This window comes from Dromaius novaehollandiae, chromosome Z (assembly GCF_036370855.1).
Source record: "Dromaius novaehollandiae isolate bDroNov1 chromosome Z, bDroNov1.hap1, whole genome shotgun sequence".
In the NCBI taxonomy this organism is placed as follows: Eukaryota; Metazoa; Chordata; class Aves; order Casuariiformes; family Dromaiidae; genus Dromaius; species Dromaius novaehollandiae.
In genome coordinates, this window is record NC_088132.1 from 9,190,199 (window position 1) to 9,328,313 (window position 138,115).

Sequence of the window (138,115 nt, forward strand, 5' to 3'; positions counted from 1 at the left end):
AAAAGCTGCCAGGCTTCTTGCACGACCTGCTGGAACCAGTGTGCGGTTTTCTCTACGTTGAGGTAGGAGCGGCTGCAGAGGGTGCGGAGGAGGCCGGGGCCCTGCTTTGTGCCCAGCTCTGCCTGGGGCTGGTGGAGGAAGCACAGCACGTCGCCCAGCACCCGCTGCCTGGTGCACAGGCACTGCAGCTCTACGCGGACGCGGCCGTGCTCTGGCGATTGCTGCGGGGCGCTGGCCATCTCCAGGTGGAAGGCATGGCCGGGTGGTGGCCTCAGGACCACCAGCACGCTGTAGCTGGTGTTGTGCTGGCAAGGGCTGCAGCCTGCACAGGCCCTGCTGCCCACACGGATGCCTGCTGCCAGCCGCGGGAAGAAACTGTTGAGGGTGAGCACTTGGCAGGCTGAGAGCAGGTCGCCCAGCAGCTGCTGCAGCAGCTTACTGGTGTTGGCCCAGTGCTGCGCCGGCCACTGGAGGTGCAGCTCCAGCAAGCTGCCCCGATGCCGTTGGTCTCGGCGCTCCTCCTCCTGCTCGCCTTGGCCGCTGCGGCAGCTGCTCAGCTGCTTCCTGCTCTCTGACTCGCCGTGGTACTTTCTGGCCAGCCAGCAGTGCCCCAAGAGCAGCACAAGGGCTCCCGCAGGCTCGCAGAGCTGCCACCAGTGGCAGGCAGCAAAGAGCAGCTCCTCCTTGCTGACGTTGCTCTGCTTCTGGATGAGCTGCTCAACCTCTTGCTGCAGCCGCAGCATCTGGTGCCTCAGGTGCTGCACGCGCTGCTGCACCTGCTCCTGCGTGCCCAGATCCATCTGGTCGCCGACCTTGAGCGGCTGCTGGACCATGCCCAGCACAGCCAGGACGAGGAGAAGACACACAGCCATGGCCTGTAGGAGATGAGGGGATGGGAGAGCAGAGGGTGAGCGAGGCTGGCTGGGAGAGAGCTGGCGGCTCGGCGGCAGGAGCCGCCAGGACTTGTGCCAGCAGCTCCCAAGGTGGCCCCGTGCCCGGCGCAAGGCGCTTGCGGGCACGCGAGGGAGCCGTGGGTCGGGCGTTGCTGGCCCGGCCCTCGTGCAGCCCAGCCTTGCCCCCCGTGCCACTCACCCTGCCCAGGCTGCTGCAGCCTGCGCTGGCCCAGGCTGCAATGCGGTGGGGGCGGCCGCGCGGCGGGGCCAGCGCCTGCGGGCGCCCCGGTGACAGCCCCTGCCTTTGTGACTCGTGCTCTGTGCTGTGGCGGGGGCGCAGCCCCTGGGCAGGGCCAGCGGCCGGCCCTGGCCGTCGTCGTACAGGCGTTCCTTTTGCGTCCCCAGCAGTTTTCTCTTCCTTTCTTCTGCCGAGCAGCTGCTCTGCCCATGCCAGGAGGTCTCGAGAGCGCTCAGAGCGTTGGGCTGCTCCCCGGCTGGTGCCCAACTCCACTCTTGCTACTGAATGTGCGGCCACAGCCCGCAGTGTCCTTTGACAAACTGGCAATTCATGGAGAGAAAGCAATCCCCCTGCGGATCCAAAGCATTTCTTTCTGCTTTTGGAGGTCTCCGTTCGTGAGAGGGTAGCTGAACAGCCCAGCTCCTACAGGGAAAAGCACCCAAGTGGTGTGGCAGGCTGTGCTGCTTTGGGAGGCCCTGCAGAATGCTTTGTGGTTCGGCTGCCTGCAGGGTTTGGGGAGGAAGTGTCTGCTCTGCAAGTACGAGCCTCTCCTGCCGCGCTCCCTTAGCTCTGTGCAGACAGCAAGTGCGAGGTGAGCAGGAGGGGCCTGCTTTCCTCGAGCTTCACTCATCCCGCCGTGAAGGGCTTCCTTTTCCTGCCTCTTCCGACGTGCCCTGACTGACCTCTTCAGCACAGAGACGCTGCCTTGTGCTAGAGGCGAGAGAGGAGGGATGTGCTCCTGAGGCCCCCTCCTGGGGAGGGGGTGGAAGAGCATGAGTTACACCCCAGTGTGTCCTACGCGCCAGGGCCCCAAGGGCAGCGGCAGGCACCGGCTCGCGCCTCCTGCTTCCAGGCCTTCTCCCCAGCCTGTGTCTTTCTGTGGCTTTCCTCACTGCGGCTGCTGTGCTTTCTCTCTGTCAGCCTCTCTCTCCTCCCGAGAGGGTCTCCGCAGGCTTTGCCACCTTCTCTGCTCCCTCTAGTCTTGTCCCGGGGCATTGTCCTCAGCAGCAAAACGTCCAACCAGCCTGCTAGGCTCTCTTCAAGCGCATCTTCTTCCTCCGCCCCAGGTCCCTTGCCTCTGCATCCGAATCCTAAGCTCGGGCATTTTCTCCTGCTGGCCTCACGGCTTCTTTGGTGGAGCAGCGCTCTTCTCTTTTGTTGCCCAAGCTCTGCCTGCTCCTTCCTTTGCTGCTTCGTGTGGCGAGACTGCCAGTGCCGCAGGCCCGTGCTGTGTGTTTTCTGGGGAGCGTTGCACCTTTCTTGAGATCCCTGCCTCCTAAGGTCTCCTGAGGTCTGCACAGATTGTTATCCTCAACATCCCTCAAAGCAAGCATTTCCTTTCTCTGCCCTTTGCACACGGATGGAGAGTGTGTCCCCTGGCAGCACAGGAGGAAAGCCCTGGCTTTCCCAGGGTGCTTCTGCTGTGGCAGGACCACAGTGGTGGGAAGTGCCTGCGAGCCTGTCCGCATGCTTCTGCTTTGTGGCTTGTTTGCACTGCTGCGCGTGGGCAAAGAGAGCAAGTGTGATGCTGCCTCTTGGCTTTCCTGAGCTGAGGCCTGTCCAAGAAGTGCCTTCTGCAGAGGGCAGAAGGAAATGGGAAGCCTGCTCAGGAAGTGGCAGTTGGTCAGACGGAGCTTCATTTTCTCCACGAGATAAAGCTGGCTCTTCCCTGGGGAACCACAGGGGAGTCCCAAGCAAGTTCCGTGTGGCTTGGGGCAAGCTGGGCAAGGCCAGCTAAGCTTGGGGAATCCCCACAGGACTACGCTGGTCCTCATGCAGGCCCGGCTGCTGTTGGCCGCCTTAGCTGGAAGGGCACCTTGCTGGCGCAGGGTCAGCATGTGCAGCAGGAGCAGAGAAGGCCCTCCTTCTTGTGGGGCATGCTGGGCAAGAGCAGCATGTCCCCAGGCAGCAGCAAGGGAAATAGGGAAAGCAAGCCGACAAGCGCCCCTCGGTGTTGGTTCTCAGCTCGCTTCTCAGGGAGCTCTCCAGGCCCAGCAAGCTGAAGCGCCAGGAGGAGGAATCACCAAGCCCTGCAGCCATGCGTGCCAGCAGGACGGCATCCGCTCCCCGCTATTGCGCACTGCCGGGGAAGTTAGGGTGCGCGTGTTAAAGCCTACGGCTTTTGCACAGGGGCTGCTGATGGCCACCGCTAACATGCAAGAGGGAGCCATTAGCGAGAAGCCTGCTGTTCATGAACAGCTTCAGTAGGGTGTTGGTGGAAAGTGCAAGCGTGGCAATCGGTTGCAGCTGCAGAAAGACTCTGGGCACAGGGTGTTTGTTCCAGAAAGCTCCTTTATTGGGCTCTTGGCAGCGGTCCTGCTGCCCCGGGAAAGGGATTTTCTGGATGCAGGGCTGGGGCTGCTTGGTGGCTGGTGGCATGAAGCCTGCCACAGCAGCTCTCGGCAGCAAGTCCTCTTTCCGCGTGCTCAGCGCAACAGGCTCCTGAGCTGTCCCTCCAGGTCCACGGCGTCGTAGCGCCAGCACCTCAGGCACTGCCAGAGGCACCTTCTTGTTGCCTGAGTGGAAGTGCTGGAGGCCTGTGCGCAGCAGGCAGTGACGCAGGCATGACGGGAGCTCGGAGAAGTGCTGCCGGAGGTGCAGGAGCATCCAGAGTGTCTTTCAAAGGGAAGGGGGAAAGCGGCGAAGCGTGGAGGAGAGAGGCGAGGCGGTGCAGACGCTGGGGGTGGCATCTGCCCTGCGGAGCCTGCCTGGCCACGTGGCTCCAAAACAGCAGGTGTGGCACAGTGCGCTTCTCCAGCAGCGCCGTACCTCCGGGGAGGCTGGCCTGGGCCCGCTGGCTGGCCAGAAGATGCCCAGGTTGCCTTGCTGCACCCCAAAGATGATCTCGATGAGCAGGGTCCTCCCGGAGCCGTTTGCCAGCTGGAGCCTGCAGGTGCGGGAGGAGGGCAGCACCGTGAGCTGGCAGTGGTGGCAGGGAGGCAAAAGCTGCCAGGCTTCTTGCACGACCTGCTGGAACCAGTGTGCGGTTTTCTCTACGTTGAGGTAGGAGCGGCTGCAGAGGGTGCAGAGGAGGCTGGGGCCCTGCTTTGTGCCCAGCTCTGCCTGGGGCTGGTGGAGGAAGCACAGCACGTCGCCCAGCACCCGCTGCCTGGTGCACAGGCACTGCAGCTCTACGCGGACGCGGCCGTGCTCTGGCGATTGCTGCGGGGCGCTGGCCATCTCCAGGTGGAAGGCATGGCCGGGTGGTGGCCTCAGGACCACCAGCACGCTGTAGCTGGTGTTGTGCTGGCAAGGGCTGCAGCCTGCACAGGCCCTGCTGCCCACACGGATGCCTGCTGCCAGCCGCGGGAAGAAACTGTTGAAGGTGAGCACTTGGCAGGCTGAGAGCAGGTCGCCCAGCAGCTGCTGCAGCAGCTTACTGGTGTTGGCCCAGTGCTGCGCCGGCCACTGGAGGTGCAGCTCCAGCAAGCTGCCCCGATGCCGTTGGTCTCGGCGCTCCTCCTCCTGCTCGTCTTGGCCGCTGCGGCAGCTGCTCAGCTGCTTCCTGCTCTCTGACTCGCCGTGGTACTTTCTGGCCAGCCAGCAGTGCCCCAAGAGCAGCACAAGGGCTCCCGCAGGCTCGCAGAGCTGCCACCAGTGGCAGGCAGCAAAGAGCAGCTCCTCCTTGCTGACGTTGCTCTGCTTCTGGATGAGCTGCTCAACCTCTTGCTGCAGCCGCAGCATCTGGTGCCTCAGGTGCTGCACGCGCTGCTGCACCTGCTCCTGCGTGCCCAGATCCATCTGGTCGCCGACCTTGAGCGGCTGCTGGACCATGCCCAGCACAGCCAGGACGAGGAGAAGACACACAGCCATGGCCTGTAGGAGAGGAGGGGATGGGAGAGCAGAGGGTGAGCGAGGCTGGCTGGGAGAGAGCTGGCGGCTCGGCGGCAGGAGCCGCCAGGACTTGTGCCAGCAGCTCCCAAGGTGGCCCCGTGCCCGGCGCAAGGCGCTTGCGGGCACGCGAGGGAGCCGTGGGTCGGGCGTTGCTGGCCCGGCCCTCGTGCAGCCCAGCCTTGCCCCCCGTGCCACTCACCCTGCCCAGGCTGCTGCAGCCTGCGCTGGCCCAGGCTGCAATGCGGTGGGGGCGGCCGCGCGGCGGGGCCAGCGCCTGCGGGCGCCCCGGTGACAGCCCCTGCCTTTGTGACTCGTGCTCTGTGCTGTGGCGGGGGCGCAGCCCCTGGGCAGGGCCAGCGGCCGGCCCTGGCCGTCGTCGTACAGGCGTTCCTCTTGCGTCCCCAGCAGTTTTCTCTTCCTTTCTTCTGCCGAGCAGCTGCTCTGCCCATGCCAGGAGGTCTCGAGAGCGCTCGGAGCGTTGGGCTGCTCCCCGGCTGGTGCCCAACTCCACTCTTGCTACTGAATGTGCGGCCACAGCCCGCAGTGTCCTTTGACAAACTGGCAATTCATGGAGAGAAATCAATCCCCCTGCGGATCCAAAGCATTTCTTTCTGCTTTTGGAGGTCTCCGTTCGTGAGAGGGTAGCTGAGCAGCCCAGCTCCTACAGGGAAAAGCACCCAAGTGGTGTGGCAGGCTGTGCTGCTTTGGGAGGCCCTGCAGAATGCTTTGTGGTTTGGCTGCCTGCAGGGTTTGGGGAGGAAGTGTCTGCTCTGCAAGTACGAGCCTCTCCTCCGGCGCTCCCTTAGCTCTGTGCAGACAGCAAGTGCGAGGTGAGCAGGAGGGGCCTGCTTTCCTCGAGCTTCACTCATCCCGCCGTGAAGGGCTTCCTTTTCCTGCCTCTTCCGACGTGCCCTGACTGACCTCTTCAGCACAGAGATGAAATAGTGTGCACAAATAAAGCATTATTGTGAAATCTTCTCTGTAACAGAGGGAGCCACTAAGGTATTATCATTGTTATTATCCCTCGACATCTAATTGGCGTCACGGAGAGGATCCCTTGAGATGAGAGTATCGTACAACCTTATGGTGTGCTGAGCGATTGTGTGTGAACGAGACGTACGAACAAGTACGAAGCGAGTGCGGAGTTCCGATCCGCGGTTCCGCTCTCCCGTGAGGGAAGCGGCCGGAGACGAACGAAGCGTAAGGAAGGAGTGAATGTTGAGATCTTTGGTATACTAGTTTGTGGTTTGACTCCTGAGGGTGGATAGGGGAAACTTGGATTTTAAGGTGTGACCCCCTCAGGATGATATCCCCTTTGTAGGACACTTTTTGTAGTAGCTTATGGTTTGGGCTCCCGGGAGCGTATAGGGGAAACTTGGACTCCTTTAAGTTTGGCCCTCCCGGGACGAAATCCCCTTTGTAGGATATGGCCGCCCAGAAGGCAGGTGATTTTTGTGAGGAAATCGAGAAATTGTATGATCTTTTGAAAGTACACTGTTCTCGCCCCTCGCCCTCGGGATGAGACTGGGCACGGAAGCATTGGTTCCAATTGCAAAGTGTAGTAGACCGGATAGCGGTTTTTGCAAAAAGAAGCTAAAGTAAAGAGAGGAAAAGGGAAAGCTATTGTTTGCACCGTGCTAGGAGCGTGCCTAGCAGCTGCGGTGGAGGACAGGCAGCGGGCACCTTGTCAGGCGGAGGCTGTGGTTGCTGCGCTGCAAGCGGCACTAACGCCGCTGCAAGAACAATTACAGGAAATCAAGCGGGTGCTGGAGAAGGAGAAGCACCAAGGTCTGATATTGAAAGAGGAGCTAAGAAACCAGCTCCTGAGGGAGGCAGACGCCCTCGCCGAAACTGAGGTGCTGCTCGAGGGAAAAGGGGGATGCCAAATTTACCCCCAAAGGGACCTAAAAAGATTAAAGGAGGCCGTAGACGCCCCCCCCCATATGTGCCCACTAGTCAAAACAGAATATATATACGAGGATGACAGCGACAACCGTCCCCAGGTTGTTACCAAAGAAATCCCTCTCACGGCTACCGAATTGGCCAAGCTGCGTAAAGATTTTGCCAGAACGGCTAGGGAATCCGAAACCGAATATGTGTGGAGGGTATCCCTGTCGGGGGGGGACGGAATCCTGCTATCTGAAAAGGAGGCAGAGGGATATTGGGGCCCGGGCGTGTTCCTGACAACCGGCGATCGCCGAGCCCCGTGGTCCCTGACTCAGAGGGCTGCATATTGGGCGGGGGGGCTGAACCCTTTGGAAAGGGGGGATCCCCCAGCTATAACAGGTTCCGTTGATGAATTGCTGGAAAGTATACAAAAAGCAGCTTGTCTGCAAATGATGTACGATCGGGAACTCAAGCCGAACCTGAGCTCTCCGATGTTATTGCCAGTAGATCCTGAGCGGATGACGACCTAATACGGGGACTTCCTGATTCCCTGAAACCTGCTGGGATCCAATTGCAGGGGAGAATCCAAGATGTGCCCCGCGAGGAGAGAATCGCGGCTGCCCTGGAGGGGATGGTAACCCCCGAGCATCGGTGGCTGGGGAAAAAGGTGTGGACCTGGGGGGAGGTAGCCCAGGAATTGATTAATTATGGGAGGAAATACGGGCCAGTCGGCCGGACTTACCAAAGGGTGGAAACTATGGCCGTGCGGGCGGCAGAGCCAGCAAGCAAGTCTCTGGCATTCTCTGGGAGGAGCCCAGACTTAGCCAGAAGAGAAAGATCCCTGACCCGGCGGGGACTATGGCAATTGGGGCTGCAAAAAGGCGTGCCCCGAGACTTGATGGACGGGCTCCCGAGCAAAAAACTAGAGCTCCTGGTACGGAGGTGGTCTGGACAGAGACCCCCGCCCAGACCGAAACCACCCCCCGTGCCGGCGTTAAACGTGGGGGGGGAGTTCGAGGAGGACGAAAGGGCGGTGGGAAAACTAGCTCCTCCGCCCCCTCAGGGGGAGGGGGGAGGCGGAGGGCGGATGTTTATAAGACAGCTCACCTGCAATAACAAAGGAGATTTGTTCATCACCGTAGCGGTGGGGCCGAAGAAAAGGCCTGTAACCTTTTTAATCGATACGGGGGCCCAAATTACAGCGCTAACACGGAGTGAGGCGGAACGGTGTGGCATCTCGGTCCCGTCCAAACACCTAATAGTTTTAAGTGCTCTGGGGAAGACCCAAACTGTGCCCACGACCCCGGTAACATTGTGGTTACCAGGGGAAGAGAGTCCTGTGGACACCATGGTGGCTGTGGGGTCTTTTCAAATGAACCTCTTAGGCATAGACGTCCTGAAGGGGAAACAGTGGCGGGACATCCAGGGAAATCTGTGGTCTTTCGGTGTTCCTCAGGTTAGAAGACTAACCGGAGATTTCGGTGTGGCAGTGCGCTTGCTGCAAGCAGCACCTCCCCTCCCCCCTTCCCGGCTGACTAATGTAAAACCCTACCCGTTACCTTTGGGAGCCAGAGAGGGTATTGCCCCAGTATTGGAGGACCTGAAAAAACAGGGAGTTGTGATCCCGGCGCAGTCCCCCTTCAATTCCCCTGTATGGCCAGTTCGAAAACCAACGGGTAAGTGGAGACTAACCATAGACTATCGGCAATTAAATAACAATACAGGCCCATTGACGACAGCTGTGCCAAACATTGCTGAATTAATAGCGACTATCCAGGAGAAGTCCCACCCTGTGACGGCAACAATCGATGTGAAAGACATGTTTTTTACGGTCCCTTTGCAGCCTGAGGACCAAGAGCGTTTTGCCTTCATGTGGGAGGGACAGCAATACACGTTCACTCGGCTACCTCGGGGGTACAAGCACTCCCCTACACTAGCCCATCATGCGCTAGCACAAGAGCTCGAAACTGTCCCCATACAGGCGGGAGTCAGAATTTATCAATACATAGATGATGTGCTCGTGGGAGGGAGCCGGGTAGAGGATGTTGAGAAAACGCAGCGTGACACTATTGCTCACCTAGAGCAGATAGGGCTGACAATTCCGCACGAAAAGATCCAAACTCCCTCCAGTGAAGTAAAATTTTGGGGAATCTGGTGGAGGGGGGGATGACCTGCATTCCCCCGGATACCCTGTCCTCGTTGGACTCAGTTAAAATGCTGGAGTCCAAAAGGGACTTGCAACATGCTCTAGGGCTGCTTATGTTTTGGAGGAAGCACACTGCTGACTTTTCAATTGTTGCCAGGCCATTATATGACTTACTACAGAAAAGGGCTCACTGGGAGCGGACTTCGGTCCACGATGAGGCATTGCAGCTGCTGGTTTTTGAGGCAAATGCCTACCAAGCTTTGGGGCCAGTCCACCCCACCGACCCTATCCAGATCGAATAGGGATTTGCCCAGACTGGGCTCTTTATCCACCTGTGGGAGAAGGGGCTGTTTGTAGTCAGCCTTGCTGTAAGGGAGGCTGAACGAGCTATTCGAAAGCAAACCATAGTTCTCCGAGGTCTGTTTGAGGTGACCAAAGCAGTCCTGGCAGGGACCCCGCCCCCTGACGGGGTGGCTCAGAGAGCCTGTGTACGAAAATGGTATGCACAAATAAAGCATTATTGTGAAATCTTCTCCGTAACAGAGGGAGCCACTAAGGTATTAAATATGCAAGATGAGGCAGACTTGAATAAAGAAACCCCCCAACTTCCCTCTGTAATTCAAGGAGCTCCCACATTTTCCGATCAGATCCTAAATGCATGGTTCACAGACGCTTCCTCAAAGCGGGAAGGGAAAACCTGGAGATACCGGGCTGTGGCACTCCAAGTGGGGACTAAGGAGCAGATCATTACAGAGGGAAAGGGCAGTGCGCAGGTGGGAGAGCTGGCTGCAGTGTGGAGCGTATCCCGATGCAAAAGCCAGGCTACTTCCCCTGTACACATCTACACGGACTCACATACGGTGTTCAAAGGCTGCCTGGAATGGCTTCCTTTTTGGGAGCAAAATGCCTGGGAGGTTAATAGAATAATAAATATATTCGGAGAGCAAAAGATGCTAGTGGGAAAACCTACAAGATTCACACAAAATGGATTATTCCCTCCTCCTGACCCGAGGAGCGAGTTTGTTCTTTATGTTTTCAAAGGTGGTGGTCTGACCAAGATGCATCTACTGCTCTGGACCATCCAGATTCAAGGATGCATCCATGAGGGCGACGAACGATCACTCCCTCTACCTTCCCCCAACCCATTTAATCCCTTCGAGAACAACGAGTTCATGTTGCTGGCGAAAGCAGTAAGCCAAACTTTCAATTTAAGTCACTGCTGGGTTTGTGGAGGACCGCTAGGGTTATCAAGTTGGCCATGGATGTCCACACCCCTCACCCCAGACCAGATCGTAAGCAATTACAGCGAAACCGTGGACGACACGTGGGATGACAGTGGGACCTGGCCAATTCAGTTCCCAGCCATGGGGCAGTATTGTTTAAATCGTACCCAGGAGGGAGGGATCGAAGTGGGGGAAAGTAAATGTCGATGGACACTTGCTCGTAAGCCACTCAATAAAGATGGGAATCTCCACTTATGGACGTGGCTCGATGAAACGGGGCACAATCGGGGATTTGAGGGATACTGGTCAAACAAAAATGAAACTTTAACTCTCCAACGATCCAGTTATCCCACTTACAAGCAAACCTGCAAATGGGAAGGCACTTCTGGGGCTTGGTATTGTACCGGCCAAATAGGTGATGGGACGGTCACATTTGTCAGTCCTCTGGGCAATAGAGACACAACTTACTTTCAGTTCCCACCAGGGATAGACAGGCCATTTGCTCAGAGCATCAGAGCTAAGAAGGGGCATTATTGGATCTGTGGACACAGCATATCAATTTTTACCCGCGGGGTGGTCGGGAATTTGTTATATAGGGATTATCAGATCTTTGTTTTTCCTTTTACCAGAAACAGGCGGACCTCAGTTAGGCGTAAAGGTATCTGCTAACCTCGGAGACAGAAGTGTTGCCTGTAAGACGCAATCCATTAAGGCAGATTTGGGTGGGACGCAAAAACGGGAGAATAATGAGCGGCCTCCTGACATGCCCCCTGGAGGCCACAATCCAGTGGAAAAGTGGAAAGAATGAATCAAACAATTAAGAGACAGGTAGGACAATCAGCACCAGATATAAGGAGAAAGCTTCAGAAAGTAGATGGTATGTCGGGGATGTTAACAATAACAGGGAAGAAGTAGAGGGAAAGGAAAAACAAAAGGAGAAACTGAAAGATAAGGGGCAAAATGCTGCAATCTTGGCAGCTGCATTTGCCCAGGCACAAACTTCCTCTCAGGGAAGGGGTTTTCCAAAAGGACAAGGATGTGGAAGAGGGCAGAGAGTAGGAGGGGATTTGGGAAATAGAATTCCACTGAGGAGAGAACAATGTGCAATTTGCAGGGGGAAGGGGCACTGGAAAAATGAGTGCCCGAAGAGACAATCAGCTGCAGTCCCAACAGATGCGCACGGCAATCCTTCAGCACCGCATGGTTTTAGACTATCTGTTAGCTGAAGAGAGAGGGGTGTGTGGGAAATTGAATATTTCCAACTGTTGTTTAGAGACAGATGATGTAGGCGAAGTAGTTCTCCACTTAACCAAAGATACCAGAAAAATAGCCCACGTCCCCGTCCAAACCTGGAATGGCTGGAGTGGCGATTTGTGGTCCTGGTTACCGGGGACACCATGGGTGAAACAGTTAATATTGTATTTGTCATGTGTGGTTGTCGCTTTAATGTTCTTACCTTGTATAATTCCTTGCTTTGTTCAATTAATCCGACATGTTGTGTCAACTATGCAATTTGTTCCAACCACCTCACCTGACGGCATAAAGAAAATCCGTGCCATCCGTCGGCCACAGCCAACTGCAGTGCTCATCATTTAAACCCATTCCCAGTTTATCCTGAAGGAGGGAATTGCATATTAACATCCACAACACATTTGCCAGTTGTTTTATACCTGTTGTAACAATCACTTACCTTGTTAACTCAATTTTGATGTTTGTTCTGTGAAGTTATATGTTGTTAAAGTTGTTAAAGAATAAGCTTGCATTGAGCAATACCTCTGTTTATTGTGCGTGCTTCTACCTTTTCTATATTTCCTTCTGATCTCTCTCTCTGTCTCATATCACCACCATGGACGAAGGCTATGAAGACTTCAGCAAGGAGACGTACCAATCAATGTTTAAGTCACGGGGTGGTGTGGCGGACAGATGAGTGAACTTTTGCCTTCAACATTTCTTGGTACATAAGGTGCAAGCAAACCATAACCCCGAACAAGCCATCTGTTCCCAGCGGAAACAGGACTGAGCTGCTGCGACCCCTGAAATGGTCTCCCTGCGACCACCCGGGACACACCGAGCCTGCGCTGAACCAGGGCATGATCGGACAGAGACTTTGGGACCTGGACTGCAAATTACTGCCACTTAGCACAACTTTTACAAAACTTGCTTAGCATGAGTAGCTAAATTTGCTGAAGCCTTAGGCCGCACTCCCTAGTTCAGAGAGAAAGGGCCCCAGAGCTGGTGCAGACTGGAAAGATAAGGGAGTTACAGGCAGTTTGCATTCCTATGCTTCACTCTCCGGGAGGGAGGATGTCAAGGCTTTGAAATAAGGCCTGCTTGGGTGCCGGGACCCTGGGAAACAAAGCCTCCCCTCACTGCTGAAACAGTGTTAGTTGGGGGGGGGGTCTGGATTACATCCTCCTCGTCAGGACCTTGGAAGATAACACCTACTGTCACTGCTGGGGCAGTGCTAATTGCTGGAACAACACCTGTTTGTCAGGGCCCTGAGAAAGAAGGGCAGAACCCGAGGAATCAAAACACATTTGTCAGCAGAAACCGCAACAGTAAAGATAAGGGAGAAAAGCAGCCTGCCTAGGAACAACGATGAGACCCAGCAGGGAGCAGGAGACCCCAGACCCAAAAATTACTATTGGTCTGAACTACCGCGTGAGGGGTGGGAAACTTAATTTGAAAAAGCTAGAATTGCCCAGGGATTTCTTTGTTCGGGGTCCCTCTTCGGAGGCACCCAACTCGAGCTGTAACTACTGCACGCGTGTCATTATTTAATTTGCCTTGATTTGGCTCCGAACTTTTCAGCGGGAACCTAGGGTCGGACCCTGCTCGAGTTGTAATTAATGCACGCGCATCGCTAAAATTTACACCCAGGGTGAAGAGGACCAACGGGATGCCGCTGGATCCACGGGTGGTGATATCTCTTTCTCTCTCCCCCTTTTCTCTCTCTCTCTTTCTCTCTCTCCTCCCCTTTGCCTTTCCCCACCTTTTCTCCCCACTCCGTGGAAAATAAAGTTAAAAGGTTGTACGATATTTGACCGGTTTTAGCGTCTCAATCTCGTCCTTGGGATCGTAACAAACCCCCGCCCCAGTTCCCCCAATATTGGATCGGGACACAGGGGAACTGGGGCGGGGGAAGAAGATGTGCTTGAAGACAGTCTAGTCCATCCCCAATGGGGGACAGGGAGGGAGATGGAGCCAGACTCTTCTCAGCGGTGCCCAGCAGAAGGACAAGAGGCTCCAGGCGCACACTGAAATGGAGCCAATTGCGTTGAAGCAGGACAAAGAAGAGAAAAGCTCTTTGCTGGCAGGGTGGTGCAACACCTGAACAGCTTGCCCCGAGTGCTGGTGGAGCCTCCTTCCTTGGAGATATTCGGTTTAAGAAGCTGAGAACATCTAAGGCGCATTAAGAGGCGGCTAGAGGTCCGGCTCCATAGATCGTCAGGCTGGGAATCCGGCCCGCGTTTTAGCGAGAGCCTTTTGGTGCCCTCGGCGACCGTTGCTGCGCAGGGCAGGAGTTCAACCGCATTTCCTGCTTGCAAGCGGTGCAAGGCAGGAAAGACCTGTTGCCAAGCTGTTAAAAGTCCCTTCGCTTCATCATCGCTCCGCCGCCCCGGTTCGTCCCCAGTATGTTTCCACACCGCAATGTTTAACGTTCCCTGCTGCGGAAACCAGGAGAGCTGGGAGATATTCCCCTCATGAGTCTTTAAAACTTTCTGTAACACCTGCACGTGATTTCTCTGTTCTCTTGTAAGAGATTGCCCCATGGTTCCCAGCTGCTCACCTGCCGTCCAGCGGTGGTGATGAGAGCGCTCAACTGTCAACCGTCCTGAAGTTCAGCTGGGCTAGGCCACCGGATTCATTGTTCCTGTTTTTCCTGTCCCTGTTTTTCATGTTCCTGTTTCTGAAGTCCCGATTCGGGCGCCATTTGTGGCATATGACGACACGGACCTCAGAGAGGGTGGTGCAAAAGATCTCGTTTATTGAGAACACAAGGGCTGGTTATAGAGCAACCAAGCCCAGCGCCTCCTCCTTCCCCGTGTCTCCTGTGCATTGTGGCATCTTGTGATAGATAGGAAGGCATATTCCGATCCCTGGTAGGCGGGCAGGCAGGTACACCGTGATGGCTGGCAACTCACGTGCACACATTCTGGCCACAGATCATAGTTACCACATCATCACTTTCTGCCTTAGAGATTCTCTGCTGTCTTACACAGCGTCATCCTATCTTGGTCCCCAACAACAAGACACACAGCCATGGCCTGTAGGAGATGAGGGGATGGGAGAGCAGAGGGTGAGCGAGGCTGGCTGGGAGAGAGCTGGCGGCTCGGCGGCAGGAGCCGCCAGGACTTGTGCCAGCAGCTCCCAAGGTGGCCCCGTGCCCGGCGCAAGGCGCTTGCGGGCACGCGAGGGAGCCGTGGGTCGGGCGTTGCTGGCCCGGCCCTCGTGCAGCCCAGCCTTGCCCCCCGTGCCACTCACCCTGCCCAGGCTGCTGCAGCCTGCGCTGGCCCAGGCTGCAATGCGGTGGGGGCGGCCGCGCGGCGGGGCCAGCGCCTGCGGGCGCCCCGGTGACAGCCCCTGCCTTTGTGACTCGTGCTCTGTGCTGTGGCGGGGGCGCAGCCCCTGGGCAGGGCCAGCGGCCGGCCCTGGCCGTCGTCGTACAGGCGTTCCTCTTGCGTCCCCAGCAGTTTTCTCTTCCTTTCTTCTGCCGAGCAGCTGCTCTGCCCATGCCAGGAGGTCTCGAGAGCGCTCAGAGCGTTGGGCTGCTCCCCGGCTGGTGCCCAACTCCACCCTTGCTACTGAATGTGCGGCCACAGCCCCCAGTGTCCTTTGACAAACTGGCAATTCATGGAGAGAAAGCAATCCCCCTGCGGATCCAAAGCATTTCTTTCTGCTTTTGGAGGTCTCCGTTCGTGAGAGGGTAGCTGAACAGCCCAGCTCCTACAGGGAAAAGCACCCAAGTGGTGTGGCAGGCTGTGCTGCTTTGGGAGGCCCTGCAGAATGCTTTGTGGTTTGGCTGCCTGCAGGGTTTGGGGAGGAAGTGTCTGCTCTGCAAGTACGAGCCTCTCCTCCGGCGCTCCCTTAGCTCTGTGCAGACAGCAAGTGCGAGGTGAGCAGGAGGGGCCTGCTTTCCTCGAGCTTCACTCATCCCGCCGTGAAGGGCTTCCTTTTCCTGCCTCTTCCGACGTGCCCTGACTGACCTCTTCAGCACAGAGACGCTGCCTTGTGCTAGAGGCGAGAGAGGAGGGGTGTGCTCCTGAGGCCCCCTCCTGGGGAGGGGGTGGAAGAGCATGAGTTACACCCCAGTGTGTCCTACGCGCCAGGGCCCCAAGGGCAGCGGCAGGCACCGGCTCGCGCCTCCTGCTTCCAGGCCTTCTCCCCAGCCTGTGTCTTTCTGTGGCTTTCCTCACTGCGGCTGCTGTGCTTTCTCTCTGTCAGCCTCTCTCTCCTCCCGAGAGGGTCTCCGCAGGCTTTGCCACCTTCTCTGCTCCCTCTAGTCTTGTCCCGGGGCATTGTCCTCAGCAGCAAAACATCCAACCAGCCTGCTAGGCTCTCTTCAAGCGCATCTTCTTCCTCCGCCCCAGGTCCCTTGCCTCTGCATCCGAATCCTAAGCTCGGGCATTTTCTCCTGCTGGCCTCACGGCTTCTTTGGTGGAGCAGCGCTCTTCTCTTTTGTTGCCCAGGCTCTGCCTGCTCCTTCCTTTGCTGCTTCGTGTGGCGAGACTGCCAGTGCCGCAGGCCCGTGCTGTGTGTTTTCTGGGGAGCGTTGCACCTTTCTTGAGATCCCTGCCTCCTAAGGTCTCCTGAGGTCTGCACAGATTGTTATCCTCAACATCCCTCAAAGCAAGCATTTCCTTTCTCTGCCCTTTGCACACGGATGGAGAGTGTGTCCCCTGGCAGCACAGGAGGAAAGCCCTGGCTTTCCCAGGGTGCTTCTGCTGTGGCAGGACCACAGTGGTGGGAAGTGCCTGCGAGCCTGTCCGCATGCTTCTGCTTTGTGGCTTGTTTGCACTGCTGCGCGTGGGCAAAGAGAGCAAGTGTGATGCTGCCTCTTGGCTTTCCTGAGCTGAGGCCTGTCCAAGAAGTGCCTTCTGCAGAGGGCAGAAGGAAATGGGAAGCCTGCTCAGGAAGTGGCAGTTGGTCAGACGGAGCTTCATTTTCTCCACGAGATAAAGCTGGCTCTTCCCTGGGGAACCACAGGGGAGTCCCAAGCAAGTTCCGTGTGGCTTGGGGCAAGCTGGGCAAGGCCAGCTAAGCTTGGGGAATCCCCACAGGACTATGCTGGTCCTCATGCAGGCCCGGCTGCTGTTGGCCGCCTTAGCTGGAAGGGCACCTTGCTGGCGCAGGGTCAGCATGTGCAGCAGGAGCAGAGAAGGCCCTCCTTCTTGTGGGGCATGCTGGGCAAGAGCAGCATGTCCCCAGGCAGCAGCAAGGGAAATAGGGAAAGCAAGCCGACAAGCGCCCCTCGGTGTTGGTTCTCAGCTCGCTTCTCAGGGAGCTCTCCAGGCCCAGCAAGCTGAAGCGCCAGGAGGAGGAATCACCAAGCCCTGCAGCCATGCGTGCCAGCAGGACGGCATCCGCTCCCCGCTATTGCGCACTGCCGGGGAAGTTAGGGTGCGCGTGTTAAAGCCTACGGCTTTTGCACAGGGGCTGCTGATGGCCACCGCTAACATGCAAGAGGGAGCCATTAGCGAGAAGCCTGCTGTTCATGAACAGCTTCAGTAGGGTGTTGGTGGAAAGTGCAAGCGTGGCAATCGGTTGCAGCTGCAGAAAGACTCTGGGCACAGGGTGTTTGTTCCAGAAAGCTCCTTTATTGGGCTCTTGGCAGCGGTCCTGCTGCCCCGGGAAAGGGATTTTCTGGATGCAGGGCTGGGGCTGCTTGGTGGCTGGTGGCATGAAGCCTGCCACAGCAGCTCTCGGCAGCAAGTCCTCTTTCCGCGTGCTCAGCGCAACAGGCTCCTGAGCTGTCCCTCCAGGTCCACGGCGTCGTAGCGCCAGCACCTCAGGCACTGCCAGAGGCACCTTCTTGTTGCCTGAGTGGAAGCGCTGGAGGCCTGTGCGCAGCAGGCAGTGACGCAGGCATGACGGGAGCTCGGAGAAGTGCTGCCGGAGGTGCAGGAGCATCCAAAGTGTCTTTCAAAGGGAAGGGGGAAAGCGGCGAAGCGTGGAGGAGAGAGGCGAGGCGGTGCAGACGCTGGGGGTGGCATCTGCCCCGCGGAGCCTGCCTGGCCACGTGGCTCCAAAAGAGCAGGTGTGGCACAGTGCGCTTCTCCAGCAGCGCCGTACCTCCGGGGAGGCTGGCCTGGGCCCGCTGGCTGGCCAGAAGATGCCCAGGTTGCCTTGCTGCACCCCAAAGATGATCTCGATGAGCAGGGTCCTCCCGGAGCCGTTTGCCAGCTGGAGCCTGCAGGTGCGGGAGGAGGGCAGCACCGTGAGCTGGCAGTGGTGGCAGGGAGGCAAAAGCTGCCAGGCTTCTTGCACGACCTGCTGGAACCAGTGTGCGGTTTTCTCTACGTTGAGGTAGGAGCAGCTGCAGAGGGTGCGGAGGAGGCCGGGGCCCTGCTTTGTGCCCAGCTCTGCCTGGGGCTGGTGGAGGAAGCACAGCACGTCGCCCAGCACCCGCTGCCTGGTGCACAGGCACTGCAGCTCTACGCGGACGCGGCCGTGCTCTGGCGATTGCTGCGGGGCGCTGGCCATCTCCAGGTGGAAGGCATGGCCGGGTGGTGGCCTCAGGACCACCAGCACGCTGTAGCTGGTGTTGTGCTGGCAAGGGCTGCAGCCTGCACAGGCCCCGCTGCCCACACGGATGCCTGCTGCCAGCCGCGGGAAGAAACTGTTGAGGGTGAGCACTTGGCAGGCTGAGAGCAGGTCGCCCAGCAGCTGCTGCAGCAGCTTACTGGTGTTGGCCCAGTGCTGCGCCGGCCACTGGAGGTGCAGCTCCAGCAAGCTGCCCCGATGCCGTTGGTCTCGGCGCTCCTCCTCCTGCTCGCCTTGGCCGCTGCGGCAGCTGCTCAGCTGCTTCCTGCTCTCTGACTCGCCGTGGTACTTTCTGGCCAGCCAGCAGTGCCCCAAGAGCAGCACAAGGGCTCCCGCAGGCTCGCAGAGCTGCCACCAGTGGCAGGCAGCAAAGAGCAGCTCCTCCTTGCTGACGTTGCTCTGCTTCTGGATGAGCTGCTCAACCTCTTGCTGCAGCCGCAGCATCTGGTGCCTCAGGTGCTGCACGCGCTGCTGCACCTGCTCCTGCGTGCCCAGATCCATCTGGTCGCCGACCTTGAGCGGCTGCTGGACCATGCCCAGCACAGCCAGGACGAGGAGAAGACACACAGCCATGGCCTGTAGGAGAGGAGGGGATGGGAGAGCAGAGGGTGAGCGAGGCTGGCTGGGAGAGAGCTGGCGGCTCGGCGGCAGGAGCCGCCAGGACTTGTGCCAGCAGCTCCCAAGGTGGCCCCGTGCCCGGCGCAAGGCGCTTGCGGGCACGCGAGGGAGCCGTGGGTCGGGCGTTGCTGGCCCGGCCCTCGTGCAGCCCAGCCTTGCCCCCCGTGCCACTCACCCTGCCCAGGCTGCTGCAGCCTGCGCTGGCCCAGGCTGCAATGCGGTGGGGGCGGCCGCGCGGCGGGGCCAGCGCCTGCGGGCGCCCCGGTGACAGCCCCTGCCTTTGTGACTCGTGCTCTGTGCTGTGGCGGGGGCGCAGCCCCTGGGCAGGGCCAGCGGCCGGCCCTGGCCGTCGTCGTACAGGCGTTCCTCTTGCGTCCCCAGCAGTTTTCTCTTCCTTTCTTCTGCCGAGCAGCTGCTCTGCCCATGCCAGGAGGTCTCGAGAGCGCTCAGAGCGTTGGGCTGCTCCCCGGCTGGTGCCCAACTCCACTCTTGCTACTGAATGTGCGGCCACAGCCCGCAGTGTCCTTTGACAAACTGGCAATTCATGGAGAGAAAGCAATCCCCCTGCGGATCCAAAGCATTTCTTTCTGCTTTTGGAGGTCTCCGTTCGTGAGAGGGTAGCTGAGCACCCCAGCTCCTACAGGGAAAAGCACCCAAGTGGTGTGGCAGGCTGTGCTGCTTTGGGAGGCCCTGCAGAATGCTTTGTGGTTTGGCTGCCTGCAGGGTTTGGGGAGGAAGTGTCTGCTCTGCAAGTACGAGCCTCTCCTGCCGCGCTCCCTTAGCTCTGTGCAGACAGCAAGTGCGAGGTGAGCAGGAGGGGCCTGCTTTCCTCGAGCTTCACTCATCCCGCCGTGAAGGGCTTCCTTTTCCTGCCTCTTCCGACGTGCCCTGACTGACCTCTTCAGCACAGAGACGCTGCCTTGTGCTAGAGGCGAGAGAGGAGGGATGTGCTCCTGAGGCCCCCTCCTGGGGAGGGGGTGGAAGAGCATGAGTTACACCCCAGTGTGTCCTACGCGCCAGGGCCCCAAGGGCAGCGGCAGGCACCGGCTCGCGCCTCCTGCTTCCAGGCCTTCTCCCCAGCCTGTGTCTTTCTGTGGCTTTCCTCACTGCGGCTGCTGTGCTTTCTCTCTGTCAGCCTCTCTCTCCTCCCGAGAGGGTCTCCGCAGGCTTTGCCACCTTCTCTGCTCCCTCTAGTCTTGTCCCGGGGCATTGTCCTCAGCAGCAAAACATCCAACCAGCCTGCTAGGCTCTCTTCAAGCGCATCTTCTTCCTCCGCCCCAGGTCCCTTGCCTCTGCATCCGAATCCTAAGCTCGGGCATTTTCTCCTGCTGGCCTCACGGCTTCTTTGGTGGAGCAGCGCTCTTCTCTTTTGTTGCCCAGGCTCTGCCTGCTCCTTCCTTTGCTGCTTCGTGTGGCGAGACTGCCAGTGCCGCAGGCCCGTGCTGTGTGTTTTCTGGGGAGCGTTGCACCTTTCTTGAGATCCCTGCCTCCTAAGGTCTCCTGAGGTCTGCACAGATTGTTATCCTCAACATCCCTCAAAGCAAGCATTTCCTTTCTCTGCCCTTTGCACACGGATGGAGAGTGTGTCCCCTGGCAGCACAGGAGGAAAGCCCTGGCTTTCCCAGGGTGCTTCTGCTGTGGCAGGACCACAGTGGTGGGAAGTGCCTGCGAGCCTGTCCGCATGCTTCTGCTTTGTGGCTTGTTTGCACTGCTGCGCGTGGGCAAAGAGAGCAAGTGTGATGCTGCCTCTTGGCTTTCCTGAGCTGAGGCCTGTCCAAGAAGTGCCTTCTGCAGAGGGCAGAAGGAAATGGGAAGCCTGCTCAGGAAGTGGCAGTTGGTCAGACGGAGCTTCATTTTCTCCACGAGATAAAGCTGGCTCTTCCCTGGGGAACCACAGGGGAGTCCCAAGCAAGTTCCGTGTGGCTTGGGGCAAGCTGGGCAAGGCCAGCTAAGCTTGGGGAATCCCCACAGGACTACGCTGGTCCTCATGCAGGCCTGGCTGCTGTTGGCCGCCTTAGCTGGAAGGGCACCTTGCTGGCTCAGGGTCAGCATGTGCAGCAGGAGCAGAGAAGGCCCTCCTTCTTGTGGGGCATGCTGGGCAAGAGCATCATGTCCCCAGGCAGCAGCAAGGGAAATAGGGAAAGCAAGCCGACAAGCGCCCCTCGGTGTTGGTTCTCAGCTCGCTTCTCAGGGAGCTCTCCAGGCCCAGCAAGCTGAAGCGCCAGGAGGAGGAATCACCAAGCCCTGCAGCCATGCGTGCCAGCAGGACGGCATCCGCTCCCCGCTATTGCGCACTGCCGGGGAAGTTAGGGTGCGCGTGTTAAAGCCTACGGCTTTTGCACAGGGGCTGCTGATGGCCACCGCTAACATGCAAGAGGGAGCCATTAGCGAGAAGCCTGCTGTTCATGAACAGCTTCAGTAGGGTGTTGGTGGAAAGTGCAAGCGTGGCAATCGGTTGCAGCTGCAGAAAGACTCTGGGCACAGGGTGTTTGTTCCAGAAAGCTCCTTTATTGGGCTCTTGGCAGCGGTCCTGCTGCCCCGGGAAAGGGATTTTCTGGATGCAGGGCTGGGGCTGCTTGGTGGCTGGTGGCATGAAGCCTGCCACAGCAGCTCTCGGCAGCAAGTCCTCTTTCCGCGTGCTCAGCGCAACAGGCTCCTGAGCTGTCCCTCCAGGTCCACGGCGTCGTAGCGCCAGCACCTCAGGCACTGCCAGAGGCACCTTCTTGTTGCCTGAGTGGAAGTGCTGGAGGCCTGTGCGCAGCAGGCAGTGACGCAGGCATGACGGGAGCTCGGAGAAGTGCTGCCGGAGGTGCAGGAGCATCCAAAGTGTCTTTCAAAGGGAAGGGGGAAAGCGGCGAAGCGTGGAGGAGAGAGGCGAGGCGGTGCAGACGCTGGGGGTGGCATCTGCCCTGCGGAGCCTGCCTGGCCACGTGGCTCCAAAACAGCAGGTGTGGCACAGTGCGCTTCTCCAGCAGCGCCGTACCTCCGGGGAGGCTGGCCTGGGCCCGCTGGCTGGCCAGAAGATGCCCAGGTTGCCTTGCTGCACCCCAAAGATGATCTCGATGAGCAGGGTCCTCCCGGAGCCGTTTGCCAGCTGGAGCCTGCAGGTGCGGGAGGAGGGCAGCACCGTGAGCTGGCAGTGGTGGCAGGGAGGCAAAAGCTGCCAGGCTTCTTGCACGACCTGCTGGAACCAGTGTGCGGTTTTCTCTACGTTGAGGTAGGAGCGGCTGCAGAGGGTGCAGAGGAGGCTGGGGCCCTGCTTTGTGCCCAGCTCTGCCTGGGGCTGGTGGAGGAAGCACAGCACGTCGCCCAGCACCCGCTGCCTGGTGCACAGGCACTGCAGCTCTACGCGGACGCGGCCGTGCTCTGGCGATTGCTGCGGGGCGCTGGCCATCTCCAGGTGGAAGGCATGGCCGGGTGGTGGCCTCAGGACCACCAGCACGCTGTAGCTGGTGTTGTGCTGGCAAGGGCTGCAGCCTGCACAGGCCCTGCTGCCCACACGGATGCCTGCTGCCAGCCGCGGGAAGAAACTGTTGAAGGTGAGCACTTGGCAGGCTGAGAGCAGGTCGCCCAGCAGCTGCTGCAGCAGCTTACTGGTGTTGGCCCAGTGCTGCGCCGGCCACTGGAGGTGCAGCTCCAGCAAGCTGCCCCGATGCCGTTGGTCTCGGCGCTCCTCCTCCTGCTCGTCTTGGCCGCTGCGGCAGCTGCTCAGCTGCTTCCTGCTCTCTGACTCGCCGTGGTACTTTCTGGCCAGCCAGCAGTGCCCCAAGAGCAGCACAAGGGCTCCCGCAGGCTCGCAGAGCTGCCACCAGTGGCAGGCAGCAAAGAGCAGCTCCTCCTTGCTGACGTTGCTCTGCTTCTGGATGAGCTGCTCAACCTCTTGCTGCAGCCGCAGCATCTGGTGCCTCAGGTGCTGCACGCGCTGCTGCACCTGCTCCTGCGTGCCCAGATCCATCTGGTCGCCGACCTTGAGCGGCTGCTGGACCATGCCCAGCACAGCCAGGACGAGGAGAAGACACACAGCCATGGCCTGTAGGAGAGGAGGGGATGGGAGAGCAGAGGGTGAGCGAGGCTGGCTGGGAGAGAGCTGGCGGCTCGGCGGCAGGAGCCGCCAGGACTTGTGCCAGCAGCTCCCAAGGTGGCCCCGTGCCCGGCGCAAGGCGCTTGCGGGCACGCGAGGGAGCCGTGGGTCGGGCGTTGCTGGCCCGGCCCTCGTGCAGCCCAGCCTTGCCCCCCGTGCCACTCACCCTGCCCAGGCTGCTGCAGCCTGCGCTGGCCCAGGCTGCAATGCGGTGGGGGCGGCCGCGCGGCGGGGCCAGCGCCTGCGGGCGCCCCGGTGACAGCCCCTGCCTTTGTGACTCGTGCTCTGTGCTGTGGCGGGGGCGCAGCCCCTGGGCAGGGCCAGCGGCCGGCCCTGGCCGTCGTCGTACAGGCGTTCCTCTTGCGTCCCCAGCAGTTTTCTCTTCCTTTCTTCTGCCGAGCAGCTGCTCTGCCCATGCCAGGAGGTCTCGAGAGCGCTCAGAGCGTTGGGCTGCTCCCCGGCTGGTGCCCAACTCCACTCTTGCTACTGAATGTGCGGCCACAGCCCGCAGTGTCCTTTGACAAACTGGCAATTCATGGAGAGAAAGCAATCCCCCTGCGGATCCAAAGCATTTCTTTCTGCTTTTGGAGGTCTCCGTTCGTGAGAGGGTAGCTGAGCAGCCCAGCTCCTACAGGGAAAAGCACCCAAGTGGTGTGGCAGGCTGTGCTGCTTTGGGAGGCCCTGCAGAATGCTTTGTGGTTTGGCTGCCTGCAGGGTTTGGGGAGGAAGTGTCTGCTCTGCAAGTACGAGCCTCTCCTCCGGCGCTCCCTTAGCTCTGTGCAGACAGCAAGTGCGAGGTGAGCAGGAGGGGCCTGCTTTCCTCGAGCTTCACTCATCCCGCCGTGAAGGGCTTCCTTTTCCTGCCTCTTCCGACGTGCCCTGACTGACCTCTTCAGCACAGAGATGAAATAGTGTGCACAAATAAAGCATTATTGTGAAATCTTCTCTGTAACAGAGGGAGCCACTAAGGTATTATCATTGTTATTATCCCTCGACATCTAATTGGCGTCACGGAGAGGATCCCTTGAGATGAGAGTATCGTACAACCTTATGGTGTGCTGAGCGATTGTGTGTGAACGAGACGTACGAACAAGTACGAAGCGAGTGCGGAGTTCCGATCCGCGGTTCCGCTCTCCCGTGAGGGAAGCGGCCGGAGACGAACGAAGCGTAAGGAAGGAGTGAATGTTGAGATCTTTGGTATACTAGTTTGTGGTTTGACTCCTGAGGGTGGATAGGGGAAACTTGGATTTTAAGGTGTGACCCCCTCAGGATGATATCCCCTTTGTAGGACACTTTTTGTAGTAGCTTATGGTTTGGGCTCCCGGGAGCGTATAGGGGAAACTTGGACTCCTTTAAGTTTGGCCCTCCCGGGACGAAATCCCCTTTGTAGGATATGGCCGCCCAGAAGGCAGGTGATTTTTGTGAGGAAATCGAGAAATTGTATGATCTTTTGAAAGTACACTGTTCTCGCCCCTCGCCCTCGGGATGAGACTGGGCACGGAAGCATTGGTTCCAATTGCAAAGTGTAGTAGACCGGATAGCGGTTTTTGCAAAAAGAAGCTAAAGTAAAGAGAGGAAAAGGGAAAGCTATTGTTTGCACCGTGCTAGGAGCGTGCCTAGCAGCTGCGGTGGAGGACAGGCAGCGGGCACCTTGTCAGGCGGAGGCTGTGGTTGCTGCGCTGCAAGCGGCACTAACGCCGCTGCAAGAACAATTACAGGAAATCAAGCGGGTGCTGGAGAAGGAGAAGCACCAAGGTCTGATATTGAAAGAGGAGCTAAGAAACCAGCTCCTGAGGGAGGCAGACGCCCTCGCCGAAACTGAGGTGCTGCTCGAGGGAAAAGGGGGATGCCAAATTTACCCCCAAAGGGACCTAAAAAGATTAAAGGAGGCCGTAGACGCCCCCCCCCATATGTGCCCACTAGTCAAAACAGAATATATATACGAGGATGACAGCGACAACCGTCCCCAGGTTGTTACCAAAGAAATCCCTCTCACGGCTACCGAATTGGCCAAGCTGCGTAAAGATTTTGCCAGAACGGCTAGGGAATCCGAAACCGAATATGTGTGGAGGGTATCCCTGTCGGGGGGGGACGGAATCCTGCTATCTGAAAAGGAGGCAGAGGGATATTGGGGCCCGGGCGTGTTCCTGACAACCGGCGATCGCCGAGCCCCGTGGTCCCTGACTCAGAGGGCTGCATATTGGGCGGGGGGGCTGAACCCTTTGGAAAGGGGGGATCCCCCAGCTATAACAGGTTCCGTTGATGAATTGCTGGAAAGTATACAAAAAGCAGCTTGTCTGCAAATGATGTACGATCGGGAACTCAAGCCGAACCTGAGCTCTCCGATGTTATTGCCAGTAGATCCTGAGCGGATGACGACCTAATACGGGGACTTCCTGATTCCCTGAAACCTGCTGGGATCCAATTGCAGGGGAGAATCCAAGATGTGCCCCGCGAGGAGAGAATCGCGGCTGCCCTGGAGGGGATGGTAACCCCCGAGCATCGGTGGCTGGGGAAAAAGGTGTGGACCTGGGGGGAGGTAGCCCAGGAATTGATTAATTATGGGAGGAAATACGGGCCAGTCGGCCGGACTTACCAAAGGGTGGAAACTATGGCCGTGCGGGCGGCAGAGCCAGCAAGCAAGTCTCTGGCATTCTCTGGGAGGAGCCCAGACTTAGCCAGAAGAGAAAGATCCCTGACCCGGCGGGGACTATGGCAATTGGGGCTGCAAAAAGGCGTGCCCCGAGACTTGATGGACGGGCTCCCGAGCAAAAAACTAGAGCTCCTGGTACGGAGGTGGTCTGGACAGAGACCCCCGCCCAGACCGAAACCACCCCCCGTGCCGGCGTTAAACGTGGGGGGGGAGTTCGAGGAGGACGAAAGGGCGGTGGGAAAACTAGCTCCTCCGCCCCCTCAGGGGGAGGGGGGAGGCGGAGGGCGGATGTTTATAAGACAGCTCACCTGCAATAACAAAGGAGATTTGTTCATCACCGTAGCGGTGGGGCCGAAGAAAAGGCCTGTAACCTTTTTAATCGATACGGGGGCCCAAATTACAGCGCTAACACGGAGTGAGGCGGAACGGTGTGGCATCTCGGTCCCGTCCAAACACCTAATAGTTTTAAGTGCTCTGGGGAAGACCCAAACTGTGCCCACGACCCCGGTAACATTGTGGTTACCAGGGGAAGAGAGTCCTGTGGACACCATGGTGGCTGTGGGGTCTTTTCAAATGAACCTCTTAGGCATAGACGTCCTGAAGGGGAAACAGTGGCGGGACATCCAGGGAAATCTGTGGTCTTTCGGTGTTCCTCAGGTTAGAAGACTAACCGGAGATTTCGGTGTGGCAGTGCGCTTGCTGCAAGCAGCACCTCCCCTCCCCCCTTCCCGGCTGACTAATGTAAAACCCTACCCGTTACCTTTGGGAGCCAGAGAGGGTATTGCCCCAGTATTGGAGGACCTGAAAAAACAGGGAGTTGTGATCCCGGCGCAGTCCCCCTTCAATTCCCCTGTATGGCCAGTTCGAAAACCAACGGGTAAGTGGAGACTAACCATAGACTATCGGCAATTAAATAACAATACAGGCCCATTGACGACAGCTGTGCCAAACATTGCTGAATTAATAGCGACTATCCAGGAGAAGTCCCACCCTGTGACGGCAACAATCGATGTGAAAGACATGTTTTTTACGGTCCCTTTGCAGCCTGAGGACCAAGAGCGTTTTGCCTTCATGTGGGAGGGACAGCAATACACGTTCACTCGGCTACCTCGGGGGTACAAGCACTCCCCTACACTAGCCCATCATGCACTAGCACAAGAGCTCGAAACTGTCCCCATACAGGCGGGAGTCAGAATTTATCAATACATAGATGATGTGCTCGTGGGAGGGAGCCGGGTAGAGGATGTTGAGAAAACGCAGCGTGACACTATTGCTCACCTAGAGCAGATAGGGCTGACAATTCCGCACGAAAAGATCCAAACTCCCTCCAGTGAAGTAAAATTTTGGGGAATCTGGTGGAGGGGGGGATGACCTGCATTCCCCCGGATACCCTGTCCTCGTTGGACTCAGTTAAAATGCTGGAGTCCAAAAGGGACTTGCAACATGCTCTAGGGCTGCTTATGTTTTGGAGGAAGCACACTGCTGACTTTTCAATTGTTGCCAGGCCATTATATGACTTACTACAGAAAAGGGCTCACTGGGAGCGGACTTCGGTCCACGATGAGGCATTGCAGCTGCTGGTTTTTGAGGCAAATGCCTACCAAGCTTTGGGGCCAGTCCACCCCACCGACCCTATCCAGATCGAATAGGGATTTGCCCAGACTGGGCTCTTTATCCACCTGTGGGAGAAGGGGCTGTTTGTAGTCAGCCTTGCTGTAAGGGAGGCTGAACGAGCTATTCGAAAGCAAACCATAGTTCTCCGAGGTCTGTTTGAGGTGACCAAAGCAGTCCTGGCAGGGACCCCGCCCCCTGACGGGGTGGCTCAGAGAGCCTGTGTACGAAAATGGTATGCACAAATAAAGCATTATTGTGAAATCTTCTCCGTAACAGAGGGAGCCACTAAGGTATTAAATATGCAAGATGAGGCAGACTTGAATAAAGAAACCCCCCAACTTCCCTCTGTAATTCAAGGAGCTCCCACATTTTCCGATCAGATCCTAAATGCATGGTTCACAGACGCTTCCTCAAAGCGGGAAGGGAAAACCTGGAGATACCGGGCTGTGGCACTCCAAGTGGGGACTAAGGAGCAGATCATTACAGAGGGAAAGGGCAGTGCGCAGGTGGGAGAGCTGGCTGCAGTGTGGAGCGTATCCCGATGCAAAAGCCAGGCTACTTCCCCTGTACACATCTACACGGACTCACATACGGTGTTCAAAGGCTGCCTGGAATGGCTTCCTTTTTGGGAGCAAAATGCCTGGGAGGTTAATAGAATAATAAATATATTCGGAGAGCAAAAGATGCTAGTGGGAAAACCTACAAGATTCACACAAAATGGATTATTCCCTCCTCCTGACCCGAGGAGCGAGTTTGTTCTTTATGTTTTCAAAGGTGGTGGTCTGACCAAGATGCATCTACTGCTCTGGACCATCCAGATTCAAGGATGCATCCATGAGGGCGACGAACGATCACTCCCTCTACCTTCCCCCAACCCATTTAATCCCTTCGAGAACAACGAGTTCATGTTGCTGGCGAAAGCAGTAAGCCAAACTTTCAATTTAAGTCACTGCTGGGTTTGTGGAGGACCGCTAGGGTTATCAAGTTGGCCATGGATGTCCACACCCCTCACCCCAGACCAGATCGTAAGCAATTACAGCGAAACCGTGGACGACACGTGGGATGACAGTGGGACCTGGCCAATTCAGTTCCCAGCCATGGGGCAGTATTGTTTAAATCGTACCCAGGAGGGAGGGATCGAAGTGGGGGAAAGTAAATGTCGATGGACACTTGCTCGTAAGCCACTCAATAAAGATGGGAATCTCCACTTATGGACGTGGCTCGATGAAACGGGGCACAATCGGGGATTTGAGGGATACTGGTCAAACAAAAATGAAACTTTAACTCTCCAACGATCCAGTTATCCCACTTACAAGCAAACCTGCAAATGGGAAGGCACTTCTGGGGCTTGGTATTGTACCGGCCAAATAGGTGATGGGACGGTCACATTTGTCAGTCCTCTGGGCAATAGAGACACAACTTACTTTCAGTTCCCACCAGGGATAGACAGGCCATTTGCTCAGAGCATCAGAGCTAAGAAGGGGCATTATTGGATCTGTGGACACAGCATATCAATTTTTACCCGCGGGGTGGTCGGGAATTTGTTATATAGGGATTATCAGATCTTTGTTTTTCCTTTTACCAGAAACAGGCGGACCTCAGTTAGGCGTAAAGGTATCTGCTAACCTCGGAGACAGAAGTGTTGCCTGTAAGACGCAATCCATTAAGGCAGATTTGGGTGGGACGCAAAAACGGGAGAATAATGAGCGGCCTCCTGACATGCCCCCTGGAGGCCACAATCCAGTGGAAAAGTGGAAAGAATGAATCAAACAATTAAGAGACAGGTAGGACAATCAGCACCAGATATAAGGAGAAAGCTTCAGAAAGTAGATGGTATGTCGGGGATGTTAACAATAACAGGGAAGAAGTAGAGGGAAAGGAAAAACAAAAGGAGAAACTGAAAGATAAGGGGCAAAATGCTGCAATCTTGGCAGCTGCATTTGCCCAGGCACAAACTTCCTCTCAGGGAAGGGGTTTTCCAAAAGGACAAGGATGTGGAAGAGGGCAGAGAGTAGGAGGGGATTTGGGAAATAGAATTCCACTGAGGAGAGAACAATGTGCAATTTGCAGGGGGAAGGGGCACTGGAAAAATGAGTGCCCGAAGAGACAATCAGCTGCAGTCCCAACAGATGCGCACGGCAATCCTTCAGCACCGCATGGTTTTAGACTATCTGTTAGCTGAAGAGAGAGGGGTGTGTGGGAAATTGAATATTTCCAACTGTTGTTTAGAGACAGATGATGTAGGCGAAGTAGTTCTCCACTTAACCAAAGATACCAGAAAAATAGCCCACGTCCCCGTCCAAACCTGGAATGGCTGGAGTGGCGATTTGTGGTCCTGGTTACCGGGGACACCATGGGTGAAACAGTTAATATTGTATTTGTCATGTGTGGTTGTCGCTTTAATGTTCTTACCTTGTATAATTCCTTGCTTTGTTCAATTAATCCGACATGTTGTGTCAACTATGCAATTTGTTCCAACCACCTCACCTGACGGCATAAAGAAAATCCGTGCCATCCGTCGGCCACAGCCAACTGCAGTGCTCATCATTTAAACCCATTCCCAGTTTATCCTGAAGGAGGGAATTGCATATTAACATCCACAACACATTTGCCAGTTGTTTTATACCTGTTGTAACAATCACTTACCTTGTTAACTCAATTTTGATGTTTGTTCTGTGAAGTTATATGTTGTTAAAGTTGTTAAAGAATAAGCTTGCATTGAGCAATACCTCTGTTTATTGTGCGTGCTTCTACCTTTTCTATATTTCCTTCTGATCTCTCTCTCTGTCTCATATCACCACCATGGACGAAGGCTATGAAGACTTCAGGAAGGAGACGTACCAATCAATGTTTAAGTCACGGGGTGGTGTGGCGGACAGATGAGTGAACTTTTGCCTTCAACATTTCTTGGTACATAAGGTGCAAGCAAACCATAACCCCGAACAAGCCATCTGTTCCCAGCGGAAACAGGACTGAGCTGCTGCGACCCCTGAAATGGTCTCCCTGCGACCACCCGGGACACACCGAGCCTGCGCTGAACCAGGGCATGATCGGACAGAGACTTTGGGACCTGGACTGCAAATTACTGCCACTTAGCACAACTTTTACAAAACTTGCTTAGCATGAGTAGCTAAATTTGCTGAAGCCTTAGGCCGCACTCCCTAGTTCAGAGAGAAAGGGCCCCAGAGCTGGTGCAGACTGGAAAGATAAGGGAGTTACAGGCAGTTTGCATTCCTATGCTTCACTCTCCGGGAGGGAGGATGTCAAGGCTTTGAAATAAGGCCTGCTTGGGTGCCGGGACCCTGGGAAACAAAGCCTCCCCTCACTGCTGAAACAGTGTTAGTTGGGGGGGGGGTCTGGATTACATCCTCCTCGTCAGGACCTTGGAAGATAACACCTACTGTCACTGCTGGGGCAGTGCTAATTGCTGGAACAACACCTGTTTGTCAGGGCCCTGAGAAAGAAGGGCAGAACCCGAGGAATCAAAACACATTTGTCAGCAGAAACCGCAACAGTAAAGATAAGGGAGAAAAGCAGCCTGCCTAGGAACAACGATGAGACCCAGCAGGGAGCAGGAGACCCCAGACCCAAAAATTACTATTGGTCTGAACTACCGCGTGAGGGGTGGGAAACTTAATTTGAAAAAGCTAGAATTGCCCAGGGATTTCTTTGTTCGGGGTCCCTCTTCGGAGGCACCCAACTCGAGCTGTAACTACTGCACGCGTGTCATTATTTAATTTGCCTTGATTTGGCTCCGAACTTTTCAGCGGGAACCTAGGGTCGGACCCTGCTCGAGTTGTAATTAATGCACGCGCATCGCTAAAATTTACACCCAGGGTGAAGAGGACCAACGGGATGCCGCTGGATCCACGGGTGGTGATATCTCTTTCTCTCTCCCCCTTTTCTCTCTCTCTCTTTCTCTCTCTCCTCCCCTTTGCCTTTCCCCACCTTTTCTCCCCACTCCGTGGAAAATAAAGTTAAAAGGTTGTACGATATTTGACCGGTTTTAGCGTCTCAATCTCGTCCTTGGGATCGTAACAAACCCCCGCCCCAGTTCCCCCAATATTGGATCGGGACACAGGGGAACTGGGGCGGGGGAAGAAGATGTGCTTGAAGACAGTCTAGTCCATCCCCAATGGGGGACAGGGAGGGAGATGGAGCCAGACTCTTCTCAGCGGTGCCCAGCAGAAGGACAAGAGGCTCCAGGCGCACACTGAAACGGAGCCAATTGCGTTGAAGCAGGACAAAGAAGAGAAAAGCTCTTTGCTGGCAGGGTGGTGCAACACCTGAACAGCTTGCCCCGAGTGCTGGTGGAGCCTCCTTCCTTGGAGATATTCGGTTTAAGAAGCTGAGAACATCTAAGGCGCATTAAGAGGCGGCTAGAGGTCCGGCTCCATAGATCGTCAGGCTGGGAATCCGGCCCGCGTTTTAGCGAGAGCCTTTTGGTGCCCTCGGCGACCGTTGCTGCGCAGGGCAGGAGTTCAACCGCATTTCCTGCTTGCAAGCGGTGCAAGGCAGGAAAGACCTGTTGCCAAGCTGTTAAAAGTCCCTTCGCTTCATCATCGCTCCGCCGCCCCGGTTCGTCCCCAGTATGTTTCCACACCGCAATGTTTAACGTTCCCTGCTGCGGAAACCAGGAGAGCTGGGAGATATTCCCCTCATGAGTCTTTAAAACTTTCTGTAACACCTGCACGTGATTTCTCTGTTCTCTTGTAAGAGATTGCCCCATGGTTCCCAGCTGCTCACCTGCCGTCCAGCGGTGGTGATGAGAGCGCTCAACTGTCAACCGTCCTGAAGTTCAGCTGGGCTAGGCCACCGGATTCATTGTTCCTGTTTTTCCTGTCCCTGTTTTTCATGTTCCTGTTTCTGAAGTCCCGATTCGGGCGCCATTTGTGGCATATGACGACACGGACCTCAGAGAGGGTGGTGCAAAAGATCTCGTTTATTGAGAACACAAGGGCTGGTTATAGAGCAACCAAGCCCAGCGCCTCCTCCTTCCCCGTGTCTCCTGTGCATTGTGGCATCTTGTGATAGATAGGAAGGCATATTCCGATCCCTGGTAGGCGGGCAGGCAGGTACACCGTGATGGCTGGCAACTCACGTGCACACATTCTGGCCACAGATCATAGTTACCACATCATCACTTTCTGCCTTAGAGATTCTCTGCTGTCTTACACAGCGTCATCCTATCTTGGTCCCCAACAACAAGACACACAGCCATGGCCTGTAGGAGATGAGGGGATGGGAGAGCAGAGGGTGAGCGAGGCTGGCTGGGAGAGAGCTGGCGGCTCGGCGGCAGGAGCCGCCAGGACTTGTGCCGGCAGCTCCCAAGGTGGCCCCGTGCCCGGCGCAAGGCGCTTGCGGGCACGCGAGGGAGCCGTGGGTCGGGCGTTGCTGGCCCGGCCCTCGTGCAGCCCAGCCTTGCCCCCCGTGCCACTCACCCTGCCCAGGCTGCTGCAGCCTGCGCTGGCCCAGGCTGCAATGCGGTGGGGGCGGCCGCGCGGCGGGGCCAGCGCCTGCGGGCGCCCCGGTGACAGCCCCTGCCTTTGTGACTCGTGCTCTGTGCTGTGGCGGGGGCGCAGCCCCTGGGCAGGGCCAGCGGCCGGCCCTGGCCGTCGTCGTACAGGCGTTCCTCTTGCGTCCCCAGCAGTTTTCTCTTCCTTTCTTCTGCCGAGCAGCTGCTCTGCCCATGCCAGGAGGTCTCGAGAGCGCTCAGAGCGTTGGGCTGCTCCCCGGCTGGTGCCCAACTCCACCCTTGCTACTGAATGTGCGGCCACAGCCCCCAGTGTCCTTTGACAAACTGGCAATTCATGGAGAGAAAGCAATCCCCCTGCGGATCCAAAGCATTTCTTTCTGCTTTTGGAGGTCTCCGTTCGTGAGAGGGTAGCTGAACAGCCCAGCTCCTACAGGGAAAAGCACCCAAGTGGTGTGGCAGGCTGTGCTGCTTTGGGAGGCCCTGCAGAATGCTTTGTGGTTTGGCTGCCTGCAGGGTTTGGGGAGGAAGTGTCTGCTCTGCAAGTACGAGCCTCTCCTCCGGCGCTCCCTTAGCTCTGTGCAGACAGCAAGTGCGAGGTGAGCAGGAGGGGCCTGCTTTCCTCGAGCTTCACTCATCCCGCCGTGAAGGGCTTCCTTTTCCTGCCTCTTCCGACGTGCCCTGACTGACCTCTTCAGCACAGAGACGCTGCCTTGTGCTAGAGGCGAGAGAGGAGGGGTGTGCTCCTGAGGCCCCCTCCTGGGGAGGGGGTGGAAGAGCATGAGTTACACCCCAGTGTGTCCTACGCGCCAGGGCCCCAAGGGCAGCGGCAGGCACCGGCTCGCGCCTCCTGCTTCCAGGCCTTCTCCCCAGCCTGTGTCTTTCTGTGGCTTTCCTCACTGCGGCTGCTGTGCTTTCTCTCTGTCAGCCTCTCTCTCCTCCCGAGAGGGTCTCCGCAGGCTTTGCCACCTTCTCTGCTCCCTCTAGTCTTGTCCCGGGGCATTGTCCTCAGCAGCAAAACATCCAACCAGCCTGCTAGGCTCTCTTCAAGCGCATCTTCTTCCTCCGCCCCAGGTCCCTTGCCTCTGCATCCGAATCCTAAGCTCGGGCATTTTCTCCTGCTGGCCTCACGGCTTCTTTGGTGGAGCAGCGCTCTTCTCTTTTGTTGCCCAGGCTCTGCCTGCTCCTTCCTTTGCTGCTTCGTGTGGCGAGACTGCCAGTGCCGCAGGCCCGTGCTGTGTGTTTTCTGGGGAGCGTTGCACCTTTCTTGAGATCCCTGCCTCCTAAGGTCTCCTGAGGTCTGCACAGATTGTTATCCTCAACATCCCTCAAAGCAAGCATTTCCTTTCTCTGCCCTTTGCACACGGATGGAGAGTGTGTCCCCTGGCAGCACAGGAGGAAAGCCCTGGCTTTCCCAGGGTGCTTCTGCTGTGGCAGGACCACAGTGGTGGGAAGTGCCTGCGAGCCTGTCCGCATGCTTCTGCTTTGTGGCTTGTTTGCACTGCTGCGCGTGGGCAAAGAGAGCAAGTGTGATGCTGCCTCTTGGCTTTCCTGAGCTGAGGCCTGTCCAAGAAGTGCCTTCTGCAGAGGGCAGAAGGAAATGGGAAGCCTGCTCAGGAAGTGGCAGTTGGTCAGACGGAGCTTCATTTTCTCCACGAGATAAAGCTGGCTCTTCCCTGGGGAACCACAGGGGAGTCCCAAGCAAGTTCCGTGTGGCTTGGGGCAAGCTGGGCAAGGCCAGCTAAGCTTGGGGAATCCCCACAGGACTATGCTGGTCCTCATGCAGGCCCGGCTGCTGTTGGCCGCCTTAGCTGGAAGGGCACCTTGCTGGCGCAGGGTCAGCATGTGCAGCAGGAGCAGAGAAGGCCCTCCTTCTTGTGGGGCATGCTGGGCAAGAGCAGCATGTCCCCAGGCAGCAGCAAGGGAAATAGGGAAAGCAAGCCGACAAGCGCCCCTCGGTGTTGGTTCTCAGCTCGCTTCTCAGGGAGCTCTCCAGGCCCAGCAAGCTGAAGCGCCAGGAGGAGGAATCACCAAGCCCTGCAGCCATGCGTGCCAGCAGGACGGCATCCGCTCCCCGCTATTGCGCACTGCCGGGGAAGTTAGGGTGCGCATGTTAAAGCCTACGGCTTTTGCACAGGGGCTGCTGATGGCCACCGCTAACATGCAAGAGGGAGCCATTAGCGAGAAGCCTGCTGTTCATGAACAGCTTCAGTAGGGTGTTGGTGGAAAGTGCAAGCGTGGCAATCGGTTGCAGCTGCAGAAAGACTCTGGGCACAGGGTGTTTGTTCCAGAAAGCTCCTTTATTGGGCTCTTGGCAGCGGTCCTGCTGCCCCGGGAAAGGGATTTTCTGGATGCAGGGCTGGGGCTGCTTGGTGGCTGGTGGCATGAAGCCTGCCACAGCAGCTCTCGGCAGCAAGTCCTCTTTCCGCGTGCTCAGCGCAACAGGCTCCTGAGCTGTCCCTCCAGGTCCACGGCGTCGTAGCGCCAGCACCTCAGGCACTGCCAGAGGCACCTTCTTGTTGCCTGAGTGGAAGCGCTGGAGGCCTGTGCGCAGCAGGCAGTGACGCAGGCATGACGGGAGCTCGGAGAAGTGCTGCCGGAGGTGCAGGAGCATCCAAAGTGTCTTTCAAAGGGAAGGGGGAAAGCGGCGAAGCGTGGAGGAGAGAGGCGAGGCGGTGCAGACGCTGGGGGTGGCATCTGCCCCGCGGAGCCTGCCTGGCCACGTGGCTCCAAAAGAGCAGGTGTGGCACAGTGCGCTTCTCCAGCAGCGCCGTACCTCCGGGGAGGCTGGCCTGGGCCCGCTGGCTGGCCAGAAGATGCCCAGGTTGCCTTGCTGCACCCCAAAGATGATCTCGATGAGCAGGGTCCTCCCGGAGCCGTTTGCCAGCTGGAGCCTGCAGGTGCGGGAGGAGGGCAGCACCGTGAGCTGGCAGTGGTGGCAGGGAGGCAAAAGCTGCCAGGCTTCTTGCACGACCTGCTGGAACCAGTGTGCGGTTTTCTCTACGTTGAGGTAGGAGCAGCTGCAGAGGGTGCGGAGGAGGCCGGGGCCCTGCTTTGTGCCCAGCTCTGCCTGGGGCTGGTGGAGGAAGCACAGCACGTCGCCCAGCACCCGCTGCCTGGTGCACAGGCACTGCAGCTCTACGCGGACGCGGCCGTGCTCTGGCGATTGCTGCGGGGCGCTGGCCATCTCCAGGTGGAAGGCATGGCCGGGTGGTGGCCTCAGGACCACCAGCACGCTGTAGCTGGTGTTGTGCTGGCAAGGGCTGCAGCCTGCACAGGCCCCGCTGCCCACACGGATGCCTGCTGCCAGCCGCGGGAAGAAACTGTTGAGGGTGAGCACTTGGCAGGCTGAGAGCAGGTCGCCCAGCAGCTGCTGCAGCAGCTTACTGGTGTTGGCCCAGTGCTGCGCCGGCCACTGGAGGTGCAGCTCCAGCAAGCTGCCCCGATGCCGTTGGTCTCGGCGCTCCTCCTCCTGCTCGCCTTGGCCGCTGCGGCAGCTGCTCAGCTGCTTCCTGCTCTCTGACTCGCCGTGGTACTTTCTGGCCAGCCAGCAGTGCCCCAAGAGCAGCACAAGGGCTCCCGCAGGCTCGCAGAGCTGCCACCAGTGGCAGGCAGCAAAGAGCAGCTCCTCCTTGCTGACGTTGCTCTGCTTCTGGATGAGCTGCTCAACCTCTTGCTGCAGCCGCAGCATCTGGTGCCTCAGGTGCTGCACGCGCTGCTGCACCTGCTCCTGCGTGCCCAGATCCATCTGGTCGCCGACCTTGAGCGGCTGCTGGACCATGCCCAGCACAGCCAGGACGAGGAGAAGACACACAGCCATGGCCTGTAGGAGAGGAGGGGATGGGAGAGCAGAGGGTGAGCGAGGCTGGCTGGGAGAGAGCTGGCGGCTCGGCGGCAGGAGCCGCCAGGACTTGTGCCAGCAGCTCCCAAGGTGGCCCCGTGCCCGGCGCAAGGCGCTTGCGGGCACGCGAGGGAGCCGTGGGTCGGGCGTTGCTGGCCCGGCCCTCGTGCAGCCCAGCCTTGCCCCCCGTGCCACTCACCCTGCCCAGGCTGCTGCAGCCTGCGCTGGCCCAGGCTGCAATGCGGTGGGGGCGGCCGCGCGGCGGGGCCAGCGCCTGCGGGCGCCCCGGTGACAGCCCCTGCCTTTGTGACTCGTGCTCTGTGCTGTGGCGGGGGCGCAGCCCCTGGGCAGGGCCAGCGGCCGGCCCTGGCCGTCGTCGTACAGGCGTTCCTCTTGCGTCCCCAGCAGTTTTCTCTTCCTTTCTTCTGCCGAGCAGCTGCTCTGCCCATGCCAGGAGGTCTCGAGAGCGCTCAGAGCGTTGGGCTGCTCCCCGGCTGGTGCCCAACTCCACTCTTGCTACTGAATGTGCGGCCACAGCCCGCAGTGTCCTTTGACAAACTGGCAATTCATGGAGAGAAATCAATCCCCCTGCGGATCCAAAGCATTTCTTTCTGCTTTTGGAGGTCTCCGTTCGTGAGAGGGTAGCTGAACAGCCCAGCTCCTACAGGGAAAAGCACCCAAGTGGTGTGGCAGGCTGTGCTGCTTTGGGAGGCCCTGCAGAATGCTTTGTGGTTTGGCTGCCTGCAGGGTTTGGGGAGGAAGTGTCTGCTCTGCAAGTACGAGCCTCTCCTCCGGCGCTCCCTTAGCTCTGTGCAGACAGCAAGTGCGAGGTGAGCAGGAGGGGCCTGCTTTCCTCGAGCTTCACTCATCCCGCCGTGAAGGGCTTCCTTTTCCTGCCTCTTCCGACGTGCCCTGACTGACCTCTTCAGCACAGAGACGCTGCCTTGTGCTAGAGGCGAGAGAGGAGGGATGTGCTCCTGAGGCCCCCTCCTGGGGAGGGGGTGGAAGAGCATGAGTTACACCCCAGTGTGTCCTACGCGCCAGGGCCCCAAGGGCAGCGGCAGGCACCGGCTCGCGCCTCCTGCTTCCAGGCCTTCTCCCCAGCCTGTGTCTTTCTGTGGCTTTCCTCACTGCGGCTGCTGTGCTTTCTCTCTGTCAGCCTCTCTCTCCTCCCGAGAGGGTCTCCGCAGGCTTTGCCACCTTCTCTGCTCCCTCTAGTCTTGTCCCGGGGCATTGTCCTCAGCAGCAAAACATCCAACCAGCCTGCTAGGCTCTCTTCAAGCGCATCTTCTTCCTCCGCCCCAGGTCCCTTGCCTCTGCATCCGAATCCTAAGCTCGGGCATTTTCTCCTGCTGGCCTCACGGCTTCTTTGGTGGAGCAGCGCTCTTCTCTTTTGTTGCCCAGGCTCTGCCTGCTCCTTCCTTTGCTGCTTCGTGTGGCAAGACTGCCAGTGCCGCAGGCCCGTGCTGTGTGTTTTCTGGGGAGCGTTGCACCTTTCTTGAGATCCCTGCCTCCTAAGGTCTCCTGAGGTCTGCACAGATTGTTATCCTCAACATCCCTCAAAGCAAGCATTTCCTTTCTCTGCCCTTTGCACACGGATGGAGAGTGTGTCCCCTGGCAGCACAGGAGGAAAGCCCTGGCTTTCCCAGGGTGCTTCTGCTGTGGCAGGACCACAGTGGTGGCAAGTGCCTGCGAGCCTGTCCGCATGCTTCTGCTTTGTGGCTTGTTTGCACTGCTGCGCGTGGGCAAAGAGAGCAAGTGTGATGCTGCCTCTTGGCTTTCCTGAGCTGAGGCCTGTCCAAGAAGTGCCTTCTGCAGAGGGCAGAAGGAAATGGGAAGCCTGCTCAGGAAGTGGCAGTTGGTCAGACGGAGCTTCATTTTCTCCACGAGATAAAGCTGGCTCTTCCCTGGGGAACCACAGGGGAGTCCCAAGCAAGTTCCGTGTGGCTTGGGGCAAGCTGGGCAAGGCCAGCTAAGCTTGGGGAATCCCCACAGGACTACGCTGGTCCTCATGCAGGCCCGGCTGCTGTTGGCCGCCTTAGCTGGAAGGGCACCTTGCTGGCGCAGGGTCAGCATGTGCAGCAGGAGCAGAGAAGGCCCTCCTTCTTGTGGGGCATGCTGGGCAAGAGCAGCATGTCCCCAGGCAGCAGCAAGGGAAATAGGGAAAGCAAGCCGACAAGCGCCCCTCGGTGTTGGTTCTCAGCTCGCTTCTCAGGGAGCTCTCCAGGCCCAGCAAGCTGAAGCGCCAGGAGGAGGAATCACCAAGCCCTGCAGCCATGCGTGCCAGCAGGACGGCATCCGCTCCCCGCTATTGCGCACTGCCGGGGAAGTTAGGGTGCGCGTGTTAAAGCCTACGGGTTTTGCACAGGGGCTGCTGATGGCCACCGCTAACATGCAAGAGGGAGCCATTAGCGAGAAGCCTGCTGTTCATGAACAGCTTCAGTAGGGTGTTGGTGGAAAGTGCAAGCGTGGCAATCGGTTGCAGCTGCAGAAAGACTCTGGGCACAGGGTGTTTGTTCCAGAAAGCTCCTTTATTGGGCTCTTGGCAGCGGTCCTGCTGCCCCGGGAAAGGGATTTTCTGGATGCAGGGCTGGGGCTGCTTGGTGGCTGGTGGCATGAAGCCTGCCACAGCAGCTCTCGGCAGCAAGTCCTCTTTCCGCGTGCTCAGCGCAACAGGCTCCTGAGCTGTCCCTCCAGGTCCACGGCGTCGTAGCGCCAGCACCTCAGGCACTGCCAGAGGCACCTTCTTGTTGCCTGAGTGGAAGCGCTGGAGGCCTGTGCGCAGCAGGCAGTGACGCAGGCATGACGGGAGCTCGGAGAAGTGCTGCCGGAGGTGCAGGAGCATCCAAAGTGTCTTTCAAAGGGAAGGGGGAAAGCGGCGAAGCGTGGAGGAGAGAGGCGAGGCGGTGCAGACGCTGGGGGTGGCATCTGCCCCGCGGAGCCTGCCTGGCCACGTGGCTCCAAAAGAGCAGGTGTGGCACAGTGCGCTTCTCCAGCAGCGCCGTACCTCCGGGGAGGCTGGCCTGGGCCCGCTGGCTGGCCAGAAGATGCCCAGGTTGCCTTGCTGCACCCCAAAGATGATCTCGATGAGCAGGGTCCTCCCGGAGCCGTTTGCCAGCTGGAGCCTGCAGGTGCGGGAGGAGGGCAGCACCGTGAGCTGGCAGTGGTGGCAGGGAGGCAAAAGCTGCCAGGCTTCTTGCACGACCTGCTGGAACCAGTGTGCGGTTTTCTCTACGTTGAGGTAGGAGCAGCTGCAGAGGGTGCGGAGGAGGCCGGGGCCCTGCTTTGTGCCCAGCTCTGCCTGGGGCTGGTGGAGGAAGCACAGCACGTCGCCCAGCACCCGCTGCCTGGTGCACAGGCACTGCAGCTCTACGCGGACGCGGCCGTGCTCTGGCGATTGCTGCGGGGCGCTGGCCATCTCCAGGTGGAAGGCATGGCCGGGTGGTGGCCTCAGGACCACCAGCACGCTGTAGCTGGTGTTGTGCTGGCAAGGGCTGCAGCCTGCACAGGCCCTGCTGCCCACACGGATGCCTGCTGCCAGCCGCGGGAAGAAACTGTTGAGGGTGAGCACTTGGCAGGCTGAGAGCAGGTCGCCCAGCAGCTGCTGCAGCAGCTTACTGGTGTTGGCCCAGTGCTGCGCCGGCCACTGGAGGTGCAGCTCCAGCAAGCTGCCCCGATGCCGTTGGTCTCGGCGCTCCTCCTCCTGCTCGCCTTGGCCGCTGCGGCAGCTGCTCAGCTGCTTCCTGCTCTCTGACTCGCCGTGGTACTTTCTGGCCAGCCAGCAGTGCCCCAAGAGCAGCACAAGGGCTCCCGCAGGCTCGCAGAGCTGCCACCAGTGGCAGGCAGCAAAGAGCAGCTCCTCCTTGCTGACGTTGCTCTGCTTCTGGATGAGCTGCTCAACCTCTTGCTGCAGCCGCAGCATCTGGTGCCTCAGGTGCTGCACGCGCTGCTGCACCTGCTCCTGCGTGCCCAGATCCATCTGGTCGCCGACCTTGAGCGGCTGCTGGACCATGCCCAGCACAGCCAGGACGAGGAGAAGACACACAGCCATGGCCTGTAGGAGATGAGGGGATGGGAGAGCAGAGGGTGAGCGAGGCTGGCTGGGAGAGAGCTGGCGGCTCGGCGGCAGGAGCCGCCAGGACTTGTGCCAGCAGCTCCCAAGGTGGCCCCGTGCCCGGCGCAAGGCGCTTGCGGGCACGCGAGGGAGCCGTGGGTCGGGCGTTGCTGGCCCGGCCCTCGTGCAGCCCAGCCTTGCCCCCCGTGCCACTCACCCTGCCCAGGCTGCTGCAGCCTGCGCTGGCCCAGGCTGCAATGCGGTGGGGGCAGCCGCGCGGCGGGGCCAGCGCCTGCGGGCGCCCCGGTGACAGCCCCTGCCTTTGTGACTCGTGCTCTGTGCTGTGGCGGGGGCGCAGCCCCTGGGCAGGGCCAGCGGCCGGCCCTGGCCGTCGTCGTACAGGCGTTCCTCTTGCGTCCCCAGCAGTTTTCTCTTCCTTTCTTCTGCCGAGCAGCTGCTCTGCCCATGCCAGGAGGTCTCGAGAGCGCTCAGAGCGTTGGGCTGCTCCCCGGCTGGTGCCCAACTCCACTCTTGCTACTGAATGTGCGGCCACAGCCCGCAGTGTCCTTTGACAAACTGGCAATTCATGGAGAGAAAGCAATCCCCCTGCGGATCCAAAGCATTTCTTTCTGCTTTTGGAGGTCTCCGTTCGTGAGAGGGTAGCTGAGCACCCCAGCTCCTACAGGGAAAAGCACCCAAGTGGTGTGGCAGGCTGTGCTGCTTTGGGAGGCCCTGCAGAATGCTTTGTGGTTTGGCTGCCTGCAGGGTTTGGGGAGGAAGTGTCTGCTCTGCAAGTACGAGCCTCTCCTCCGGCGCTCCCTTAGCTCTGTGCAGACAGCAAGTGCGAGGTGAGCAGGAGGGGCCTGCTTTCCTCGAGCTTCACTCATCCCGCCGTGAAGGGCTTCCTTTTCCTGCCTCTTCCGACGTGCCCTGACTGACCTCTTCAGCACAGAGATGAAATAGTGTGCACAAATAAAGCATTATTGTGAAATCTTCTCCGTAACAGAGGGAGCCACTAAGGTATTATCATTGTTATTATCCCTCGACATCTAATTGGCGTCACGAAGAGGATCCCTTGAGATGAGAGTATCGTACAACCTTATGGTGTGCTGAGCGATTGTGTGTGAACGAGACGTACGAACAAGTACGAAGCGAGTGCGGAGTTCCGATCCGCGGTTCCGCTCTCCCGTGAGGGAAGCGGCCGGAGACGAACGAAGCGTAAGGAAGGAGTGAATGTTGAGATCTTTAGTATACTGGTTTGTGGTTTGGCTCCTGAGGGTGGATAGGGGAAACTTGGATTTTAAGGTGTGACCCCCTCAGGATGATATCCCCTTTGTAGGACATTTTTTGTACTCGTTTGTGGTTTGGCTCCTGAGGGTGGATAGGGGAAACCTGGATTTTAAGGTGTGACCACCTCAGGATGAAATCCCCTTTGTAGGACACTTTTTGTAGTAGCTTATGGTTTGGGCTCCCGGGAGCGTATAGGGGAAACTTGGACTCCTTTAAGTTTGGCCCTCCCGGGACGAAATCCCCTTTGTAGGATATGGCCGCCCAGAAGGCAGGCGATTTTTGTGAGGAAATCGAGAAATTGTATGATCTTTTGAAAGTACACTGTTCTCGCCCCTCGCCCTCGGGATGAGACTGGGCACGGAATCATTGGTTCCAATTGCAAAGTGCAGTAGACCGGATAGCGGTTTTTGCAAAAAGAAGCTAAAGTAAAGAGAGGAAAAGGGAAAGCTATTGTTTGCACCGTGCTAGGAGCGTGCCTAGCAGCTGCGGTGGAGGACAGGCAGCGGGCACCTTGTCAGGCGGAGGCTGTGGTTGCTGCGCTGCAAGCGGCACTAACGCCGCTGCAAGAACAATTACAGGAAATCAAGCGGGCGCTGGAGAAGGAGAAGCACCAAGGTCTGATATTGAAAGAGGAGCTAAGAAACCAGCTCCTGAGGGAGGCAGACGCCCTCGCCGAAACTGAGGTGCTGCTCGAGGGAAAAGGGGGATGCCAAATTTACCCCCAAAGGGACCTAAAAAGATTAAAGGAGGCCGTAGACGGCCCCCCCCCCATATGTGCCCACTAGTCAAAACAGAATATATATACGAGGATGACAGCGACAACCGTCCCCAGGTTGTTACCAAAGAAATCCCTCTCACGGCTACCGAATTGGCCAAGCTGCGTAAAGATTTTGCCAGAACGGCTAGGGAATCCAAAACCGAATATGTGTGGAGGGTATCCCTGTCGGGGGGGGACGGAATCCTGCTATCTGAAAAGGAGGCAGAGGGATATTGGCGCCCGGGTGTGTTCCTGACAACCGGCGATCGCCGAGCCCCGTGGTCCCTGACTCAGAGGGCTGCATATTGGGCAGGGGGGCTGAACCCTTTGGAAAGGGGGGATCCCCCAGCTATAACAGGTTCCGTTGATGAATTGCTGGAAAGTATACAAAAAGCAGCTTGTCTGCAAATGATGTACGATCGGGAACTCAAGCCGAACCTGAGCTCTCCGATGTTATTGCCAGTAGATCCCGAGAGGATGACGCCCCTGACACGGGGACTTCCTGATTCCCTGAAACCTACTGGGATCCAATTGCAGGGGAGAATCCAAGATGTGCCCCGCGAGGAGAGAATCGTGGCTGCCCTGGAGGGGATGGTAACCCCCGAGCATCGGTGGCTGGGGAAAAAGGTGTGGACCTGGGGGGAGGTAGCCCAGGAATTGATTAATTATGGGAGGAAATACGGGCCAGTCGGCCGGACTTACCAAAGGGTGGAAACTATGGCCGTGCGGGCGGCAGAGCCAGCAAGCAAGTCTCTGGCATTCTCTGGGAGGAGCCCAGACTTAGCCAGAAGAGAAAGATCCCTGACCCGGCGGGGACTATGGCAATTGGGGCTGCAAAAAGGCGTGCCCCGAGACTTGATGGACGGGCTCCCGAGCAAAAAACTAGAGCTCCTGGTACGGAGGTGGTCTGGACAGAGACCCCCGCCCAGACCGAAACCACCCCCCGTGCCGGCGTTAAACGTGGGGGGGGAGTTCGAGGAGGACGAAAGGGCGGTGGGAAAACTAGCTCCTCCGCCCCCTCAGGGGGAGGGGGGAGGCGGAGGGCGGATGTTTATAAGACAGCTCACCTGCAATAACAAAGGAGATTTGTTCATCACCGTAGCGGTGGGGCTGAAGAAAAGGCCTGTAACCTTTTTAATCGATACGGGGGCCCAAATTACAGCGCTAACACGGAGTGAGGCGGAACGGTGTGGCATCTCGGTCCCGTCCAAACACCTAATAGTTTTAAGTGCTCTGGGGAAGACCCAGACTGTGCCCACGACCCCGGTAACATTGTGGTTACCAGGGGAAGAGAGTCCTGTGGACACCATGGTGGCTGTGGGGTCTTTTCAAATGAACCTCTTAGGCATAGACGTCCTGAAGGGGAAACAGTGGCGGGATATCCAGGGAAATCTGTGGTCTTTCGGTGTTCCTCAGGTCAGAAGACTAACCGGAGATTTCGGTGTGGCAGTGCGCTTGCTGCAAGCAGCACCTCCCCTCCCCCCTTCCCGGCTGACTAATGTAAAACCCTACCCGTTACCTTTGGGAGCCAGAGAGGGTATTGCCCCAGTATTGGAGGACCTGAAAAAACAGGGAGTTGTGATCCCGGCGCAGTCCCCCTTCAATTCCCCTGTATGGCCAGTTCGAAAACCAACGGGTAAGTGGAGACTAACCATAGACTATCGGCAATTAAATAACAATACAGGCCCATTGACGACAGCTGTGCCAAACATTGCTGAATTAATAGCGACTATCCAGGAGAAGTCCCACCCTGTGACGGCAACAATCGATGTGAAAGACATGTTTTTTACGGTCCCTTTGCAGCCTGAGGACCAAGAGCGTTTTGCCTTCATGTGGGAGGGACAGCAATACACGTTCACTCGGCTACCTCGGGGGTACAAGCACTCCCCTACACTAGCCCATCATGCGCTAGCACAAGAGCTCGAAACTGTCCCCATACAGACGGGAGTCAGAATTTATCAATACATAGATGATGTGCTCGTGGGAGGGAGCCGGGTAGAGGATGTTGAGAAAACGCAGCGTGACACTATTGCTCACCTAGAGCAGATAGGGCTGACAATTCCGCACGAAAAGATCCAAACTCCCTCCAGTGAAGTAAAATTTTGGGGAATCTGGTGGAGGGGGGGATGACCTGCATTCCCCCGGATACCCTGTCCTCGTTGGACTCAGTTAAAATGCTGGAGTCCAAAAGGGACTTGCAACATGCTCTAGGGCTGCTTATGTTTTGGAGGAAGCACACTGCTGACTTTTCAATTGTTGCCAGGCCATTATATGACTTACTACAGAAAAGGGCTCACTGGGAGCGGACTTCGGTCCACGATGAGGCATTGCAGCTGCTGGTTTTTGAGGCAAATGCCTACCAAGCTTTGGGGCCAGTCCACCCCACCGACCCTATCCAGATCGAATAGGGATTTGCCCAGACTGGGCTCTTTATCCACCTGTGGGAGAAGGGGCTGTTTGTAGTCAGCCTTGCTGTAAGGGAGGCTGAACGAGCTATTCGAAAGCAAACCATAGTTCTCCGAGGTCTGTTTGAGGTGACCAAAGCAGTCCTGGCAGGGACCCCACCCCCTGACGGGGTGGCTCAGAGAGCCTGTGTACGAAAATGGTATGCACAAATAAAGCATTATTGTGAAATCTTCTCCGTAACAGAGGGAGCCACTAAGGTATTAAATATGCAAGATGAGGCAGACTTGAATAAACTTCCCAACTTCCCTCTGTAATTCAAGGAGCTCCCACATTTTCCGATCAGATCCTAAATGCATGGTTCACAGACGCTTCCTCAAAGCGGGAAGGGAAAACCTGGAGATACCGGGCTGTGGCACTCCAAGTGGGGACTAAGGAGCAGATCATTACAGAGGGAAAGGGCAGTGCGCAGGTGGGAGAGCTGGCTGCAGTGTGGAGCGTATCCCGATGCAAAAGCCAGGCTACTTCCCCTGTACACATCTACACGGACTCACATACGGTGTTCAAAGGCTGCCTGGAATGGCTTCCTTTTTGGGAGCAAAATGCCTGGGAGGTTAATAGAATAATAAATATATTCGGAGAGCAAAAGATGCTAGTGGGAAAACCTACAAGATTCACACAAAATGGATTATTCCCTCCTCCTGACCCGAGGAGCGAGTTTGTTCTTTATGTTTTCAAAGGTGGTGGTCTGACCAAGATGCATCTACTGCTCTGGACCATCCAGATTCAAGGATGCATCCATGAGGGCGACGAACGATCACTCCCTCTACCTTCCCCCAACCCATTTAATCCCTTCGAGAACAACGAGTTCATGTTGCTGGCGAAAGCAGTAAGCCAAACTTTCAATTTAAGTCACTGCTGGGTTTGTGGAGGACCGCTAGGGTTATCAAGTTGGCCGTGGATGTCCACACCCCTCACCCCAGACCAGATCGTAAGCAATTACAGCGAAACCGTGGACGACACGTGGGATGACAGTGGGACCTGGCCAATTCAGTTCCCAGCCATGGGGCAGTATTGTTTAAATCGTACCCAGGAGGGAGGGATCGAAGTGGGGGAAAGTAAATGTCGATGGACACTTGCTCGTAAGCCACTCAATAAAGATGGGAATCTCCACTTATGGACGTGGCTCGATGAAACGGGGCACAATCGGGGATTTGAGGGATACTGGTCAAACAAAAATGAAACTTTAACTCTCCAACGATCCAGTTATCCCACTTACAAGCAAACCTGCAAATGGGAAGGCACTTCTGGGGCTTGGTATTGTACCGGCCAAATAGGTGATGGGACGGTCACATTTGTCAGTCCTCTGGGCAATAGAGACACAACTTACTTTCAGTTCCCACCAGGGATAGACAGGCCATTTGCTCAGAGCATCAGAGCTAAGAAGGGGCATTATTGGATCTGTGGACACAGCATATAAATTTTTACCCGCGGGGTGGTCGGGAATTTGTTATATAGGGATTATCAGATCTTTGTTTTTCCTTTTACCAGAAACAGGCGGACCTCAGTTAGGCGTAAAGGTATCTGCTAACCTCGGAGACAGAAGTGTTGCCTGTAAGACGCAATCCATTAAGGCAGATTTGGGTGGGACGCAAAAACGGGAGAATAATGAGCGGCCTCCTGACATGCCCCCTGGAGGCCACAATCCAGTGGAAAAGTGGAAAGAATGAATCAAACAATTAAGAGACAGGTAGGACAATCAGCACCAGATATAAGGAGAAAGCTTCAGAAAGTAGATGATATGTCGGGGATGTTAACAATAACAGGGAAGAAGTAGAGAGAAAGGAAAAACAAAAGGAGAAACTGAAAGATAAGGGGCAAAATGCTGCAATCTTGGCAGCTGCATTTGCCCAGGCACAAACTTCCTCTCAGGGAAGGGGTTTTCCAAAAGGACAAGGATGTGGAAGAGGGCAGAGAGTAGGAGGGGATTTGGGAAATAGAATTCCACTGAGGAGAGAACAATGTGCAATTTGCAGGGGGAAGGGGCACTGGAAAAATGAGTGCCCGAAGAGACAATCAGCTGCAGTCCCAACAGATGCGCACGGCAATCCTTCAGCACTGCATGGTTTTAGACTATCTGTTAGCTGAAGAGAGAGGGGTGTTTGGGAAATTGAATATTTCCAACTGTTGTTTAGAGACAGATGATGTAGGCGAAGTAGTTCTCCACTTAACCAAAGATACCAGAAAAATAGCCCACGTCCCCGTCCAAACCTGGAATGGCTGGAGTGGCGATTTGTGGTCCTGGTTACCGGGGACACCATGGGTGAAACAGTTAATATTGTATTTGTCATGTGTGGTTGTCGCTTTAATGTTCTTACCTTGTATAATTCCTTGCTTTGTTCAATTAATCCGACATGTTGTGTCAACTATGCAATTTGTTCCAACCACCTCACCTGACGGCATAAAGAAAATCCGTGCCATCCGTCGGCCACAGCCAACTGCAGTGCTCATCATTTAAACCCATTCCCAGTTTATCCTGAAGGAGGGAATTGCATATTAACATCCACAACACATTTGCCAGTTGTTTTATACCTGTTGTAACAATCACTTACCTTGTTAACTCAATTTTGATGTTTGTTCTGTGAAGTTATATGTTGTTAAAGTTGTTAAAGAATAAGCTTGCATTGAGCAATACCTCTGTTTATTGTGCGTGCTTCTACCTTTTCTATATTTCCTTCTGATCTCTCTCTCTGTCTCATATCACCACCATGGACGAAGGCTATGAAGACTTCAGGAAGGAGACGTACCAATCAATGTTTAAGTCACGGGGTGGTGTGGCGGACAGATGAGTGAACTTTTGCCTTCAACATTTCTTGGTACATAAGGTGCAAGCAAACCATAACCCCGAACAAGCCATCTGTTCCCAGCGGAAACAGGACTGAGCTGCTGCGACCCCCGAAATGGTCTCCCTGCGACCACCCGGGACACACCGAGCCTGCGCTGAACCAGGGCATGATCGGACAGAGACTTTGGGACCTGGACTGCAAATTACTGCCACTTAGCACAACTTTTATAAAACTTGCTTAGCATGAGTAGCTAAATTTGCTGAAGCCTTAGGCCGCACTCCCTAGTTCAGAGAGAAAGGGCCCCAGAGCTGGTGCAGACTGGAAAGATAAGGGAGTTACAGGCAGTTTGCATTCCTATGCTTCACTCTCCGGGAGGGAGGATGTCAAGGCTTTGAAATAAGGCCTGCTTGGGTGCCGGGACCCTGGGAAACAAAGCCTCCCCTCACTGCTGAAACAGTGTTAATTGGGGTGGGGGGGGGTCTGGATTATATCCTCCTCGTCAGGACCTTGGAAGATAACACCTACTGTCACTGCTGGGGCAGTGCTAATTGCTGGAACAACACCTGTTTGTCAGGGCCCTGAGAAAGAAGGGCAGAACCCGAGGAATCAAAACACATTTGTCAGCAGAAACCGCAACAGTAAAGACAAGGGAGAAAAGCAGCCTGCCTAGGAACAACGATGAGACCCAACAGGGAGCAGGAGACCCCAGACCCAAAAATTACTATTGGTCTGAACTACCGCGTGAGGGGTGGGAAACTTAATTTGAAAAAGCTAGAATTGCCCAGGGATTTCTTTGTTCGGGGTCCCTCTTCGGAGGCACCCAACTCGAGCTGTAACTACTGCACGCGTGTCATTATTTAATTTGCCTTGATTTGGCTCCGAACTTTTCAGCGGGAACCTAGGGTCGGACCCTGCTCGAGTTGTAATTAATGCACGTGCATCGCTAAAATTTACACCCAGGGTGAAGAGGACCAACGGGATGCCGCTGGATCCACGGGTGGTGATATCTCTTTCTCTCTCCCCCTTTTCTCTCTCTCTCTTTCTCTCTCTCCTCCCCTTTGCCTTTCCCCACCTTTTCTCCCCACTCCGTGGAAAATAAAGTTAAAAGGTTGTACAATATTTGACCGGTTTTAGCGTCTCAATCTCGTCCTTGGGATCGTAACAACACCCCCCCCCTCCCCAATATTGGATCGGGACACAGGGGAACTGGGGCGGGGGAAGATGATGTGCTTGAAGACAGTCTAGTCCATCCCCAATGGGGGACAGGGAGGGAGATGGAGCCAGACTCTTCTCAGCGGTGCCCAGCAGAAGGACAAGAGGCTCCAGACGCACACTGAAATGGAGCCAATTGCGTTGAAGCAGGACAAAGAAGAGAAAAGCTCTTTGCTGGCAGGGTGGTGCAACACCTGAACAGCTTGCCCCGAGTGCTGGTGGAGCCTCCTTCCTTGGAGATATTCGGTTTAAGAAGCTGAGAACATCTAAGGCGCATTAAGAGGCGGCTAGAGGTCCGGCTCCATAGATCGTCAGGCTGGGAATCCGGCCCGCGTTTTAGCGAGAGCCTTTTGGTGCCCTCAGGGACCTTGCTGCGCAGGGCAGGAGTTCAACCGCATTTACTGCTTGCAAGCGGTGCAAGGCAGGAAAGACCTGTTGCCAAGCTGTTAAAAGTCCCTTCGCTTCATCATCGCTCCGCCGCCCCGGTTCGTCCCCAGTATGTTTCCACACCGCAATGTTTAACGTTCCCTGCTGCGGAAACCAGGAGAGCTGGGAGATATTCCCCCCATGAGTCTTTAAAACTTTCTGGAACACCTGCACGTGATTTCTCTGTTCTCTTGTAAGAGATTGCCCCATGGTTCCCAGCTGCTCACCTGCCGTCCAGCGGTGGTGATGAGAGCGCTCAACTGTCAACCGTCCTGAAGTTCAGCTGGGCTAGGCCACCGGATTCATTGTTCCTGTTTTTCCTGTCCCTGTTTTTCATGTTCCTGTTTCTGAAGTCCCGATTCGGGCGCCATTTGTGGCATATGACGACACGGACCTCAGAGAGGGTGGTGCAAAAGATCTTGTTTATTGAGAACACAAGGGCTGGTTATAGAGCAACCAAGCCCAGCGCCTCCTCCTTCCCCGTGTCTCCTGTGCATTGTGGCATCTTGTGATAGACAGGAAGGCATATTCCGATCCCTGGTAGGCGGGCAGGCAGGTACACCGTGATGGCTGGCAACTCACGTGCACACATTCTGGCCACAGATCATAGTTACCACATCATCACTTTCTGCCTTAGAGATTCTCTGCTGTCTTACACAGCGTCATCCTATCTTGGTCCCCAACAACAAGACACACAGCCATGGCCTGTAGGAGATGAGGGGATGGGAGAGCAGAGGGTGAGCGAGGCTGGCTGGGAGAGAGCTGGCGGCTCGGCGGCAGGAGCCGCCAGGACTTGTGCCAGCAGCTCCCAAGGTGGCCCCGTGCCCGGCGCAAGGCGCTCGCGGGCACGCGAGGGAGCCGTGGGTCGGGCGTTGCTGGCCCGGCCCTCGTGCAGCCCAGCCTTGCCCCCCGTGCCACTCACCCTGCCCAGGCTGCTGCAGCCTGCGCTGGCCCAGGCTGCAATGCGGTGGGGGCGGCCGCGCGGCGGGGCCAGCGCCTGCGGGCGCCCCGGTGACAGCCCCTGCCTTTGTGACTCGTGCTCTGTGCTGTGGCGGGGGCGCAGCCCCTGGGCAGGGCCAGCGGCCGGCCCTGGCCGTCGTCGTACAGGCGTTCCTCTTGCGTCCCCAGCAGTTTTCTCTTCCTTTCTTCTGCCGAGCAGCTGCTCTGCCCATGCCAGGAGGTCTCGAGAGCGCTCAGAGCGTTGGGCTGCTCCCCGGCTGGTGCCCAACTCCACCCTTGCTACTGAATGTGCGGCCACAGCCCGCAGTGTCCTTTGACAAACTGGCAATTCATGGAGAGAAAGCAATCCCCCTGTGGATCCAAAGCATTTCTTTCTGCTTTTGGAGGTCTCCGTTCGTGAGAGGGTAGCTGAGCACCCCAGCTCCTGCAGGGAAAAGCACCCAAGTGGTGTGGCAGGCTGTGCTGCTTTGGGAGGCCCTGCAGAATGCTTTGTGGTTTGGCTGCCTGCAGGGTTTGGGGAGGAAGTGTCTGCTCTGCAAGTACGAGCCTCTCCTCCGGCGCTCCCTTAGCTCTGTGCAGACAGCAAGTGCGAGGTGAGCAGGAGGGGCCTGCTTTCCTCGAGCTTCACTCATCCCGCCGTGAAGGGCTTCCTTTTCCTGCCTCTTCCGACGTGCCCTGACTGACCTCTTCAGCACAGAGACGCTGCCTTGTGCTAGAGGCGAGAGAGGAGGGATGTGCTCCTGAGGCCCCCTCCTGGGGAGGGGGTGGAAGAGCATGAGTTACACCCCAGTGTGTCCTACGCGCCAGGGCCCCAAGGGCAGCGGCAGGCACCGGCTCGCGCCTCCTGCTTCCAGGCCTTCTCCCCAGCCTGTGTCTTTCTGTGGCTTTCCTCACTGCGGCTGCTGTGCTTTCTCTCTGTCAGCCTCTCTCTCCTCCCGAGAGGGTCTCCGCAGGCTTTGCCACCACCTCTGCTCCCTCTAGTCTTGTCCCGGGGCATTGTCCTCAGCAGCAAAACGTCCAACCAGCCTGCTAGGCTCTCTTCAAGCGCATCTTCTTCCTCCGCCCCAGGTCCCTTGCCTCTGCATCCGAATCCTAAGCTCGGGCATTTTCTCCTGCTGGCCTCACGGCTTCTTTGGTGGAGCAGCGCTCTTCTCTTTTGTTGCCCAAGCTCTGCCTGCTCCTTCCTTTGCTGCTTCGTGTGGCGAGACTGCCAGTGCCGCAGGCCCGTGCTGTGTGTTTTCTGGGGAGCGTTGCACCTTTCTTGAGATCCCTGCCTCCTAAGGTCTCCTGAGGTCTCCACAGATTGTTATCCTCAACATCCCTCAAAGCAAGCATTTCCTTTCTCTGCCCTTTGCACACGGATGGAGAGTGTGTCCCCTGGCAGCACAGGAGGAAAGCCCTGGCTTTCCCAGGGTGCTTCTGCTGTGGCAGGACCACAGTGGTGGGAAGTGCCTGCGAGCCTGTCCGCATGCTTCTGCTTTGTGGCTTGTTTGCACTGCTGCGCGTGGGCAAAGAGAGCAAGTGTGATGCTGCCTCTTGGCTTTCCTGAGCTGAGGCCTGTCCAAGAAGTGCCTTCTGCAGAGGGCAGAAGGAAATGGGAAGCCTGCTCAGGAAGTGGCAGTTGGTCAGACGGAGCTTCATTTTCTCCACGAGATAAAGCTGGCTCTTCCCTGGGGAACCACAGGGGAGTCCCAAGCAAGTTCCGTGTGGCTTGGGGCAAGCTGGGCAAGGCCAGCTAAGCTTGGGGAATCCCCACAGGACTACGCTGGTCCTCATGCAGGCCCGGCTGCTGTTGGCCGCCTTAGCTGGAAGGGCACCTTGCTGGCTCAGGGTCAGCATGTGCAGCAGGAGCAGAGAAGGCCCTCCTTCTTGTGGGGCATGCTGGGCAAGAGCATCATGTCCCCAGGCAGCAGCAAGGCAAATAGGGAAAGCAAGCCGACAAGCGCCCCTCGGTGTTGGTTCTCAGCTCGCTTCTCAGGGAGCTCTCCAGGCCCAGCAAGCTGAAGCGCCAGGAGGAGGAATCACCAAGCCCTGCAGCCATGCGTGCCAGCAGGACGGCATCCGCTCCCCGCTATTGCGCACTGCCGGGGAAGTTAGGGTGCGCGTGTTAAAGCCTACGGCTTTTGCACAGGGGCTGCTGATGGCCACCGCTAACATGCAAGAGGGAGCCATTAGCGAGAAGCCTGCTGTTCATGAACAGCTTCAGTAGGGTGTTGGTGGAAAGTGCAAGCGTGGCAATCGGTTGCAGCTGCAGAAAGACTCTGGGCACAGGGTGTTTGTTCCAGAAAGCTCCTTTATTGGGCTCTTGGCAGCGGTCCTGCTGCCCCGGGAAAGGGATTTTCTGGATGCAGGGCTGGGGCTGCTTGGTGGCTGGTGGCATGAAGCCTGCCACAGCAGCTCTCGGCAGCAAGTCCTCTTTCCGCGTGCTCAGCGCAACAGGCTCCTGAGCTGTCCCTCCAGGTCCACGGCGTCGTAGCGCCAGCACCTCAGGCACTGCCAGAGGCACCTTCTTGTTGCCTGAGTGGAAGCGCTGGAGGCCTGTGCGCAGCAGGCAGTGACGCAGGCATGACGGGAGCTCGGAGAAGTGCTGCCGGAGGTGCAGGAGCATCCAAAGTGTCTTTCAAAGGGAAGGGGGAAAGCGGCGAAGCGTGGAGGAGAGAGGCGAGGCGGTGCAGACGCTGGGGGTGGCATCTGCCCTGCGGAGCCTGCCTGGCCACGTGGCTCTAAAAGAGCAGGTGTGGCACAGTGCGCTTCTCCAGCAGCGCCGTACCTCCGGGGAGGCTGGCCTGGGCCCGCTGGCTGGCCAGAAGATGCCCAGGTTGCCTTGCTGCACCCCAAAGATGATCTCGATGAGCAGGGTCCTCCCGGAGCCGTTTGCCAGCTGGAGCCTGCAGGTGCGGGAGGAGGGCAGCACCGTGAGCTGGCAGTGGTGGCAGGGAGGCAAAAGCTGCCAGGCTTCTTGCACGACCTGCTGGAACCAGTGTGCGGTTTTCTCTACGTTGAGGTAGGAGCGGCTGCAGAGGGTGTGGAGGAGGCCGGGGCCCTGCTTTGTGCCCAGCTCTGCCTGGGGCTGGTGGAGGAAGCACAGCACGTCGCCCAGCACCCGCTGCCTGGTGCACAGGCACTGCAGCTCTACGCGGACGCGGCCGTGCTCTGGCGATTGCTGCGGGGCGCTGGCCATCTCCAGGTGGAAGGCATGGCCGGGTGGTGGCCTCAGGACCACCAGCACGCTGTAGCTGGTGTTGTGCTGGCAAGGGCTGCAGCCTGCACAGGCCCTGCTGCCCACACGGATGCCTGCTGCCAGCCGCGGGAAGAAACTGTTGAAGGTGAGCACTTGGCAGGCTGAGAGCAGGTCGCCCAGCAGCTGCTGCAGCAGCTTACTGGTGTTGGCCCAGTGCTGCGCCGGCCACTGGAGGTGCAGCTCCAGCAAGCTGCCCCGATGCCGTTGGTCTCGGCGCTCCTCCTCCTGCTCGCCTTGGCCGCTGCGGCAGCTGCTCAGCTGCTTCCTGCTCTCTGACTCGCCGTGGTACTTTCTGGCCAGCCAGCAGTGCCCCAAGAGCAGCACAAGGGCTCCCGCAGGCTCGCAGAGCTGCCACCAGTGGCAGGCAGCAAAGAGCAGCTCCTCCTTGCTGACGTTGCTCTGCTTCTGGATGAGCTGCTCAACCTCTTGCTGCAGCCGCAGCATCTGGTGCCTCAGGTGCTGCACGCGCTGCTGCACCTGCTCCTGCGTGCCCAGATCCATCTGGTCGCCGACCTTGAGCGGCTGCTGGACCATGCCCAGCACAGCCAGGACGAGGAGAAGACACACAGCCATGGCCTGTAGGAGATGAGGGGATGGGAGAGCAGAGGGTGAGCGAGGCTGGCTGGGAGAGAGCTGGCGGCTCGGCGGCAGGAGCCGCCAGGACTTGTGCCAGCAGCTCCCAAGGTGGCCCCGTGCCCGGCGCAAGGCGCTCGCGGGCACGCGAGGGAGCCGTGGGTCGGGCGTTGCTGGCCCGGCCCTCGTGCAGCCCAGCCTTGCCCCCCGTGCCACTCACCCTGCCCAGGCTGCTGCAGCCTGCGCTGGCCCAGGCTGCAATGCGGTGGGGGCGGCCGCGCGGCGGGGCCAGCGCCTGCGGGCGCCCCGGTGACAGCCCCTGCCTTTGTGACTCGTGCTCTGTGCTGTGGCGGGGGCGCAGCCCCTGGGCAGGGCCAGCGGCCGGCCCTGGCCGTCGTCGTACAGGCGTTCCTCTTGCGTCCCCAGCAGTTTTCTCTTCCTTTCTTCTGCCGAGCAGCTGCTCTGCCCATGCCAGGAGGTCTCGAGAGCGCTCAGAGCGTTGGGCTGCTCCCCGGCTGGTGCCCAACTCCACTCTTGCTACTGAATGTGCGGCCACAGCCCGCAGTGTCCTTAGACAAACTGGCAATTCATGGAGAGAAAGCAATCCCCCTGCGGATCCAAAGCATTTCTTTCTGCTTTTGGAGGTCTCCGTTCGTGAGAGGGTAGCTGAGCACCCCAGCTCCTACAGGGAAAAGCACCCAAGTGGTGTGGCAGGCTGTGCTGCTTTGGGAGGCCCTGCAGAATGCTTTGTGGTTTGGCTGCCTGCAGGGTTTGGGGAGGAAGTGTCTGCTCTGCAAGTACGAGCCTCTCCTGCCGCACTCCCTTAGCTCTGTGCAGACAGCAAGTGCGAGGTGAGCAGGAGGGGCCTGCTTTCCTCGAGCTTCACTCATCCCGCCGTGAAGGGCTTCCTTTTCCTGCCTCTTCCGACGTGCCCTGACTGACCTCTTCAGCACAGAGACGCTGCCTTGTGCTAGAGGCGAGAGAGGAGGGATGTGCTCCTGAGGCCCCCTCCTGGGGAGGGGGTGGAAGAGCATGAGTTACACCCCAGTGTGTCCTACGCGCCAGGGCCCCAAGGGCAGCGGCAGGCACCGGCTCGCGCCTCCTGCTTCCAGGCCTTCTCCCCAGCCTGTGTCTTTCTGTGGCTTTCCTCACTGCGGCTGCTGTGCTTTCTCTCTGTCAGCCTCTCTCTCCTCCCGAGAGGGTCTCCGCAGGCTTTGCCACCTTCTCTGCTCCCTGTAGTCTTGTCCCGGGGGATTGTCCTCAGCAGCAAAACGTCCAACCAGCCTGCTAGGCTCTCTTCAAGCGCATCTTCTTCCTCCGCCCCAGGTCCCTTGCCTCTGCATCCGAATCCTAAGCTCGGGCATTTTCTCCTGCTGGCCTCACGGCTTCTTTGGTGGAGCAGCACTCTTCTCTTTTGTTGCCCAGGCTCTGCCTGCTCCTTCCTTTGCTGCTTCGTGTGGCGAGACTGCCAGTGCCGCAGGCCCGTGCTGTGTGTTTTCTGGGGAGTGTTGCACCTTTCTTGAGATCCCTGCCGCCTAAGGTCTCCTGAGGTCTGCACAGATTGTTATCCTCAACATCCCTCAAAGCAAGCATTTCCTTTCTCTGCCCTTTGCACACGGATGGAGAGTGTGTCCCCTGGCAGCACAGGAGGAAAGCCCTGGCTTTCCCAGGGTGCTTCTGCTGTGGCAGGACCACAGTGGTGGGAAGTGCCTGCGAGCCTGTCCACATGCTTCTGCTTTGTGGCTTGTTTGCACTGCTGCGCGTGGGCAAAGAGAGCAAGTGTGATGCTGCCTCTTGGCTTTCCTGAGCTGAGGCCTGTCCAAGAAGTGCCTTCTGCAGAGGGCAGAAGGAAATGGGAAGCCTGCTCAGGAAGTGGCAGTTGGTCAGACGGAGCTTCATTTTCTCCACGAGATAAAGCTGGCTCTTCCCTGGGGAACCACAGGGGAGTCCCAAGCAAGTTCCGTGTGGCTTGGGGCAAGCTGGGCAAGGCCAGCTAAGCTTGGGGAATCCCCACAGGACTACGCTGGTCCTCATGCAGGCCCGGCTGCTGTTGGCCGCCTTAGCTGGAAGGGCACCTTGCTGGCGCAGGGTCAGCATGTGCAGCAGGAGCAGAGAAGGCCCTCCTTCTTGTGGGGCATGCTGGGCAAGAGCATCATGTCCCCAGGCAGCAGCAAGGGAAATAGGGAAAGCAAGCCGACAAGCGCCCCTCGGTGTTGGTTCTCAGCTCGCTTCTCAGGGAGCTCTCCAGGCCCAGCAAGCTGAAGCGCCAGGAGGAGGAATCACCAAGCCCTGCAGCCATGCGTGCCAGCAGGACGGCATCCGCTCCCCGCTATTGCGCACTGCCGGGGAAGTTAGGGTGCGCGTGTTAAAGCCTACGGGTTTTGCACAGGGGCTGCTGATGGCCACCGCTAACATGCAAGAGGGAGCCATTAGCGAGAAGCCTGCTGTTCATGAACAGCTTCAGTAGGGTGTTGGTGGAAAGTGCAAGCGTGGCAATCGGTTGCAGCTGCAGAAAGACTCTGGGCACAGGGTGTTTGTTCCAGAAAGCTCCTTTATTGGGCTCTTGGCAGCGGTCCTGCTGCCCCGGGAAAGGGATTTTCTGGATGCAGGGCTGGGGCTGCTTGGTGGCTGGTGGCATGAAGCCTGCCACAGCAGCTCTCGGCAGCAAGTCCTCTTTCCGCGTGCTCAGCGCAACAGGCTCCTGAGCTGTCCCTCCAGGTCCACGGCGTCGTAGCGCCAGCACCTCAGGCACTGCCAGAGGCACCTTCTTGTTGCCTGAGTGGAAGCGCTGGAGGCCTGTGCGCAGCAGGCAGTGACGCAGGCATGACGGGAGCTCGGAGAAGTGCTGCCGGAGGTGCAGGAGCATCCAAAGTGTCTTTCAAAGGGAAGGGGGAAAGCGGCGAAGCGTGGAGGAGAGAGGCGAGGCGGTGCAGACGCTGGGGGTGGCATCTGCCCTGCGGAGCCTGCCTGGCCACGTGGCTCCAAAACAGCAGGTGTGGCACAGTGCGCTTCTCCAGCAGCGCCGTACCTCCGGGGAGGCTGGCCTGGGCCCGCTGGCTGGCCAGAAGATGCCCAGGTTGCCTTGCTGCACCCCAAAGATGATCTCGATGAGCAGGGTCCTCCCGGAGCCGTTTGCCAGCTGGAGCCTGCAGGTGCGGGAGGAGGGCAGCACCGTGAGCTGGCAGTGGTGGCAGGGAGGCAAAAGCTGCCAGGCTTCTTGCACGACCTGCTGGAACCAGTGTGCGGTTTTCTCTACGTTGAGGTAGGAGCGGCTGCAGAGGGTGCAGAGGAGGCCGGGGCCCTGCTTTGTGCCCAGCTCTGCCTGGGGCTGGTGGAGGAAGCACAGCACGTCGCCCAGCACCCGCTGCCTGCTGCACAGGCACTGCAGCTCTACGCGGACGCGGCCGTGCTCTGGCGATTGCTGCGGGGCGCTGGCCATCTCCAGGTGGAAGGCATGGCCGGGTGGTGGCCTCAGGACCACCAGCACGCTGTAGCTGGTGTTGTGCTGGCAAGGGCTGCAGCCTGCACAGGCCCTGCTGCCCACACGGATGCCTGCTGCCAGCCGCGGGAAGAAACTGTTGAGGGTGAGCACTTGGCAGGCTGAGAGCAGGTCGCCCAGCAGCTGCTGCAGCAGCTTACTGGTGTTGGCCCAGTGCTGCGCCGGCCACTGGAGGTGCATCTCCAGCAAGCTGCCCCGATGCCGTTGGTCTCGGCGCTCCTCCTCCTGCTCGCCTTGGCCGCTGCGGCAGCTGCTCAGCTGCTTCCTGCTCTCTGACTCGCCATGGTACTTTCTGGCCAGCCAGCAGTGCCCCAAGAGCAGCACAAGGGCTCCCGCAGGCTCGCAGAGCTGCCACCAGTGGCAGGCAGCAAAGAGCAGCTCCTCCTTGCTGACGTTGCTCTGCTTCTGGATGAGCTGCTCAACCTCTTGCTGCAGCCGCAGCATCTGGTGCCTCAGGTGCTGCACGCGCTGCTGCACCTGCTCCTGCGTGCCCAGATCCATCTGGTCGCCGACCTTGAGCGGCTGCTGGACCATGCCCAGCACAGCCAGGACGAGGAGAAGACACACAGCCATGGCCTGTAGGAGAGGAGGGGATGGGAGAGCAGAGGGTGAGCGAGGCTGGCTGGGAGAGAGCTGGCGGCTCGGCGGCAGGAGCCGCCAGGACTTGTGCCAGCAGCTCCCAAGGTGGCCCCGTGCCCGGCGCAAGGCGCTTGCGGGCACGCGAGGGAGCCGTGGGTCGGGCGTTGCTGGCCCGGCCCTCGTGCAGCCCAGCCTTGCCCCCCGTGCCACTCACCCTGCCCAGGCTGCTGCAGCCTGCGCTGGCCCAGGCTGCAATGCGGTGGGGGCGGCCGCGCGGCGGGGCCAGCGCCTGCGGGCGCCCCGGTGACAGCCCCTGCCTTTGTGACTCGTGCTCTGTGCTGTGGCGGGGGCGCAGCCCCTGGGCAGGGCCAGCGGCCGGCCCTGGCCGTCGTCGTACAGGCGTTCCTCTTGCGTCCCCAGCAGTTTTCTCTTCCTTTCTTCTGCCGAGCAGCTGCTCTGCCCATGCCAGGAGGTCTCGAGAGCGCTCAGAGCGTTGGGCTGCTCCCCGGCTGGTGCCCAACTCCACTCTTGCTACTGAATGTGCAGCCACAGCCCGCAGTGTCCTTTGACAAACTGGCAATTCATGGAGAGAAAGCAATCCCCCTGCGGATCCAAAGCATTTCTTTCTGCTTTTGGAGGTCTCCGTTCGTGAGAGGGTAGCTGAGCACCCCAGCTCCTACAGGGAAAAGCACCCAAGTGGTGTGGCAGGCTGTGCTGCTTTGGGAGGCCCTGCAGAATGCTTTGTGGTTTGGCTGCCTGCAGGGTTTGGGGAGGAAGTGTCTGCTCTGCAAGTACGAGCCTCTCCTCCGGCGCTCCCTTAGCTCTGTGCAGACAGCAAGTGCGAGGTGAGCAGGAGGGGCCTGCTTTCCTCGAGCTTCACTCATCCCGCCGTGAAGGGCTTCCTTTTCCTGCCTCTTCCGACGTGCCCTGACTGACCTCTTCAGCACAGAGATGAAATAGTGTGCACAAATAAAGCATTATTGTGAAATCTTCTCTGTAACAGAGGGAGCCACTAAGGTATTATCATTGTTATTATCCCTCGACATCTAATTGGCGTCACGGAGAGGATCCCTTGAGATGAGAGTATCGTACAACCTTATGGTGTGCTGAGCGATTGTGTGTGAACGAGACGTATGAACAAGTACGAAGCGAGTGCGGAGTTCCGATCCGCGGTTCCGCTCTCCCGTGAGGGAAGCGGCCGGAGACGAACGAAGCGTAAGGAAGGAGTGAATGTTGAGATCTTTGGTATACTAGTTTGTGGTTTGACTCCTGAGGGTGGATAGGGGAAACTTGGATTTTAAGGTGTGACCCCCTCAGGATGATATCCCCTTTGTAGGACATTTTTTGTACTCGTTTGTGGTTTGGCTCCTGAGGGTGGATAGGGGAAACTTGGATTTTAAGGTGTGACCCCCTCAGGATGATATCCCCTTTGTAGGACATTTTTTGTACTCGTTTGTGGTTTGGCTCCTGAGGGTGGATAGGGGAAACCTGGATTTTAAGGTGTGACCACCTCAGGTTGAAATCCCCTTTGTAGGACACTTTTTGTAGTAGCTTATGGTTTGGGCTCCCGGGAGCGTATAGGGGAAACTTGGACTCCTTTAAGTTTGGCCCTCCCGGGACGAAATCCCCTTTGTAGGATATGGCCGCCCAGAAGGCAGGCGATTTTTGTGAGGAAATCGAGAAATTGTATGATCTTTTGAAAGTACACTGTTCTCGCCCCTCGCCCTCGGGATGAGACTGGGCACGGAATCATTGGTTCCAATTGCAAAGTGTAGTAGACCGGATAGCGGTTTTTGCAAAAAGAAGCTAAAGTAAAGAGAGGAAAAGGGAAAGCTATTGTTTGCACCGTGCTAGGAGCGTGCCTAGCAGCTGCGGTGGAGGACAGGCAGCGGGCACCTTGTCAGGCGGAGGCTGTGGTTGCTGCGCTGCAAGCGGCACTAACGCCGCTGCAAGAACAATTACAGGAAATCAAGCGGGCACTGGAGAAGGAGAAGCACCAAGGTCTGATATTGAAAGAGGAGCTAAGAAACCAGCTCCTGAGGGAGGCAGACGCCCTCGCCGAAACTGAGGTGCTGCTCGAGGGAAAAGGGGGATGCCAAATTTACCCCCAAAGGGACCTAAAAAGATTAAAGGAGGCCGTAGACAGCCCCCCCCCATATGTGCCCACTAGTCAAAACAGAATATATATACGAGGATGACAGCGACAACCGTCCCCAGGTTGTTACCAAAGAAATCCCTCTCACGGCTACCGAATTGGCCAAGCTGCGAAAAGATTTTGCCAGAACGGCTAGGGAATCCGAAACCGAATATGTGTGGAGGGTATCCCTGTCGGGGGGGGGACGGAATCCTGCTATCTGAAAAGGAGGCAGAGGGATATTGGGGCCCGGGCGTGTTCCTGACAACCGGCGATCGCCGAGCCCCGTGGTCCCTGACTCAGAGGGCTGCATATTGGGCGGGGGGGCTGAACCCTTTGGAAAGGGGGGATCCCCCAGCTATAACAGGTTCCGTTGATGAATTGCTGGAAAGTATACAAAAAGCAGCTTGTCTGCAAATGATGTACGATCGGGAACTCAAGCCGAACCTGAGCTCTCCGATGTTATTGCCAGTAGATCCCGAGCGGATGACGCCCCTGACACGGGGACTTCCTGATTCCCTGAAACCTACTGGGATCCAATTGCAGGGGAGAATCCAAGATGTGCCCCGCGAGGAGAGAATCGCGGCTGCCCTGGAGGGGATGGTAACCCCCGAGCATCGGTGGCTGGGGAAAAAGGTGTGGACCTGGGGGGAGGTAGCCCAGGAATTGATTAATTATGGGAGGAAATACGGGCCAGTCGGCCGGACTTACCAAAGGGTGGAAACTATGGCCGTGCGGGCGGCAGAGCCAGCAAGCAAGTCTCTGGCCTTCTCTGGGAGGAGCCCAGACTTAGCCAGAAGAGAAAGATCCCTGACCCGGCAGGGACTATGGCAATTGGGGCTGCAAAAAGGCGTGCCCCGAGACTTGATGGACGGGCTCCCGAGCAAAAAACTAGAGCTCCTGGTGCGAAGGTGGTCTGGACAGAGACCCCCGCCCAGACCGAAACCACCCCCCGTGCCGGCGTTAAACGTGGGGGGGGAGTTCGAGGAGGACGAAACGGCGGTGGGAAAACTAGCTCCTCCGCCCCCTCAGGGGGAGGGGGGAGGCGGAGGGCGGATGTTTATAAGACAGCTCACCTGCAATAACAAAGGAGATTTGTTCATCACCGTAGCGGTGGGGCTGAAGAAAAGGCCTGTAACCTTTTTAATCGATACGGGGGCCCAAATTACAGCGCTAACACGGAGTGAGGCGGAACGGTGTGGCATCTCGGTCCCGTCCAAACACCTAATAGTTTTAAGTGCTCTGGGGAAGACCCAAACTGTGCCCACGACCCCGGTAACATTGTGGTTACCAGGGGAAGAGAGTCCTGTGGACACCATGGTGGCTGTGGGGTCTTTTCAAATGAACCTCTTAGGCATAGACGTCCTGAAGGGGAAACAGTGGCGGGATATCCAGGGAAATCTGTGGTCTTTCGGTGTTCCTCAGGTTAGAAGACTAACCGGAGATTTCGGTGTGGCAGTGCGCTTGCTGCAAGCAGCGCCTCCCCTCCCCCCTTCCCGGCTGACTAATGTAAAACCCTACCCGTTACCTTTGGGAGCCAGAGAGGGTATTGCCCCAGTATTGGAGGACCTGAAAAAACAGGGAGTTGTGATCCCGGCGCAGTCCCCCTTCAATTCCCCTGTATGGCCAGTTCGAAAACCAACGGGTAAGTGGAGACTAACCATAGACTATCGGCAATTAAATAACAATACAGGCCCATTGACGACAGCTGTGCCAAACATTGCTGAATTAATAGCGACTATCCAGGAGAAGTCCCACCCTGTGACGGCAACAATCGATGTGAAAGACATGTTTTTTACGGTCCCTTTGCAGCCTGAGGACCAAGAGCGTTTTGCCTTCATGTGGGAGGGACAGCAATACACGTTCACTCGGCTACCTCGGGGGTACAAGCACTCCCCTACACTAGCCCATCATGCGCTAGCACAAGAGCTCGAAACTGTCCCCATACAGGCGGGAGTCAGAATTTATCAATACATAGATGATGTGCTCGTGGGAGGGAGCCGGGTAGAGGATGTTGAGAAAACGCAGCGTGACACTATTGCTCACCTAGAGCAGATAGGGCTGACAATTCCGCACGAAAAGATCCAAACTCCCTCCAGTGAAGTAAAATTTTGGGGAATCTGGTGGAGGGGGGGATGACCTGCATTCCCCCGGATACCCTGTCCTCGTTGGACTCAGTTAAAATGCTGGAGTCCAAAAGGGACTTGCAACATGCTCTAGGGCTGCTTATGTTTTGGAGGAAGCACACTGCTGACTTTTCAATTGTTGCCAGGCCATTATATGACTTACTACAGAAAAGGGCTCACTGGGAGCGGACTTCGGTCCACGATGAGGCATTGCAGCTGCTGGTTTTTGAGGCAAATGCCTACCAAGCTTTGGGGCCAGTCCACCCCACCGACCCTATCCAGATCGAATAGGGATTTGCCCAGACTGGGCTCTTTATCCACCTGTGGGAGAAGGGGCTGTTTGTAGTCAGCCTTGCTGTAAGGGAGGCTGAACGAGCTATTCGAAAGCAAACCATAGTTCTCCGAGGTCTGTTTGAGGTGACCAAAGCAGTCCTGGCAGGGACCCCGCCCCCTGACGGGGTGGCTCAGAGAGCCTGTGTACGAAAATGGTATGCACAAATAAAGCATTATTGTGAAATCTTCTCCGTAACAGAGGGAGCCACTAAGGTATTAAATATGCAAGATGAGGCAGACTTGAATAAAGAAACCCCCCAACTTCCCTCTGTAATTCAAGGAGCTCCCACATTTTCCGATCAGATCCTAAATGCATGGTTCACAGACGCTTCCTCAAAGCGGGAAGGGAAAACCTGGAGATACCGGGCTGTGGCACTCCAAGTGGGGACTAAGGAGCAGATCATTACAGAGGGAAAGGGCAGTGCGCAGGTGGGAGAGCTGGCTGCAGTGTGGAGCGTATCCCGATGCAAAAGCCAGGCTACTTCCCCTGTACACATCTACACGGACTCACATACGGTGTTCAAAGGCTGCCTGGAATGGCTTCCTTTTTGGGAGCAAAATGCCTGGGAGGTTAATAGAATAACAAATATATTCGGAGAGCAAAAGATGCTAGTGGGAAAACCTACAAGATTCACACAAAATGGATTATTCCCTCCTCCTGACCCGAGGAGCGAGTTTGTTCTTTATGTTTTCAAAGGTGGTGGTCTGACCAAGATGCATCTACTGCTCTGGACCATCCAGATTCAAGGATGCATCCATGAGGGCGACGAACGATCACTCCCTCTACCTTCCCCCAACCCATTTAATCCCTTCGAGAACAACGAGTTCATGTTGCTGGCAAAAGCAGTAAGCCAAACTTTCAGTTTAAGTCACTGCTGGGTTTGTGGAGGACCGCTAGGGTTATCAAGTTGGCCGTGGATGTCCACACCCCTCACCCCAGACCAGATCGTAAGCAATTACAGCGAAACCGTGGACGACACGTGGGATGACAGTGGGACCTGGCCAATTCAGTTCCCAGCCATGGGGCAGTATTGTTTAAATCGTACCCAGGAGGGAGGGATCGAAGTGGGGAAAGTAAATGTCGATGGACACTTGCTCGTAAGCCACTCAATAAAGATGGGAATCTCCACTTATGGACGTGGCTCGATGAAACGGGGCACAATCGGGGATTTGAGGGATACTGGTCAAACAAAAATGAAACTTTAACTCTCCAACGATCCAGTTATCCCACTTACAAGCAAACCTGCAAATGGGAAGGCACTTCTGGGGCTTGGTATTGTACCGGCCAAATAGGTGATGGGACGGTCACATTTGTCAGTCCTCTGGGCAATAGAGACACAACTTCCTTTCAGTTCCCACCAGGGATAGACAGGCCATTTGCTCAGAGCATCAGAGCTAAGAAGGGGCATTATTGGATCTGTGGACACAGCATATCAATTTTTACCCGCGGGGTGGTCGGGAATTTGTTATATAGGGATTATCAGATCTTTGTTTTTCCTTTTACCAGAAACAGGCGGACCTCAGTTAGGCGTAAAGGTATCTGCTAACCTCGGAGACAGAAGTGTTGCCTGTAAGACGCAATCCATTAAGGCAGATTTGGGTGGGACGCAAAAACGGGAGAATAATGAGCGGCCTCCTGACATGCCCCCTGGAGGCCACAATCCAGTGGAAAAGTGGAAAGAATGAATCAAACAATTAAGAGACAGGTAGGACAATCAGCACCAGATATAAGGAGAAAGCTTCAGAAAGTAGATGGTATGTCGGGGATGTTAACAATAACAGGGAAGAAGTAGAGGGAAAGGAAAAACAAAAGGAGAAACTGAAAGATAAGGGGCAAAATGCTGCAATCTTGGCAGCTGCATTTGCCCAGGCACAAACTTCCTCTCAGGGAAGGGGTTTTCCAAAAGGACAAGGATGTGGAAGAGGGCAGAGAGTAGGAGGGGATTTGGGAAATAGAATTCCACTGAGGAGAGAACAATGTGCAATTTGCAGGGGGAAGGGGCACTGGAAAAATGAGTGCCCGAGGAGACAATCAGCTGCAGTCCCAACAGATGCGCACGGCAATCCTTCAGCACCGCATGGTTTTAGACTATCTGTTAGCTGAAGAGAGAGGGGTGTGTGGGAAATTGAATATTTCCAACTGTTGTTTAGAGACAGATGATGTAGGCAAAGTAGTTCTCCACTTAACCAAAGATACCAGAAAAATAGCCCACGTCCCCGTCCAAACCTGGAATGGCTGGAGTGGTGATTTGTGGTCCTGGTTACCGGGGACACCATGGGTGAAACAGTTAATATTGTATTTGTCATGTGTGGTTGTCGCTTTAATGTTCTTACCTTGTATAATTCCTTGCTTTGTTCAATTAATCCGACATGTTGTGTCAACTATGCAATTTGTTCCAACCACCTCACCTGACGGCATAAAGAAAATCCGTGCCATCCGTCGGCCACAGCCAACTGCAGTGCTCATCATTTAAACCCATTCCCAGTTTATCCTGAAGGAGGGAATTGCATATTAACATCCACAACACATTTGCCAGTTGTTTTATACCTGTTGTAACAATCACTTACCTTGTTAACTCAATTTTGATGTTTGTTCTGTGAAGTTATATGTTGTTAAAGTTGTTAAAAAATAAGCTTGCATTGAGCAATACCTCTGTTTATTGTGCGTGCTTCTACCTTTTCTATATTTCCTTCTGATCTCTCTCTCTGTCTCATATCACCACCATGGACAAAGGCTATGAAGACTTCAGGAAGGAGACGTACCAATCAATGTTTAAGTCACGGGGTGGTGTGGCGGACAGATGAGTGAACTTTTGCCTTCAACATTTCTTGGTACATAAGGTGCAAGCAAACCATAACCCCGAACAAGCCATCTGTTCCCAGCGGAAACAGGACTGAGCTGCTGCGACCCCTGAAATGGTCTCCCTGCGACCACCCGGGACACACCGAGCCTGCGCTGAACCAGGGCATGATCGGACAGAGACTTTGGGACCTGGACTGCAAATTACTGCCACTTAGCACAACTTTTATAAAACTTGCTTAGCATGAGTAGCTAAATTTGCTGAAGCCTTAGGCCGCACTCCCTAGTTCAGAGAGAAAGGGCCCCAGAGCTGGTGCAGACTGGAAAGATAAGGGAGTTACAGGCAGTTTGCATTCCTATGCTTCACTCTCTGGGAGGGAGGATGTCAAGGCTTTGAAATAAGGCCTGCTTGGGTGCCGGGACCCTGGGAAACAAAGCCTCCCCTCACTGCTGAAACAGTGTTAATTGGGGGGGGGTCTGGATTATATCCTCCTCGTCAGGACCTTGGAAGATAACACCTACTGTCACTGCTGGGGCAGTGCTAATTGCTGGAACAACACCTGTTTGTCAGGGCCCTGAGAAAGAAGGGCAGAACCCGAGGAATCAAAACACATTTGTCAGCAGAAACCGCAACAGTAAAGATAAGGGAGAAAAGCAGCCTGCCTAGGAACAACGATGAGACCCAGCAGGGAGCAGGAGACCCCAGACCCAAAAATTACTATTGGTCTGAACTACCGCGTGAGGGGTGGGAAACTTAATTTGAAAAAGCTAGAATTGCCCAGGGATTTCTTTGTTCGGGGTCCCTCTTCGGAGGCACCCAACTCGAGCTGTAACTACTGCACGCGTGTCATTATTTAATTTGCCTTGATTTGGCTCTGAACTTTTCAGCGGGAACCTAGGGTCGGACCCTGCTCGAGTTGTAATTAATGCACGCGCATCGCTAAAATTTACACCCAGGGTGAAGAGGACCAATGGGATGCCGCTGGATCCACGGGTGGTGATATCTCTTTCTCTCTCCCCCTTTTCTCTCTCTCTCTTTCTCTCTCTCCTCCCCTTTGCCTTTCCCCACCTTTTCTCCCCACTCCGTGGAAAATAAAGTTAAAAGGTTGTACGATATTTGACCGGTTTTAGCGTCTCAATCTCGTCCTTGGGATCGTAACAACCCCCCCCCCCCCGCCCCCCGATATTGGATCGGAACACAGGGGAACTGGGGCGGGGGAAGAAGATGCGCTTGAAGACAGTCTAGTCCATCCCCAATGGGGGACAGGGAGGGAGATGGAGCCAGACTCTTCTCAGCGGTGCCCAGCAGAAGGACAAGAGGCTCCAGGCGCACACTGAAACGGAGCCAATTGCGTTGAAGCAGGACAAAGAAGAGAAAAGCTCTTTGCTGGCAGGGTGGTGCAACACCTGAACAGCTTGCCCCGAGTGCTGGTGGAGCCTCCTTCCTTGGAGATATTCGGTTTAAGAAGCTGAGAACATCTAAGGCGCATTAAGAGGCGGCTAGAGGTCCGGCTCCATAGATCGTCAGGCTGGGAATCCGGCCCGCGTTTTAGCGAGAGCCTTTTGGTGCCCTCGGCGACCGTTGCTGCGCAGGGCAGGAGTTCAACCGCATTTACTGCTTGCAAGCGGTGCAAGGCAGGAAAGACCTGTTGCCAAGCTGTTAAAAGTCCCTTCGCTTCATCATCGCTCCGCCGCCCCGGTTCGTCCAGCGGTGGTGATGAGAGCGCTCAACTGTCAACCGTCCTGAAGTTCAGCTGGGCTAGGCCACCGGATTCATTGTTCCTGTTTTTCCTGTCCCTGTTTTTCATGTTCCTGTTTCTGAAGTCCCGATTCGGGCGCCATTTGTGGCATATGACGACACGGACCTCAGAGAGGGTGGTGCAAAAGATCTCGTTTATTGAAAACACAAGGGCTGGTTATAGAGCAACCAAGCTCAGCGCCTCCTCTTTCCCCGTGTCTCCTGTGCATTGTGGCATCTTTTGATGGATAGGAAGGCATATCCCGATCCCTGGCAGGCGGGCAGGCAGGTACACCGAGATGGCTGGCACGTAGGCAGGAAGGCACACCGTGATGGCTGGCAACTCACGTGCACACATTCTGGCCACAGATCATAGTTACCACATCATCACTTTCTGCCTTAGAGATTCTCTGCTGTCTTACACAGCGTCATCCTATCTTGGTCCCCAACAACAAGACACACAGCCATGGCCTGTAGGAGATGAGGGGATGGGAGAGCAGAGGGTGAGCGAGGCTGGCTGGGAGAGAGCTGGCGGCTCGGCGGCAGGAGCCGCCAGGACTTGTGCCAGCAGCTCCCAAGGTGGCCCCGTGCCCGGCGCAAGGCGCTTGCGGGCACACGAGGGAGCCGTGGGTCGGGCGTTGCTGGCCCGGCCCTCGTGCAGCCCAGCCTTGCCCCCCGTGCCACTCACCCTGCCCAGGCTGCTGCAGCCTGCGCTGGCCCAGGCTGCAATGCGGTGGGGGCGGCCGCGCGGCGGGGCCAGCGCCTGCGGGCGCCCCGGTGACAGCCCCTGCCTTTGTGACTCGTGCTCTGTGCTGTGGCGGGGGCGCAGCCCCTGGGCAGGGCCAGCGGCCGGCCCAGGCCGTCGTCGTACAGGCGTTCCTCTTGCGTCCCCAGCAGTTTTCTCTTCCTTTCTTCTGCCGAGCAGCTGCTCTGCCCATGCCAGGAGGTCTCGAGAGCGCTCAGAGCGTTGGGCTGCTCCCCGGCTGGTGCCCAACTCCTCTCTTGCTACTGAATGTGCGGCCACAGCCCGCAGTGTCCTTTGACAAACTGGCAATTCATGGAGAGAAAGCAATCCCCCTGCGGATCCAAAGCATTTCTTTCTGCTTTTGGAGGTCTCCGTTCGTGAGAGGGTAGCTGAGCACCCCAGCTCCTACAGGGAAAAGCACCCAAGTGGTGTGGCAGGCTGTGCTGCTTTGGGAGGCCCTGCAGAATGCTTTGTGGTTTGGCTGCCTGCAGGGTTTGGGGAGGAAGTGTCTGCTCTGCAAGTACGAGCCTCTCCTCCGGCGCTCCCTTAGCTCTGTGCAGACAGCAAGTGCGAGGTGAGCAGGAGGGGCCTGCTTTCCTCGAGCTTCACTCATCCCGCCGTGAAGGGCTTCCTTTTCCTGCCTCTTCCGACGTGCCCTGACTGACCTCTTCAGCACAGAGACGCTGCCTTGTGCTAGAGGCGAGAGAGGAGGGATGTGCTCCTGAGGCCCCCTCCTGGGGAGGGGGTGGAAGAGCATGAGTTACACCCCACTGTGTCCTACGCGCCAGGGCCCCAAGGGCAGCGGCAGGCACCGGCTCGCGCCTCCTGCTTCCAGGCCTTCTCCCCAGCCTGTGTCTTTCTGTGGCTTTCCTCACTGCGGCTGCTGTGCTTTCTCTCTGTCAGCCTCTCTCTCCTCCCGAGAGGGTCTCCGCAGGCTTTGCCACCTTCTCTGCTCCCTCTAGTCTTGTCCCGGGGGATTGTCCTCAGCAGCAAAACGTCCAACCAGCCTGCTAGGCTCTCTTCAAGCGCATCTTCTTCCTCCGCCCCAGGTCCCTTGCCTCTGCATCCGAATCCTAAGCTCGGGCGTTTTCTCCTGCTGGCCTCACGGCTTCTTTGGTGGAGCAGCACTCTTCTCTTTTGTTGCCCAAGCTCTGCCTGCTCCTTCCTTTGCTGCTTCGTGTGGCGAGACTGCCAGTGCCGCAGGCCCGTGCTGTGTGTTTTCTGGGGAGCGTTGCACCTTTCTTGAGATCCCTGCTTCCTAAGGTCTCCTGAGGTCTGCACAGATTGTTATCCTCAACATCCCTCAAAGCAAGCATTTCCTTTCTCTGCCCTTTGCACACGGATGGAGAGTGTGTCCCCTGGCAGCACAGGAGGAAAGCCCTGGCTTTCCCAGGGTGCTTCTGCTGTGGCAGGACCACAGTGGTGGGAAGTGCCTGCGAGCCTGTCCGCATGCTTCTGCTTTGTGGCTTGTTTGCACTGCTGCGCGTGGGCAAAGAGAGCAAGTGTGATGCTGCCTCTTGGCTTTCCTGAGCTGAGCCTGTCCAAGAAGTGCCTTCTGCAGAGGGCAGAAGGAAATGGGAAGCCTGCTCAGGAAGTGGCAGTTGGTCAGACGGAGCTTCATTTTCTCCACGAGATAAAGCTGGCTCTTCCCTGGGGAACCACAGGGGAGTCCCAAGCAAGTTCCGTGTGGCTTGGGGCAAGCTGGGCAAGGCCAGCTAAGCTTGGGGAATCCCCACAGGACTACGCTGGTCCTCATGCAGGCCCGGCTGCTGTTGGCCGCCTTAGCTGGAAGGGCACCTTGCTGGCTCAGGGTCAGCATGTGCAGCAGGAGCAGAGAAGGCCCTCCTTCTTGTGGGGCATGCTGGGCAAGAGCATCATGTCCCCAGGCAGCAGCAAGGGAAATAGGGAAAGCAAGCCGATAAGCGCCCCTCGGTGTTGGTTCTCAGCTCGCTTCTCAGGGAGCTCTCCAGGCCCAGCAAGCTGAAGCGCCAGGAGGAGGAATCACCAAGCCCTGCAGCCATGCGTGCCAGCAGGACGGCATCCGCTCCCCGCTATTGCGCACTGCCAGGGAAGTTAGGGTGCGCGTGTTAAAGCCTACGGCTTTTGCACAGGGGCTGCTGATGGCCACCGCTAACATGCAAGAGGGAGCCATTAGCGAGAAGCCTGCTGTTCATGAACAGCTTCAGTAGGGTGTTGGTGGAAAGTGCAAGCGTGGCAATCGGTTGCAGCTGCAGAAAGACTCTGGGCACAGGGTGTTTGTTCCAGAAAGCTCCTTTATTGGGCTCTTGGCAGCGGTCCTGCTGCCCCGGGAAAGGGATTTGCTGGATGCAGGGCTGGGGCTGCTCGGTGGCTGGTGGCATGAAGCCTGCCACAGCAGCTCTCGGCAGCAAGTCCTCTTTCCGCGTGCTCAGCGCAACAGGCTCCTGAGCTGTCCCTCCAGGTCCACGGCGTCGTAGCGCCAGCACCTCAGGCACTGCCAGAGGCACCTTCTTGTTGCCTGAGTGGAAGCGCTGGAGGCCTGTGCGCAGCAGGCAGTGACGCAGGCATGACGGGAGCTCGGAGAAGTGCTGCCGGAGGTGCAGGAGCATCCAAAGTGTCTTTCAAAGGGAAGGGGGAAAGCGGCGAAGCGTGGAGGAGAGAGGCGAGGCGGTGCAGACGCTGGGGGTGGCATCTGCCCTGCGGAGCCTGCCTGGCCACGTGGCTCCAAAAGAGCAGGTGTGGCACAGTGCGCTTCTCCAGCAGCGCCGTACCTCCGGGGAGGCTGGCCTGGGCCCGCTGGCTGGCCAGAAGATGCCCAGGTTGCCTTGCTGCACCCCAAAGATGATCTCGATGAGCAGGGTCCTCCCGGAGCCGTTTGCCAGCTGGAGCCTGCAGGTGCGGGAGGAGGGCAGCACCGTGAGCTGGCAGTGGTGGCAGGGAGGCAAAAGCTGCCAGGCTTCTTGCACGACCTGCTGGAACCAGTGTGCGGTTTTCTCTACGTTGAGGTAGGAGCGGCTGCAGAGGGTGCAGAGGAGGCCGGGGCCCTGCTTTGTGCCCAGCTCTGCCTGGGGCTGGTGGAGGAAGCACAGCACGTCGCCCAGCACCCGCTGCCTGGTGCACAGGCACTGCAGCTCTACGCGGACGCGGCCGTGCTCTGGCGATTGCTGCGGGGCGCTGGCCATCTCCAGGTGGAAGGCATGGCCGGGTGGTGGCCTCAGGACCACCAGCATGCTGTAGCTGGTGTTGTGCTGGCAAGGGCTGCAGCCTGCACAGGCCCTGCTGCCCACACGGATGCCTGCTGCCAGCCGCGGGAAGAAACTGTTGAGGGTGAGCACTTGGCAGGCTGAGAGCAGGTCGCCCAGCAGCTGCTGCAGCAGCTTCCTGGTGTTGGCCCAGTGCTGCGCCGGCCACTGGAGGTGCAGCTCCAGCAAGCTGCCCCGATGCCGTTGGTCTCGGCGCTCCTCCTCCTGCTCGTCTTGGCCGCTGCGGCAGCTGCTCAGCTGCTTCCTGCTCTCTGACTCGCCGTGGTACTTTCTGGCCAGCCAGCAGTGCCCCAAGAGCAGCACAAGGGCTCCCGCAGGCTCGCAGAGCTGCCACCAGTGGCAGGCAGCAAAGAGCAGCTCCTCCTTGCTGACGTTGCTCTGCTTCTGGATGAGCTGCTCAACCTCTTGCTGCAGCCGCAGCATCTGGTGCCTCAGGTGCTGCACGCGCTGCTGCACCTGCTCCTGCGTGCCCAGATCCATCTGGTCGCCGACCTTGAGCGGCTGCTGGACCATGCCCAGCACAGCCAGGACGAGGAGAAGACACACAGCCATGGCCTGTAGGAGATGAGGGGATGGGAGAGCAGAGGATGAGCGAGGCTGGCTGGGAGAGAGCTGGCGGCTCGGCGGCAGGAGCCGCCAGGACTTGTGCCAGCAGCTCCCAAGGTGGCCCCGTGCCCGGCGCAAGGCGCTTGCGGGCACGCGAGGGAGCCGTGGGTCGGGCGTTGCTGGCCCGGCCCTCGTGCAGCCCAGCCTTGCCCCCCGTGCCACTCACCCTGCCCAGGCTGCTGCAGCCTGCGCTGGCCCAGGCTGCAATGCGGTGGGGGCGGCCGCGCGGCGGGGCCAGCGCCTGCGGGCGCCCCGGTGACAGCCCCTGCCTTTGTGACTCGTGCTCTGTGCTGTGGCGGGGGCGCAGCCCCTGGGCAGGGCCAGCGGCCGGCCCTGGCCGTCGTCGTACAGGCGTTCCTCTTGCGTCCCCAGCAGTTTTCTCTTCCTTTCTTCTGCCGAGCAGCTGCTCTGCCCATGCCAGGAGGTCTCGAGAGCGCTCAGAGCGTTGGGCTGCTCCCCGGCTGGTGCCCAACTCCACTCTTGCTACTGAATGTGCGGCCACAGCCCGCAGTGTCCTTTGACAAACTGGCAATTCATGGAGAGAAAGCAATCCCCCTGCGGATCCAAAGCATTTCTTTCTGCTTTTGGAGGTCTCCGTTCGTGAGAGGGTAGCTGAGCACCCCAGCTCCTACAGGGAAAAGCACCCAAGTGGTGTGGCAGGCTGTGCTGCTTTGGGAGGCCCTGCAGAATGCTTTGTGGTTTGGCTGCCTGCAGGGTTTGGGGAGGAAGTGTCTGCTCTGCAAGTACGAGCCTCTCCTCCGGCGCTCCCTTAGCTCTGTGCAGACAGCAAGTGCGAGGTGAGCAGGAGGGGCCTGCTTTCCTCGAGCTTCACTCATCCCGCCGTGAAGGGCTTCCTTTTCCTGCCTCTTCCGACGTGCCCTGACTGACCTCTTCAGCACAGAGACGCTGCCTTGTGCTAGAGGCGAGAGAGGAGGGATGTGCTCCTGAGGCCCCCTCCTGGGGAGGGGGTGGAAGAGCATGAGTTACACCCCACTGTGTCCTACGCGCCAGGGCCCCAAGGGCAGCGGCAGGCACCGGCTCGCGCCTCCTGCTTCCAGGCCTTCTCCCCAGCCTGTGTCTTTCTGTGGCTTTCCTCACTGCGGCTGCTGTGCTTTCTCTCTGTCAGCCTCTCTCTCCTCCCGAGAGGGTCTCCGCAGGCTTTGCCACCTTCTCTGCTCCCTCTAGTCTTGTCCCGGGGCATTGTCCTCAGCAGCAAAACGTCCAACCAGCCTGCTAGGCTCTCTTCAAGCGCATCTTCTTCCTCCGCCCCAGGTCCCTTGCCTCTGCATCCGAATCCTAAGCTCGGGCATTTTCTCCTGCTGGCCTCACGGCTTCTTTGGTGGAGCAGCGCTCTTCTCTTTTGTTGCCCAGGCTCTGCCTGCTCCTTCCTTTGCTGCTTCATGTGGCGAGACTGCCAGTGCCGCAGGCCCGTGCTGTGTGTTTTCTGGGGAGCGTTGCACCTTTCTTGAGATCCCTGCTTCCTAAGGTCTCCTGAGGTCTGCACAGATTGTTATCCTCAACATCCTTCAAAGCAAGCATTTCCTTTCTCTGCCCTTTGCACACGGATGGAGAGTGTGTCCCCTGGCAGCACAGGAGGAAAGCCCTGGCTTTCCCAGGGTGCTTCTGCTGTGGCAGGACCACAGTGGTGGGAAGTGCCTGCGAGCCTGTCCGCATGCTTCTGCTTTGTGGCTTGTTTGCACTGCTGCGCGTGGGCAAAGAGAGCAAGTGTGATGCTGCCTCTTGGCTTTCCTGAGCTGAGGCCTGTCCAAGAAGTGCCTTCTGCAGAGGGCAGAAGGAAATGGGAAGCCTGCTCAGGAAGTGGCAGTTGGTCAGACGGAGCTTTATTTTCTCCACGAGATAAAGCTGGCTCTTCCCTGGGGAACCACAGGGGAGTCCCAAGCAAGTTCCGTGTGGCTTGGGGCAAGCTGGGCAAGGCCAGCTAAGCTTGGGGAATCCCCACAGGACTACGCTGGTCCTCATGCAGGCCCGGCTGCTGTTGGCCGCCTTAGCTGGAAGGGCACCTTGCTGGCTCAGGGTCAGCATGTGCAGCAGGAGCAGAGAAGGCCCTCCTTCTTGTGGGGCATGCTGGGCAAGAGCATCATGTCCCCAGGCAGCAGCAAGGGAAATAGGGAAAGCAAGCCGACAAGCGCCCCTCGGTGTTGGTTCTCAGCTCGCTTCTCAGGGAGCTCTCCAGGCCCAGCAAGCTGAAGCGCCAGGAGGAGGAATCACCAAGCCCTGCAGCCATGCGTGCCAGCAGGACGGCATCCGCTCCCCGCTATTGCGCACTGCCGGGGAAGTTAGGGTGCGCGTGTTAAAGCCTACGGCTTTTGCACAGGGGCTGCTGATGGCCACTGCTAACACGCAAGAGGGAGCCATTAGCGAGAAGCCTGCTGTTCATGAACAGCTTCAGTAGGGTGTTGGTGGAAAGTGCAAGCGTGGCAATCGGTTGCAGCTGCAGAAAGACTCTGGGCACAGGGTGTTTGTTCCAGAAAGCTCCTTTATTGGGCTCTTGGCAGCGGTCCTGCTGCCCCGGGAAAGGGATTTGCTGGATGCAGGGCTGGGGCTGCTTGGTGGCTGGTGGCATGAAGCCTGCCACAGCAGCTCTCGGCAGCAAGTCCTCTTTCCGCGTGCTCAGCGCAACAGGCTCCTGAGCTGTCCCTCCAGGTCCACGGCGTCGTAGCGCCAGCACCTCAGGCACTGCCAGAGGCACCTTCTTGTTGCCTGAGTGGAAGCGCTGGAGGCCTGTGCGCAGCAGGCAGTGACGCAGGCATGACGGGAGCTCGGAGAAGTGCTGCCGGAGGTGCAGGAGCATCCAAAGTGTCTTTCAAAGGGAAGGGGGAAAGCGGCGAAGCGTGGAGGAGAGAGGCGAGGCGGTGCAGACGCTGGGGGTGGCATCTGCCCTGCGGAGCCTGCCTGGCCACGTGGCTCCAAAACAGCAGGTGTGGCACAGTGCGCTTCTCCAGCAGCGCCGTACCTCCGGGGAGGCTGGCCTGGGCCCGCTGGCTGGCCAGAAGATGCCCAGGTTGCCTTGCTGCACCCCAAAGATGATCTCGATGAGCAGGGTCCTCCCGGAGCCGTTTGCCAGCTGGAGCCTGCAGGTGCGGGAGGAGGGCAGCACCGTGAGCTGGCAGTGGTGGCAGGGAGGCAAAAGCTGCCAGGCTTCTTGCACGACCTGCTGGAACCAGTGTGCGGTTTTCTCTACGTTGAGGTAGGAGCGGCTGCAGAGGGTGCGGAGGAGGCCGGGGCCCTGCTTTGTGCCCAGCTCTGCCTGGGGCTGGTGGAGGAAGCACAGCACGTCGCCCAGCACCCGCTGCCTGGTGCACAGGCACTGCAGCTCTACGCGGACGCGGCCGTGCTCTGGCGATTGCTGCGGGGCGCTGGCCATCTCCAGGTGGAAGGCATGGCCGGGTGGTGGCCTCAGGACCACCAGCACGCTGTAGCTGGTGTTGTGCTGGCAAGGGCTGCAGCCTGCACAGGCCCTGCTGCCCACACGGATGCCTGCTGCCAGCCGCGGGAAGAAACTGTTGAGGGTGAGCACTTGGCAGGCTGAGAGCAGGTCGCCCAGCAGCTGCTGCAGCAGCTTACTGGTGTTGGCCCAGTGCTGCGCCGGCCACTGGAGGTGCAGCTCCAGCAAGCTGCCCCGATGCCGTTGGTCTCGGCGCTCCTCCTCCTGCTCGTCTTGGCCGCTGCGGCAGCTGCTCAGCTGCTTCCTGCTCTCTGACTCGCCGTGGTACTTTCTGGCCAGCCAGCAGTGCCCCAAGAGCAGCACAAGGGCTCCCGCAGGCTCGCAGAGCTGCCACCAGTGGCAGGCAGCAAAGAGCAGCTCCTCCTTGCTGACGTTGCTCTGCTTCTGGATGAGCTGCTCAACCTCTTGCTGCAGCCGCAGCATCTGGTGCCTCAGGTGCTGCACGCGCTGCTGCACCTGCTCCTGCGTGCCCAGATCCATCTGGTCGCCGACCTTGAGCGGCTGCTGGACCATGCCCAGCACAGCCAGGACGAGGAGAAGACACACAGCCATGGCCTGTAGGAGATGAGGGGATGGGAGAGCAGAGGGTGAGCGAGGCTGGCTGGGAGAGAGCTGGCGGCTCGGCGGCAGGAGCCGCCAGGACTTGTGCCGGCAGCTCCCAAGGTGGCCCCGTGCCCGGCGCAAGGCGCTTGCGGGCACGCGAGGGAGCCGTGGGTCGGGCGTTGCTGGCCCGGCCCTCGTGCAGCCCAGCCTTGCCCCCCGTGCCACTCACCCTGCCCAGGCTGCTGCAGCCTGCGCTGGCCCAGGCTGCAATGCGGTGGGGGCGGCCGCGCGGCGGGGCCAGCGCCTGCGGGCGCCCCGGTGACAGCCCCTGCCTTTGTGACTCGTGCTCTGTGCTGTGGCGGGGGCGCAGCCCCTGGGCAGGGCCAGCGGCCGGCCCTGGCCGTCGTCGTACAGGCGTTCCTCTTGCGTCCCCAGCAGTTTTCTCTTCCTTTCTTCTGCCGAGCAGCTGCTCTGCCCATGCCAGGAGGTCTCGAGAGCGCTCAGAGCGTTGGGCTGCTCCCCGGCTGGTGCCCAACTCCACTCTTGCTACTGAATGTGCGGCCACAGCCCGCAGTGTCCTTTGACAAACTGGCAATTCATGGAGAGAAAGCAATCCCCCTGCGGATCCAAAGCATTTCTTTCTGCTTTTGGAGGTCTCCGTTCGTGAGAGGGTAGCTGAACACCCCAGCTCCTACAGGGAAAAGCACCCAAGTGGTGTGGCAGGCTGTGCTGCTTTGGGAGGCCCTGCAGAATGCTTTGTGGTTTGGCTGCCTGCAGGGTTTGGGGAGGAAGTGTCTGCTCTGCAAGTACGAGCCTCTCCTCCGGCGCTCCCTTAGCTCTGTGCAGACAGCGAGTGCGAGGTGAGCAGGAGGGGCCTGCTTTCCTCGAGCTTCACTCATCCCGCCGTGAAGGGCTTCCTTTTCCTGCCTCTTCCGACGTGCCCTGACTGACCTCTTCAGCACAGAGATGAAATAGTGTGCACAAATAAAGCATTATTGTGAAATCTTCTCCGTAACAGAGGGAACCACTAAGGTATTATCATTGTTATTATCCCTCGACATCTAATTGGCGTCACGGAGAGGATCCCTTGAGATGAGAGTATCGTACAACCTTATGGTGTGCTGAGCGATTGTGTGTGAACGAGACGTACGAACAAGTACGAAGCGAGTGCGGAGTTCCGATCCGCGGTTCCGCTCTCCCGTGAGGGAAGCGGCCGGAGACGAACGAAGCGTAAGGAAGGAGTGAATGTTGAGATCTTTAGTATACTGGTTTGTGGTTTGACTCCTGAGGGTGGATAGGGGAAACTTGGACTTTAAGGTGTGACCCCCTCAGGATGATATCCCCTTTGTAGGACATTTTTTGTACTCGTTTGTGGTTTGGCTCCTGAGGGTGGATAGGGGAAACCTGGATTTTAAGGTGTGACCACCTCAGGATGAAATCCCCTTTGTAGGACACTTTTTGTAGTAGCTTATGGTTTGGGCTCCCGGGAGCGTATAGGGGAAACTTGGACTCCTTTAAGTTTGGCCCTCCCGGGACGAAATCCCCTTTGTAGGATATGGCCGCCCAGAAGGCAGGCGATTTTTGTGAGGAAATCGAGAAATTGTATGATCTTTTGAAAGTACACTGTTCTCGCCCCTCGCCCTCGGGATGAGACTGGGCACGGAATCATTGGTTCCAATTGCAAAGTGTAGTAGACCGGATAGCGGTTTTGCAAAAAGAAGCTAAAGTAAAGAGAGGAAAAGGGAAAGCTATTGTTTGCACCGTGCTAGGAGCGTGCCTAGCAGCTGCGGTGGAGGACAGGCAGCGGGCACCTTGTCAGGCGGAGGCTGTGGTTGCTGCGCTGCAAGCGGCACTAACGCCGCTGCAAGAACAATTACAGGAAATCAAGTGGGCGCTGGAGGAGGAGAAGCACCAAGGTCTGATATTGAAAGAGGAGCTAAGAAACCAGCTCCTGAGGGAGGCAGACGCCCTCGCCGAAACTGAGGTGCTGCTCGAGGGAAAAGGGGGATGCCAAATTTACCCCCAAAGGGACCTAAAAAGATTAAAGGAGGCTGTAGACGGCCCCCCCCGTATGTGTCCACTAGTCAAAACAGAATATATATACGAGGATGACAGCGACAACCGTCCCCAGGTTGTTACCAAAGAAATCCCTCTCACAGCTACCGAATTGGCCAAGCTGCGAAAAGATTTTGCCAGAATGGCTAGGGAATCCGAAACCGAATATGTGTGGAGGGTATCCCTGTCGGGGGGGGACGGAATCCTGCTATCTGAAAAGGAGGCAGAGGGATATTGGCGCCCGGGCGTGTTCCTGACAACCGGCGATCGCCGAGCCCCGTGGTCCCTGACTCAGAGGGCTGCATATTGGGCGGGGGGGCTGAACCCTTTGGAAAGGGGGGATCCCCTAGCTATAACAGGTTCCGTTGATGAATTGCTGGAAAGTATACAAAAAGCAGCTTGTCTGCAAATGATGTACGATCGGGAACTCAAGCCGAACCTGAGCTCTCCGATGTTATTGCCAGTAGATCCCGAGCGGATGACGCCCCTAATACAGATTTCTTTCTGCTCTTGGAGGTCTCCGTTCGTGGAGACTTAATTTTTCCTTAAGTCTGATATTTCATGTGCTTCTTTCTTTCCAAAAATAAATTGGCAAAGCTCACAGAAACCTTTGAGGGAACACTAAGTCAGAAAAGCAGATCTATGTTTAAAATAAGCCAAATATATCTCTAAGTAAACTCACAGGAAGCAGAGAAAGGGAATTGCTTAAAAACAAACCTATTTAACTCCTTGATTATGGCACTACTAGCCATATTTTCTAAGCATTCTTGCTAAACTCTTTCTCTAATTGTCAATATAACATTCCCTGTAACAGAAGTTTTTCTTTTTCATTCATTTAAGGAACTAAGAATTCCTTCTCTTTCCTCATTCCTTATATTTCCTCTGTTTGTAATTTAAAATATATAAAGAAAAAGTTCGCAGTAACATGGATCAGCAGAACCAGGAAGACCTCCATGTCCTTCTAATAAAGACGCATGAAAATGATGAGACCAGGACACTTTCAAAGAAAAATACCACGTTATACCTCAGGAAAGTAGTGTGGATTTGGTAAGTTCGATATGGTGGAGAACCTCAAGTGTTAATCACAATCAACATGAGAATCTCCAAAGCGATTAAACTTTCTTCCATGTGAAATAAAAGTCAGTTTCATAAAAAGAGGTTTAAAGGAAGGATCCACATCTTGGTTAAACTTTAGAAACAGAAAGCAAGTCAAAATTTAATTTGCAAGAAAAGAAAAGTTGCTGTTAAAGCATAAATGAATTTAACACAATTTTACTTACCCAATAAAATAATATTTTTGTGTTCCCCCATTCTCTTCTGTATTTTTACTCTGCTGAAGCCCTTTTGCATTTTTCACAGAATGGCTTACATGTTAACAAAAGACATTATCATGGGACTAAACACCTTGCGTTGTGAAGGTAGGAAACACTGTCCACAGAGAGGAGAAAGAATTCTTTACTAACTTGACACTGAAGGATAAAGTAAGGTCTTAATCCCTTGGAGACGTAGCCACAAAGTAATTCAAACACAGACTACGCACAGAAAGGTAGTATGCATGCTGCAGGAGGATTATTTTCCTGGTTGCATAATTCCAAAGGGAAACTTCAAGGCTGACCCATAGGAGGTTGGGATCTCCAAAAGTCCAGTGCTGAAGAGAAAATACGCACTATGGGCCTGAGGCATTGGCAGTGTGACCACATGAAAGAGCAAAGCAGCCCCTGGCCAAAGGTTCCTCCTTGGTGCTTTGAAGACGCCCTGGAGCCCAGCCGCCTGGCTCAGCAAGGACTGAGGTTCTCTTGCTCAGGGGAGGACATTCTTGGGCAGCGCCTGTTTTTCTCTTGTCAGGCCTGAGGGCTCTGGGATGCAGAGGCAGGGGAACTGGGGCGGGGGAAGAAGATGCACTTGAAGACAGTCTAGTCCATCCCCAGTGGGGGACAGGGAGGGAGATGGAGCCAGGCTCTTCTCAGCGGTGCCCAGCAGAAGGACAAGAGGCTCCAGGCGCACACTGAAATGGAGCCAATTGCATTGAAGCAGGACAAAGAAGAGAAAAGCTCTTTGCTGGCAGGGTGGTGCAACACCTGAACAGCTTGCCCCGAGTGCTGGTGGAGCCTCCTTCCTTGGAGATATTCGGTTTAAGAAGCTGAGAACATCTAAGGCGCATTAAGAGGCGGCTAGAGGTCTGGCTCCATAGATCGTCAGGCTGGGAATCCGGCCCGCGTTTTAGCGAGAGCCTTTTGGTGCCCTCGGCGACCGTTGCTGCGCAGGGCAGGAGTTCAACCGCATTTACTGCTTGCAAGCGGTGCAAGGCAGGAAAGACCTGTTGCCAAGCTGTTAAAAGTCCCTTCGCTTCATCATCGCTCCGCCGCCCCGGTTTGTCCCCAGTATGTTTCCACACCGCAATGTTTAACGTTCCCTGCTGCGGAAACTTTAACTCTCCAACGATCCAGTTATCCCACTTACAAGCAAACCTGCAAATGGGAAGGCACTTCTGGGGCTTGGTATTGTACCAGCCAAATAGGTGATGGGACGGTCACATTTGTCAGTCCTCTGGGCAATAGAGACACAACTTACTTTCAGTTCCCACCAGGGATAGACAGGCCATTTGCTCAGAGCATCAGAGCTAAGAAGGGGCATTATTGGATCTGTGGACACAGCATATAAATTTTTACCCGCGGGGTGGTCGGGAATTTGTTATATAGGGATTATCAGATCTTTGTTTTTCCTTTTACCAGAAACAGGCGGACCTCAGTTAGGCGTAAAGGTATCTGCTAACCTCGGAGACAGAAGTGTTGCCTGTAAGACGCAATCCATTAAGGCAGATTTGGGTGGGACGCAAAAATGGGAGAATAATGAGCGGCCTCCTGACATGCCCCCTGGAGGCCACAGTCCAGTGGAAAAGTGGAAAGAATGAATCAAACAATTAAGAGACAGGTAGGACAATCAGCACCAGATATAAGGAGAAAGCTTCAGAAAGTAGATGGTATGTCGGGGATGTTAACAATAACAGGGAAGAAGTAGAGGGAAAGGAAAAACAAAAGGAGAAACTGAAAGATAAGGGGCAAAATGCTGCAATCTTGGCAGCTGCATTTGCCCAGGCACAAACTTCCTCTCAGGGAAGGGGTTTTCCAAAAGGACAAGGATGTGGAAGAGGGCAGAGAGTAGGAGGGGATTTGGGAAATAGAATTCCACTGAGGAGAGAACAATGTGCAATTTGCAGGGGGAAGGGGCACTGGAAAAATGAGTGCCCGAAGAGACAATCAGCTGCAGTCCCAACAGATGCGCACGGCAATCCTTCAGCACCGCATGGTTTTAGACTATCTGTTAGCTGAAGAGAGAGGGGTGTTTGGGAAATTGAATATTTCCAACTGTTGTTTAGAGACAGATGATGTAGGCGAAGTAGTTCTCCACTTAACCAAAGATACCAGAAAAATAGCCCACGTCCCCGTCCAAACCTGGAATGGCTGGAGTGGCGATTTGTGGTCCTGGTTACCGGGGACACCATGGGTGAAACAGTTAATATTGTATTTGTCATGTGTGGTTGTCGCTTTAATGTTCTTACCTTGTATAATTCCTTGCTTTGTTCAATTAATCCGACATGTTGTGTCAACTATGCAATTTGTTCCAACCACCTCACCTGACGGCATAAAGAAAATCCGTGCCATCCGTCGGCCACAGCCAACTGCAGTGCTCATCATTTAAACCCATTCCCAGTTTATCCTGAAGGAGGGAATTGCATATTAACATCCACAACACATTTGCCAGTTGTTTTATACCTGTTGTAACAATCACTTACCTTGTTAACTCAATTTTGATGTTTGTTCTGTGAAGTTATATGTTGTTAAAGTTGTTAAAGAATAAGCTTGCATTGAGCAATACCTCTGTTTATTGTGCGTGCTTCTACCTTTTCTATATTTCCTTCTGATCTCTCTCTCTGTCTCATATCACCACCATGGACGAAGGCTATGAAGACTTCAGGAAGGAGACGTACCAATCAATGTTTAAGTCACGGGGTGGTGTGGCGGACAGATGAGTGAACTTTTGCCTTCAACATTTCTTGGTACATAAGGTGCAAGCAAACCATAACCCCGAACAAGCCATCTGTTCCCAGCGGAAACAGGACTGAGCTGCTGCGACCCCTGAAATGGTCTCCCTGCGACCACCCGGGACACACCGAGCCTGCGCTGAACCAGGGCATGATCGGACAGAGACTTTGGGACCTGGACTGCAAATTACTGCCACTTAGCACAACTTTTATAAAACTTGCTTAGCATGAGTAGCTAAATTTGCTGAAGCCTTAGGCCGCACTCCCTAGTTCAGAGAGAAAGGGCCCCAGAGCTGGTGCAGACTGGAAAGATAAGGGAGTTACAGGCAGTTTGCATTCCTATGCTTCACTCTCTGGGAGGGAGGATGTCAAGGCTTTGAAATAAGGCCTGCTTGGGTGCCGGGACCCTGGGAAACAAAGCCTCCCCTCACTGCTGAAACAGTGTTAGTTGGGGGGGGGTCTGGATTATATCCTCCTCGTCAGGACCTTGGAAGATAACACCTACTGTCACTGCTGGGGCAGTGCTAATTGCTGGAACAACACCTGTTTGTCAGGGCCCTGAGAAAGAAGGGCAGAACCCGAGGAATCAAAACACATTTGTCAGCAGAAACCGCAACAGTAAAGATAAGGGAGAAAAGCAGCCTGCCTAGGAACAACGATGAGACCCAACAGGGAGCAGGAGACCCCAGACCCAAAAATTACTATTGGTCTGAACTACCGTGTGAGGGGTGGGAAACTTAATTTGAAAAAGCTAGAATTGGCCAGGGATTTCTTTGTTCGGGGTCCCTCTTCGGAGGCACCCAACTCGAGCTGTAACTACTGCACGCGTGTCATTATTTAATTTGCCTTGATTTGGCTCCGAACTTTTCAGCGGGAACCTAGGGTCGGACCCTGCTCGAGTTGTAATTAATGCACGCGCATCGCTAAAATTTACACCCAGGGTGAAGAGGACCAACGGGATGCCGCTGGATCCACGGGTGGTGATATCTCTTTCTCTCTCCCCCTTTTCTCTCTCTCTCTTTCTCTCTCTCCTCCCCTTTGCCTTTCCCCACCTTTTCTCCCCACTCCGTGGAAAATAAAGTTAAAAGGTTGTACGATATTTGACCGGTTTTAGCGTCTCAATCTCGTCCTTGGGATCGTAACAAACCCCCCCCCCCCAATATTGGATCGGGACACAGGGGAACTGGGGCGGGGGAAGATGATGTGCTTGAAGACAGTCTAGTCCATCCCCAGTGGGGGACAGGGAGGGAGATGGAGCCAGGCTCTTCTCAGCGGTGCCCAGCAGAAGGACAAGAGGCTCCAGGCGCACACTGAAATGGAGCCAATTGCGTTGAAGCAGGACAAAGAAGAGAAAAGCTCTTTGCTGGCAGGGTGGTGCAACACCTGAACAGCTTGCCCCGAGTGCTGGTGGAGCCTCCTTCCTTGGAGATATTCGGTTTAAGAAGCTGAGAACATCTAAGGCGCATTAAGAGGCGGCTAGAGGTCCGGCTCCATAGATCGTCAGGCTGGGAATCCGGCCCGCGTTTTAGCGAGAGCCTTTTGGTGCCCTCAGGGACCTTGCTGCGCAGGGCAGGAGTTCAACCGCATTTACTGCTTGCAAGCGGTGCAAGGCAGGAAAGACCTGTTGCCAAGCTGTTAAAAGTCCCTTCGCTTCATCATCGCTCCGCCGCCCCGGTTCGTCCCCAGTATGTTTCCACACCGCAATGTTTAACGTTCCCTGCTGCGGAAACCAGGAGAGCTGGGAGATATTCCCCCCATGAGTCTTTAAAACTTTCTGGAACACCTGCACGTGATTTCTCTGTTCTCTTGTAAGAGATTGCCCCATGGTTCCCAGCTGCTCACCTGCCGTCCAGCGGTGGTGATGAGAGCGCTCAACTGTCAACCGTCCTGAAGTTCAGCTGGGCTAGGCCACCGGATTCATTGTTCCTGTTTTTCCTGTCCCTGTTTTTCATGTTCCTGTTTCTGAAGTCCCGATTCGGGCGCCATTTGTGGCATATGACGACACGGACCTCAGAGAGGGTGGTGCAAAAGATCTTGTTTATTGAGAACACAAGGGCTGGTTATAGAGCAACCAAGCCCAGCGCCTCCTCCTTCCCCGTGTCTCCTGTGCATTGTGGCATCTTGTGATAGACAGGAAGGCATATTCCGATCCCTGGTAGGCGGGCAGGCAGGTACACCGTGATGGCTGGCAACTCACGTGCACACATTCTGGCCACAGATCATAGTTACCACATCATCACTTTCTGCCTTAGAGATTCTCTGCTGTCTTACACAGCGTCATCCTATCTTGGTCCCCAACAACAAGACACACAGCCATGGCCTGTAGGAGATGAGGGGATGGGAGAGCAGAGGGTGAGCGAGGCTGGCTGGGAGAGAGCTGGCGGCTCGGCGGCAGGAGCCGCCAGGACTTGTGCCAGCAGCTCCCAAGGTGGCCCCGTGCCCGGCGCAAGGCGCTCGCGGGCACGCGAGGGAGCCGTGGGTCGGGCGTTGCTGGCCCGGCCCTCGTGCAGCCCAGCCTTGCCCCCCGTGCCACTCACCCTGCCCAGGCTGCTGCAGCCTGCGCTGGCCCAGGCTGCAATGCGGTGGGGGCGGCCGCGCGGCGGGGCCAGCGCCTGCGGGCGCCCCGGTGACAGCCCCTGCCTTTGTGACTCGTGCTCTGTGCTGTGGCGGGGGCGCAGCCCCTGGGCAGGGCCAGCGGCCGGCCCTGGCCGTCGTCGTACAGGCGTTCCTCTTGCGTCCCCAGCAGTTTTCTCTTCCTTTCTTCTGCCGAGCAGCTGCTCTGCCCATGCCAGGAGGTCTCGAGAGCGCTCAGAGCGTTGGGCTGCTCCCCGGCTGGTGCCCAACTCCTCTCTTGCTACTGAATGTGCGGCCACAGCCCGCAGTGTCCTTTGACAAAATGGCAATTCATGGAGAGAAAGCAATCCCCCTGCGGATCCAAAGCATTTCTTTCTGCTTTTGGAGGTCTCCGTTCGTGAGAGGGTAGCTGAGCACCCCAGCTCCTACAGGGAAAAGCACCCAAGTGGTGTGGCAGGCTGTGCTGCTTTGGGAGGCCCTGCAGAATGCTTTGTGGTTTGGCTGCCTGCAGGGTTTGGGGAGGAAGTGTCTGCTCTGCAAGTACGAGCCTCTCCTCCGGCGCTCCCTTAGCTCTGTGCAGACAGCAAGTGCGAGGTGAGCAGGAGGGGCCTGCTTTCCTCGAGCTTCACTCATCCCGCCGTGAAGGGCTTCCTTTTCCTGCCTCTTCCGACGTGCCCTGACTGACCTCTTCAGCACAGAGACGCTGCCTTGTGCTAGAGGCGAGAGAGGAGGGGTGTGCTCCTGAGGCCCCCTCCTGGGGAGGGGGTGGAAGAGCATGAGTTACACCCCAGTGTGTCCTACGCGCCAGGGCCCCAAGGGCAGCGGCAGGCACCGGCTCGCGCCTCCTGCTTCCAGGCCTTCTCCCCAGCCTGTGTCTTTCTGTGGCTTTCCTCACTGCGGCTGCTGTGCTTTCTCTCTGTCAGCCTCTCTCTCCTCCCGAGAGGGTCTCCGCAGGCTTTGCCACCTTCTCTGCTCCCTCTAGTCTTGTCCCGGGGCATTGTCCTCAGCAGCAAAACGTCCAACCAGCCTGCTAGGCTCTCTTCAAGCGCATCTTCTTCCTCCGCCCCAGGTCCCTTGCCTCTGCATCCGAATCCTAAGCTCGGGCATTTTCTCCTGCTGGCCTCACGGCTTCTTTGGTGGAGCAGCGCTCTTCTCTTTTGTTGCCCAAGCTCTGCCTGCTCCTTCCTTTGCTGCTTCGTGTGGCGAGACTGCCAGTGCCGCAGGCCCGTGCTGTGTGTTTTCTGGGGAGCGTTGCACCTTTCTTGAGATCCCTGCTTCCTAAGGTCTCCTGAGGTCTGCACAGATTGTTATCCTCAACATCCCTCAAAGCAAGCATTTCCTTTCTCTGCCCTTTGCACACGGATGGAGAGTGTGTCCCCTGGCAGCACAGGAGGAAAGCCCTGGCTTTCCCAGGGTGCTTCTGCTGTGGCAGGACCACAGTGGTGGGAAGTGCCTGCGAGCCTGTCCGCATGCTTCTGCTTTGTGGCTTGTTTGCACTGCTGCGCGTGGGCAAAGAGAGCAAGTGTGATGCTGCCTCTTGGCTTTCCTGAGCTGAGGCCTGTCCAAGAAGTGCCTTCTGCAGAGGGCAGAAGGAAATGGGAAGCCTGCTCAGGAAGTGGCAGTTGGTCAGACGGAGCTTTATTTTCTCCACGAGATAAAGCTGGCTCTTCCCTGGGGAACCACAGGGGAGTCCCAAGCAAGTTCCGTGTGGCTTGGGGCAAGCTGGGCAAGGCCAGCTAAGCTTGGGGAATCCCCACAGGACTACGCTGGTCCTCATGCAGGCCCGGCTGCTGTTGGCCGCCTTAGCTGGAAGGGCACCTTGCTGGCGCAGGGTCAGCATGTGCAGCAGGAGCAGAGAAGGCCCTCCTTCTTGTGGGGCATGCTGGGCAAGAGCAGCATGTGTCCAGGCAGCAGCAAGGCAAATAGGGAAAGCAAGCCGACAAGCGCCCCTCGGTGTTGGTTCTCAGCTCGCTTCTCAGGGAGCTCTCCAGGCCCAGCAAGCTGAAGCGCCAGGAGGAGGAATCACCAAGCCCTGCAGCCATGCGTGCCAGCAGGACGGCATCCGCTCCCCGCTATTGCGCACTGCCGGGGAAGTTAGGGTGCGCGTGTTAAAGCCTACGGGTTTTGCACAGGGGCTGCTGATGGCCACCGCTAACATGCAAGAGGGAGCCATTAGCGAGAAGCCTGCTGTTCATGAACAGCTTCAGTAGGGTGTTGGTGGAAAGTGCAAGCGTGGCAATCAGTTGCAGCTGCAGAAAGACTCTGGGCACAGGGTGTTTGTTCCAGAAAGCTCCTTTATTGGGCTCTTGGCAGCGGTCCTGCTGCCCCGGGAAAGGGATTTTCTGGATGCAGGGCTGGGGCTGCTTGGTGGCTGGTGGCATGAAGCCTGCCACAGCAGCTCTCGGCAGCAAGTCCTCTTTCCGCGTGCTCAGCGCAACAGGCTCCTGAGCTGTCCTTCCAGGTCCACGGCGTCGTAGCGCCAGCACCTCAGGCACTGCCAGAGGCACCTTCTTGTTGCCTGAGTGGAAGCGCTGGAGGCCTGTGCGCAGCAGGCAGTGACGCAGGCATGACGGGAGCTCGGAGAAGTGCTGCCGGAGGTGCAGGAGCATCCAAAGTGTCTTTCAAAGGGAAGGGGGAAAGCGGCGAAGCGTGGAGGAGAGAGGCGAGGCGGTGCAGACGCTGGGGGTGGCATCTGCCCTGCGGAGCCTGCCTGGCCACGTGGCTCCAAAAGAGCAGGTGTGGCACAGTGCGCTTCTCCAGCAGCGCCGTACCTCCGGGGAGGCTGGCCTGGGCCCGCTGGCTGGCCAGAAGATGCCCAGGTTGCCTTGCTGCACCCCAAAGATGATCTCGATGAGCAGGGTCCTCCCGGAGCCGTTTGCCAGCTGGAGCCTGCAGGTGCGGGAGGAGGGCAGCACCGTGAGCTGGCAGTGGTGGCAGGGAGGCAAAAGCTGCCAGGCTTCTTGCACGACCTGCTGGAACCAGTGTGCGGTTTTCTCTACGTTGAGGTAGGAGCGGCTGCAGAGGGTGCAGAGGAGGCCGGGGCCCTGCTTTGTGCCCAGCTCTGCCTGGGGCTGGTGGAGGAAGCACAGCACGTCGCCCAGCACCCGCTGCCTGGTGCACAGGCACTGCAGCTCTACGCGGACGCGGCCGTGCTCTGGCGATTGCTGCGGGGCGCTGGCCATCTCCAGGTGGAAGGCATGGCCGGGTGGTGGCCTCAGGACCACCAGCACACTGTAGCTGGTGTTGTGCTGGCAAGGGCTGCAGCCTGCACAGGCCCTGCTGCCCACACGGATGCCTGCTGCCAGCCGCGGGAAGAAACTGTTGAGGGTGAGCACTTGGCAGGCTGAGAGCAGGTCGCCCAGCAGCTGCTGCAGCAGCTTACTGGTGTTGGCCCAGTGCTGCGCCGGCCACTGGAGGTGCAGCTCCAGCAAGCTGCCCCGATGCCGTTGGTCTCGGCGCTCCTCCTCCTGCTCGTCTTGGCCGCTGCGGCAGCTGCTCAGCTGCTTCCTGCTCTCTGACTCGCCGTGGTACTTTCTGGCCAGCCAGCAGTGCCCCAAGAGCAGCACAAGGGCTCCCGCAGGCTCGCAGAGCTGCCACCAGTGGCAGGCAGCAAAGAGCAGCTCCTCCTTGCTGACGTTGCTCTGCTTCTGGATGAGCTGCTCAACCTCTTGCTGCAGCCGCAGCATCTGGTGCCTCAGGTGCTGCACGCGCTGCTGCACCTGCTCCTGCGTGCCCAGATCCATCTGGTCGCCGACCTTGAGCGGCTGCTGGACCATGCCCAGCACAGCCAGGACGAGGAGAAGACACACAGCCATGGCCTGTAGGAGATGAGGGGATGGGAGAGCAGAGGGTGAGCGAGGCTGGCTGGGAGAGAGCTGGCGGCTCGGCGGCAGGAGCCGCCAGGACTTGTGCCAGCAGCTCCCAAGGTGGCCCCGTGCCCGGCGCAAGGCGCTTGCGGGCACGCGAGGGAGCCGTGGGTCGGGCGTTGCTGGCCCGGCCCTCGTGCAGCCCAGCCTTGCCCCCCGTGCCACTCACCCTGCCCAGGCTGCTGCAGCCTGCGCTGGCCCAGGCTGCAATGCGGTGGGGGCGGCCGCGCGGCGGGGCCAGTGCCTGCGGGCGCCCCGGTGACAGCCCCTGCCTTTGTGACTCGTGCTCTGTGCTGTGGCGGGGGCGCAGCCCCTGGGCAGGGCCAGCGGCCGGCCCTGGCCGTCGTCGTACAGGCGTTCCTCTTGCGTCCCCAGCAGTTTTCTCTTCCTTTCTTCTGCCGAGCAGCTGCTCTGCCCATGCCAGGAGGTCTCGAGAGCGCTCAGAGCGTTGGGCTGCTCCCCGGCTGGTGCCCAACTCCACTCTTGCTACTGAATGTGCGGCCACAGCCCGCAGTGTCCTTTGACAAACGGGCAATTCATGGAGAGAAATCAATCTCCCTGCGGATCCAAAGCATTTCTTTCTGCTTTTGGAGGTCTCCGTTCGTGAGAGGGTAGCTGAGCACCCCAGCTCCTACAGGGAAAAGCACCCAAGTGGTGTGGCAGGCTGTGCTGCTTTGGGAGGCCCTGCAGAATGCTTTGTGGTTTGGCTGCCTGCAGGGTTTGGGGAGGAAGTGTCTGCTCTGCAAGTACGAGCCTCTCCTCCGGCGCTCCCTTAGCTCTGTGCAGACAGCAAGTGCGAGGTGAGCAGGAGGGGCCTGCTTTCCTCGAGCTTCACTCATCCCGCCGTGAAGGGCTTCCTTTTCCTGCCTCTTCCGACGTGCCCTGACTGACCTCTTCAGCACAGAGACGCTGCCTTGTGCTAGAGGCGAGAGAGGAGGGATGTGCTCCTGAGGCCCCCTCCTGGGGAGGGGGTGGAAGAGCATGAGTTACACCCCAGTGTGTCCTACGCGCCAGGGCCCCAAGGGCAGCGGCAGGCACCGGCTCGCGCCTCCTGCTTCCAGGCCTTCTCCCCAGCCTGTGTCTTTCTGTGGCTTTCCTCACTGCGGCTGCTGTGCTTTCTCTCTGTCAGCCTCTCTCTCCTCCCGAGAGGGTCTCCGCAGGCTTTGCCACCTTCTCTGCTCCCTCTAGTCTTGTCCCGGGGCATTGTCCTCAGCAGCAAAACGTCCAACCAGCCTGCTAGGCTCTCTTCAAGCGCATCTTCTTCCTCCGCCCCATGTCCCTTGCCTCTGCATCCGAATCCTAAGCTCGGGCATTTTCTCCTGCTGGCCTCACGGCTTCTTTGGTGGAGCAGCGCTCTTCTCTTTTGTTGCCCAGGCTCTGCCTGCTCCTTCCTTTGCTGCTTCGTGTGGCGAGACTGCCAGTGCCGCAGGCCCGTGCTGTGTGTTTTCTGGGGAGCGTTGCACCTTTCTTGAGATCCCTGCCTCCTAAGGTCTCCTGAGGTCTGCACAGATTGTTATCCTCAACATCCCTCAAAGCAAGCATTTCCTTTCTCTGCCCTTTGCACACGGATGGAGAGTGTGTCCCCTGGCAGCACAGGAGGAAAGCCCTGGCTTTCCCAGGGTGCTTCTGCTGTGGCAGGACCACAGTGGTGGGAAGTGCCTGCGAGCCTGTCCGCATGCTTCTGCTTTGTGGCTTGTTTGCACTGCTGCGCGTGGGCAAAGAGAGCAAGTGTGATGCTGCCTCTTGGCTTTCCTGAGCTGAGGCCTGTCCAAGAAGTGCCTTCTGCAGAGGGCAGAAGGAAATGGGAAGCCTGCTCAGGAAGTGGCAGTTGGTCAGACGGAGCTTCATTTTCTCCACGAGATAAAGCTGGCTCTTCCCTGGGGAACCACAGGGGAGTCCCAAGCAAGTTCCGTGTGGCTTGGGGCAAGCTGGGCAAGGCCAGCTAAGCTTGGGGAATCCCCACAGGACTACGCTGGTCCTCATGCAGGCCCGGCTGCTGTTGGCCGCCTTAGCTGGAAGGGCACCTTGCTGGCTCAGGGTCAGCATGTGCAGCAGGAGCAGAGAAGGCCCTCCTTCTTGTGGGGCATGCTGGGCAAGAGCAGCATGTCCCCAGGCAGCAGCAAGGGAAATAGGGAAAGCAAGCCGACAAGCGCCCCTCGGTGTTGGTTCTCAGCTCGCTTCTCAGGGAGCTCTCCAGGCCCAGCAAGCTGAAGCGCCGGGAGGAGGAATCACCAAGCCCTGCAGCCATGCGTGCCAGCAGGACGGCATCCGCTCCCCGCTATTGCGCACTGCCGGGGAAGTTAGGGTGCGCGTGTTAAAGCCTACGGCTTTTGCACAGGGGCTGCTGATGGCCACCGCTAACATGCAAGAGGGAGCCATTAGCGAGAAGCCTGCTGTTCATGAACAGCTTCAGTAGGGTGTTGGTGGAAAGTGCAAGCGTGGCAATCGGTTGCAGCTGCAGAAAGACTCTGGGCACAGGGTGTTTGTTCCAGAAAGCTCCTTTATTGGGCTCTTGGCAGCGGTCCTGCTGCCCCGGGAAAGGGATTTTCTGGATGCAGGGCTGGGGCTGCTTGGTGGCTGGTGGCATGAAGCCTGCCACAGCAGCTCTCGGCAGCAAGTCCTCTTTCCGCGTGCTCAGCGCAGCAGGCTCCTGAGCTGTCCCTCCAGGTCCACGGCGTCGTAGCGCCAGCACCTCAGGCACTGCCAGAGGCACCTTCTTGTTGCCTGAATGGAAGCGCTGGAGGCCTGTGCGCAGCAGGCAGTGACGCAGGCATGACGGGAGCTCGGAGAAGTGCTGCCGGAGGTGCAGGAGCATCCAAAGTGTCTTTCAAAGGGAAGGGGGAAAGCGGCGAAGCGTGGAGGAGAGAGGCGAGGCGGTGCAGACGCTGGGGGTGGCATCTGCCCTGCGGAGCCTGCCTGGCCACGTGGCTCCAAAACAGCAGGTGTGGCACAGTGCGCTTCTCCAGCAGCGCCGTACCTCCGGGGAGGCTGGCCTGGGCCCGCTGGCTGGCCAGAAGATGCCCAGGTTGCCTTGCTGCACCCCAAAGATGATCTCGATGAGCAGGGTCCTCCCGGAGCCGTTTGCCAGCTGGAGCCTGCAGGTGCGGGAGGAGGGCAGCACCGTGAGCTGGCAGTGGTGGCAGGGAGGCAAAAGCTGCCAGGCTTCTTGCACGACCTGCTGGAACCAGTGTGCGGTTTTCTCTACGTTGAGGTAGGAGCGGCTGCAGAGGGTGCAGAGGAGGCCGGGGCCCTGCTTTGTGCCCAGCTCTGCCTGGGGCTGGTGGAGGAAGCACAGCACGTCGCCCAGCACCCGCTGCCTGGTGCACAGGCACTGCAGCTCTACGCGGACGCGGCCGTGCTCTGGCGATTGCTGCGGGGCGCTGGCCATCTCCAGGTGGAAGGCATGGCCGGGTGGTGGCCTCAGGACCACCAGCACGCTGTAGCTGGTGTTGTGCTGGCAAGGGCTGCAGCCTGCACAGGCCCTGCTGCCCACACGGATGCCTGCTGCCAGCCGCGGGAAGAAACTGTTGAGGGTGAGCACTTGGCAGGCTGAGAGCAGGTCGCCCAGCAGCTGCTGCAGCAGCTTACTGGTGTTGGCCCAGTGCTGCGCCGGCCACTGGAGGTGCAGCTCCAGCAAGCTGCCCCGATGCCGTTGGTCTCGGCGCTCCTCCTCCTGCTCGCCTTGGCCGCTGCGGCAGCTGCTCAGCTGCTTCCTGCTCTCTGACTCGCCGTGGTACTTTCTGGCCAGCCAGCAGTGCCCCAAGAGCAGCACAAGGGCTCCCGCAGGCTCGCAGAGCTGCCACCAGTGGCAGGCAGCAAAGAGCAGCTCCTCCTTGCTGACGTTGCTCTGCTTCTGGATGAGCTGCTCAACCTCTTGCTGCAGCCGCAGCATCTGGTGCCTCAGGTGCTGCACGCGCTGCTGCACCTGCTCCTGCGTGCCCAGATCCATCTGGTCGCCGACCTTGAGCGGCTGCTGGACCATGCCCAGCACAGCCAGGACGAGGAGAAGACACACAGCCATGGCCTGTAGGAGATGAGGGGATGGGAGAGCAGAGGGTGAGCGAGGCTGGCTGGGAGAGAGCTGGCGGCTCGGCGGCAGGAGCCGCCAGGACTTGTGCCAGCAGCTCCCAAGGTGGCCCCGTGCCCGGCGCAAGGCGCTTGCGGGCACGCGAGGGAGCCGTGGGTCGGGCGTTGCTGGCCCGGCCCTCGTGCAGCCCAGCCTTGCCCCCCGTGCCACTCACCCTGCCCAGGCTGCTGCAGCCTGCGCTGGCCCAGGCTGCAATGCGGTGGGGGCGGCCGCGCGGCGGGGCCAGCGCCTGCGGGCGCCCCGGTGACAGCCCCTGCCTTTGTGACTCGTGCTCTGTGCTGTGGCGGGGGCGCAGCCCCTGGGCAGGGCCAGCGGCCGGCCCTGGCCGTCGTCGTACAGGCGTTCCTCTTGCGTCCCCAGCAGTTTTCTCTTCCTTTCTTCTGCCGAGCAGCTGCTCTGCCCATGCCAGGAGGTCTCGAGAGCGCTCAGAGCGTTGGGCTGCTCCCCGGCTGGTGCCCAACTCCACTCTTGCTACTGAATGTGCGGCCACAGCCCCCAGTGTCCTTTGACAAACTGGCAATTCATGGAGAGAAAGCAATCCCCCTGCGGATCCAAAGCATTTCTTTCTGCTTTTGGAGGTCTCCGTTCGTGAGAGGGTAGCTGAGCACCCCAGCTCCTACAGGGAAAAGCACCCAAGTGGTGTGGCAGGCTGTGCTGCTTTGGGAGGCCCTGCAGAATGCTTTGTGGTTTGGCTGCCTGCAGGGTTTGGGGAGGAAGTGTCTGCTCTGCAAGTACGAGCCTCTCCTGCCGCGCTCCCTTAGCTCTGTGCAGACAGCAAGTGCGAGGTGAGCAGGAGGGGCCTGCTTTCCTCGAGCTTCACTCATCCCGCCGTGAAGGGCTTCCTTTTCCTGCCTCTTCCGACGTGCCCTGACTGACCTCTTCAGCACAGAGACGCTGCCTTGTGCTAGAGGCGAGAGAGGAGGGATGTGCTCCTGAGGCCCCCTCCTGGGGAGGGGGTGGAAGAGCATGAGTTACACCCCAGTGTGTCCTACGCGCCAGGGCCCCAAGGGCAGCGGCAGGCACCGGCTCGCGCCTCCTGCTTCCAGGCCTTCTCCCCAGCCTGTGTCTTTCTGTGGCTTTCCTCACTGCGGCTGCTGTGCTTTCTCTCTGTCAGCCTCTCTCTCCTCCCGAGAGGGTCTCCGCAGGCTTTGCCACCACCTCTGCTCCCTCTAGTCTTGTCCCGGGGGATTGTCCTCAGCAGCAAAACGTCCAACCAGCCTGCTAGGCTCTCTTCAAGCGCATCTTCTTCCTCCGCCCCAGGTCCCTTGCCTCTGCATCCGAATCCTAAGCTCGGGCGTTTTCTCCTGCTGGCCTCACGGCTTCTTTGGTGGAGCAGCGCTCTTTTGTTGCCCAAGCTCTGCCTGCTCCTTCCTTTGCTGCTTCGTGTGGCGAGACTGCCAGTGCCGCAGGCCCGTGCTGTGTGTTTTCTGGGGAGCGTTGCACCTTTCTTGAGATCCCTGCTTCCTAAGGTCTCCTGAGGTCTGCACAGATTGTTATCCTCAACATCCCTCAAAGCAAGCATTTCCTTTCTCTGCCCTTTGCACACGGATGGAGAGTGTGTCCCCTGGCAGCACAGGAGGAAAGCCCTGGCTTTCCCAGGGTGCTTCTGCTGTGGCAGGACCACAGTGGTGGGAAGTGCCTGCGAGCCTGTCCGCATGCTTCTGCTTTGTGGCTTGTTTGCACTGCTGCGCGTGGGCAAAGAGAGCAAGTGTGATGCTGCCTCTTGGCTTTCCTGAGCTGAGGCCTGTCCAAGAAGTGCCTTCTGCAGAGGGCAGAAGGAAATGGGAAGCCTGCTCAGGAAGTGGCAGTTGGTCAGACGGAGCTTCATTTTCTCCACGAGATAAAGCTGGCTCTTCCCTGGGGAACCACAGGGGAGTCCCAAGCAAGTTCCGTGTGGCTTGGGGCAAGCTGGGCAAGGCCAGCTAAGCTTGGGGAATCCCCACAGGACTACGCTGGTCCTCATGCAGGCCCGGCTGCTGTTGGCCGCCTTAGCTGGAAGGGCACCTTGCTGGCTCAGGGTCAGCATGTGCAGCAGGAGCAGAGAAGGCCCTCCTTCTTGTGGGGCATGCTGGGCAAGAGCAGCATGTCCCCAGGCAGCAGCAAGGGAAATAGGGAAAGCAAGCCGACAAGCGCCCCTCGGTGTTGGTTCTCAGCTCGCTTCTCAGGGAGCTCTCCAGGCCCAGCAAGCTGAAGCGCCAGGAGGAGGAATCACCAAGCCCTGCAGCCATGCGTGCCAGCAGGACGGCATCCGCTCCCCGCTATTGCGCACTGCCGGGGAAGTTAGGGTGCGCGTGTTAAAGCCTACGGGTTTTGCACAGGGGCTGCTGATGGCCGCCGCTAACATGCAAGAGGGAGCCATTAGCGAGAAGCCTGCTGTTCATGAACAGCTTCAGTAGGGTGTTGGTGGAAAGTGCAAGCGTGGCAATCGGTTGCAGCTGCAGAAAGACTCTGGGCACAGGGTGTTTGTTCCAGAAAGCTCCTTTATTGGGCTCTTGGCAGCGGTCCTGCTGCCCCGGGAAAGGGATTTTCCGGATGCAGGGCTGGGGCTGCTTGGTGGCTGGTGGCATGAAGCCTGCCACAGCAGCTCTCGGCAGCAAGTCCTCTTTCCGCGTGCTCAGCGCAACAGGCTCCTGAGCTGTCCCTCCAGGTCCACGGCGTCGTAGCGCCAGCACCTCAGGCACTGCCAGAGGCACCTTCTTGTTGCCTGAGTGGAAGCGCTGGAGGCCTGTGCGCAGCAGGCAGTGACGCAGGCATGACGGGAGCTCGGAGAAGTGCTGCCGGAGGTGCAGGAGCATCCAAAGTGTCTTTCAAAGGGAAGGGGGAAAGCGGCGAAGCGTGGAGGAGAGAGGCGAGGCGGTGCAGACGCTGGGGGTGGCATCTGCCCTGCGGAGCCTGCCTGGCCACGTGGCTCCAAAACAGCAGGTGTGGCACAGTGCGCTTCTCCAGCAGCGCCGTACCTCCGGGGAGGCTGGCCTGGGCCCGCTGGCTGGCCAGAAGATGCCCAGGTTGCCTTGCTGCACCCCAAAGATGATCTCGATGAGCAGGGTCCTCCCGGAGCCGTTTGCCAGCTGGAGCCTGCAGGTGCGGGAGGAGGGCAGCACCGTGAGCTGGCAGTGGTGGCAGGGAGGCAAAAGCTGCCAGGCTTCTTGCACGACCTGCTGGAACCAGTGTGCGGTTTTCTCTACGTTGAGGTAGGAGCGGCTGCAGAGGGTGCAGAGGAGGCCGGGGCCCTGCTTTGTGCCCAGCTCTGCCTGGGGCTGGTGGAGGAAGCACAGCACGTCGCCCAGCACCCGCTGCCTGCTGCACAGGCACTGCAGCTCTACGCGGACGCGGCCGTGCTCTGGCGATTGCTGCGGGGCGCTGGCCATCTCCAGGTGGAAGGCATGGCCGGGTGGTGGCCTCAGGACCACCAGCACGCTGTAGCTGGTGTTGTGCTGGCAAGGGCTGCAGCCTGCACAGGCCCTGCTGCCCACACGGATGCCTGCTGCCAGCCGCGGGAAGAAACTGTTGAAGGTGAGCACTTGGCAGGCTGAGAGCAGGTCGCCCAGCAGCTGCTGCAGCAGCTTCCTGGTGTTGGCCCAGTGCTGCGCCGGCCACTGGAGGTGCAGCTCCAGCAAGCTGCCCCGATGCCGTTGGTCTCGGCGCTCCTCCTCCTGCTCGTCTTGGCCGCTGCGGCAGCTGCTCAGATGCTTCCTGCTCTCTGACTCGCCGTGGTACTTTCTGGCCAGCCAGCAGTGCCCCAAGAGCAGCACAAGGGCTCCCGCAGGCTCGCAGAGCTGCCACCAGTGGCAGGCAGCAAAGAGCAGCTCCTCCTTGCTGACGTTGCTCTGCTTCTGGATGAGCTGCTCAACCTCTTGCTGCAGCCGCAGCATCTGGTGCCTCAGGTGCTGCACGCGCTGCTGCACCTGCTCCTGCGTGCCCAGATCCATCTGGTCGCCGACCTTGAGCGGCTGCTGGACCATGCCCAGCACAGCCAGGACGAGGAGAAGACACACAGCCATGGCCTGTAGGAGAGGAGGGGATGGGAGAGCAGAGGGTGAGCGAGGCTGGCTGGGAGAGAGCTGGCGGCTCGGCGGCAGGAGCCGCCAGGACTTGTGCCAGCAGCTCCCAAGGTGGCCCCGTGCCCGGCGCAAGGCGCTCGCGGGCACGCGAGGGAGCCGTGGGTCGGGCGTTGCTGGCCCGGCCCTCGTGCAGCCCAGCCTTGCCCCCCGTGCCACTCACCCTGCCCAGGCTGCTGCAGCCTGCGCTGGCCCAGGCTGCAATGCGGTGGGGGCGGCCGCGCGGCGGGGCCAGCGCCTGCGGGCGCCCCGGTGACAGCCCCTGCCTTTGTGACTCGTGCTCTGTGCTGTGGCGGGGGCGCAGCCCCTGGGCAGGGCCAGCGGCCGGCCCTGGCCGTCGTCGTACAGGCGTTCCTCTTGCGTCCCCAGCAGTTTTCTCTTCCTTTCTTCTGCCGAGCAGCTGCTCTGCCCATGCCAGGAGGTCTCGAGAGCGCTCAGAGCGTTGGGCTGCTCCCCGGCTGGTGCCCAACTCCACTCTTGCTACTGAATGTGCGGCCACAGCCCCCAGTGTCCTTTGACAAACTGGCAATTCATGGAGAGAAAGCAATCCCCCTGCGGATCCAAAGCATTTCTTTCTGCTTTTGGAGGTCTCCGTTCGTGAGAGGGTAGCTGAGCACCCCAGCTCCTACAGGGAAAAGCACCCAAGTGGTGTGGCAGGCTGTGCTGCTTTGGGAGGCCCTGCAGAATGCTTTGTGGTTTGGCTGCCTGCAGGGTTTGGGGAGGAAGTGTCTGCTCTGCAAGTACGAGCCTCTCCTCCGGCGCTCCCTTAGCTCTGTGCAGACAGCAAGTGCGAGGTGAGCAGGAGGGGCCTGCTTTCCTCGAGCTTCACTCATCCCGCCGTGAAGGGCTTCCTTTTCCTGCCTCTTCCGACGTGCCCTGACTGACCTCTTCAGCACAGAGACGCTGCCTTGTGCTAGAGGCGAGAGAGGAGGGATGTGCTCCTGAGGCCCCCTCCTGGGGAGGGGGTGGAAGAGCATGAGTTACACCCCAGTGTGTCCTACGCGCCAGGGCCCCAAGGGCAGCGGCAGGCACCGGCTCGCGCCTCCTGCTTCCAGGCCTTCTCCCCAGCCTGTGTCTTTCTGTGGCTTTCCTCACTGCGGCTGCTGTGCTTTCTCTCTGTCAGCCTCTCTCTCCTCCCGAGAGGGTCTCCGCAGGCTTTGCCACCACCTCTGCTCCCTCTAGTCTTGTCCCGGGGGATTGTCCTCAGCAGCAAAACGTCCAACCAGCCTGCTAGGCTCTCTTCAAGCGCATCTTCTTCCTCCGCCCCAGGTCCCTTGCCTCTGCATCCGAATCCTAAGCTCGGGCGTTTTCTCCTGCTGGCCTCACGGCTTCTTTGGTGGAGCAGCGCTCTTCTCTTTTGTTGCCCAAGCTCTGCCTGCTCCTTCCTTTGCTGCTTCGTGTGGCGAGACTGCCAGTGCCGCAGGCCCGTGCTGTGTGTTTTCTGGGGAGCGTTGCACCTTTCTTGAGATCCCTGCCTCCTAAGGTCTCCTGAGGTCTGCACAGATTGTTATCCTCAACATCCCTCAAAGCAAGCATTTCCTTTCTCTGCCCTTTGCACACGGATGGAGAGTGTGTCCCCTGGCAGCACAGGAGGAAAGCCCTGGCTTTCCCAGGGTGCTTCTGCTGTGGCAGGACCACAGTGGTGGGAAGTGCCTGCGAGCCTGTCCGCATGCTTCTGCTTTGTGGCTTGTTTGCACTGCTGCGCGTGGGCAAAGAGAGCAAGTGTGATGCTGCCTCTTGGCTTTCCTGAGCTGAGGCCTGTCCAAGAAGTGCCTTCTGCAGAGGGCAGAAGGAAATGGGAAGCCTGCTCAGGAAGTGGCAGTTGGTCAGACGGAGCTTCATTTTCTCCACGAGATAAAGCTGGCTCTTCCCTGGGGAACCACAGGGGAGTCCCAAGCAAGTTCCGTGTGGCTTGGGGCAAGCTGGGCAAGGCCAGCTAAGCTTGGGGAATCCCCACAGGACTACGCTGGTCCTCATGCAGGCCCGGCTGCTGTTGGCCGCCTTAGCTGGAAGGGCACCTTGCTGGCTCAGGGTCAGCATGTGCAGCAGGAGCAGAGAAGGCCCTCCTTCTTGTGGGGCATGCTGGGCAAGAGCATCATGTCCCCAGGCAGCAGCAAGGGAAATAGGGAAAGCAAGCCGACAAGCGCCCCTCGGTGTTGGTTCTCAGCTCGCTTCTCAGGGAGCTCTCCAGGCCCAGCAAGCTGAAGCGCCGGGAGGAGGAATCACCAAGCCCTGCAGCCATGCGTGCCAGCAGGACGGCATCCGCTCCCCGCTATTGCGCACTGCCGGGGAAGTTAGGGTGCGCGTGTTAAAGCCTACGGCTTTTGCACAGGGGCTGCTGATGGCCACCGCTAACATGCAAGAGGGAGCCATTAGCGAGAAGCCTGCTGTTCATGAACAGCTTCAGTAGGGTGTTGGTGGAAAGTGCAAGCGTGGCAATCGGTTGCAGCTGCAGAAAGACTCTGGGCACAGGGTGTTTGTTCCAGAAAGCTCCTTTATTGGGCTCTTGGCAGCGGTCCTGCTGCCCCGGGAAAGGGATTTTCTGGATGCAGGGCTGGGGCTGCTCGGTGGCTGGTGGCATGAAGCCTGCCACAGCAGCTCTCGGCAGCAAGTCCTCTTTCCGCGTGCTCAGCGCAGCAGGCTCCTGAGCTGTCCCTCCAGGTCCACGGCGTCGTAGCGCCAGCACCTCAGGCACTGCCAGAGGCACCTTCTTGTTGCCTGAGTGGAAGCGCTGGAGGCCTGTGCGCAGCAGGCAGTGACGCAGGCATGACGGGAGCTCGGAGAAGTGCTGCCGGAGGTGCAGGAGCATCCAAAGTGTCTTTCAAAGGAAAGGGGGAAAGCGGCGAAGCGTGGAGGAGAGAGGCGAGGCGGTGCAGACGCTGGGGGTGGCATCTGCGCTGCGGAGCCTGCCTGGCCACGTGGCTCCAAAAGAGCAGGTGTGGCACAGTGCGCTTCTCCAGCAGCGCCGTACCTCCGGGGAGGCTGGCCTGGGCCCGCTGGCTGGCCAGAAGATGCCCAGGTTGCCTTGCTGCACCCCAAAGATGATCTCGATGAGCAGGGTCCTCCCGGAGCCGTTTGCCAGCTGGAGCCTGCAGGTGCGGGAGGAGGGCAGCACCGTGAGCTGGCAGTGGTGGCAGGGAGGCAAAAGCTGCCAGGCTTCTTGCACGACCTGCTGGAACCAGTGTGCGGTTTTCTCTACGTTGAGGTAGGAGCGGCTGCAGAGGGTGCAGAGGAGGCCGGGGCCCTGCTTTGTGCCCAGCTCTGCCTGGGGCTGGTGGAGGAAGCACAGCACGTCGCCCAGCACCCGCTGCCTGGTGCACAGGCACTGCAGCTCTACGCGGACGCGGCCGTGCTCTGGCGATTGCTGCGGGGCGCTGGCCATCTCCAGGTGGAAGGCATGGCCGGGTGGTGGCCTCAGGACCACCAGCACGCTGTAGCTGGTGTTGTGCTGGCAAGGGCTGCAGCCTGCACAGGCCCTGCTGCCCACACGGATGCCTGCTGCCAGCCGCGGGAAGAAACTGTTGAGGGTGAGCACTTGGCAGGCTGAGAGCAGGTCGCCCAGCAGCTGCTGCAGCAGCTTACTGGTGTTGGCCCAGTGCTGCGCCGGCCACTGGAGGTGCAGCTCCAGCAAGCTGCCCCGATGCCGTTGGTCTCGGCGCTCCTCCTCCTGCTCGTCTTGGCCGCTGCGGCAGCTGCTCAGCTGCTTCCTGCTCTCTGACTCGCCGTGGTACTTTCTGGCCAGCCAGCAGTGCCCCAAGAGCAGCACAAGGGCTCCCGCAGGCTCGCAGAGCTGCCACCAGTGGCAGGCAGCAAAGAGCAGCTCCTCCTTGCTGACGTTGCTCTGCTTCTGGATGAGCTGCTCAACCTCTTGCTGCAGCCGCAGCATCTGGTGCCTCAGGTGCTGCACGCGCTGCTGCACCTGCTCCTGCGTGCCCAGATCCATCTGGTCGCCGACCTTGAGCGGCTGCTGGACCATGCCCAGCACAGCCAGGACGAGGAGAAGACACACAGCCATGGCCTGTAGGAGATGAGGGGATGGGAGAGCAGAGGGTGAGCGAGGCTGGCTGGGAGAGAGCTGGCAGCTCGGCGGCAGGAGCCGCCAGGACTTGTGCCAGCAGCTCCCAAGGCGGCCCCGTGCCCGGCGCAAGGCACTTGCGGGCACGCGAGGGAGCCGTGGGTCGGGCGTTGCTGGCCCGGCCCTCGTGCAGCCCAGCCTTGCCCCCCGTGCCACTCACCCTGCCCAGGCTGCTGCAGCCTGCGCTGGCCCAGGCTGCAATGCGGTGGGGGCGGCCGCGCGGCGGGGCCAGCGCCTGCGGGCGCCCCGGTGACAGCCCCTGCCTTTGTGACTCGTGCTCTGTGCTGTGGCGGGGGCGCAGCCCCTGGGCAGGGCCAGCGGCCGGCCCTGGCCGTCGTCGTACAGGCGTTCCTCTTGCGTCCCCAGCAGTTTTCTCTTCCTTTCTTCTGCCGAGCAGCTGCTCTGCCCATGCCAGGAGGTCTCGAGAGCGCTCAGAGCGTTGGGCTGCTCCCCGGCTGGTGCCCAACTCCACTCTTGCTACTGAATGTGCGGCCACAGCCCGCAGTGTCCTTTGACAAACTGGCAATTCATGGAGAGAAAGCAATCCCCCTGCGGATCCAAAGCATTTCTTTCTGCTTTTGGAGGTCTCCGTTCGTGAGAGGGTAGCTGAACACCCCAGCTCCTACAGGGAAAAGCACCCAAGTGGTGTGGCAGGCTGTGCTGCTTTGGGAGGCCCTGCAGAATGCTTTGTGGTTTGGCTGCCTGCAGGGTTTGGGGAGGAAGTGTCTGCTCTGCAAGTACGAGCCTCTCCTCCGGCGCTCCCTTAGCTCTGTGCAGACAGCAAGTGCGAGGTGAGCAGGAGGGGCCTGCTTTCCTCGAGCTTCACTCATCCCGCCGTGAAGGGCTTCCTTTTCCTGCCTCTTCCGACGTGCCCTGACTGACCTCTTCAGCACAGAGACGCTGCCTTGTGCTAGAGGCGAGAGAGGAGGGATGTGCTCCTGAGGCCCCCTCCTGGGGAGGGGGTGGAAGAGCATGAGTTACACCCCAGTGTGTCCTACGCGCCAGGGCCCCAAGGGCAGCGGCAGGCACCGGCTCGCGCCTCCTGCTTCCAGGCCTTCTCCCCAGCCTGTGTCTTTCTGTGGCTTTCCTCACTGCGGCTGCTGTGCTTTCTCTCTGTCAGCCTCTCTCTCCTCCCGAGAGGGTCTCCGCAGGCTTTGCCACCTTCTCTGCTCCCTCTAGTCTTGTCCCGGGGCATTGTCCTCAGCAGCAAAACGTCCAACCAGCCTGCTAGGCTCTCTTCAAGCGCATCTTCTTCCTCCGCCCCATGTCCCTTGCCTCTGCATCCGAATCCTAAGCTCGGGCATTTTCTCCTGCTGGCCTCACGGCTTCTTTGGTGGAGCAGCGCTCTTCTCTTTTGTTGCCCAGGCTCTGCCTGCTCCTTCCTTTGCTGCTTCGTGTGGCGAGACTGCCAGTGCCGCAGGCCCGTGCTGTGTGTTTTCTGGGGAGCGTTGCACCTTTCTTGAGATCCCTGCTTCCTAAGGTCTCCTGAGGTCTGCACAGATTGTTATCCTCAACATCCCTCAAAGCAAGCATTTCCTTTCTCTGCCCTTTGCACACGGATGGAGAGTGTGTCCCCTGGCAGCACAGGAGGAAAGCCCTGGCTTTCCCAGGGTGCTTCTGCTGTGGCAGGACCACAGTGGTGGGAAGTGCCTGCGAGCCTGTCCGCATGCTTCTGCTTTGTGGCTTGTTTGCACTGCTGCGCGTGGGCAAAGAGAGCAAGTGTGATGCTGCCTCTTGGCTTTCCTGAGCTGAGGCCTGTCCAAGAAGTGCCTTCTGCAGAGGGCAGAAGGAAATGGGAAGCCTGCTCAGGAAGTGGCAGTTGGTCAGACGGAGCTTTATTTTCTCCACGAGATAAAGCTGGCTCTTCCCTGGGGAACCACAGGGGAGTCCCAAGCAAGTTCCGTGTGGCTTGGGGCAAGCTGGGCAAGGCCAGCTAAGCTTGGGGAATCCCCACAGGACTACGCTGGTCCTCATGCAGGCCCGGCTGCTGTTGGCCGCCTTAGCTGGAAGGGCACCTTGCTGGCTCAGGGTCAGCATGTGCAGCAGGAGCAGAGAAGGCCCTCCTTCTTGTGGGGCATGCTGGGCAAGAGCATCATGTCCCCAGGCAGCAGCAAGGCAAATAGGGAAAGCAAGCCGACAAGCGCCCCTCGGTGTTGGTTCTCAGCTCGCTTCTCAGGGAGCTCTCCAGGCCCAGCAAGCTGAAGCGCCGGGAGGAGGAATCACCAAGCCCTGCAGCCATGCGTGCCAGCAGGACGGCATCCGCTCCCCGCTATTGCGCACTGCCGGGGAAGTTAGGGTGCGCGTGTTAAAGCCTACGGCTTTTGCACAGGGGCTGCTGATGGCCACCGCTAACATGCAAGAGGGAGCCATTAGCGAGAAGCCTGCTGTTCATGAACAGCTTCAGTAGGGTGTTGGTGGAAAGTGCAAGCGTGGCAATCGGTTGCAGCTGCAGAAAGACTCTGGGCACAGGGTGTTTGTTCCAGAAAGCTCCTTTATTGGGCTCTTGGCAGCGGTCCTGCTGCCCCGGGAAAGGGATTTTCTGGATGCAGGGCTGGGGCTGCTTGGTGGCTGGTGGCATGAAGCCTGCCACAGCAGCTCTCGGCAGCAAGTCCTCTTTCCGCGTGCTCAGCGCAGCAGGCTCCTGAGCTGTCCCTCCAGGTCCACGGCGTCGTAGCGCCAGCACCTCAGGCACTGCCAGAGGCACCTTCTTGTTGCCTGAGTGGAAGCGCTGGAGGCCTGTGCGCAGCAGGCAGTGACGCAGGCATGACGGGAGCTCGGAGAAGTGCTGCCGGAGGTGCAGGAGCATCCAAAGTGTCTTTCAAAGGGAAGGGGGAAAGCGGCGAAGCGTGGAGGAGAGAGGCGAGGCGGTGCAGACGCTGGGGGTGGCATCTGCCCTGCGGAGCCTGCCTGGCCACGTGGCTCCAAAACAGCAGGTGTGGCACAGTGCGCTTCTCCAGCAGCGCCGTACCTCCGGGGAGGCTGGCCTGGGCCCGCTGGCTGGCCAGAAGATGCCCAGGTTGCCTTGCTGCACCCCAAAGATGATCTCGATGAGCAGGGTCCTCCCGGAGCCGTTTGCCAGCTGGAGCCTGCAGGTGCGGGAGGAGGGCAGCACCGTGAGCTGGCAGTGGTGGCAGGGAGGCAAAAGCTGCCAGGCTTCTTGCACGACCTGCTGGAACCAGTGTGCGGTTTTCTCTACGTTGAGGTAGGAGCGGCTGCAGAGGGTGCAGAGGAGGCCGGGGCCCTGCTTTGTGCCCAGCTCTGCCTGGGGCTGGTGGAGGAAGCACAGCACGTCGCCCAGCACCCGCTGCCTGGTGCACAGGCACTGCAGCTCTACGCGGACGCGGCCGTGCTCTGGCGATTGCTGCGGGGCGCTGGCCATCTCCAGGTGGAAGGCATGGCCGGGTGGTGGCCTCAGGACCACCAGCACGCTGTAGCTGGTGTTGTGCTGGCAAGGGCTGCAGCCTGCACAGGCCCTGCTGCCCACACGGATGCCTGCTGCCAGCCGCGGGAAGAAACTGTTGAAGGTGAGCACTTGGCAGGCTGAGAGCAGGTCGCCCAGCAGCTGCTGCAGCAGCTTACTGGTGTTGGCCCAGTGCTGCGCCGGCCACTGGAGGTGCAGCTCCAGCAAGCTGCCCCGATGCCGTTGGTCTCGGCGCTCCTCCTCCTGCTCGCCTTGGCCGCTGCGGCAGCTGCTCAGCTGCTTCCTGCTCTCTGACTCGCCGTGGTACTTTCTGGCCAGCCAGCAGTGCCCCAAGAGCAGCACAAGGGCTCCCGCAGGCTCGCAGAGCTGCCACCAGTGGCAGGCAGCAAAGAGCAGCTCCTCCTTGCTGACGTTGCTCTGCTTCTGGATGAGCTGCTCAACCTCTTGCTGCAGCCGCAGCATCTGGTGCCTCAGGTGCTGCACGCGCTGCTGCACCTGCTCCTGCGTGCCCAGATCCATCTGGTCGCCGACCTTGAGCGGCTGCTGGACCATGCCCAGCACAGCCAGGACAAGGAGAAGACACACAGCCATGGCCTGTAGGAGAGGAGGGGATGGGAGAGCAGAGGGTGAGCGAGGCTGGCTGGGAGAGAGCTGGCGGCTCGGCGGCAGGAGCCGCCAGGACTTGTGCCAGCAGCTCCCAAGGTGGCCCCGTGCCCGGCGCAAGGCGCTTGCGGGCACGCGAGGGAGCCGTGGGTCGGGCGTTGCTGGCCCGGCCCTCGTGCAGCCCAGCCTTGCCCCCCGTGCCACTCACCCTGCCCAGGCTGCTGCAGCCTGCGCTGGCCCAGGCTGCAATGCGGTGGGGGCGGCCGCGCGGCGGGGCCAGCGCCTGCGGGCGCCCCGGTGACAGCCCCTGCCTTTGTGACTCGTGCTCTGTGCTGTGGCGGGGGCGCAGCCCCTGGGCAGGGCCAGCGGCCGGCCCTGGCCGTCGTCGTACAGGCGTTCCTCTTGCGTCCCCAGCAGTTTTCTCTTCCTTTCTTCTGCCGAGCAGCTGCTCTGCCCATGCCAGGAGGTCTCGAGAGCGCTCAGAGCGTTGGGCTGCTCCCCGGCTGGTGCCCAACTCCACTCTTGCTACTGAATGTGCGGCCACAGCCCGCAGTGTCCTTTGACAAACTGGCGATTCATGGAGAGAAAGCAATCCCCCTGCGGATCCAAAGCATTTCTTTCTGCTTTTGGAGGTCTCCGTTCGTGAGAGGGTAGCTGAACAGCCCAGCTCCTACAGGGAAAAGCACCCAAGTGGTGTGGCAGGCTGTGCTGCTTTGGGAGGCCCTGCAGAATGCTTTGTGGTTTGGCTGCCTGCAGGGTTTGGGGAGGAAGTGTCTGCTCTGCAAGTACGAGCCTCTCCTCCGGCGCTCCCTTAGCTCTGTGCAGACAGCAAGTGCGAGGTGAGCAGGAGGGGCCTGCTTTCCTTGAGCTTCACTCATCCCGCCGTGAAGGGCTTCCTTTTCCTGCCTCTTCCGACGTGCCCTGACTGACCTCTTCAGCACAGAGACGCTGCCTTGTGCTAGAGGCGAGAGAGGAGGGGTGTGCTCCTGAGGCCCCCTCCTGGGGAGGGGGTGGAAGAGCATGAGTTACACCCCAGTGTGTCCTACGCGCCAGGGCCCCAAGGGCAGCGGCAGGCACCGGCTCGCGCCTCCTGCTTCCAGGCCTTCTCCCCAGCCTGTGTCTTTCTGTGGCTTTCCTCACTGCGGCTGCTGTGCTTTCTCTCTGTCAGCCTCTCTCTCCTCCCGAGAGGGTCTCCGCAGGCTTTGCCACCTTCTCTGCTCCCTCTAGTCTTGTCCCGGGGCATTGTCCTCAGCAGCAAAACGTCCAACCAGCCTGCTAGGCTCTCTTCAAGCGCATCTTCTTCCTCCGCCCCAGGTCCCTTGCCTCTGCATCCGAATCCTAAGCTCGGGCATTTTCTCCTGCTGGCCTCACGGCTTCTTTGGTGGAGCAGCGCTCTTCTCTTTTGTTGCCCAAGCTCTGCCTGCTCCTTCCTTTGCTGCTTCGTGTGGCGAGACTGCCAGTGCCGCAGGCCCGTGCTGTGTGTTTTCTGGGGAGCGTTGCACCTTACTTGAGATCCCTGCTTCCTAAGGTCTCCTGAGGACTGCACAGATTGTTATCCTCAACACCCCTCAAAGCAAGCATTTCCTTTCTCTGCCCTTTGCACACGGATGGAGAGTGTGTCCCCTGGCAGCACAGGAGGAAAGCCCTGGCTTTCCCAGGGTGCTTCTGCTGTGGCAGGACCACAGTGGTGGGAAGTGCCTGCGAGCCTGTCCGCATGCTTCTGCTTTGTGGCTTGTTTGCACTGCTGCGCGTGGGCAAAGAGAGCAAGTGTGATGCTGCCTCTTGGCTTTCCTGAGCTGAGGCCTGTCCAAGAAGTGCCTTCTGCAGAGGGCAGAAGGAAATGGGAAGCCTGCTCAGGAAGTGGCAGTTGGTCAGACGGAGCTTCATTTTCTCCACGAGATAAAGCTGGCTCTTCCCTGGGGAACCACAGGGGAGTCCCAAGCAAGTTCCGTGTGGCTTGGGGCAAGCTGGGCAAGGCCAGCTAAGCTTGGGGAATCCCCACAGGACTATGCTGGTCCTCATGCAGGCCCGGCTGCTGTTGGCCGCCTTAGCTGGAAGGGCACCTTGCTGGCTCAGGGTCAGCATGTGCAGCAGGAGCAGAGAAGGCCCTCCTTCTTGTGGGGCATGCTGGGCAAGAGCAGCATGTCCCCAGGCAGCAGCAAGGCAAATAGGGAAAGCAAGCCGACAAGCGCCCCTCGGTGTTGGTTCTCAGCTCGCTTCTCAGGGAGCTCTCCAGGCCCAGCAAGCTGAAGCGCCAGGAGGAGGAATCACCAAGCCCTGCAGCCATGCGTGCCAGCAGGACGGCATCCGCTCCCCGCTATTGCGCACTGCCGGGGAAGTTAGGGTGCACGTGTTAAAGCCTACGGGTTTTGCACAGGGGCTGCTGATGGCCACCGCTAACATGCAAGAGGGAGCCATTAGCGAGAAGCCTGCTGTTCATGAACAGCTTCAGTAGGGTGTTGGTGGAAAGTGCAAGCGTGGCAATCGGTTGCAGCTGCAGAAAGACTCTGGGCACAGGGTGTTTGTTCCAGAAAGCTCCTTTATTGGGCTCTTGGCAGCGGTCCTGCTGCCCCGGGAAAGGGATTTTCTGGATGCAGGGCTGGGGCTGCTCGGTGGCTGGTGGCATGAAGCCTGCCACAGCAGCTCTCGGCAGCAAGTCCTCTTTCCGCGTGCTCAGCGCAACAGGCTCCTGAGCTGTCCCTCCAGGTCCACGGCGTCGTAGCGCCAGCACCTCAGGCACTGCCAGAGGCACCTTCTTGTTGCCTGAGTGGAAGCGCTGGAGGCCTGTGCGCAGCAGGCAGTGACGCAGGCATGACGGGAGCTCGGAGAAGTGCTGCCGGAGGTGCAGGAGCATCCAAAGTGTCTTTCAAAGGGAAGGGGGAAAGCGGCGAAGCGTGGAGGAGAGAGGCGAGGCGGTGCAGACGCTGGGGGTGGCATCTGCCCTGCGGAGCCTGCCTGGCCACGTGGCTCCAAAACAGCAGGTGTGGCACAGTGCGCTTCTCCAGCAGCGCCGTACCTCCGGGGAGGCTGGCCTGGGCCCGCTGGCTGGCCAGAAGATGCCCAGGTTGCCTTGCTGCACCCCAAAGATGATCTCGATGAGCAGGGTCCTCCCGGAGCCGTTTGCCAGCTGGAGCCTGCAGGTGCGGGAGGAGGGCAGCACCGTGAGCTGGCAGTGGTGGCAGGGAGGCAAAAGCTGCCAGGCTTCTTGCACGACCTGCTGGAACCAGTGTGCGGTTTTCTCTACGTTGAGGTAGGAGCGGCTGCAGAGGGTGTGGAGGAGGCCGGGGCCCTGCTTTGTGCCCAGCTCTGCCTGGGGCTGGTGGAGGAAGCACAGCACGTCGCCCAGCACCCGCTGCCTGGTGCACAGGCACTGCAGCTCTACGCGGATGCGGCCGTGCTCTGGCGATTGCTGCGGGGCGCTGGCCATCTCCAGGTGGAAGGCATGGCCGGGTGGTGGCCTCAGGACCACCAGCACGCTGTAGCTGGTGTTGTGCTGGCAAGGGCTGCAGCCTGCACAGGCCCTGCTGCCCACACGGATGCCTGCTGCCAGCCGCGGGAAGAAACTGTTGAAGGTGAGCACTTGGCAGGCTGAGAGCAGGTCGCCCAGCAGCTGCTGCAGCAGCTTACTGGTGTTGGCCCAGTGCTGCGCCGGCCACTGGAGGTGCAGCTCCAGCAAGCTGCCCCGATGCCGTTGGTCTCGGCGCTCCTCCTCCTGCTCGCCTTGGCCGCTGCGGCAGCTGCTCAGCTGCTTCCTGCTCTCTGACTCGCCGTGGTACTTTCTGGCCAGCCAGCAGTGCCCCAAGAGCAGCACAAGGGCTCCCGCAGGCTCGCAGAGCTGCCACCAGTGGCAGGCAGCAAAGAGCAGCTCCTCCTTGCTGACGTTGCTCTGCTTCTGGATGAGCTGCTCAACCTCTTGCTGCAGCCGCAGCATCTGGTGCCTCAGGTGCTGCACGCGCTGCTGCACCTGCTCCTGCGTGCCCAGATCCATCTGGTCGCCGACCTTGAGCGGCTGCTGGACCATGCCCAGCACAGCCAGGACGAGGAGAAGACACACAGCCATGGCCTGTAGGAGAGGAGGGGATGGGAGAGCAGAGGGTGAGCGAGGCTGGCTGGGAGAGAGCTGGCGGCTCGGCGGCAGGAGCCGCCAGGACTTGTGCCAGCAGCTCCCAAGGTGGCCCCGTGCCCGGCGCAAGGCGCTTGCGGGCACGCGAGGGAGCCGTGGGTCGGGCGTTGCTGGCCCGGCCCTCGTGCAGCCCAGCCTTGCCCCCCGTGCCACTCACCCTGCCCAGGCTGCTGCAGCCTGCGCTGGCCCAGGCTGCAATGCGGTGGGGGCGGCCGCGCGGCGGGGCCAGCGCCTGCGGGCGCCCCGGTGACAGCCCCTGCCTTTGTGACTCGTGCTCTGTGCTGTGGCGGGGGCGCAGCCCCTGGGCAGGGCCAGCGGCCGGCCCTGGCCGTCGTCGTACAGGCGTTCCTCTTGCGTCCCCAGCAGTTTTCTCTTCCTTTCTTCTGCCGAGCAGCTGCTCTGCCCATGCCAGGAGGTCTCGAGAGCGCTCAGAGCGTTGGGCTGCTCCCCGGCTGGTGCCCAACTCCACCCTTGCTACTGAATGTGCGGCCACAGCCCGCAGTGTCCTTTGACAAACTGGCAATTCATGGAGAGAAAGCAATCCCCCTGCGGATCCAAAGCATTTCTTTCTGCTTTTGGAGGTCTCCGTTCGTGAGAGGGTAGCTGAGCACCCCAGCTCCTACAGGGAAAAGCACCCAAGTGGTGTGGCAGGCTGTGCTGCTTTGGGAGGCCCTGCAGAATGCTTTGTGGTTTGGCTGCCTGCAGGGTTTGGGGAGGAAGTGTCTGCTCTGCAAGTACGAGCCTCTCCTCCGGCGCTCCCTTAGCTCTGTGCAGACAGCAAGTGCGAGGTGAGCAGGAGGGGCCTGCTTTCCTCGAGCTTCACTCATCCCGCCGTGAAGGGCTTCCTTTTCCTGCCTCTTCCGACGTGCCCTGACTGACCTCTTCAGCACAGAGACGCTGCCTTGTGCTAGAGGCGAGAGAGGAGGGATGTGCTCCTGAGGCCCCCTCCTGGGGAGGGGGTGGAAGAGCATGAGTTACACCCCAGTGTGTCCTACGCGCCAGGGCCCCAAGGGCAGCGGCAGGCACCGGCTCGCGCCTCCTGCTTCCAGGCCTTCTCCCCAGCCTGTGTCTTTCTGTGGCTTTCCTCACTGCGGCTGCTGTGCTTTCTCTCTGTCAGCCTCTCTCTCCTCCCGAGAGGGTCTCCGCAGGCTTTGCCACCTTCTCTGCTCCCTCTAGTCTTGTCCCGGGGGATTGTCCTCAGCAGCAAAACGTCCAACCAGCCTGCTAGGCTCTCTTCAAGCGCATCTTCTTCCTCCGCCCCAGGTCCCTTGCCTCTGCATCCGAATCCTAAGCTCGGGCATTTTCTCCTGCTGGCCTCATGGCTTCTTTGGTGGAGCAGCGCTCTTTTTTGTTGCCCAAGCTCTGCCTGCTCCTTCCTTTGCTGCTTCGTGTGGCGAGACTGCCAGTGCCGCAGGCCCGTGCTGTGTGTTTTCTGGGGAGCGTTGCACCTTTCTTGAGATCCCTGCTTCCTAAGGTCTCCTGAGGTCTGCACAGATTGTTATCCTCAAGATCCCTCAAAGCAAGCATTTCCTTTCTCTGCCCTTTGCACACGGATGGAGAGTGTGTCCCCTGGCAGCACAGGAGGAAAGCCCTGGCTTTCCCAGGGTGCTTCTGCTGTGGCAGGACCACAGTGGTGGGAAGTGCCTGCGAGCCTGTCCGCATGCTTCTGCTTTGTGGCTTGTTTGCACTGCTGCGCGTGGGCAAAGAGAGCAAGTGTGATGCTGCCTCTTGGCTTTCCTGAGCTGAGGCCTGTCCAAGAAGTGCCTTCTGCAGAGGGCAGAAGGAAATGGGAAGCCTGCTCAGGAAGTGGCAGTTGGTCAGACGGAGCTTCATTTTCTCCACGAGATAAAGCTGGCTCTTCCCTGGGGAACCACAGGGGAGTCCCAAGCAAGTTCAGTGTGGCTTGGGGCAAGCTGGGCAAGGCCAGCTAAGCTTGGGGAATCCCCACAGGACTACGCTGGTCCTCATGCAGGCCCGGCTGCTGTTGGCCGCCTTAGCTGGAAGGGCACCTTGCTGGCTCAGGGTCAGCATGTGCAGCAGGAGCAGAGAAGGCCCTCCTTCTTGTGGGGCATGCTGGGCAAGAGCATCATGTCCCCAGGCAGCAGCAAGGGAAATAGGGAAAGCAAGCCGACAAGCGCCCCTCGGTGTTGGTTCTCAGCTCGCTTCTCAGGGAGCTCTCCAGGCCCAGCAAGCTGAAGCGCCAGGAGGAGGAATCACCAAGCCCTGCAGCCATGCGTGCCAGCAGGACGGCATCCGCTCCCCGCTATTGCGCACTGCCGGGGAAGTTAGGGTGCGCGTGTTAAAGCCTACGGGTTTTGCACAGGGGCTGCTGATGGCCACCGCTAACATGCAAGAGGGAGCCATTAGCGAGAAGCCTGCTGTTCATGAACAGCTTCAGTAGGGGGTTGGTGGAAAGTGCAAGCGTGGCAATCGGTTGCAGCTGCAGAAAGACTCTGGGCACAGGGTGTTTGTTCCAGAAAGCTCCTTTATTGGGCTCTTGGCAGCGGTCCTGCTGCCCCGGGAAAGGGATTTTCCGGATGCAGGGCTGGGGCTGCTTGGTGGCTGGTGGCATGAAGCCTGCCACAGCAGCTCTCGGCAGCAAGTCCTCTTTCCGCGTGCTCAGCGCAACAGGCTCCTGAGCTGTCCCTCCAGGTCCACGGCGTCGTAGCGCCAGCACCTCAGGCACTGCCAGAGGCACCTTCTTGTTGCCTGAGTGGAAGCGCTGGAGGCCTGTGCGCAGCAGGCAGTGACGCAGGCATGACGGGAGCTCGGAGAAGTGCTGCCGGAGGTGCAGGAGCATCCAAAGTGTCTTTCAAAGGGAAGGGGGAAAGCGGCGAAGCGTGGAGGAGAGAGGCGAGGCGGTGCAGACGCTGGGGGTGGCATCTGCCCTGCGGAGCCTGCCTGGCCACGTGGCTCCAAAAGAGCAGGTGTGGCACAGTGCGCTTCTCCAGCAGCGCCGTACCTCCGGGGAGGCTGGCCTGGGCCCGCTGGCTGGCCAGAAGATGCCCAGGTTGCCTTGCTGCACCCCAAAGATGATCTCGATGAGCAGGGTCCTCCCGGAGCCGTTTGCCAGCTGGAGCCTGCAGGTGCGGGAGGAGGGCAGCACCGTGAGCTGGCAGTGGTGGCAGGGAGGCAAAAGCTGCCAGGCTTCTTGCACGACCTGCTGGAACCAGTGTGCGGTTTTCTCTACGTTGAGGTAGGAGCGGCTGCAGAGGGTGCGGAGGAGGCCGGGGCCCTGCTTTGTGCCCAGCTCTGCCTGGGGCTGGTGGAGGAAGCACAGCACGTCGCCCAGCACCCGCTGCCTGGTGCACAGGCACTGCAGCTCTACGCGGACGCGGCCGTGCTCTGGCGATTGCTGCGGGGCGCTGGCCATCTCCAGGTGGAAGGCATGGCCGGGTGGTGGCCTCAGGACCACCAGCACGCTGTAGCTGGTGTTGTGCTGGCAAGGGCTGCAGCCTGCACAGGCCCTGCTGCCCACACGGATGCCTGCTGCCAGCCGCGGGAAGAAACTGTTGAGGGTGAGCACTTGGCAGGCTGAGAGCAGGTCGCCCAGCAGCTGCTGCAGCAGCTTACTGGTGTTGGCCCAGTGCTGCGCCGGCCACTGGAGGTGCAGCTCCAGCAAGCTGCCCCGATGCCGTTGGTCTCGGCGCTCCTCCTCCTGCTCGCCTTGGCCGCTGCGGCAGCTGCTCAGCTGCTTCCTGCTCTCTGACTCGCCGTGGTACTTTCTGGCCAGCCAGCAGTGCCCCAAGAGCAGCACAAGGGCTCCCGCAGGCTCGCAGAGCTGCCACCAGTGGCAGGCAGCAAAGAGCAGCTCCTCCTTGCTGACGTTGCTCTGCTTCTGGATGAGCTGCTCAACCTCTTGCTGCAGCCGCAGCATCTGGTGCCTCAGGTGCTGCACGCGCTGCTGCACCTGCTCCTGCGTGCCCAGATCCATCTGGTCGCCGACCTTGAGCGGCTGCTGGACCATGCCCAGCACAGCCAGGACGAGGAGAAGACACACAGCCATGGCCTGTAGGAGATGAGGGGATGGGAGAGCAGAGGGTGAGCGAGGCTGGCTGGGAGAGAGCTGGCGGCTCGGCGGCAGGAGCCGCCAGGACTTGTGCCAGCAGCTCCCAAGGTGGCCCCGTGCCCGGCGCAAGGCGCTTGCGGGCACGCGAGGGAGCCGTGGGTCGGGCGTTGCTGGCCCGGCCCTCGTGCAGCCCAGCCTTGCCCCCCGTGCCACTCACCCTGCCCAGGCTGCTGCAGCCTGCGCTGGCCCAGGCTGCAATGCGGTGGGGGCGGCCGCGCGGCGGGGCCAGCGCCTGCGGGCGCCCCGGTGACAGCCCCTGCCTTTGTGACTCGTGCTCTGTGCTGTGGCGGGGGCGCAGCCCCTGGGCAGGGCCAGCGGCCGGCCCTGGCCGTCGTCGTACAGGCGTTCCTCTTGCGTCCCCAGCAGTTTTCTCTTCCTTTCTTCTGCCGAGCAGCTGCTCTGCCCATGCCAGGAGGTCTCGAGAGCGCTCAGAGCGTTGGGCTGCTCCCCGGCTGGTGCCCAACTCCACTCTTGCTACTGAATGTGCGGCCACAGCCCGCAGTGTCCTTTGACAAACTGGCAATTCATGGAGAGAAAGCAATCCCCCTGCGGATCCAAAGCATTTCTTTCTGCTTTTGGAGGTCTGCATTCGTGAGAGGGTAGCTGAACACCCCAGCTCCTGCAGGGAAAAGCACCCAAGTGGTGTGGCAGGCTGTGCTGCTTTGGGAGGCCCTGCAGAACGCTTTGTGGTTTGGCTGCCTGCAGGGTTTGGGGAGGAAGTGTCTGCTCTGCAAGTACGAGCCTCTCCTCCCGCGCTCCCTTAGCTCTGTGCAGACAGCAAGTGCGAGGTGAGCAGGAGGGGCCTGCTTTCCTCGAGCTTCACTCATCCCGCCGTGAAGGGCTTCCTTTTCCTGCCTCTTCCGACGTGCCCTGACTGACCTCTTCAGCACAGAGACGCTGCCTTGTGCTAGAGGCGAGAGAGGAGGGATGTGCTCCTGAGGCCCCCTCCTGGGGAGGGGGTGGAAGAGCATGAGTTACACCCCAGTGTGTCCTACGCGCCAGGGCCCCAAGGGCAGCGGCAGGCACCGGCTCGCGCCTCCTGCTTCCAGGCCTTCTCCCCAGCCTGTGTCTTTCTGTGGCTTTCCTCACTGCGGCTGCTGTGCTTTCTCTCTGTCAGCCTCTCTCTCCTCCCGAGAGGGTCTCCGCAGGCTTTGCCACCACCTCTGCTCCCTCTAGTCTTGTCCCGGGGCATTGTCCTCAGCAGCAAAACGTCCAACCAGCCTGCTAGGCTCTCTTCAAGCGCATCTTCTTCCTCCGCCCCAGGTCCCTTGCCTCTGCATCCGAATCCTAAGCTCGGGCATTTTCTCCTGCTGGCCTCACGGCTTCTTTGGTGGAGCAGCGCTCTTCTCTTTTGTTGCCCAAGCTCTGCCTGCTCCTTCCTTTGCTGCTTCGTGTGGCGAGACTGCCAGTGCCGCAGGCCCGTGCTGTGTGTTTTCTGGGGAGCGTTGCACCTTTCTTGAGATCCCTGCCTCCTAAGGTCTCCTGAGGTCTGCACAGATTGTTATCCTCAACATCCCTCAAAGCAAGCATTTCCTTTCTCTGCCCTTTGCACACGGATGGAGAGTGTGTCCCCTGGCAGCACAGGAGGAAAGCCCTGGCTTTCCCAGGGTGCTTCTGCTGTGGCAGGACCACAGTGGTGGGAAGTGCCTGCGAGCCTGTCCGCATGCTTTGTGGCTTGTTTGCACTGCTGCGCATGGGCAAAGAGAGCAAGTGTGATGCTGCCTCTTGGCTTTCCTGAGCTGAGGCCTGTCCAAGAAGTGCCTTCTGCAGAGGGCAGAAGGAAATGGGAAGCCTGCTCAGGAAGTGGCAGTTGGTCAGACGGAGCTTTATTTTCTCCACGAGATAAAGCTGGCTCTTCCCTGGGGAACCACAGGGGAGTCCCAAGCAAGTTCCGTGTGGCTTGGGGCAAGCTGGGCAAGGCCAGCTAAGCTTGGGGAATCCCCACAGGACTACGCTGGTCCTCATGCAGGCCCGGCTGCTGTTGGCCGCCTTAGCTGGAAGGGCACCTTGCTGGCTCAGGGTCAGCATGTGCAGCAGGAGCAGAGAAGGCCCTCCTTCTTGTGGGGCATGCTGGGCAAGAGCAGCATGTCCCCAGGCAGCAGCAAGGGAAATAGGGAAAGCAAGCCGACAAGCGCCCCTCGGTGTTGGTTCTCAGCTCGCTTCTCAGGGAGCTCTCCAGGCCCAGCAAGCTGAAGCGCCAGGAGGAGGAATCACCAAGCCCTGCAGCCATGCGTGCCAGCAGGACGGCATCCGCTCCCCGCTATTGCGCACTGCCGGGGAAGTTAGGGTGCGCGTGTTAAAGCCTACGGGTTTTGCACAGGGGCTGCTGATGGCCACCGCTAACATGCAAGAGGGAGCCATTAGCGAGAAGCCTGCTGTTCATGAACAGCTTCAGTAGGGTGTTGGTGGAAAGTGCAAGCGTGGCAATCGGTTGCAGCTGCAGAAAGACTCTGGGCACAGGGTGTTTGTTCCAGAAAGCTCCTTTATTGGGCTCTTGGCAGCGGTCCTGCTGCCCCGGGAAAGGGATTTTCTGGATGCAGGGCTGGGGCTGCTTGGTGGCTGGTGGCATGAAGCCTGCCACAGCAGCTCTCGGCAGCAAGTCCTCTTTCCGCGTGCTCAGCGCAACAGGCTCCTGAGCTGTCCCTCCAGGTCCACGGCGTCGTAGCGCCAGCACCTCAGGCACTGCCAGAGGCACCTTCTTGTTGCCTGAGTGGAAGCGCTGGAGGCCTGTGCGCAGCAGGCAGTGACGCAGGCATGACGGGAGCTCGGAGAAGTGCTGCCGGAGGTGCAGGAGCATCCAGAGTGTCTTTCAAAGGGAAGGGGGAAAGCGGCGAAGCGTGGAGGAGAGAGGCAAGGCGGTGCAGACGCTGGGGGTGGCATCTGCCCTGCGGAGCCTGCCTGGCCACGTGGCTCCAAAAGAGCAGGTGTGGCACAGTGCGCTTCTCCAGCAGCGCCGTACCTCCGGGGAGGCTGGCCTGGGCCCGCTGGCTGGCCAGAAGATGCCCAGGTTGCCTTGCTGCACCCCAAAGATGATCTCGATGAGCAGGGTCCTCCTGGAGCCGTTTGCCAGCTGGAGCCTGCAGGTGCGGGAGGAGGGCAGCACCGTGAGCTGGCAGTGGTGGCAGGGAGGCAAAAGCTGCCAGGCTTCTTGCACGACCTGCTGGAACCAGTGTGCGGTTTTCTCTACGTTGAGGTAGGAGCGGCTGCAGAGGGTGCGGAGGAGGCCGGGGCCCTGCTTTGTGCCCAGCTCTGCCTGGGGCTGGTGGAGGAAGCACAGCACGTCGCCCAGCACCCGCTGCCTGGTGCACAGGCACTGCAGCTCTACGCGGACGCGGCCGTGCTCTGGCGATTGCTGCGGGGCGCTGGCCATCTCCAGGTGGAAGGCATGGCCGGGTGGTGGCCTCAGGACCACCAGCACGCTGTAGCTGGTGTTGTGCTGGCAAGGGCTGCAGCCTGCACAGGCCCTGCTGCCCACACGGATGCCTGCTGCCAGCCGCGGGAAGAAACTGTTGAAGGTGAGCACTTGGCAGGCTGAGAGCAGGTCGCCCAGCAGCTGCTGCAGCAGCTTACTGGTGTTGGCCCAGTGCTGCGCCGGCCACTGGAGGTGCAGCTCCAGCAAGCTGCCCCGATGCCGTTGGTCTCGGCGCTCCTCCTCCTGCTCGCCTTGGCCGCTGCGGCAGCTGCTCAGCTGCTTCCTGCTCTCTGACTCGCCGTGGTACTTTCTGGCCAGCCAGCAGTGCCCCAAGAGCAGCACAAGGGCTCCCGCAGGCTCGCAGAGCTGCCACCAGTGGCAGGCAGCAAAGAGCAGCTCCTCCTTGCTGACGTTGCTCTGCTTCTGGATGAGCTGCTCAACCTCTTGCTGCAGCCGCAGCATCTGGTGCCTCAGGTGCTGCACGCGCTGCTGCACCTGCTCCTGCGTGCCCAGATCCATCTGGTCGCCGACCTTGAGCGGCTGCTGGACCATGCCCAGCACAGCCAGGACGAGGAGAAGACACACAGCCATGGCCTGTAGGAGGTGAGGGGATGGGAGAGCAGAGGGTGAGCGAGGCTGGCTGGGAGAGAGCTGGCGGCTCGGCGGCAGGAGCCGCCAGGACTTGTGCCAGCAGCTCCCAAGGTGGCCCCGTGCCCGGCGCAAGGCGCTTGCGGGCACGCGAGGGAGCCGTGGGTCGGGCGTTGCTGGCCCGGCCCTCGTGCAGCCCAGCCTTGCCCCCCGTGCCACTCACCCTGCCCAGGCTGCTGCAGCCTGCGCTGGCCCAGGCTGCAATGCGGTGGGGGCGGCCGCGCGGCGGGGCCAGCGCCTGCGGGCGCCCCGGTGACAGCCCCTGCCTTTGTGACTCGTGCTCTGTGCTGTGGCGGGGGCGCAGCCCCTGGGCAGGGCCAGCGGCCGGCCCTGGCCGTCGTCGTACAGGCGTTCCTCTTGCGTCCCCAGCAGTTTTCTCTTCCTTTCTTCTGCCGAGCAGCTGCTCTGCCCATGCCAGGAGGTCTCGAGAGCGCTCAGAGCGTTGGGCTGCTCCCCGGCTGGTGCCCAACTCCACTCTTGCTACTGAATGTGCGGCCACAGCCCGCAGTGTCCTTTGACAAACGGGCAATTCATGGAGAGAAATCAATCCCCCTGCGGATCCAAAGCATTTCTTTCTGCTTTTGGAGGTCTCCGTTCGTGAGAGGGTAGCTGAACACCCCAGCTCCTACAGGGAAAAGCACCCAAGTGGTGTGGCAGGCTGTGCTGCTTTGGGAGGCCCTGCAGAATGCTTTGTGGTTTGGCTGCCTGCAGGGTTTGGGGAGGAAGTGTCTGCTCTGCAAGTACGAGCCTCTCCTCCGGCGCTCCCTTAGCTCTGTGCAGACAGCAAGTGCGAGGTGAGCAGGAGGGGCCTGCTTTCCTCGAGCTTCACTCATCCCGCCGTGAAGGGCTTCCTTTTCCTGCCTCTTCCGACGTGCCCTGACTGACCTCTTCAGCACAGAGACGCTGCCTTGTGCTAGAGGCGAGAGAGGAGGGATGTGCTCCTGAGGCCCCCTCCTGGGGAGGGGGTGGAAGAGCATGAGTTACACCCCAGTGTGTCCTACGCGCCAGGGCCCCAAGGGCAGCGGCAGGCACCGGCTCGCGCCTCCTGCTTCCAGGCCTTCTCCCCAGCCTGTGTCTTTCTGTGGCTTTCCTCACTGCGGCTGCTGTGCTTTCTCTCTGTCAGCCTCTCTCTCCTCCCGAGAGGGTCTCCGCAGGCTTTGCCACCTTCTCTGCTCCCTCTAGTCTTGTCCCGGGGCATTGTCCTCAGCAGCAAAACGTCCAACCAGCCTGCTAGGCTCTCTTCAAGCGCATCTGCTTCCTCCGCCCCAGGTCCCTTGCCTCTGCATCCGAATCCTAAGCTCGGGCGTTTTCTCCTGCTGGCCTCACGGCTTCTTTGGTGGAGCAGCGCTCTTCTCTTTTGTTGCCCAAGCTCTGCCTGCTCCTTCCTTTGCTGCTTCGTGTGGCGAGACTGCCAGTGCCGCAGGCCCGTGCTGTGTGTTTTCTGGGGAGCGTCGCACCTTTCTTGAGATCCCTGCCTCCTAAGGTCTCCTGAGGTCTGCACAGATTGTTATCCTCAACATCCCTCAAAGCAAGCATTTCCTTTCTCTGCCCTTTGCACACGGATGGAGAGTGTGTCCCCTGGCAGCACAGGAGGAAAGCCCTGGCTTTCCCAGGGTGCTTCTGCTGTGGCAGGACCACAGTGGTGGGAAGTGCCTGCGAGCCTGTCCGCATGCTTCTGCTTTGTGGCTTGTTTGCACTGCTGCGCGTGGGCAAAGAGAGCAAGTGTGATGCTGCCTCTTGGCTTTCCTGAGCTGAGGCCTGTCCAAGAAGCGCCTTCTGCAGAGGGCAGAAGGAAATGGGAAGCCTGCTCAGGAAGTGGCAGTTGGTCAGACGGAGCTTTATTTTCTCCACGAGGTAAAGCTGGCTCTTCCCTGGGGAACCACAGGGGAGTCCCAAGCAAGTTCCGTGTGGCTTGGGGCAAGCTGGGCAAGGCCAGCTAAGCTTGGGGAATCCCCACAGGACTACGCTGGTCCTCATGCAGGCCCGGCTGCTGTTGGCCGCCTTAGCTGGAAGGGCACCTTGCTGGCTCAGGGTCAGCATGTGCAGCAGGAGCAGAGAAGGCCCTCCTTCTTGTGGGGCATGCTGGGCAAGAGCATCATGTCCCCAGGCAGCAGCAAGGGAAATAGGGAAAGCAAGCCGACAAGCGCCCCTCGGTGTTGGTTCTCAGCTCGCTTCTCAGGGAGCTCTCCAGGCCCAGCAAGCTGAAGCGCCAGGAGGAGGAATCACCAAGCCCTGCAGCCATGCGTGCCAGCAGGACGGCATCCGCTCCCCGCTATTGCGCACTGCCGGGGAAGTTAGGGTGCGCGTGTTAAAGCCTACGGCTTTTGCACAGGGGCTGCTGATGGCCACCGCTAACATGCAAGAGGGAGCCATTAGCGAGAAGCCTGCTGTTCATGAACAGCTTCAGTAGGGTGTTGGTGGAAAGTGCAAGCGTGGCAATCGGTTGCAGCTGCAGAAAGACTCTGGGCACAGGGTGTTTGTTCCAGAAAGCTCCTTTATTGGGCTCTTGGCAGCGGTCCTGCTGCCCCGGGAAAGGGATTTTCCGGATGCAGGGCTGGGGCTGCTTGGTGGCTGGTGGCATGAAGCCTGCCACAGCAGCTCTCGGCAGCAAGTCCTCTTTCCGCGTGCTCAGCGCAACAGGCTCCTGAGCTGTCCCTCCAGGTCCACGGCGTCGTAGCGCCAGCACCTCAGGCACTGCCAGAGGCACCTTCTTGTTGCCTGAGTGGAAGCGCTGGAGGCCTGTGCGCAGCAGGCAGTGACGCAGGCATGACGGGAGCTCGGAGAAGTGCTGCCGGAGGTGCAGGAGCATCCAGAGTGTCTTTCAAAGGGAAGGGGGAAAGCGGCGAAGCGTGGAGGAGAGAGGCGAGGCGGTGCAGACGCTGGGGGTGGCATCTGCCCTGCGGAGCCTGCCTGGCCACGTGGCTCCAAAAGAGCAGGTGTGGCACAGTGCGCTTCTCCAGCAGCGCCGTACCTCCGGGGAGGCTGGCCTGGGCCCGCTGGCTGGCCAGAAGATGCCCAGGTTGCCTTGCTGCACCCCAAAGATGATCTCGATGAGCAGGGTCCTCCCGGAGCCGTTTGCCAGCTGGAGCCTGCAGGTGCGGGAGGAGGGCAGCACCGTGAGCTGGCAGTGGTGGCAGGGAGGCAAAAGCTGCCAGGCTTCTTGCACGACCTGCTGGAACCAGTGTGCGGTTTTCTCTACGTTGAGGTAGGAGCGGCTGCAGAGGGTGCGGAGGAGGCCGGGGCCCTGCTTTGTGCCCAGCTCTGCCTGGGGCTGGTGGAGGAAGCACAGCACGTCGCCCAGCACCCGCTGCCTGGTGCACAGGCACTGCAGCTCTACGCGGACGCGGCCGTGCTCTGGCGATTGCTGCGGGGCGCTGGCCATCTCCAGGTGGAAGGCATGGCCGGGTGGTGGCCTCAGGACCACCAGCACGCTGTAGCTGGTGTTGTGCTGGCAAGGGCTGCAGCCTGCACAGGCCCTGCTGCCCACACGGATGCCTGCTGCCAGCCGCGGGAAGAAACTGTTGAAGGTGAGCACTTGGCAGGCTGAGAGCAGGTCGCCCAGCAGCTGCTGCAGCAGCTTACTGGTGTTGGCCCAGTGCTGCGCCGGCCACTGGAGGTGCAGCTCCAGCAAGCTGCCCCGATGCCGTTGGTCTCGGCGCTCCTCCTCCTGCTCGTCTTGGCCGCTGCGGCAGCTGCTCAGCTGCTTCCTGCTCTCTGACTCGCCGTGGTACTTTCTGGCCAGCCAGCAGTGCCCCAAGAGCAGCACAAGGGCTCCCGCAGGCTCGCAGAGCTGCCACCAGTGGCAGGCAGCAAAGAGCAGCTCCTCCTTGCTGACGTTGCTCTGCTTCTGGATGAGCTGCTCAACCTCTTGCTGCAGCCGCAGCATCTGGTGCCTCAGGTGCTGCACGCGCTGCTGCACCTGCTCCTGCGTGCCCAGATCCATCTGGTCGCCGACCTTGAGCGGCTGCTGGACCATGCCCAGCACAGCCAGGACGAGCAGAAGACACACAGCCATGGCCTGTAGGAGGTGAGGGGATGGGAGAGCAGAGGGTGAGCGAGGCTGGCTGGGAGAGAGCTGGCGGCTCGGCGGCAGGAGCCGCCAGGACTTGTGCCAGCAGCTCCCAAGGTGGCCCCGTGCCCGGCGCAAGGCGCTTGCGGGCACGCGAGGGAGCCGTGGGTCGGGCGTTGCTGGCCCGGCCCTCGTGCAGCCCAGCCTTGCCCCCCGTGCCACTCACCCTGCCCAGGCTGCTGCAGCCTGCGCTGGCCCAGGCTGCAATGCGGTGGGGGCGGCCGCGCGGCGGGGCCAGCGCCTGCGGGCGCCCCGGTGACAGCCCCTGCCTTTGTGACTCGTGCTCTGTGCTGTGGCGGGGGCGCAGCCCCTGGGCAGGGCCAGCGGCCGGCCCTGGCCGTCGTCGTACAGGCGTTCCTCTTGCGTCCCCAGCAGTTTTCTCTTCCTTTCTTCTGCCGAGCAGCTGCTCTGCCCATGCCAGGAGGTCTCGAGAGCGCTCAGAGCGTTGGGCTGCTCCCCGGCTGGTGCCCAACTCCACTCTTGCTACTGAATGTGCGGCCACAGCCCGCAGTGTCCTTTGACAAACTGGCAATTCATGGAGAGAAATCAATCCCCCTGCGGATCCAAAGCATTTCTTTCTGCTTTTGGAGGTCTCCGTTCGTGAGAGGGTAGCTGAACAGCCCAGCTCCTACAGGGAAAAGCACCCAAGTGGTGTGGCAGGCTGTGCTGCTTTGGGAGGCCCTGCAGAATGCTTTGTGGTTTGGCTGCCTGCAGGGTTTGGGGAGGAAGTGTCTGCTCTGCAAGTACGAGCCTCTCCTCCGGCGCTCCCTTAGCTCTGTGCAGACAGCAAGTGCGAGGTGAGCAGGAGGGGCCTGCTTTCCTCGAGCTTCACTCATCCCGCCGTGAAGGGCTTCCTTTTCCTGCCTCTTCCGACGTGCCCTGACTGACCTCTTCAGCACAGAGACGCTGCCTTGTGCTAGAGGCGAGAGAGGAGGGATGTGCTCCTGAGGCCCCCTCCTGGGGAGGGGGTGGAAGAGCATGAGTTACACCCCAGTGTGTCCTACGCGCCAGGGCCCCAAGGGCAGCGGCAGGCACCGGCTCGCGCCTCCTGCTTCCAGGCCTTCTCCCCAGCCTGTGTCTTTCTGTGGCTTTCCTCACTGCGGCTGCTGTGCTTTCTCTCTGTCAGCCTCTCTCTCCTCCCGAGAGGGTCTCCGCAGGCTTTGCCACCTTCTCTGCTCCCTCTAGTCTTGTCCCGGGGCATTGTCCTCAGCAGCAAAACGTCCAACCAGCCTGCTAGGCTCTCTTCAAGCGCATCTTCTTCCTCCGCCCCAGGTCCCTTGCCTCTGCATCCGAATCCTAAGCTCGGGCGTTTTCTCCTGCTGGCCTCACGGCTTCTTTGGTGGAGCAGCGCTCTTCTCTTTTGTTGCCCAAGCTCTGCCTGCTCCTTCCTTTGCTGCTTCGTGTGGCGAGACTGCCAGTGCCGCAGGCCCGTGCTGTGTGTTTTCTGGGGAGCGTTGCACCTTTCTTGAGATCCCTGCCTCCTAAGGTCTCCTGAGGTCTGCACAGATTGTTATCCTCAACATCCCTCAAAGCAAGCATTTCCTTTCTCTGCCCTTTGCACACGGATGGAGAGTGTGTCCCCTGGCAGCACAGGAGGAAAGCCCTGGCTTTCCCAGGGTGCTTCTGCTGTGGCAGGACCACAGTGGTGGGAAGTGCCTGCGAGCCTGTCCGCATGCTTCTGCTTTGTGGCTTGTTTGCACTGCTGCGCGTGGGCAAAGAGAGCAAGTGTGATGCTGCCTCTTGGCTTTCCTGAGCTGAGGCCTGTCCAAGAAGTGCCTTCTGCAGAGGGCAGAAGGAAATGGGAAGCCTGCTCAGGAAGTGGCAGTTGGTCAGACGGAGCTTTATTTTCTCCACGAGATAAAGCTGGCTCTTCCCTGGGGAACCACAGGGGAGTCCCAAGCAAGTTCCGTGTGGCTTGGGGCAAGCTGGGCAAGGCCAGCTAAGCTTGGGGAATCCCCACAGGACTACGCTGGTCCTCATGCAGGCCCGGCTGCTGTTGGCCGCCTTAGCTGGAAGGGCACCTTGCTGGCTCAGGGTCAGCATGTGCAGCAGGAGCAGAGAAGGCCCTCCTTCTTGTGGGGCATGCTGGGCAAGAGCATCATGTCCCCAGGCAGCAGCAAGGGAAATAGGGAAAGCAAGCCGACAAGCGCCCCTCGGTGTTGGTTCTCAGCTCGCTTCTCAGGGAGCTCTCCAGGCCCAGCAAGCTGAAGCGCCGGGAGGAGGAATCACCAAGCCCTGCAGCCATGCGTGCCAGCAGGACGGCATCCGCTCCCCGCTATTGCGCACTGCCGGGGAAGTTAGGGTGCGCGTGTTAAAGCCTACGGGTTTTGCACAGGGGCTGCTGATGGCCACCGCTAACATGCAAGAGGGAGCCATTAGCGAGAAGCCTGCTGTTCATGAACAGCTTCAGTAGGGTGTTGGTGGAAAGTGCAAGCGTGGCAATCGGTTGCAGCTGCAGAAAGACTCTGGGCACAGGGTGTTTGTTCCAGAAAGCTCCTTTATTGGGCTCTTGGCAGCGGTCCTGCTGCCCCGGGAAAGGGATTTTCTGGATGCAGGGCTGGGGCTGCTTGGTGGCTGGTGGCATGAAGCCTGCCACAGCAGCTCTCGGCAGCAAGTCCTCTTTCCGCGTGCTCAGCGCAACAGGCTCCTGAGCTGTCCCTCCAGGTCCACGGCGTCGTAGCGCCAGCACCTCAGGCACTGCCAGAGGCACCTTCTTGTTGCCTGAGTGGAAGCGCTGGAGGCCTGTGCGCAGCAGGCAGTGACGCAGGCATGACGGGAGCTCGGAGAAGTGCTGCCGGAGGTGCAGGAGCATCCAGAGTGTCTTTCAAAGGGAAGGGGGAAAGCGGCGAAGCGTGGAGGAGAGAGGCGAGGCGGTGCAGACGCTGGGGGTGGCATCTGCCCTGCGGAGCCTGCCTGGCCACGTGGCTCCAAAAGAGCAGGTGTGGCACAGTGCGCTTCTCCAGCAGCGCCGTACCTCCGGGGAGGCTGGCCTGGGCCCGCTGGCTGGCCAGAAGATGCCCAGGTTGCCTTGCTGCACCCCAAAGATGATCTCGATGAGCAGGGTCCTCCCGGAGCCGTTTGCCAGCTGGAGCCTGCAGGTGCGGGAGGAGGGCAGCACCGTGAGCTGGCAGTGGTGGCAGGGAGGCAAAAGCTGCCAGGCTTCTTGCACGACCTGCTGGAACCAGTGTGCGGTTTTCTCTACGTTGAGGTAGGAGCGGCTGCAGAGGGTGCGGAGGAGGCCGGGGCCCTGCTTTGTGCCCAGCTCTGCCTGGGGCTGGTGGAGGAAGCACAGCACGTCGCCCAGCACCCGCTGCCTGGTGCACAGGCACTGCAGCTCTACGCGGACGCGGCCGTGCTCTGGCGATTGCTGCGGGGCGCTGGCCATCTCCAGGTGGAAGGCATGGCCGGGAGGTGGCCTCAGGACCACCAGCACGCTGTAGCTGGTGTTGTGCTGGCAAGGGCTGCAGCCTGCACAGGCCCTGCTGCCCACACGGATGCCTGCTGCCAGCCGCGGGAAGAAACTGTTGAGGGTGAGCACTTGGCAGGCTGAGAGCAGGTCGCCCAGCAGCTGCTGCAGCAGCTTCCTGGTGTTGGCCCAGTGCTGCGCCGGCCACTGGAGGTGCAGCTCCAGCAAGCTGCCCCGATGCCGTTGGTCTCGGCGCTCCTCCTCCTGCTCGTCTTGGCCGCTGCGGCAGCTGCTCAGCTGCTTCCTGCTCTCTGACTCGCCGTGGTACTTTCTGGCCAGCCAGCAGTGCCCCAAGAGCAGCACAAGGGCTCCCGCAGGCTCGCAGAGCTGCCACCAGTGGCAGGCAGCAAAGAGCAGCTCCTCCTTGCTGACGTTGCTCTGCTTCTGGATGAGCTGCTCAACCTCTTGCTGCAGCCGCAGCATCTGGTGCCTCAGGTGCTGCACGCGCTGCTGCACCTGCTCCTGCGTGCCCAGATCCATCTGGTCGCCGACCTTGAGCGGCTGCTGGACCATGCCCAGCACAGCCAGGACGAGGAGAAGACACACAGCCATGGCCTGTAGGAGATGAGGGGATGGGAGAGCAGAGGGTGAGCGAGGCTGGCTGGGAGAGAGCTGGCGGCTCGGCGGCAGGAGCCGCCAGGACTTGTGCCAGCAGCTCCCAAGGTGGCCCCGTGCCCGGCGCAAGGCGCTCGCGGGCACGCGAGGGAGCCGTGGGTCGGGCGTTGCTGGCCCGGCCCTCGTGCAGCCCAGCCTTGCCCCCCGTGCCACTCACCCTGCCCAGGCTGCTGCAGCCTGCGCTGGCCCAGGCTGCAATGCGGTGGGGGCGGCCGCGCGGCGGGGCCAGCGCCTGCGGGCGCCCCGGTGACAGCCCCTGCCTTTGTGACTCGTGCTCTGTGCTGTGGCGGGGGCGCAGCCCCTGGGCAGGGCCAGCGGCCGGCCCTGGCCGTCGTCGTACAGGCGTTCCTCTTGCGTCCCCAGCAGTTTTCTCTTCCTTTCTTCTGCCGAGCAGCTGCTCTGCCCATGCCAGGAGGTCTCGAGAGCGCTCAGAGCGTTGGGCTGCTCCCCGGCTGGTGCCCAACTCCACTCTTGCTACTGAATGTGCGGCCACAGCCCCCAGTGTCCTTTGACAAACTGGCAATTCATGGAGAGAAATCAATCCCCCTGCGGATCCAAAGCATTTCTTTCTGCTTTTGGAGGTCTCCGTTCGTGAGAGGGTAGCTGAACACCCCAGCTCCTACAGGGAAAAGCACCCAAGTGGTGTGGCAGGCTGTGCTGCTTTGGGAGGCCCTGCAGAATGCTTTGTGGTTTGGCTGCCTGCAGGGTTTGGGGAGGAAGTGTCTGCTCTGCAAGTACGAGCCTCTCCTCCGGCGCTCCCTTAGCTCTGTGCAGACAGCAAGTGCGAGGTGAGCAGGAGGGGCCTGCTTTCCTCGAGCTTCACTCATCCCGCCGTGAAGGGCTTCCTTTTCCTGCCTCTTCCGACGTGCCCTGACTGACCTCTTCAGCACAGAGACGCTGCCTTGTGCTAGAGGCGAGAGAGGAGGGATGTGCTCCTGAGGCCCCCTCCTGGGGAGGGGGTGGAAGAGCATGAGTTACACCCCAGTGTGTCCTACGCGCCAGGGCCCCAAGGGCAGCGGCAGGCACCGGCTCGCGCCTCCTGCTTCCAGGCCTTCTCCCCAGCCTGTGTCTTTCTGTGGCTTTCCTCACTGCGGCTGCTGTGCTTTCTCTCTGTCAGCCTCTCTCTCCTCCCGAGAGGGTCTCCGCAGGCTTTGCCACCTTCTCTGCTCCCTCTAGTCTTGTCCCGGGGCATTGTCCTCAGCAGCAAAACGTCCAACCAGCCTGCTAGGCTCTCTTCAAGCGCATCTGCTTCCTCCGCCCCAGGTCCCTTGCCTCTGCATCCGAATCCTAAGCTCGGGCGTTTTCTCCTGCTGGCCTCACGGCTTCTTTGGTGGAGCAGCGCTCTTCTCTTTTGTTGCCCAAGCTCTGCCTGCTCCTTCCTTTGCTGCTTCGTGTGGCGAGACTGCCAGTGCCGCAGGCCCGTGCTGTGTGTTTTCTGGGGAGCGTTGCACCTTTCTTGAGATCCCTGCTTCCTAAGGTCTCCTGAGGTCTGCACAGATTGTTATCCTCAACATCCCTCAAAGCAAGCATTTCCTTTCTCTGCCCTTTGCACACGGATGGAGAGTGTGTCCCCTGGCAGCACAGGAGGAAAGCCCTGGCTTTCCCAGGGTGCTTCTGCTGTGGCAGGACCACAGTGGTGGCAAGTGCCTGCGAGCCTGTCCGCATGCTTCTGCTTTGTGGCTTGTTTGCACTGCTGCGCGTGGGCAAAGAGAGCAAGTGTGATGCTGCCTCTTGGCTTTCCTGAGCTGAGGCCTGTCCAAGAAGTGCCTTCTGCAGAGGGCAGAAGGAAATGGGAAGCCTGCTCAGGAAGTGGCAGTTGGTCAGACGGAGCTTTATTTTCTCCACGAGATAAAGCTGGCTCTTCCCTGGGGAACCACAGGGGAGTCCCAAGCAAGTTCCGTGTGGCTTGGGGCAAGCTGGGCAAGGCCAGCTAAGCTTGGGGAATCCCCACAGGACTACGCTGGTCCTCATGCAGGCCCGGCTGCTGTTGGCCGCCTTAGCTGGAAGGGCACCTTGCTGGCTCAGGGTCAGCATGTGCAGCAGGAGCAGAGAAGGCCCTCCTTCTTGTGGGGCATGCTGGGCAAGAGCATCATGTCCCCAGGCAGCAGCAAGGGAAATAGGGAAAGCAAGCCGACAAGCGCCCCTCGGTGTTGGTTCTCAGCTCGCTTCTCAGGGAGCTCTCCAGGCCCAGCAAGCTGAAGCGCCAGGAGGAGGAATCACCAAGCCCTGCAGCCATGCGTGCCAGCAGGACGGCATCCGCTCCCCGCTATTGCGCACTGCCGGGGAAGTTAGGGTGCGCGTGTTAAAGCCTACGGCTTTTGCACAGGGGCTGCTGATGGCCACCGCTAACATGCAAGAGGGAGCCATTAGCGAGAAGCCTGCTGTTCATGAACAGCTTCAGTAGGGTGTTGGTGGAAAGTGCAAGCGTGGCAATCGGTTGCAGCTGCAGAAAGACTCTGGGCACAGGGTGTTTGTTCCAGAAAGCTCCTTTATTGGGCTCTTGGCAGCGGTCCTGCTGCCCCGGGAAAGGGATTTTCTGGATGCAGGGCTGGGGCTGCTTGGTGGCTGGTGGCATGAAGCCTGCCACAGCAGCTCTCGGCAGCAAGTCCTCTTTCCGCGTGCTCAGCGCAACAGGCTCCTGAGCTGTCCCTCCAGGTCCACGGCGTCGTAGCGCCAGCACCTCAGGCACTGCCAGAGGCACCTTCTTGTTGCCTGAGTGGAAGCGCTGGAGGCCTGTGCGCAGCAGGCAGTGACGCAGGCATGACGGGAGCTCGGAGAAGTGCTGCCGGAGGTGCAGGAGCATCCAAAGTGTCTTTCAAAGGGAAGGGGGAAAGCGGCGAAGCGTGGAGGAGAGAGGCGAGGCGGTGCAGACGCTGGGGGTGGCATCTGCCCTGCGGAGCCTGCCTGGCCACGTGGCTCCAAAAGAGCAGGTGTGGCACAGTGCGCTTCTCCAGCAGCGCCGTACCTCCGGGGAGGCTGGCCTGGGCCCGCTGGCTGGCCAGAAGATGCCCAGGTTGCCTTGCTGCACCCCAAAGATGATCTCGATGAGCAGGGTCCTCCCGGAGCCGTTTGCCAGCTGGAGCCTGCAGGTGCGGGAGGAGGGCAGCACCGTGAGCTGGCAGTGGTGGCAGGGAGGCAAAAGCTGCCAGGCTTCTTGCACGACCTGCTGGAACCAGTGTGCGGTTTTCTCTACGTTGAGGTAGGAGCGGCTGCAGAGGGTGCGGAGGAGGCCGGGGCCCTGCTTTGTGCCCAGCTCTGCCTGGGGCTGGTGGAGGAAGCACAGCACGTCGCCCAGCACCCGCTGCCTGGTGCACAGGCACTGCAGCTCTACGCGGACGCGGCCGTGCTCTGGCGATTGCTGCGGGGCGCTGGCCATCTCCAGGTGGAAGGCATGGCCGGGTGGTGGCCTCAGGACCACCAGCACGCTGTAGCTGGTGTTGTGCTGGCAAGGGCTGCAGCCTGCACAGGCCCTGCTGCCCACACGGATGCCTGCTGCCAGCCGCGGGAAGAAACTGTTGAAGGTGAGCACTTGGCAGGCTGAGAGCAGGTCGCCCAGCAGCTGCTGCAGCAGCTTACTGGTGTTGGCCCAGTGCTGCGCCGGCCACTGGAGGTGCAGCTCCAGCAAGCTGCCCCGATGCCGTTGGTCTCGGCGCTCCTCCTCCTGCTCGTCTTGGCCGCTGCGGCAGCTGCTCAGCTGCTTCCTGCTCCCTGACTCGCCGTGGTACTTTCTGGCCAGCCAGCAGTGCCCCAAGAGCAGCACAAGGGCTCCCGCAGGCTCGCAGAGCTGCCACCAGTGGCAGGCAGCAAAGAGCAGCTCCTCCTTGCTGACGTTGCTCTGCTTCTGGATGAGCTGCTCAACCTCTTGCTGCAGCCGCAGCATCTGGTGCCTCAGGTGCTGCACGCGCTGCTGCACCTGCTCCTGCGTGCCCAGATCCATCTGGTCGCCGACCTTGAGCGGCTGCTGGACCATGCCCAGCACAGCCAGGACGAGGAGAAGACACACAGCCATGGCCTGTAGGAGATGAGGGGATGGGAGAGCAGAGGGAGAGCGAGGCTGGCTGGGAGAGAGCTGGCGGCTCGGCGGCAGGAGCCGCCAGGACTTGTGCCAGCAGCTCCCAAGGTGGCCCCGTGCCCGGCGCAAGGCGCTTGCGGGCACGCGAGGGAGCCGTGGGTCGGGCGTTGCTGGCCCGGCCCTCGTGCAGCCCAGCCTTGCCCCCCGTGCCACTCACCCTGCCCAGGCTGCTGCAGCCTGCGCTGGCCCAGGCTGCAATGCGGTGGGGGCGGCCGCGCGGCGGGGCCAGCGCCTGCGGGCGCCCCGGTGACAGCCCCTGCCTTTGTGACTCGTGCTCTGTGCTGTGGCGGGGGCGCAGCCCCTGGGCAGGGCCAGCGGCCGGCCCTGGCCGTCGTCGTACAGGCGTTCCTCTTGCGTCCCCAGCAGTTTTCTCTTCCTTTCTTCTGCCGAGCAGCTGCTCTGCCCATGCCAGGAGGTCTCGAGAGCGCTCAGAGCGCTGGGCTGCTCCCCGGCTGGTGCCCAACTCCACTCTTGCTACTGAATGTGCGGCCACAGCCCGCAGTGTCCTTTGACAAACTGGCAATTCATGGAGAGAAAGCAATCCCCCTGCGGATCCAAAGCATTTCTTTCTGCTTTTGGAGGTCTCCGTTCGTGAGAGGGTAGCTGAACACCCCAGCTCCTACAGGGAAAAGCACCCAAGTGGTGTGGCAGGCTGTGCTGCTTTGGGAGGCCCTGCAGAATGCTTTGTGGTTTGGCTGCCTGCAGGGTTTGGGGAGGAAGTGTCTGCTCTGCAAGTACGAGCCTCTCCTGCGGCGCTCCCTTAGCTCTGTGCAGACAGCAAGTGCGAGGTGAGCAGGAGGGGCCTGCTTTCCTCGAGCTTCACTCATCCCGCCGTGAAGGGCTTCCTTTTCCTGCCTCTTCCGACGTGCCCTGACTGACCTCTTCAGCACAGAGATGAAATAGTATGCACAAATAAAGCATTATTGTGAAATCTTCTCCGTAACAGAGGGAGCCACTAAGGTATTATCATTGTTATTATCCCTCGACATCTAATTGGCGTCACGGAGTGGATCCCTTGAGATGAGAGTATCGTACAACCTTATGGTGTGCTGAGCGATTGTGTGTGAACGAGACGTACGAACAAGTACGAAGCGAGTGCGGAGTTCTGATCCGCGGTTCCGCTCTCCCGTGAGGGAAGCAGCCGGAGACGAACGAAGCGTAAGGAAGGAGTGAATGTTGAGATCTTTAGTATACTGGTTTGTGGTTTGACTCCTGAGGGTGGATAGGGGAAACTTGGATTTTAAGGTGTGACCCCCTCAGGATGATATCCCCTTTGTAGGACATTTTTTGTACTCGTTTGTGGTTTGGCTCCTGAGGGTGGATAGGGGAAACCTGGATTTTAAGGTGTGACCCCCTCAGGATGATATCTCCTTTGTAGGACATTTTTTGTACTCGTTTGTGGTTTGGCTCCTGAGGGTGGATAGGGGAAACCTGGATTTAAGGTGTGACCACCTCAGGATGAAATCCCCTTTGTAGGACACTTTTTGTAGTAGCTTATGGTTTGGGCTCCCAGGAGCGTATAGGGGAAACTTGGACTCCTTTAAGTTTGGCCCTCCCGGGACGAAATCCCCTTTGTAGGATATGGCCGCCCAGAAGGCAGGCGATTTTTGTGAGGAAATCGAGAAATTGTATGATCTTTTGAAAGTACACTGTTCTCGCCCCTCGCCCTCGGGACGAGACTGGGCACGGAATCATTGGTTCCAATTGCAAAGTGTAGTAGACCGGATAGCGGTTTTGCAAAAAGAAGCTAAAGTAAAGAGAGGAAAAGGGAAAGCTATTGTTTGCACCGTGCTAGGAGCGTGCCTAGCAGCTGCGGTGGAGGACAGGCAGCGGGCACCTTGTCAGGCGGAGGCTGTGGTTGCTGCGCTGCAAGCGGCACTAACGCCGCTGCAAGAACAATTACAGGAAATCAAGCGGGCGCTGGAGAAGGAGAAGCACCAAGGTCTGATATTGAAAGAGGAGCTAAGAAACCAGCTCCTGAGGGAGGCAGACGCCCTCGCCGAAACTGAGGTGCTGCTCGAGGGAAAAGGGGGATGCCAAATTTACCCCCAAAGGGACCTAAAAAGATTAAAGGAGGCTGTAGACGGCCCCCCCCGTATGTGTCCACTAGTCAAAACAGAATATATATACGAGGATGACAGCGACAACCGTCCCCAGGTTGTTACCAAAGAAATCCCTCTCACAGCTACCGAATTGGCCAAGCTGCGAAAAGATTTTGCCAGAATGGCTAGGGAATCCGAAACCGAATACGTGTGGAGGGTATCCCTGTCAGGGGGGGGACGGAATCCTGCTATCTGAAAAGGAGGCAGAGGGATATTGGGGCCCGGGCGTGTTCCTGACAACCGGCGATCGCCGAGCCCCGTGGTCCCTGACTCAGAGGGCTGCATATTGGGCGGGGGGGGCTGAACCCTTTGGAAAGGGGGGATCCCCTAGCTATAACAGGTTCCGTTGATGAATTGCTGGAAAGTATACAAAAAGCAGCTTGTCTGCAAATGATGTACGATCGGGAACTCAAGCCGAACCTGAGCTCTCCGATGTTATTGCCAGTAGATCCCGAGCGGATGACGCCCCTAATACAGATTTCTTTCTGCTCTTGGAGGTCTCCGTTCGTGGAGACTTAATTTTTCCTTAAGTCTGATATTTCATGTGCTTCTTTCTTTCCAAAAATAAATTGGCAAAGCTCACAGAAACCTTTGAGGGAACACTAAGTCAGAAAAGCAGATCTATGTTTAAAATAAGCCAAATATATCTCTAAGTAAACTCACAGGAAGCAGAGAAAGGGAATTGCTTAAAAACAAACCTATTTAACTCCTTGATTATGGCACTACTAGCCATATTTTCTAAGCATTCTTGCTAAACTCTTTCTCTAATTGTCAATATAACATTCCCTGTAACAGAAGTTTTTCTTTTTCATTCATTTAAGGAACTAAGAATTCCTTCTCTTTCCTCATTCCTTATATTTCCTCTGTTTGTAATTTAAAATATATAAAGAAAAAGTTCGCAGTAACATGGATCAGCAGAACCAGGAAGACCTCCATGTCCTTCTAATAAAGACGCATGAAAATGATGAGACCAGGACACTTTCAAAGAAAAATACCACGTTATACCTCAGGAAAGTAGTGTGGATTTGGTAAGTTCGATATGGTGGAGAACCTCAAGTGTTAATCACAATCAACATGAGAATCTCCAAAGCGATTAAACTTTCTTCCACGTGAAATAAAAGTCAGTTTCATAAAAAGAGGTTTAAAGGAAGGATCCACATCTTGGTTAAACTTTAGAAACAGAAAGCAAGTCAAAATTTAATTTGCAAGAAAAGAAAAGTTGCTGTTAAAGCATAAATGAATTTAACACAATTTTACTTACCCAATAAAATAATATTTTTGTGTTCCCCCATTCTCTTCTGTATTTTTACTCTGCTGAAGCCCTTTTGCATTTTTCACAGAATGGCTTACATGTTAACAAAAGACATTATCATGGGACTAAACACCTTGCGTTGTGAAGGTAGGAAACACTGTCCACAGAGAGGAGAAAGAATTCTTTACTAACTTGACACTGAAGGATAAAGTAAGGTCTTAATCCCTTGGAGACGTAGCCACAAAGTAATTCAAACACAGACTACGCACAGAAAGGTAGTATGCATGCTGCAGGAGGATTATTTTCCTGGTTGCATAATTCCAAAGGGAAACTTCAAGGCTGACCCATAGGAGGTTGGGATCTCCAAAAGTCCAGTGCTGAAGAGAAAATACGCACTATGGGCCTGAGGCATTGGCAGTGTGACCACATGAAAGAGCAAAGCAGCCCCTGGCCAAAGGTTCCTCCTTGGTGCTTTGAAGACGCCCTGGAGCCCAGCCGCCTGGCTCAGCAAGGACTGAGGTTCTCTTGCTCAGGGGAGGACATTCTTGGGCAGCGCCTGTTTTTCTCTTGTCAGGCCTGAGGGCTCTGGGATGCAGAGGCAGGGGAACTGGGGCGGGGGAAGAAGATGCACTTGAAGACAGTCTAGTCCATCCCCAGTGGGGGACAGGGAGGGAGATGGAGCCAGACTCTTCTCAGCGGTGCCCAGCAGAAGGACAAGAGGCACCAGGCGCACACTGAAATGGAGCCAATTGCATTGAAGCAGGACAAAGAAGAGAAAAGCTCTTTGCTGGCAGGGTGGTGCAACACCTGAACAGCTTGCCCCGAGTGCTGGTGGAGCCTCCTTCCTTGGAGATATTCGGTTTAAGAAGCTGAGAACATCTAAGGCGCATTAAGAGGCGGCTAGAGGTCCGGCTCCATAGATCGTCAGGCTGGGAATCCGGCCCGCGTTTTAGCGAGAGCCTTTTGGTGCCCTCGGCGACCGTTGCTGCGCAGGGCAGGAGTTCAACCGCATTTCCTGCTTGCAAGCGGTGCAAGGCAGGAAAGACCTGTTGCCAAGCTGTTAAAAGTCCCTTCGCTTCATCATCGCTCCGCCGCCCCGGTTCGTCCCCAGTATGTTTCCACACCGCAATGTTTAACGTTCCCTGCTGCGGAAACTTTAACTCTCCAACGATCCAGTTATCCCACTTACAAGCAAACCTGCAAATGGGAAGGCACTTCTGGGGCTTGGTATTGTACCAGCCAAATAGGTGATGGGACGGTCACATTTGTCAGTCCTCTGGGCAATAGAGACACAACTTCCTTTCAGTTCCCACCAGGGATAGACAGGCCATTTGCTCAGAGCATCAGAGCTAAGAAGGGGCATTATTGGATCTGTGGACACAGCATATAAATTTTTACCCGCGGGGTGGTCGGGAATTTGTTATATAGGGATTATCAGATCTTTGTTTTTCCTTTTACCAGAAACAGGCGGACCTCAGTTAGGCGTAAAGGTATCTGCTAACCTCGGAGACAGAAGTGTTGCCTGTAAGACGCAATCCATTAAGGCAGATTTGGGTGGGACGCAAAAATGGGAGAATAATGAGCGGCCTCCTGACATGCCCCCTGGAGGCCACAATCCAGTGGAAAAGTGGAAAGAATGAATCAAACAATTAAGAGACAGGTAGGACAATCAGCACCAGATATAAGGAGAAAGCTTCAGAAAGTAGATGGTATGTCGGGGATGTTAACAATAACAGGGAAGAAGTAGAGGGAAAGGAAAAACAAAAGGAGAAACTGAAAGATAAGGGGCAAAATGCTGCAATCTTGGCAGCTGCATTTGCCCAGGCACAAACTTCCTCTCAGGGAAGGGGTTTTCCAAAAGGACAAGGATGTGGAAGAGGGCAGAGAGTAGGAGGGGATTTGGGAAATAGAATTCCACTGAGGAGAGAACAATGTGCAATTTGCAGGGGGAAGGGGCACTGGAAAAATGAGTGCCCGAAGAGACAATCAGCTGCAGTCCCAACAGATGCGCACGGCAATCCTTCAGCACCGCATGGTTTTAGACTATCTGTTAGCTGAAGAGAGAGGGGTGTTTGGGAAATTGAATATTTCCAACTGTTGTTTAGAGACAGATGATGTAGGCGAAGTAGTTCTCCACTTAACCAAAGATACCAGAAAAATAGCCCACGTCCCCGTCCAAACCTGGAATGGCTGGAGTGGCGATTTGTGGTCCTGGTTACCGGGGACACCATGGGTGAAACAGTTAATATTGTATTTGTCATGTGTGGTTGTCGCTTTAATGTTCTTACCTTGTATAATTCCTTGCTTTGTTCAATTAATCCGACATGTTGTGTCAACTATGCAATTTGTTCCAACCACCTCACCTGACGGCATAAAGAAAATCCGTGCCATCCGTCGGCCACAGCCAACTGCAGTGCTCATCATTTAAACCCATTCCCAGTTTATCCTGAAGGAGGGAATTGCATATTAACATCCACAACACATTTGCCAGTTGTTTTATACCTGTTGTAACAATCACTTACCTTGTTAACTCAATTTTGATGTTTGTTCTGTGAAGTTATATGTTGTTAAAGTTGTTAAAGAATAAGCTTGCATTGAGCAATACCTCTGTTTATTGTGCGTGCTTCTACCTTTTCTATATTTCCTTCTGATCTCTCTCTCTGTCTCATATCACCACCATGGACGAAGGCTATGAAGACTTCAGCAAGGAGACGTACCAATCAATGTTTAAGTCACGGGGTGGTGTGGCGGACAGATGAGTGAACTTTTGCCTTCAACATTTCTTGGTACATAAGGTGCAAGCAAACCATAACCCCGAACAAGCCATCTGTTCCCAGCGGAAACAGGACTGAGCTGCTGCGACCCCTGAAATGGTCTCCCTGCGACCACCCGGGACACACCGAGCCTGCGCTGAACCAGGGCATGATCGGACAGAGACTTTGGGACCTGGACTGCAAATTACTGCCACTTAGCACAACTTTTATAAAACTTGCTTAGCATGAGTAGCTAAATTTGCTGAAGCCTTAGGCCGCACTCCCTAGTTCAGAGAGAAAGGGCCCCAGAGCTGGTGCAGACTGGAAAGATAAGGGAGTTACAGGCAGTTTGCATTCCTATGCTTCACTCTCCGGGAGGGAGGATGTCAAGGCTTTGAAATAAGGCCTGCTTGGGTGCCGGGACCCTGGGAAACAAAGCCTCCCCTCACTGCTGAAACAGTGTTAATTGGGGGGGGGGGGTCTGGATTATATCCTCCTCGTCAGGACCTTGGAAGATAACACCTACTGTCACTGCTGGGGCAGTGCTAATTGCTGGAACAACACCTGTTTGTCAGGGCCCTGAGAAAGAAGGGCAGAACCCGAGGAATCAAAACACATTTGTCAGCAGAAACCGCAACAGTAAAGATAAGGGAGAAAAGCAGCCTGCCTAGGAACAACGATGAGACCCAACAGGGAGCAGGAGACCCCAGACCCAAAAATTACTATTGGTCTGAACTACCGTGTGAGGGGTGGGAAACTTAATTTGAAAAAGCTAGAATTGCCCAGGGATTTCTTTGTTCGGGGTCCCTCTTCGGAGGCACCCAACTCGAGCTGTAACTACTGCACGCGTGTCATTATTTAATTTGCCTTGATTTGGCTCTGAACTTTTCAGCGGGAACCTAGGGTCGGACCCTGCTCGAGTTGTAATTAATGCACGCGCATCGCTAAAATTTACACCCAGGGTGAAGAGGACCAATGGGATGCCGCTGGATCCACGGGTGGTGATATCTCTTTCTCTCTCCCCCTTTTCTCTCTCTCTCTTTCTCTCTCTCCTCCCCTTTGCCTTTCCCCACCTTTTCTCCCCACTCCGTGGAAAATAAAGTTAAAAGGTTGTACGATATTTGACCGGTTTTAGCGTCTCAATCTCGTCCTTGGGATCGTAACAAACCCCCCCCCCCCCAATATTGGATCGGGACACAGGGGAACTGGGGCGGGGGAAGATGATGTGCTTGAAGACAGTCTAGTCCATCCCCAGTGGGGGACAGGGAGGGAGATGGAGCCAGACTCTTCTCAGCGGTGCCCAGCAGAAGGACAAGAGGCTCCAGGCGCACACTGAAATGGAGCCAATTGCGTTGAAGCAGGACAAAGAAGAGAAAAGCTCTTTGCTGGCAGGGTGGTGCAACACCTGAACAGCTTGCCCCGAGTGCTGGTGGAGCCTCCTTCCTTGGAGATATTCGGTTTAAGAAGCTGAGAACATCTAAGGCGCATTAAGAGGCGGCTAGAGGTCCGGCTCCATAGATCGTCAGGCTGGGAATCCGGCCCGCGTTTTAGCGAGAGCCTTTTGGTGCCCTCGGCGACCGTTGCTGCGCAGGGCAGGAGTTCAACCGCATTTCCTGCTTGCAAGCGGTGCAAGGCAGGAAAGACCTGTTGCCAAGCTGTTAAAAGTCCCTTCGCTTCATCATCGCTCCGCCGCCCCGGTTCGTCCCCAGTATGTTTCCACACCGCAATGTTTAACGTTCCCTGCTGCGGAAACCAGGAGAGCTGGGAGATATTCCCCCCATGAGTCTTTAAAACTTTCTGTAACACCTGCACGTGATTTCTCTGTTCTCTTGTAAGAGATTGCCCCATGGTTCCCAGCTGCTCACCTGCCGTCCAGCGGTGGTGATGAGAGCGCTCAACTGTCAACCGTCCTGAAGTTCAGCTGGGCTAGGCCACCGGATTCATTGTTCCTGTTTTTCCTGTCCCTGTTTTTCCTGTCCCTGTTTTTCATGTTCCTGTTTCTGAAGTCCCGATTCGGGTGCCATTTGTGGCATATGACGACACGGACCTCAGAGAGGGTGGTGCAAAAGATCTCGTTTATTGAAAACACAAGGGCTGGTTATAGAGCAACCAAGCCCAGCGCCTCCTCCTTCCCCGTGTCTCCTGTGCATTGTGGCATCTTGTGATAGATAGGAAGGCATATCCCGATCCCTGGTAGGCGGGCAGGCAGGTACACCGTGATGGCTGGCAACTCACGTGCACACATTCTGGCCTCAGATCATAGTTACCACATCATCACTTTCTGCCTTAGAGATTCTCTGCTGTCTTACACAGCGTCATCCTATCTTGGTCCCCAACAACAAGACACACAGCCATGGCCTGTAGGAGAGGAGGGGATGGGAGAGCAGAGGGTGAGCGAGGCTGGCTGGGAGAGAGCTGGCGGCTCGGCGGCAGGAGCCGCCAGGACTTGTGCCAGCAGCTCCCAAGGTGGCCCCGTGCCCGGCGCAAGGCGCTCGCGGGCACGCGAGGGAGCCGTGGGTCGGGCGTTGCTGGCCCGGCCCTCGTGCAGCCCAGCCTTGCCCCCCGTGCCACTCACCCTGCCCAGGCTGCTGCAGCCTGCGCTGGCCCAGGCTGCAATGCGGTGGGGGCGGCCGCGCGGCGGGGCCAGCGCCTGCGGGCGCCCCGGTGACAGCCCCTGCCTTTGTGACTCGTGCTCTGTGCTGTGGCGGGGGCGCAGCCCCTGGGCAGGGCCAGCGGCCGGCCCTGGCCGTCGTCGTACAGGCGTTCCTCTTGCGTCCCCAGCAGTTTTCTCTTCCTTTCTTCTGCCGAGCAGCTGCTCTGCCCATGCCAGGAGGTCTCGAGAGCGCTCGGAGCGTTGGGCTGCTCCCCGGCTGGTGCCCAACTCCACTCTTGCTACTGAATGTGCGGCCACAGCC